The sequence below is a fragment of the Miscanthus floridulus genome, chromosome 8, assembly GCF_019320115.1.
Source record: "Miscanthus floridulus cultivar M001 chromosome 8, ASM1932011v1, whole genome shotgun sequence".
Taxonomy (NCBI): Eukaryota; Viridiplantae; Streptophyta; class Magnoliopsida; order Poales; family Poaceae; genus Miscanthus; species Miscanthus floridulus.
Window position 1 is genome coordinate 168,412,199 of NC_089587.1, and position 144,179 is coordinate 168,556,377.

At 44.6% G+C, this 144,179-nt stretch overlaps 6 protein-coding genes and 3 pseudogenes across 6 annotated transcripts; 4 read left to right on the forward strand and 5 right to left on the reverse strand.

Annotated features, from left to right (window-relative positions):
• The first annotated feature begins 23,755 nt into the window (after nucleotides 1-23,755).
• Nucleotides 23,756-41,071, forward strand: LOC136477507 (uncharacterized). Its single transcript, XM_066475694.1, has 18 exons — nucleotides 23,756-24,124; nucleotides 24,222-27,325; nucleotides 27,412-27,619; nucleotides 29,476-29,615; nucleotides 29,744-29,823; nucleotides 31,207-31,338; nucleotides 31,415-31,531; nucleotides 31,666-31,758; nucleotides 32,054-32,131; nucleotides 32,294-32,350; nucleotides 32,558-33,230; nucleotides 33,308-33,363; nucleotides 33,629-33,705; nucleotides 33,780-33,862; nucleotides 33,949-34,028; nucleotides 34,419-34,498; nucleotides 39,133-39,178; nucleotides 40,102-41,071. Exons 2-18 carry the CDS (start codon nucleotides 24,337-24,339, stop codon nucleotides 40,861-40,863), a joined length of 5,751 nt encoding a protein of 1,916 aa, XP_066331791.1. The 5' UTR covers nucleotides 23,756-24,124; nucleotides 24,222-24,336; the 3' UTR covers nucleotides 40,864-41,071.
• A 14,004-nt stretch (nucleotides 41,072-55,075) lies between these two features.
• On the reverse strand, nucleotides 55,076-56,407 carry LOC136477509 (uncharacterized). Its single transcript, XM_066475696.1, has one exon. It carries the CDS (start codon nucleotides 56,012-56,014, stop codon nucleotides 55,376-55,378), a length of 639 nt encoding a protein of 212 aa, XP_066331793.1. The 5' UTR covers nucleotides 56,015-56,407; the 3' UTR covers nucleotides 55,076-55,375.
• A 389-nt stretch (nucleotides 56,408-56,796) lies between these two features.
• Nucleotides 56,797-65,816, reverse strand: LOC136477508 (phosphoinositide phosphatase SAC7-like). Its single transcript, XM_066475695.1, has 19 exons — nucleotides 65,358-65,816; nucleotides 63,759-64,135; nucleotides 63,547-63,638; nucleotides 63,302-63,359; nucleotides 62,694-62,750; nucleotides 62,395-62,428; nucleotides 61,884-61,964; nucleotides 61,494-61,600; nucleotides 61,270-61,356; nucleotides 61,090-61,167; nucleotides 60,715-60,785; nucleotides 60,528-60,626; nucleotides 59,841-59,940; nucleotides 59,174-59,282; nucleotides 59,003-59,075; nucleotides 58,444-58,537; nucleotides 57,951-58,043; nucleotides 57,796-57,862; nucleotides 56,797-57,137 (listed from the first exon to the last, which is right to left on the reverse strand). The coding sequence occupies exons 2-19, from the start codon at nucleotides 64,122-64,124 to the stop codon at nucleotides 57,007-57,009; spliced, it is 1,797 nt and encodes a 598-aa protein (XP_066331792.1). The 5' UTR covers nucleotides 64,125-64,135; nucleotides 65,358-65,816; the 3' UTR covers nucleotides 56,797-57,006.
• A 42,444-nt stretch (nucleotides 65,817-108,260) lies between these two features.
• Nucleotides 108,261-109,626, forward strand: LOC136473951 (uncharacterized). Its single transcript, XM_066471568.1, has one exon. The coding sequence runs from the start codon at nucleotides 108,377-108,379 to the stop codon at nucleotides 109,328-109,330; it is 954 nt and encodes a 317-aa protein (XP_066327665.1). The 5' UTR covers nucleotides 108,261-108,376; the 3' UTR covers nucleotides 109,331-109,626.
• Nucleotides 109,627-110,855: 1,229 nt separating this feature from the next.
• LOC136470145 (uncharacterized) lies at nucleotides 110,856-111,818 on the reverse strand. The gene has a single exon (XM_066468094.1). The coding sequence runs from the start codon at nucleotides 111,816-111,818 to the stop codon at nucleotides 110,856-110,858; it is 963 nt and encodes a 320-aa protein (XP_066324191.1).
• Nucleotides 111,819-112,249: 431 nt separating this feature from the next.
• LOC136470146 (protein disulfide isomerase-like 1-3) lies at nucleotides 112,250-120,452 on the reverse strand (annotated as a pseudogene).
• A 765-nt stretch (nucleotides 120,453-121,217) lies between these two features.
• LOC136477512 (GPN-loop GTPase QQT1-like) lies at nucleotides 121,218-124,881 on the reverse strand. Its single transcript, XM_066475697.1, has 10 exons — nucleotides 124,605-124,881; nucleotides 124,197-124,241; nucleotides 123,982-124,061; nucleotides 123,816-123,890; nucleotides 123,296-123,399; nucleotides 123,055-123,211; nucleotides 122,833-122,920; nucleotides 122,092-122,164; nucleotides 121,892-122,022; nucleotides 121,218-121,490 (listed from the first exon to the last, which is right to left on the reverse strand). Exons 1-10 carry the CDS (start codon nucleotides 124,694-124,696, stop codon nucleotides 121,421-121,423), a joined length of 915 nt encoding a protein of 304 aa, XP_066331794.1. The 5' UTR covers nucleotides 124,697-124,881; the 3' UTR covers nucleotides 121,218-121,420.
• Nucleotides 124,882-124,964: 83 nt separating this feature from the next.
• On the forward strand, nucleotides 124,965-127,843 carry LOC136477511 (pentatricopeptide repeat-containing protein At2g22070-like; annotated as a pseudogene).
• Nucleotides 127,844-131,413: 3,570 nt separating this feature from the next.
• Nucleotides 131,414-132,690, forward strand: LOC136473952 (NAC domain-containing protein 104-like; annotated as a pseudogene).
• Nucleotides 132,691-144,179: the final 11,489 nt, after the last annotated feature.

Below are 144,179 nucleotides of genomic sequence, written 5' to 3' on the forward strand. Positions count from 1 at the left end.
GTCGAATGATGAATACTTGCCACCCTTCTACAACCAAATGAACCTCAAACCTTCCTTACATATTGGGCAAGGGAACTTCCTGTGAACACACCAGGCGCAGAATAACCCATACGCTAGGAAGTCATGCAGGGAGTAGTGGTACCAAACGTGTATTTTGAAGCTTGTCTTTGTAGCTCGATCGTATGTCCATACCCTTCCCCCAAGCATGGACCAATTCATCAATCACAGGCTCCATGAATACTCCCATATTACTCCCTAGGTGTCCAGGAATAATCAACGACAAGAATACGTTTTGTCGTTGAAAGGAGACGCCAGGGGGAAGATTGAGGGGGATAACGAACATGGGCCAACAAGTGTATGGGGCCGACATTAGTCCATAAGGATTGAACCCATCTGTTGCTAGTGCAACACGTACATTACGAGCCTCATCGGCTTTCTCATGATGTTTGTCGTCAAAGCGGGTCCATGCTTCACCATCGGATGGATGTACCATCTTGCCAACATTGTATCATTTTGCCCTTTTTGTGCCATATCATCTGTTTCACGGATTTCTCAGTCATGTATAGCCATTGGATCCTTGGTAGGAATGAAAGGTGTCGTAGGATTTTCACGGGGATCGTAAGCTGCCTCTTCTGACCATCACCAGAGTCTACCTCCAGATACCTAGAGGATTTACACTTTGGACAGTACTTTGCATCCTTGTGTTCTTTCCTAAAATAGAACATAGTCATTCGGACAAGCATGTATCTGCTCATACGGCATCTTAAGTGCACGAAGGAGTTTCTATGACTCGTACAAGCTCTTTGGCAGAACATGGCCCAATGGAAGCAAGGTGCCAATCATGGCCAACATCTTATCAAAGCCTTCTCAACTCAGGTTTAACTCGGACTTCAACCCCATTACGCGTCTAATGGCATCCAGTTGAGAAACCGTTGTCCGATCATGAAGGGGTTTCTGTGCCGAGTCCATCATGTTGTAGAACGCCTCTGCGGCTGCCTCCATCTCCTCCTCACATCCTTCAGCAAACTATGCTTGGTGAGCATCATCTAACATGTCTGCTACCCGGGCATCAGCATCATAAGCCTCGACGCGTGGTCTCACCACCTCCTCTCTCATACGATGGGCTTCACCATGGTGGACCCACTAGGTATAGTCTAGCGTAAATTCATCCTTCAAAAGATGTTTACCCATGTTGTCCTTGTTTACCCTTTTCCTATTTGCACATTTGCTGCAAGGACATAAAACTAGACTCGGGGATTTAGCTGCCTTGCCAAATACATGGTTCAAGAAAGCATTGGTCTTGTTCATCCATTTATTGGTGTAATCACTCTAACTTCTCTGGCCCATGTACATCCACTGATGGTCATCCATCCTATAACATATATATCATCGAGCAAAGTAACCATCAATTGCATCTACATGGTGTTCCTACTGTCTAATAGGTGAGGATAGGTCCTAATTCCACCCGCGAATGCGTAGATGAGGTTAGTCTCCATGGTCTACTCCTATCTGAGATAGAATTTCGACAGCACCTCCTCACTATTCTCTAGATACACATCTTGCCAGGGATAGTGTGTATCCGGAGAACAATAGGGAGGTGATGCCGAAACTCTATCTCAGATTGGAACAGACCATGAAAACTAACCCACCTACACATCTACGGGCTGTCCAAAAAACATGGACAATCCAAAACAGATATGGTCATAGATATGCAAAGATCTACATACCTCCAACCGTATCTCTTTCGAATGGGAGACGCATAACTGGGTTGCATGATCTACGACCATGATACGGAAAGAGAGGTTATACCTAGGGTGGCGGTGGAGTTAGGCTAGCGGGGCCATGGTGGGTCGGCGCAGTGGCGAGGCGACACGGTGCAGGTAGACCCACAGCGGCGAGGAAGACGATCGGGGTCGCTAAGATACTCTGGCTCGGCTACGATGGCTCTTCTCTACAAAAAAAGAACAAAATACTATCTCAGTTCAAAATTTCGGCAGAACCTCCCCTGCACGGTGAGGTATTCAAAACCTGCAAAAAACATACGGCACAATGGCTGACAACCACATATACATATGCATTCAATTCAACGTATCATTGCCAAGTCACATTCATCCACCACCACCACCGCCGCCGCCACCACTCTACTCTTCTACTACTACAACCACCACCACCACCTATTACTACTACCACCACCACAACCACCTACTGTACTACTACTACCACCACCACAACCACCTACTACTACTACTCTACCAAACTCTACTTCTACTAAACAAACTACCACTGCTACTCTACTACTCACCTATGGTGTCGGAGGCTGGGAGGGCGTCGGGGCGTCGGGGTCGGCCGAGGCATGCCAGGGACGGGGAGAGGGTGGCTGTGGCGGTCGGGGTCATGCTGAGGATGACCGGGGTCGCACCGAGAGGGCCGGGGCGTGGGCCGCGGGGTTGGAGCGGTGGGCGCCGGTGTGGGCGGGCCAGCGGGCGAAGGCGGTGAGGGCACGCCGGTGGGGGCGCGCCGCCATGCGTGGGCGGCGGAGCGGGCAGGGGCACGTCGGTGGGGTGGGGCAGGCGAAGGCGGTGGGGGCACACCAGTTGGGGGCGCGTCGAGAACGGCCAGGGTCACGCCGAGAGGGCCAGGGCGTGGGCCGCAGGGTTGGAGCGACGGGCGTGGGGCGGCGGGCGTCGGTGGGCCACAATGTCTAGGGCGGCCGGCGGAGGCATGCCGGGGTGGGCGGGCTGGCGGGCGAAGGTGGTGGGGGCACGCCGGTAGGGTGCGCCGCCGTATGTGGGAGGCGGAGTGGTGGGGGCACGTCGGTGGGGTGGGGGCGAGCGGGGGCGCATCGGTGGGGTGGGGCGGTCGAAGGCGGTGGGGGCACGCCGGTGGGGGCGCACCGCCGTGCACGAGCGGTGGAGCGGCGGTGGCACGCCAGCGGTTGAGCGGGCGGGGCGTGCGCAGGATGAGGCGAGACGACGGGTCGGTCGACGCGGGGTGGGGCGGGGCAGGATGGCGGCGTGCGTGTGTGCGTGTGTGGGAGGGAGGGAGGTAATGGTTGGGTGGCCGGTTTGTCTAAGTGTGGATGGGCCATTTGTCGAGTGCCCCGATCTGGCACTCGGGCTGCCGGTTTGCCGAGTGCCAGATGAGGGCACTCGTCAAACGTGTTTTCCTTTTTTTGAAATCTAAACCCTAAACCGCACTGCATCGTATTTTAAAAAAAATACCACTTTGTCGAGTGCCAAACAGGGAGGCACTCGGCAAACATTTTAAAAAAATTGGCATGCTCTTTGCCAAGTGTCCCCACGGACACTCGGCAAAGGGAACACTTTGCCGAGTGCCTGGCAGCTAGCACTCGGTGAAGTGCATGTTTGCCGAGTGTCAAAAGATGACACTCGGTAAACCAAATTTTTTTGTATTTTGACCTCTAAACTTTTTTTGTAGTCCTCTTACAGTACTTGTTACTCCATGTCAAAATTTGGTACATTTCCCAAACTGTTTGCTATATTTAGTTAATTTATTTCATTTAATTGAATTTTTTCAGAAAATGCAAATTTGAACTACACATGCATCAAATAATGAAATTTAATGATTCAAAAAATGATATTCATGGTATTGAGTGTAGTGTGAGGGTGTATCTAGGAATAGACCCAAAATTTCAAACATCTTGTTCACGAAACATGACCACGAACTTGTGGACGAATTGTTTTTAAATTCTATAAAATGCAAACGAAGTCCAAAAATCATAAAACTTGTTGAGATGTCATGATATCGTATGTGGAGGATGTGATAAAAATTTGAGAAAGTTTGGTGCACATTATCACGTGCGATGCTTACAAACCAGGACATCTCCACATGTGATATCAGATATCACATGTGGAGATGTCCTGGTTTGTAAGCATCGTACGTGATAACATGCACCAAACCTTCTCAAATTTTTATCACATCCTCCACATATGATATCATGACATCTCGACAAGTTTCATGATTTTTAGACTTCGTTTGCATTTTATAGAATTTAAAAACAATTCGTTCGCAAGTTCGTGGTCATATTTCATGAACAAGATGTTTGAAATTTTGGGTCCATTCCTGGATATGGCCTCACACTACACTCAATACCATGAATATCATTTTTTGAATCATTAAATTTCATTATTCGATACACGTGCAGTTCAAATTTGCATTTTCCACAAAAATTCAATTAAATGAAATAAATTAACTAAATATAGCAAAAAGCCATAAAAATGTACCAAATTTTAACATGGAGTCTCATGTACTGTAGGAGGACTCGAGAAAAATTTTAGAGGTCAAAAGTGGGAAAAAAATAGTTTGCCGTTATTCTTTGCCGAGTGTCAAGGTCTAGCACTCGGCAAAGAAGTGGTTTGTCGAGTGCCTACCCACTGGTACTCGGCAAACTTGGATGGTAGGCGGCGGCTGTTACCTGACGCCGCTTTTTACCAATCGCCAGGGTTTGCCGAGGGCCTATCACACGGCAAAAAGGGCCTTTGCCGAGTATCTAGCTTTGCCGAGTGCCTAACACATATCGTTGCCGAGTGCGGCACTCGACAAAATAGCTCTTTGCCGAGTGCCCGACTTTTAGCCCTCGGTAAAGAAAGTTGCACTTGGCAAAGGCCTTGTTTCCTGTAGTGTAGAGAAGCTTGATCGGGAAGCTAACCCGCCGCCCACGCCTCTCCCTCGACTGCAGGGGTAGCAGCATCCGGATGCCCTCGAGGTAGACCGTCGTGAGCAGGATGAGGCAGGTGGCTAGCAGGTTCGTCATGTTCGGGAGGTGGTAGTGGAGCATGGTGGCGATGAGCGCATGGGGGTTGCCGGCCCCAATGATGGCCTAGTGGATGACGGCGAGGACGATGCCCTCAAACTCGGGGCCACGTCCGATGTTCACGGTCATAAGACTAAATGCCTGCCAGATCACATTCCCGCAGGTGTTAGTAGCGGAGAGCAGGGCGATGGAGGAGCATGTAAAGTAATATGCTGCTCTCACGCCCGGTAGGGGTAGGCGTTGAAATGGCTCCCTATTATTGCACTATAGCTATGGCAGGGGCAGGCGCCAAAAGGCTCTCCTGTTGCACTGTAGCCACAGTAGGGGCAGGCGCCAAAGTCAGCCCTATTGTCACATCTAGTCACTGTAGCATCATGGTGGCCTAGCATGTCTGTGTACTAGAATTAGATGGGTAGAGTTGTATTTATAGCTTCCCACTACAACTCAGTAAAGTGAGCAAGTTCAGTTTTACCATCTCTTCTACAGAGCTCCAGCAAACATTGGTGCTTGTGCTGTGTGTGTGCGCTCTATTCTCCCTCTCTTCTTCTACATCTAGCTATAGTGTATGGTCGGCAACGTCGATGATCAGTCGGCTCACCCATGTGGAAGATCCCAGGTCCAACAAGTGGTATTGAAGTCGTACAAGCGTCGTCGCCGAACTAACCGCTAGCGATGATGAACGATTTGAAGATGGGCGATAGTAGCGATGCTATACATGGCCATCGGGCCGTGCCAGCCTGGCCTGGTGGCACGTTGGGCCGTGCCGGCCTGGAACGGTGTTGTGCCTCAACGGGCCGTCGTGCCTGTCGGGCCGTGCCTGCACTGTGCTCGTGCCTAGCCTTCGGCCCAAGGCACGGCTCATGGGCCATTTGGCTGTGCTGTGCCGCCCGTTGGGCACGGCCATTTTCACCATGCCGGGCCGGCCTATAGCCCGACAGGCAAAAAAACACCTCCAAAAAACCACCAAGTACTGAAACACTTTATTTTCAAATTTCAACAAACAAAAGATCACATTTTCATTCATATTCACACACAGTTATCAACATTCACATTCATACACAATTATGAACTGATCTGATCAACATTCAACATTCACATTCACATTCACATTCACACAACTGTTAACTAATCAACTGATCAAGTTACCATTTTCATTCACAGTGATAGACTGACAGTTCACATCACAGATCACAGCACAAAGACAAAAGGAGACTAGATTATATGAAAATGATGATCAAAAGGAGCTATTTTGTGCAATGCCGCCTCATTAAAAACCTTTCTAGGTAAAACTCACCCTTGTGAGAAACCCTAAAAAGGAAAAAAGAGTACAACCAGCTCAAAGTCTTAGTCTTAATGTGTTATTACAAAAGCCAACAGCTGTGGCAAAGTTCACAGAATGACTGTGGCAAAGTTCACAGAAATAGAATGACAGAATCAGAGTCCACACTCAGTCACTCACTCTTCTTACTGTCATAGACACACAGACTCACAGTCACACACATAGCTTCACAGCGCAGCATAGTAGACCAGCAGTCCAGCACAGCACCAGCCACCAGCAAAAGACCAAAACTCCAAAAGTACCTACAAAAATAGAAGAATCCAATCAGTCCAAAAGTATTGAGTTGATTGAGTCATAGTATTTAGTTGAGATAGACAGTCAGTACCTCTCAGGCTCTCCTCTCTCCAGTTCTTCTTCACTTGTTGTATCCAGCACAGCAAAAGAAGTCCAAAAGTAAATACAAAATTGTACATAATTCATGTTATTGTTTTGCCATTAATGTAAACAGGCTGGTACTTATAGTTATAGATTTGAGTTGAGTACCTGAGAGCGAGAGGAGAGGTTCTTCACTTCTTCTATCCAGCACCAGCAGCACCACCACTGTCGCTGCCGCTGGCTTCGCCTTCACCATCAAGGAAGAGGTTCTTGAATGCCTCCTCTAGGTCCACATCCTCAGGTGCATGCTGTTCTCTTCTTACTACTTGCTCCCAGTCCTTCATGTAGGTGAGCATCTCCACATGTTCCGGCAACAAGCGCCGCCGTCGGTCTTTGAGTATCCTAGCTGTACAGCTGAAACAAGACTTAGAAGAGACACTAGATACAGGAACAGACATGATATCTCGAGCCATAATAGATAGGATTGGATAGGTTAGCTTGTGGTCACGCCACTAGAGCAGTATGTCAAAGGATTCCTCATAACATGTGATAGGGTCACTGTCCAAGTAAGCTGAGAGCTCACTGACACCAGAACCAGATGGAGTAGATGAAGATGAGGGGGAACAGCTAGAGCCAGGGGAAGCACTAGGACCTCCAAAGATCCTTCCCCATGCCTGCTTTCTCTTACCATAATGAGCTGAAGGCTGTGAAACCCTTTGAGTCCTAGCTACCCCATCAAATTTCTGCTCATACTTGTTAAACAATCTGTACAATTCAGCTTTAACATCACCATAGTATAAACTATAACTAGATCTAGTATGTTGAGCAAGCAATTCAAGCACATTAAAGAATCCTTTGATCTTAGCTCTAGGATCAAGAATGAATGCATATGAATAGAGCAGTGAAATTTTCTCCCAATATTTAAGAAATTTAAGCTCCATGGGATAAGCAATCATTCTAAAATTTTGATCTGTTTTAGCTTTATGCAGATGCTCAGCAATGTCAAGGATATGGTGCAAAACAAGTGGAGCTGTGGGATAGTAAACACTAGACAAAACAATAGTAGAATCATAAAAGAGTTCCAGGAACACCATTATATGTTCAGCAACATACCAATGCTGTGCAGTCAACAATTCTGAACCATAATTAGAGTTAAGCCACACAGAAAATACTTCTTTGTATGGTAGCAAATGCTTAAGCATTAAATAGGTGGAATTCCATCTAACATCCATATCCAATCCAAACTTTCTAGGCCTTATACCCTGAGCAATATAGTAATTTTTTAATAATGCAATTCTTTGATTAAAGGAATTCAAAAAGTTTATTGTAGTTCTAAAATCTTCAGTAAAAGGTTTCAACCTCTTTAAGCCAGATTTGACAATGAGATTAATGATATAACAAGCACAACGCTGATGCACAAGCAAATACTTGACCTTGTGAGGATCATCACGTGTAGGTGCAGGATAAGAACCCAAGTAACCAAACAAGATAGGTTGCAAGATATCATAAGCCTTAGAATTAGCTGAAGCATTGTCTAAAGTGACAGCAAAGATCTTGTTAATCAACCCAAACTCCTCAACCACAACAGATATCTTCTCAGCAATGTTTTCACTAGAATGTGACACCTCAATTAGCCTAAAACCTATAACCTTTTTCTACAACTCCCAATCAGCACTAACATAATGAGCAACAACAGAAATATAGTCCTCCTTAGCATTACTAGACCAAATGTTAGATGTCAAAGACACAGATGAGCAAGCAGGAAACAAAGAATTCATAAGCATAGAACGTTGCTCAGCAAACAATTTACCCATATCTCTAGTAGTGGCCTGTCTGGAAACCTTCTCAAATCTAGGGTTATGAGCACGCTTAATGTAATCCTCCTAGGCCTGTGTCTCACCTATGCCTAATGGAAGGTCCAGCCTAGTAATCAATTGGCACAACTCAATACGAGCAATAGCAGGGTCATACACCCAGTTATGCAAACCATCAGCATTCAGAGCAAGCCTAGACTGGACCCTCTTATTGTTATCATGTTTAGCCTTGCAAGATTTCTAGTGCCTTTTCAAATGACCAGTGCCAGCAGCAGATCTAGCAGTATACCTCTTGCCACACATTTTATAGATAGCAGCTACTCATATGTTATTTTCCTTAATCTCAGTGAAATCCTCCCAAACAGCAGATATGAGCTTACCACCACCACCAGTCGATGAGGTACCATGAGTGTTAGTGGAGGCTGCCACCCCATCGTTGTCATCGCCAGCATCGAGATCAATCGGATGGGTGCCATCACCGTCACCGAGATCGATGCCGAATAGTCCGGCTACATCCTCACGAATGTCGTCGTTGTTCTCCACTTCCAGCTCCTCCTAATCCTAGGCCGAGGGAGGGGGAGGAGGGAGGGGGATGGCCGGCCGGCCTAGCCTCAGCCCCTAGCTCTAGCTCCAGCACCGCCCCTCGACGGTGGACAGGGGGTGCTTTGACACTGGTGGGCTTGCCATGGCACCTCCAGAGGAGGACGACACGGTGTCAGGCACCAACCTACGAAGAAGATGAAGCAAAAGATTACAAATTTAGAACTTACAAGAACAGAGATAAGAGAGTGACAGTGAGTGAAAGAGAGAGATAGATCTAGGGTTAGGGTTTTGACTCACCTACGCCACCGGAGCCTAGTGCCGGAGAAGAGGCCAGGGAGCCAAGAGCCCAAGACTGAACCAAAGGAGAGAGACACTAGTTAGAACGATGGTGAGCGGCAACGGAATGACTGACAGGCACAAGCCACTCACATGGTAGTATGGTACACCAGAGGTGGAGAGGAGGGAAAGGAGGGAGGAGAAGGAGAAGAGGGAAAGGAGGGAGAGAGGCGAGGTGCAGGATCGGTGGCGAGGTCACCAGAGCAGGGCCAGCGAGCACCAGGTGAACGGCGGCGACAGATCGAGGTTGAGGCATTGAGGCACCAGACACGAGGCGAGAGCAAAGAGTGGTCAGTGACTCAGCGGCAAGGCGATTGGAAATTTGGAATGTGAAGCTAGGGTTAGGGTTAGGGGCGGCCCGCAGCGGCGCCTGCCTTTTATATCAAGAGGGGGAGTCGGGGAGGGGGCTTGTTGGGCTAGCCAATGGGTTGTGGGGGCACCGAGCCGCCTCTTTGGACCGAGCCATGCCCGTGCCGTGCCACGGGCCAAGGTGGTAGCCCAAGCCCGTCCTGGTCGCTCGGGCCAGGTCGGCCTGGGCTTGGTGGCCACCATGTCGTGCCGTTCTTGGGCTGAGCCAAAATGCCAGGCCATGGGCCAAGCCACGAGCCCACGGGCTGCATGGCCATCTATAAGCGGCGCTGCTGTGGCTGTCCAACCACAACAGGAGGTCATCATGCACATGGTGCAGGAGGTCAGTGGCACTAGTTGGCGGATGCTAACTCGCACCAACTATGGCGAGTGGGCGGTGACTATGAAGGTTAAGCTCAAAGCCCGACGGCTCTAGAATATCATTGACAAGGGCACCGAGAACGAAGAAGACAACATGTCAACATTGCAGGCTATCTTCGTTGTTGTGCCAGTGGAGTACAGGGAGCCATTGGAGGTGAAGAACTCTGCTAAGGAGGCATGGGAGGCCATTGCAGCGATGCGCATCAGCTCCAACCACGCAAAGAAGGCGACGGCCTAGCTACTGAAGTAGGAGTACGCCAACCTCAGGTTCAAGATGGTGAATCGGTGGAGGACTTCTCCCTCCACCTAGAGTCACTCATCAGCAAGCTGAGCAGCCACGGCATCACCATCGACAAAGAAGAGGTAGTCTCCAAGTACCTCTACTTCGTGCCAATGAAGTACATCCAGATCGCTCTCTCCATAGAGATGATGCTGGACTTGTCCACCCTCATCATTAAGGATGTGACATGGAGCTGTGGACGAGCGCATGGAGCAGGCCACAACAACGATGGATAGTGGCAAGCTGCTGCTGACAAAGGAGTGGGCTACCTGGATGAAGAAGTCCGAGGAAGCCTCCTCCAACCACGGTGGCAATGGCAAGCGTCGCAGCAAGGCTTTTTTGGAGAAGCAGAAGAAGGTCGACCCCAATGCCTGTCGATGTTGTGGGAAGGCGGGCCATTGGGTAAAGGAGTGACCAAATTACAAGTAGGAGAAGAAGGTTAAGGCTCATTTAGCATAGGCTGATCAGGCCACTCTCTAGATGGCGATGTTCTGTGCTGTGGCAGAACCACCTAAATTAATGCCTCACAGGAGTGCTCGTCTTCCATTAGACACTAAGCACTCGAGGGAGAACACCAAATAACTCAGTTCTGTCGGGCACACCCCAGGGGAGAACCAGAAAATCCACATTTTTGCCATCAGGATCACAAATGAGAGAATAAAGCTTACAACATTTAACCATTTCTTACATCACTTTTAATACAATAACAGAGTATAATATTTATTATTATAACAGTAAAATGTAAGCATATTATCAGAGTTATGAATCATTCAATTAAACAATGGAATATAAACATGTGAATAGAGTTACAGCGGAAATAAATATCTTTCATCTTCAGTTCTTACTACGATGCTAAACCATAGACAAGCCATACTGGATAGCCCAGCGATTCGTGAATCAATGCTCCCAACTGGGTACCCCAAAAACACATGCCCCGCTTGTACCCTAGGCATGAGCAGGACCAACCCACCACTCTCCTATCTCGGGTGTCCATATCCCCATCCAAACTAGGACTCCAAGCCCCCGCCCCTGAGTCCCGGACTCAGTACGGTGCAAGGACCTCCTCCACCAAAAACAAACCCTAACAGTCGGTCCGGAAAGAGCCGGATCCATGACAAGAGAGTAATAAGTCTTCCAAGCATCCATACACAAGTATGTGCTTGGGATAATAAGTCTGTGACCTGCCTAGAGTCATATGCAACGATCGGTCCTTAACCGACCAGATAGGGAAAAACGGTGTAACCAAGCTATGACCCGCCTCCGCGGCACGGTGTAACCAAGCTATGACCCGCCTCCACGGCGACACAACTTCTTACACCCACCAATACCCAAACCATATCCTTGCCCGGTCACTATTTTCCTTTCCACCATTTTATATATTCCAAGTGATAATCATATAATAACATATTTCCTATATCTCACGAGTGACAGGCAATCACTCGACTTCTACCGGAGTCCTGTAGCATAGCAATCTACACGATCCTGTCATACTAGTAAGACTCATAGGATAAAGATATATATGCAAGTGGGTTTCATTCAACTCCTTGAAACTTAATGCACAAATATAATTTAAACTACAGAAAGGTAGGGGTCATGCACCAGGGCTTGCCTGGGACCAACACTTAGGTTAGTGTTTGTTAGATGACACCCGTTTGGCGAGCATCTTCCATCCTAGCACTTGCTGAGTCCTTCCATCTATGGGATAGGTTCACCAAACACCGTCTTTGGGTTTGGCTCCAACATCTCGTCCTTCATGTGGTGCATCTAGCGTACCTAGATGAGATGCAAGATGCAAGTGCATGAATACGAAGAATCGTACCATGAGACGCATCACAAATAGCAAGCAAGACAAGCATAGTTTACACTAAACACTCTTAAGTACTTTGCGATGCTTAACTTAAACACCACACAATCTATCATGCTAAGATAGCAAAGTAGACGACAACACCAAGCATGACACAAGTTAAGTAGGTCGAAGTTACACAATTACAGAAACTGGTCCTGACAAGACAGAGAGCAACCAATCCTGGACTCTAACTTTAAACAGCTATGACTCAAAAACTACTTAGCCAAATACCACCAAATTTTAACAGAAACTAGATCATATAATTCACCACAATTTTTCTATAGACAAGATGCCCAGAAAACATCATTTGCACCCTTAATTTAATTGTAAATCATTTTACAACTATTTATTAAGCACTAAGCAAGGTGACTCAATAACTCAGTCATATTGCATCCAATGAACATGAAATTTTTATCACAGCACATACATAGCATCGGTAGACTACCATAAAAATTTTGCAGCGATTGGAGCACCATAACTTTAGATACGAAAATAACAAGCAGGGCAAGCTAGAATTGCCTAATTAAGAAGATTAAATCAAAACATTGTAAAAACAATGCACAACCTGTAGATTTTATATTTTTCTTAGCCATATCATGTCATCACAAGATTAACAAAACTAGAATCACTATTTTTTGGACTTCTACAACTCAAGATATGGCTCTGGTCAATTAAAAGCATTTCTAAAAGCACTTTTAGTGAATAATTAACACAGCATACAAACCTTTATGGACTAGCATATTTTATAGATCTATCATGTAGAGCATCTCATAAAGAAGCTAACAAAACTAGTCTCACTAATTTTGGATACTCCTAGCATGAGATATGGAATTTAGAAGATTAGCACCTAATCTGAAAAATCTACACAACAAACAACTACACCCTAAGTAAAACGCTAGATGCACCCGAACATGTACCCAACTTGGCCACTGGTTGCACTGACATGCAGGACCCGCTGCCCAAATGGGCCCACCTGTCATAGTGAAAGAGAGAGAGAGAGAGCAGGGTCATCTTCTTCATCTGGACACCAGGAGCAGAGGAGTAGGAGGGGGCAACGGGCTGGTTTCGCCGGCCAGCTACCAGTGGCCCGGTGGCGATGGAGGAGTGGCATGGGAGCTACGCGGCGGCAAGGTGCATCTGCGAACACCCGTAGCGTGGCCCATGATAGCCCGTGGCCCTCTGGCCACGTGAGCCAGGGCGCACGATGGTGGCTTCGCCTGGGCGATAGCACGGAGGCGCGGCACGGCGACCAAATGGCAGCGGCGTGAATGGCCTAGGCCCACACGTGACCTTGGAAGGTGGCTTGAGCGAGGAGGATGCGCGGAGGAGTAGGGCGTCGGTAGCAAAGAGCCCTGCTCGGCCATTCATGGCGGGGGGCGGCCACGGTGAGCGACCACGTAAGCAGGGGCGAGGAAGAGGCAGAAAGGGAGTGACATGGCGATGGAGCGCGCCGGTTGCCACGGCCCTATGTGGTTGCTCATGCGCGAGGTAGGGAGCAAGGAAAGGAGGGTGGCACCGCGGCTCGGTGCGATGGCAGGAGTGGGGCTTCGGCTTCGACGCTGTGGGCGCACAACAACGGGGCGAGGCAGTGGCTACGGTGGTGCGGCCACCGGGCAAGGACGACAGGCACGGTCGAGGAGCTCCACGGGGCTTGGCGTGGTGCTCCAGAGCTCGAGGCAGCAACGGCAGCGGCCTCGCTGCACCAGAGGTGGCGCACGGTGGCCCGCTCCGCGTGACACAGCACCGATGAAGGAGGCACGACGAATCCGCTGGTGATGCGTGACCCTGGCCGGTTGCTCGGATGGGTGAGCTGGGGAGTGGTGCCATGGTGACGCCCGAGCACTACGGCATGGACGCCGAGGGAACCACGGGTGCTCACGAAGGTGATGCTCCGGCTGCTGGCCTGGTAGAAGAAAAGGGAAAGCAGAGAAGGATGGCAGGAGACAGCAGGGGTAGAGGGAACAGTGGCGCAATGACAAGCAAGATAGAGAGAGACATGGCATTGATTAATAGAAAACAGCAGCGGTAGGGAGACGTGCGCGGTTCCGGCCAACTCCATCAAAACAAGAATAGCGCGGCAAATTGACACGAGTTGACTCAAAAACAGGACCACATGCTTCTGACTCGGGCACTTTTATATATATCATCGTAACAGTACTTTGCTTTGGAGCACGTTCATCCATCGTAACTTTTACCCAGTTTACTAATTTACACAAGCTTCGTTTATCATTTCCCGTATATTTTAAATCCAAATTTCAAGAAACTCGTTTCGAAAGTTTTACTAAGGCCTAAATCATGGTGCTAAAAAGAATCATAACACTAGGGTGTTACATGTGCACTACACGACATTGTGGTGAAGGAGAAGGGAGAGGTGATGGTAGTGGAAGGGCACGACAAGGCTCTGAGAGCTGTCAACCTCGATGAACCGCGTGCCCAAGTCCACCTTGGACATGTGGGCAGTGAGCAGGAGCAGCGGTGGTACCTGGACTCTGGTGCCAGCAGCCACATGATGAGCTCTAAGGAAGCCTTCTCCGGGCTCGATGGCAACGTGAACGGCACGGTGAAGTTCGGTGACGACTCGAGGGTGGCGATCCGAGAACGTGTCACCATCATCTTCAGGTGCCAGAACGGTGACCACCATGCGCTGATGGATGCGTACTACATCCCGTAGCTACGTTCAAGCATCGTTAGCATTGGGCAGCTAAACGAGCATGGATGCGAGGTACTGATCGAAAGCGGGATCCTGAAGATTTGGGATCGGGAGCGGCATCTTCTCACGAAGGTAAAACATCCACGTAATCAATTGTACCTTCTCAACTTGAAGGTGGAGCAGCCAGTGTGCCTGGCAGCACAGCACATCGAGGAGCCATGACTATGGAATGCCTAGTTTGGCCATCTCAGCTTCAACGCGCTCGGTCGGCTAGAGAAGATGGTTCGAGGGCTACCCCCACATCAAGCACGTAGGTGAGCTGTGTGATAGCTGCTTGGTCGGGAAGTAGAGGAGGCTATCGTTCCTAAAGGCAGCCAAGTATCACGCGGCAGATGCTCTTGAGCTTGTCCACGATGATCTCTATGGCCCAATCACGCTAGCCACAAATGGTGGTCGGCGGTACTTCCTCCTGCTCGTGGATGATTGCAGTCGCTATATGTAGCTACAACTCCTAACAAGCAAGGATGAGGTGGCAGAGGCGATCAAGAAGCTCAAGGTGCGCATGGAGGCAAAATGCGGCAAGAAGCTGCGCATGCTGTAGACTGATCGTGACAGTGAATTCACTTCGGTGGAGTTCGCTACGTACTGCGCGGGTCAAGGTATAGTGCGACACCACACCATGTCATACTCGCCATAGAAGAATAGCATGGTGGAGCTGTGGAACCAGACGGTGGTTGGCATGGCTCGATCCATGATGAAGGCCAAGAGCATGCCAACAAGGTTCTGAGGTGAGGCGGTGACCATGGTGGTGTTCATCCTCAACCACGCGCCCACAAAGACCACCTTCCAAACTTTCCTATTGATTGACTTGATATATGTTGTCATCTTAGCCTTCCAATAGGGATAGTTTGAGCCATCAAATTAGGGTGGCTTCTTGGTGTTGTTGATTTGAGCTATTTTTACACTGAAGGTTGTTAAGCCTCAAATCATGGTGACCACGGCTCTGATACCACTTGGAAGGTCCTAATGGCTAGAGGGGGGGTGAATAGCCTATTAAAAATTTCTACAACAACACTAAAATAAATGATTAGTCAATAAGATGGTGAAGCGAATTTTACGTTAGCACTATACTTGGGGTTGCAAGCCACCTACCCAATTCTATTTTCTATGATCTCTAGTATATCGTAACAAAGCTATGTCACTAATATACACCTAGGTGATCAACCTAGTGAAAGTAATACAATTAAATGAAACACTATCTAGTCTTAACTACCACTAGCTCTATCCAAGTGATGGTATAATGAAATACAAGAGAGTGGTAGAAAGGTATACCGCCGTGGCAAGTGACCAATGAGTGAATACCAATGAATACCAAGGAGACAATCAAGACACAATGATTTTTCCACTGAGGTTCACTTGCTTGTTAGCAAGCTAGTCCCCGTTGTGGCGATTTACTCACTTGGAGGTTTATGCGCTAATTGGCATCACACGCCAAACCCTCAATAGGGTGCCACACAACCAACATAAGATGAGGATCACACAAGCTACGAGCAATTTACTAGAGTACTAAAAGCCCTAGTTTGGTTTTGGTGAATTGATGAAACCCTAAGTGCTAACCTAGTTTATCAAGTGATCACGAGATATGTAGCACATTCCAAGTGGTGAAGCAAATGAAGATCATGACATGATGATGGTGATGCCATGGTGATGATCAAGTGCTTAGACTTGAAAAGAAGAAAGAGAAAAACAAAAAACTCAAGGCAAAGGTATAAATGGTAGGAGCTATTTTGTTTTGGTGATTGAGACACTTAGTGAGTGTGATCATATTTAGGATCAATAGTCATACTATTAAGAGGGGTGAAACTCGTATCGAAATGCGGTTATCAAAGTGCCACTAGATACTCTAACTCATTGCATATGCATTTAGGATCTAGTGGAGTGCTAACACCCTTGAAATATTTGTGAAAATATGCTAACACATGTGCACATGGTGATAAACTTGGTGGTTGATACATTTGAGCAAGGGTTAGGAACTTCACCGGTGCCCTATATAGAAAAGACGAAGGTCACTGTGAGTGACCGAATGCTGGTCTCGGTAGGACTAGCGCGTCTGGTCAGTAGAAGCAGCGAAGACGCTGGCATCGGTCTCTGACCAGACGCTAGGTCACTTTGTGACCGAACGCTGGAGGGTTGCGTCCGGTCCTACTGACATGGCAGCGCACAGGGGAGACATCGTGTGACCAGACGCTAGGTGAGTCCGGTCGAGCATTACCGGACGTGTCTAGTCGTGATTTTTCATTTCTAGATGCTTACTAAAAACGACCGGACGTTGAGGTCCAGCGTCCGGTCACTTAGCAGCAGCACGTCCGGTCATCACTTGACTGTTGGGATCAGGCGCTCAGTATTTGAAGAGAGGGGACACGTGGCGTCCATCGCATGACCGGACGCTGGGGTCCTGCGTCCGGTCGATATGACCGGAGCGTTCGATCACCCTGTGTTGTGCCCAGTGAAGGAGTACAACGACTCTATTTCGTGGGAGCTTCTATTTAAGCCCCATGACCGACTCAAGCTCACTCTCTTGGCCATTTGCATTGACAAGCAACCTTGTGAGCTTAGCTAAAGCCTTTCCACTCATCTCTATTATTGATTCATCATCTTTGTAAGATTGGGAGAGAATCCAAGTGCATTGCTTGAGTGTTTGTATCTAGAGGCACTTGGTGTTTGTGTTTTGCTGCAAGATTCACTTGTTACTCTTAGTGGTTGCCGCCACCTAGATGGCTTGGAGCAGTGAGGATCGTCGAGCGAAGGTTGGTGATTATCTCCGGCTCCGATCGTGGTGATTGTGAGGGGTTCTTGACCTTTCCTCAGCGGAGAGCCAAAAAATACTCTAGTGAATTACTCATGGCTTGTGTGATCCCCATCTTGTGTTGGTTGTGTGGCATCCTATTGAGGGTTTGGCGTGTGATGCCAATTAGCGCGTGAACCTCCAAGTAAGTGAATTGCCACAACGAGGAGTAGCTTGCCGGCAAGCAAGTAAACCTTGGTAAAAAATCATTATGTTCATCATTTGATTCTGAGGTGATTGGCTTTCATTGGTATTCATCCTTATGATTGATTGGTTCACTCCTTGACACGGTGGTATAACTATCTTGCTCTCTCTTTTTACAATATCACAAACTAGTTGTCAAGCTCTTTAGTGTAGCTAGTTGTGAGAGCTTGTTAGTTTAGTTAATGTGGCTCTTTAGTTAGCATTTGAGGGTGTACTAACTTAGTATAGTGACATATCTATTGTGTGGATAGAAATCACATAAACTAGAATTGTGGTAGTTGGCTTGCAATTTTAGTAGGCTAGCGCAATACTTGCTTCATCTCATAATTGTCTTACCGGTTTGTTAAGTGTTGTTGAAGAAATTTTTAATAGGCTATTCATCCCCTCTCTAGCCATTAGGACCTTTCAAGTACCTCTTAGCTCTCTACCGGGAAAGGTCAAGAACCCCTCACAATCACCACGATCAGAGCCGGAGACGATTACCAACTTCCGCTCGATGATCCTTGCTGCTTCAAGCTGTCTAGGTGGCGGCAACCACCAAGAGTAACAAGTGAATCCCGCACCGAAACACGAACACCAAGTGCCTCTAGATGCAAACACTCAAACAATGCACTTGGATTCTCTCTCAATCACACAAAGATGATGAATCAATCATGGAGATGAGTGGGAGGACTTTGGCTAAGCTCATAAGGTTGCTATGTCAATACAAATGGCCAAATGAGTGAGTCAGAGCCGGCCAAACGATATTTATAGACACCCCAAATAATAGAGCTATTGGCTCAATTATTGGACTGACTACGGGACAATCGGACGCGCAGGTCGTGTGCACCAGACACGTCCAGTATGGTGACCGGACGCATTCGGTCGTAGCCAGACCGCCACGTGTCCCTTTCAAATTGTTTAGCCATTGGTGCCCAATGGCTATCTCTGTGCATAATAAAACTACATGATCGGACGCGCTGTTAGAAAAAGATCGAACGCGGGAGACACAGCGTCCGGTCAAGTCCAAAGAGCTCCTAGAGCCGCTCTGGACCGACCGGACGCGTTCAATCACACCGGACCGGACACTCCCAGTGTACGATCAATTATAGCTGAAAACCCGAGACTTGTTGGTTCACAGTGGTGACTGGACACGTCTGGTCTCTCTCTGCAATTCTGCTTCGGGCTAAACCACTTTGACCTGACCTAAACAGGAACTCGTCAGCGTCCGGTCCGGTATAGCCCAAAACAAACAAGCAGCAGGCGCATGAGTGCACTAGAGCGTGCAGGAGAGTGCACAGGTCCTCAATTTAGTCCCACCTCGCCTCCGTAGAGAACAGAGAAGCAAACATGTGGTTATATAAACACATCAGGGCCTTGTTTAGATCGGGGTTAGGAATCAGTATTTGACACTGTAGCACTTTCGTTTGTATTTGACAATTATTGTCCAATCATGGCCTAACTAGGCTCAAAAGATTCGTCTCGTAATTTACAATCAAACTATGTAATTAGTTATTTTTTTATCTACATTTAATACTCCATGCATGTGTCTAAAGATTTGATGTGATGGAAAGAGAGTAAAAAAACTTGCAATCTAAACAAGGCCCAGGGTAGAACACAACTGTAAAAATGAGGCCTTGTTGCGGGCAGGGGCAACCCGTTGGGTATTGGTGATCCGAATGGGCATGGGTCTGGCACAAGATTACACCCGTGATGAGTCATGGGTTTTTTAGCGGGTACGTTTTATATTAACGGGCATGTGGGTTTGGGCAGGCTAAACCTAGTGAGTTTGTGCCCGTTGCCATCTTTAGACTGCAGTAGGCACCAGGCAGCGCCGGCCCGCCCCTTCCGCCCGCACCGGTTCGCCGCGCCGACAGACGCACACAGAGTCAAGTCTGGTATGCCATATTGGCATCAGCTACTGTACAAGGGTTGATTTTTTTTTTTGGAGAACAACAAGGCTTCAATGCTTGTCAACTTCACGACGCGATGGAGAGAGGGCATGAAATGAAAGCAGACAGAAACAGGCGTGGACCCCCGGTTGGCTTCTCTTCATCTCTCGTCTCGTCACTCCGGTTGGTTGCTGCCTTGGTGTTTGGTGTGGTGCGTGAGAAGATGCGGACGCGACGGCGACCGCGGGTCAACGGACCGGGCCAGTCTTGCCTGTTTACTCGGTCAGTCATCGCTTTGACCTTCCTTTTCAGTGGACTGGTGGAGCGGCTGGAGGAGGTAACATTTTTTTCTCTCTTTCGGTGCTCTGCATCCACAACCAGGAGCAGGAGGCTTTTTGCACAGTGTTTTTCTTTTTGTTTTATTTATATTAATTTTGGAACGGGCACCCGACGGCACAACGCAGTGGTCAGCAAGATAGCGCACGAGCCCGGCCGTTTCTTTGACTCGCTCACTGGACCACTAGATCTAGAACTTGACAGCTGTCTCAGCGCTTGACAGTGGACCCAATCAGCAAGATACACACCCCGTTCGCTGGTTGGTTTCAGCCAGCCCAAACCAGTCAGCCAACAGTGTTTTTCTCTCACAACAAATCAACACCAGCCAGCTCAAACCAGCTCAGAAATCAACCAGCGAACAGGCCGACAGGCGCTACAAGTCTAATCCCACTCAAACTTTACCGCAAACCATAGTTCTGTACTTGGTTGAACTTTTTTTTTTAACTTTGCTTAAGCACTAAGCATAGAGAACCATACCAACGGTGGCGAAACTAAACTAGATTTGAGGAGGTGTACTTACCTTGTGGATATATATACACATTTGTGGTAGGGGTGCATATATGATAAACTTTTATCCAAATAAAGTATTTTTGCAAATTTTACGGGGTGCATTTGCACCCCTAAGAATAACACAGCTTCGCCTTTACATACCAAAAAGGGTCATATACAAGAAGAAAATACGATATACGTGAAAGAAAGAAAACGAGGGTTGGTGACGTCATAAGTAGCCTGCCAAGCTTAGAACACACTGGCGTGCATTCATCCCGATGTGTTTCTGTTGGACGAGCGTTCGACGACGCCAGACATGCTAATCCCTATCAAATTTGACTAAAACAAGTTGAAACCGTTTAGGACCGGTTTCAAAACTGGCTAACAACATCTCCACCGGTCTGTCTAAAATTTACTCTCTAAATCATTATTTAAAGAGTTATTTAAGTAAAAAAAACATTTTCTATAACTTTATACCCTCGAACAACTTTTCTACAAACTGTGCCCACTCTAGAGAGCCATCATTGCTCACTATCTTTGACTAGCGAGAAATTAAAAATAGAGGATATATATATATTTGACGATCTAATTAAAGAGGTTATTGGAGTGTATTTTTTCCACCAAAATCTCTTATCCTTATAAATTAGGAGGGATAAGCCAAATTTTATAGAGGCGTTGGTAAAGATGGCAACGGGCACAAAATATCCGCGTGCCCGCGGATAGAAAACCCGATGGGCATGGATATGGGTTTAAGTTTGTGCCCACGGGCACGGGCATGGGTGTGATTCTAAACCCGATGGATATTTGCTCGTGGGCATGGAAAAATGATATCCGCACCCGCAAACCCGCTAGACCCGCGCCAATGACCCTATAAGTCTATATACGGTTGTATGTCGTTATTCGTGTTAATTTGTGATGACTTGAGATACACTAATGTAGACATACTTTTGATTACTCTTGTATGGTCAATGTGTCACACTTTATCTAATGTTGAGATATAGACGTTTATTTTTTGATATATTGTTTCTTACTTGCTATTAAGATATGGTTGGGTGCTTTGTTGCTTCATTTTTGCGGGTATACGGGTGTGCCCGCGGGCATGTGATATCCGCGGATAGCGGGCACGAGCATGGTTTTCTACCCATGACGGTTAATGGGCGCGGGCACGGATTTTTGCTCGCGGGTATGGATATCTAGGGCTAGTATCCGCGCGGATTTTACCCGTTGCCATCTTTAGGCGTTGGAATGACCGCCTAGTTTTTTCTAACTTTCTACGAAGAAACATTTTTATACTAATTTCATAAAGTGATTATATGAAAAGATAATGTTTTCTAATTTTTCCAAGCTTTGTATTTTAAAGCATGAGGTTGTGATCTCTGCTAAGTTGTTGTTGCTCGAGAGGCTGTAAAGTAAGCGCCCATTTTGTATAACCCTAGCTCTAAGATCTATAATGAATCTGTAGTTTATAAACTAAATTAAAGCAGTTTAAATATTTATATTTACTCTAAAATATAAACGTGATGAGTAGTGTAAATCCACTTGATATGCTTACACCGTTAGATCTGAGATTTTCTAGGGCTACAAATACTTGGCTCCATGAAATCCATAGATTTGAGCATTGTCGGTAAGACCTAAATAGTCCCGTACTATACGGAGAGAACTTTTGACAACGCATATTTTAGCAGGTACGTACATGACAAAATGGCTGCCCGAAAGGCTCAAACCAGTTTTGTCCACATGGTGCACGGTGGCGCGTCAAAAGGCAACATGAAGTTTTGTTATAGAAAATAGTAATAGTAGAGGAGCACACACGAGTTCGCATCGCGGCGGGGGAAGAGCTCTAGCTCGATTGGCATGCGTTGAAGGTGTGCACGCTACCCACCCGCGTTCGACGTGTGGTGCCACAAGAGGACTACGATGCACCCGTCGCCTACGAGCCTTCATGTCTTTGGTGATCTCTCTGAAAACGTGTCTTCGTATCCGTGTATAGTTATAGATATGATTGTGTATAAATGGTGTGAGTGAGATGCACGTGTGTAGTATAATCTAGATGAGAGGTGTAAAAAAAACGTCACGTCGCACAGCAAAGTCGACGCCGCAGCGCCGCGCACTCCCTGCGGTCGTCTTCTGAGCACAAGATCACAGGGGCCCGCAGGCACGGACCCCACCCCAAGTCCCCAACCCACGCCTGCGGTCTGCGGAACCCGGCCTGCCGTGCAACTGACGTCTGGATCCCGGGAGTCCACTGTCCCCACCCGTCCGATGGATAGGGCTCCGGGGCATCCGACGCGGAGCGGGTGCGCGTGTAGCCGACTAGCCGGACTAGGACAGGAGTAGCCGTGTAGCGGCCGAGATATTTTTTCGGTGCCTGAAGAAGTGAAGAGTGCAGCCTGCTTGCCTGCTGTGCCTTTTGCAGTATGGCCCCTCCGAGTCCACGGTATCACCAACCGTCAGGCGCAACGGCAACGGTTGATTATTCGTACCGTGCACTGTGCAGTGGGGATTTTTATATTCGTGCACGAAATTTGACGTGACGACTAACGAGACGATGACGCAGTTTTGATCAGCGGGAATTTTTTTTCCCCGATACCTTGTCTTCTGCGATGATGGCTCTGTTCCGCTTACTTTATATTTAATTTATTTAATTTTTTTAATAAAATAATATTTTTCTTTTACAATAATTTAGTTAGAATATTGTTTTTTAATCTGTGAACAGGGCCGATAAGTTTTGATGACGTGACGTCTTCTAGTAGCACTGGGTAGGCTACTAGTAGGAGCACTGTACAGACCTCGTTCCAGACCCCGAACTTCCAAAGGGTTTGGCGTGGACATGGCTGAGCCGCTGATCGAGTCAAGAACGAGCCAGGATAACTGCCACCAACCGCCCTTCTCTACACCCTGGTCTACAGCAGTTGCAACTACCGCACGGTGTGGTGCATAGTATTTCTTTCACACATACCTACCGTTTTCAAAATGTAAATTCCTAATCCATATATATAAACTTATTTATTTATGTATTATCGTACGATCCGATTGTGGATGGTGCACATAGTTTTCCTATGATTTTCTTGCTGTATTCTTCATTGCGCAACTTTTGAAGTCCCAACTTTAACCTAGAACATCCGCTGTGTGGCAATGACACCACTATATATATATATAATATTTTTAAAAAAAATTACAAGTAGGTACAAACACCAACCGCATCCTTTTAAATTCGAGACCTATTAACCTGTGTCGGTTCTGTCGCGCTCTGAAATACATATATATACCCACAGATTTGTTTTTCTTTTTCCTCGAACAAACAAATACGCTCGGATTTCAACAGCGTCATCTGCCAGCGCGGCCTCATCTTCCTCCTCCTCCTGCCGTGCCCTTCACGAACTCGTCGAGAACGAAACCAGACGAGACCTTTTCTATTCCGCGTCCTCCTCCAGCCTCCAGCCTCAAGCCTCCTCCCTTCTCCCATTTATTTATTTTTCTTTTTTTCTCTCTCCTGAAATAATATACTTCGCCTCCTCTCTCCCTCTCTCTCTCTCCTCCCCCTTCCTTCCCCTGTCCGCCTCCGCCGCCCTCCTCATTCCTCAACGCGGCGACGACCGCCGCCTCCCGCACGTCTATCCTAGCCCGGCGCCTCCTCCTCCGACTCCCGCGTCCCCCCGCCCGTCGCCGGAGACCGGAGGTCAACGGAGACCGCCGGCGCGGGCGCCGACGGCCGCAACGCAGCAGGCATTCGCGGCCACGCGGGTCCCGGAGGTTCGTGTCTCTTGATTTTTTGTCGATAAGGGTTGGGCAGAGCCGTTTGCTCGCGGAATCCTGATTGAGTTTTCCTGTCCGTGCTCTCGAATTCTAGGGTTTTGGGGACCTGGCTTCGGCGGCATGATCGGATGCGGAGGCGGCGGGGGGGAGGCGTGAGCGGGCATTGGATGTTCTCGATCCGTACGGGTCCCTGCTGACCTCCTGCCGCAATGGAGGAGCCTGGCGCGGGCGTGCGCGGCGGGGAGGAGGGTCATGTTGCTGATGCCCAACGGTTGGGGCCGGCGGAGGTTGTTCTGTCTACTGCCACCGCCCCTGGACCGGTCCATGGATTGGGGGATGGCACAGTAGAGGTATGCGATGCTCCGGAAGCTAGATTGTCCACAGAGACAGATGACAAAGGGAGCGATTTTGCTCTTGGATTGGTGACTCCTGTCGAGTGTGTTTCTGCCTCCCTCCTCCAAGGAAGAAGGTTTCAGATAGGACAGGAGGAGGGTTCGAGTTCAGAGCAGAGGGTCATGGGCATGGAGGAAGGAAAGGAAGGTAGTTTGGCTCCCGCGGCATCCGCTGAAAATGCCAGTTTGCAGATTTGTCATGAGGCCAACGGCAGGCTTTCAAAGAAGACGTTACCTTCTCCTTGCCGTGAAGCGGTCTGTTCCGAGGATGCTAGATGCGCGTATGACATTTTGGAGAAAACGACAGAGGGGAGCCAGTTTGAGCAGGTGGATTTGACGGGTAACGGAGGTGATTGTGTCGTCATGGTGGGGGTAGTAAAGGAAACCGTAGAAGATCTACGGACGGTTTGTAACGGAGCAAAACGTGTGTATGAAGGCTTGTCAGTTTCAGTGAATGATGGCAGCGAGCAAGAGCCACGTGGTGTTGATGGCATAGGATCTATCACATGTGCTAACGATGAGCTGCAGTCAGATGGTTTGATTTCGGATATTGAAGCTGTCTCGAGGCCAGCTCATGAAGATTCAGTTCCTTCCATTTCAGGGGGCTTTGATCTTTCTTTGGATCGAAAGGCAGGTCAGTTTGGTGGAATGTCTGCTGATCCAGGGACGAGCCATGGGGCTGACAGAGGGATGTGGAATGGTGATTTAGCCCATGACAATGGGGACTTGTCGGACCCAGGGAAGCATCACTTGGAGAAATTGCCATCTGGTGCTGAGGGCCTGACATTGATAACCGGTGCTAATTATGAGCTGGAAAAGGTTGGTTTCCTGCCAAATATTGATGCAGTAAACTTCTGCCCAGTTGTTGAAACTTCAGTTCCTTCTATTTATGGGAGCTCCATTGATGTGCCTGTAGATGGTCAGGCTGTTGAGCTCCAGATGGAGGCTTATGGTGATGAGAATCAGCATTTTGGCCCTTGTCCTGATAAAGAGTTGCGACAGGTCTCTCTAAAATATGGGGCCTCTGAGCTACCTCCAGAGAGAAACCAGTGTGTTTATTCGTATAGCCAACTTTGCAATGATGAAGCTTGTTGTAGCAGCAAGGAACCATCTGCTCTATGCCTGGGTCATCAAGATGCTGTTGGCGGATCCGACCATTTGGACCAAGGGCTCAATGCCTGTAATTCTGCTGAAGACAGCTATGTTGATTTTATCAGTAATGCTAATGATGGAGAATTACAGAGCCAAAAGCTGACAGCATTACAGGTATTCATACGTAGGAATCCAAAAAGAGCTGCTTCTTCAAGAAGTCTTAATTCTGAGAAGCAAGATCGAATAGGCAAAGGGAGCAGTGGCTCACGCAAACCTAAAAAGGTTGACATTATGAGCTCATTACACCAAAGCACTGTGGATATGTTCCCAAACAAAATCACTAAGGGAAGAAGTGGTATGAACAGGCCACCAAAATCCTCTACTTGGGGCAATCTAGAACAGCTATTAGATTGCTGTCCAAGATATGGGCCATCTACTTCTAATGCTCATCCAATTTGCCTGGACAAAGGAATATCATATAACAGATCTGATCAGAGAAGTCAGCCAAGTATTCGGAGAAGTCGAAGTTCAAGATCTTCAAAAAGTAAATGCTCTTCCTTCTCTGAAATAGGGCATGCAGCTAATGAACTGGATGGGCAACCAACCTTAACAACTGTGGCTGATATAGGGCATGCTGCTAGTGAATTGAATGAGCAACGAACCTTCTCAATTGTGGCTGATACTGATATTTCCTTGGAATGTCACAGAGGAAACATTCCAAATTTGTCTTCTGATAAATTAATTAATATTCTTGATAGTACTGGCAAAACTACAGAGTCTATTGATAGTCATCGTACAGAATCAAAGTGTATCCAGACTGATGTGCAGCAAAGAGAAAGAGCCTTGGTGAGTTGTACTAAAGAAACATGCGCTGCATACGTCCATGGAGAGTGTGCTAAGCTTTCAACTTCTGAACCTATGGACAATGCCAATGGCAGTGTCATGCTGCATATTGGGTTTTCGCCGGATTCTGTTTTGGAGGTTGCTTCTGTTACATGTGAAGGTAATGCTTCTGCAAGCCATGATGTTATGTTACATGAAAACCCAACCGATGCTGGTGCACTGAATGGTGGTGATCCATCCGTCTTATCTACTTCTGACTGTGGAAAAGAACATGCTTCATCATTGATGAACTTGGAGCAGCACGCTAGAAGTACTTTGCATGAGGACACCAGAAAGGAAGAAGTTGGTCCATCTCATGGCACAGTGGAAAATGATATTGGTGAAGGAAAGGTGCAAGCTTTACAGAAGTCAGATTCTGTGAGAAAAAATGGTATTGTCAGAAAGGCAGGTTGCAAAAAGAAAGATGGATCTAAAGGGGTAAAAAAGAATGTTATAGGATACAACAAAGTTTCTCCATGTGAATCTTCAAAACTTAGGCCGTTCTCTAGTGATCCAATTTCACCTGGGCCTCTAGATGATGGGTCTTGCTTTGAAGCCCTAACTTCAGGCTCACAGGACCTTAGTATGCATGAACATGATGGCATACAGAGTCACTCTGTAGTGCATGGTGACAAAGGGAGTGCATTTGACAGTATGAAATCACCAAGACGCAAGATAAAGGATACTAATGCAAGAAAGAAGGGTAAGGTGCGAGACCCACATAAGAAAGAAAAAGGTAAAAAGAAAAATACATCAGGCGAGACTTCCCTTGATCTTGGACTTTTACATTTGCCTTGTACTGAACAGGCAGCACCTCATATGAATGAACAGAGTATGTCTTTGAATTTATCATTTCTTCCTTTTCCATAACATATAGCAGGCACCTTCAGAAGGAATTTACATTCTCATTTTACGTAGGTAATCTTGATCCTACCTCCGAACTTGCATTCAAGAACTCTGGCGCCATATCTACTGATTTACCTGGAAATGTTGCATGCAAAATGGATGGGGCATCTGTAGCACCACTGCCACCACGTGCTGCATGGGTGTGTTGTGATGATTGCCAAAAGTGGCGGTGCATACCTGCTGAACTTGCAGATGTGATTGGAGAAACAAATTGCAGATGGTATTAATTTTCCTTCCTGTTATTTCAGTTATCAGTTTAAATGATCGCACCAGCCTGCTTGTCTAATTGAGATGTACTGTACTGCTATGCTCTTCAGTAGGTCTGTATGGTCTGTCTTAGAAACCCTCTTTTTCCTCATTTAATATAACTGTTCCTAGCAACGTGGGTCACTACATTGTTTTCTCAGTTTTGTAAAGCGGAGATGCCGATTTAACCTTTATACAGTTCTAGAGAAGGTATTTCAAGTTTTGTCAACCTTCATTGTCTTGGTAACATCTTTGTAGCTTGCTTTTTTGCAAATTGTTGTTCCACAAAGGTTTTACCATTTTTCCTGAATTATTCATACATTGTTCCAAGTGGACTTTCCAATTTGTACTTGTAGTAGGTTCTACCCCAGTTTTGGAACAGAAATTTCCATCTCTACCATAAAACCTGATCCAATGACAGCTATACCATTTTCTGTTCCTGGTTTCTTTAGGGCACTCCCAATGCATAGTTTCTATAGGTAGTTTCTTAAGGAAAGTGAGTTCAAATTAGACCTAACCTTCCCAATGCATAGTTTCTATGGAGAAGAAAATTTAATGAACAGTTACATACACCACAAAAAGAAAAGGATCAGCGGTGGCAAGCAGCCATATATCCTTTCTTGCTGCCACAAACAGAAAAGGATCAGTGCTTCGCGCGCGCAGGCTCAGGGGATCGGAGCAGCAGCACACGGGTCGCGGTCTCGCGGGAGCATTGGAGTAGCAGATCTAGACTGAGAGGATAGGAACTAGCAGCCTCCGCCCAACGCAGCTTTGATGGTTTCTTCATGCATTGACGTGCGTGCGGACTCGGTTTTCTTCTGTAGAAATGGTTTCTCCATTTTTTCCCTCTCTCATCAATAAATCATCACTTGCCACATCAGCAAAATGATTACATAACAAGGTAATTAATATACATAGAAACTATGCAGGTTTCTGCATTGGGAGTGCCCTTAAAGTTTCAGATGGATTAATCCACACAGCAGGATTCTAGCTGGTAGTTAAGGAAAATAATAGGCTGATTGAGGTACTAATTCTCTGCATTAACTAGGAGGCTATCACAGCCATATTTGTGGCTCTCGGCTGTGTATTCAGCAGGCACCATACTACTGTGTTTGTGTGTTTCTTTTAGTCTGAGTGAGTTCTAGGTGACCTGTGTCCTTGTCCTTTCAATTTTAATATAAACTTGGTCGAAGTTAGAGAAATTTGACGTTGGATAAATCTAAAACGACCTACATTTTGGATTGGAGGGAGTTTCAAGTATTGGTTGTTGTTTATTTTGTACACGTCTGGTAAAGCAAAAGAACTAGGATTTGCTGATGGGTAGCCCTTTGTACATGTCTGGTTGTCTGGTAAAGTGAAAGAACTAGAACATGTTGATTGATGGAATAGCCCAACCTCAACTTGCATGCATCATCCATTTCTTGACTAGTGTGTATGATACACTGTGTTTCTTCCTCATCTATGCTCTTCCTTTTGCTGCCACACCCTATATATCATCTCTTTACAAACCACATCTTCAGACTTACACCTGAGATGCTTAATTCCACTGTGAATTTGCACTTATCTCTTAGAGCAAGAGAAACTACTCATATAAGATATAGCAACAAGTGTATTGAAGGGTTGAAACCTCACAATGTAATGTGTTATTACCACTTACGCAAATCTCTATTTTAGATCTTCCATAAGTTCCTCCTATTCTTGTCTCTTGATTCCATTCATGAGTCATCATTTTACTTTAATGTGTACTTTTTTCTTTTACATTTTTTTGGTTCATCTGTCGAATGTTTTATGCTTCTTAATTCTTATTCATCGTTTTTTCTTACTATGAAGGACTTGTAAGGACAATGGAGACAAGGCGTTCGCTGACTGTTCTATTCCACAAGTGAAAACAAACGCTGAGATTAATGCAGAACTCGATCTTTCAGATGCTTCAGCTGATGAAGCAGACAATGGTGAATCTAACTCAAAAGGTTTTGAACCCCTGCATCCTTCTGTTTTCTTCAATACCATTTTTTGTTCAATATAATGTAAAACAATCCGATTATGTGTTATTATTTCTGATTCTTTTACTCCCTTTTTGCATCTTGCTGTTGAGTAGCTTGCAAACCACCATCATGGACTCTTGTTAGGTCAAACTTGTTTCTGCATCGAAACCGCAGAACACAATCCATTGATGAGGTCAGTGCTGCCAACAAATTTTCCCTCTGGTTTGACTTATGTTTCAGCTATTTTTCTCTATGCACATGTAGTTCCGTTAATTATAGACCTTGCAAATTTGTAAGGACATTTAGTTCAAAAGGTCGCTATAGATTCTCGTTCATATATCCGTTTGCGGTAAGGAAAAGTTAGTCAAAAGGTGCATAAAACACAAATATTTATACTGTTGGCACTCTGAATCAGGGATATGTGCGGCACACACTTTTTTTATGGTTATTAAGGTGTCACTTAAGCATTGGAGCAGTCTAGGGTCACCATAGAGGCAAGGAGCCAAGGACGCAAGGTAAAGCTTAGTCGCCTTAGGCATATGTGGTCACCCCATTGATTCCGCGTCTCCCCCTCAGTTTTGCTTCTGGCCCACTCAACTTTGATTCTGGCCCACTTGATTTTGCCATATCCCGCTTGTCAATCCCTTGATTTGGAAGGGGATGTCAGCGGTGGTCGATCTGAGGGGTGCATACTTGTTTGGTAAGGGAAGGGAAGCAGCAGAGAGGAGAGAGGGAAGCGCGAGCGAGAGGGACAGAGGTGCAACGGCGGCACTGGAGAACGGGAGAGAGGAGCGGCTGCGCTGAAGACAAGAGAGGGGAGCAGTGGCGCTGGAGAGAGGGGATTGGGACTTTGTATGCCAGGAGGGTAGGGGCACATGTGCTGCCTGGTGGGGTGGGCTAGCCCACTTCTTACTCCTTTCTTTTTCTTTTTTCCATCTTCCACGGCTCTATCCTGCTATTTTGCATTTTCCTTCGAATGTAAGGTATTGCCTCCCTCACGCCATAGCCACTTAAGCGTAAGGCTAAGGCAGTAGTCAGCGGCGCGCCCTTCGGGGCGCTGCGCTACAACGGCCTGAGCTTCCCATCCGACCCGTCTTGAAACACGGACCAAGGAGTCTGACATGCGTGAGTCGATGGGTTCTGAAACCTGGGATGCGCAAGGAAGCTGACGAGCGGGAGGCCTTCACGAGCCGCACCGCTGGCCGACCCTGATCTTCTGTGAAGGGTTCGAGTTGGAGCACGCCTGTCAGGACCCGAAAGATGGGCGGGGTGAAGCCAGAGGAAACTAATCGAACCATCTAATCGAACCATCTAGTAAGGCAGTAGTCAGTCGCCATGCCTCGCCTTACCACCCTGATAACTATGCTCTTTTTAGCTGCAAGAATATCTTCAATCATCCAACCATGCAACCACTAGAAAATCCTACTATTCTTCCTGTGGTCCATGCTAAATCAAACTATCCTGAACTATTGTACAAAAATATATTGATTCTTTGTTATACTCCTTGCGACTTGAGTACTTGCTGACATTTTGAAGGATAACCTAATTTTTTGCATTTCTTATTAATTATGACCAGAGCATGGTGTGCAACTGCAAGCCGCCCCAAGATGGCCGAATGGGTTGTAGAGATGGCTGTTTGAACAGGATGCTCAACATTGAATGTGCCAAGCGTACATGTCCGTGTGGAGAACAATGTTCTAATCAGAAGGTCACTGCTTCTTGGTTATCCTTAATTTAATTTCTTCTCTGCTACATTGATTTTGACTGTAAAATCTGTGAAACAGTTTCAGCGACGTAGCTATGCAAAACTGAGATGGTTCCATTCTGGCAAGAAAGGCTATGGACTGCAGTTGCAAGAAGACGTTACTGAAGGAAGGTTTCTTATTGAATATGTTGGAGAGGTGCTGTTGTCGTCCGTTATTTCCTGTGTTTGTGTCCTTGTACATAACCTGCTATTATGTTAGTGCGATGATTGTTGATTATATGATATGACTAATGGGCTCTTTTGACTCTCTACTGAATGATTTTCTTTCAGGTCCTTGACATAACATCCTATGAATCCCGCCAAAGATATTATGCTTCAAAAGTCCAGAAACATTTCTATTTCATGGCTCTAAATGGTGGCGAGGTATGCCTTTTGGTTTTTATATTTTGTCCATAAGCTATTTCTTATCTTCTTCAGATTTACTATTTTATTGCATATTACATGCCCTCCATTTTTTACTGCAAGTTCTTTTGTCTGAAAGTTGTATTCAGTGAAGAACTATCTGATCACCTCCTTTTATTCCCTTCCGTCCTCATCTAGTGTATTATGTTGACTTTGTGTCGTACTCACTTTTCTTAATACACCCATCACGATGTTGACACAATTGAATACATTCCATTGAACTTTTAACCATTTTTTTTTGTTTCAATTCTTCCAGGTAATAGATGCTTGCACTAAGGGAAACTTGGGCCGATTCATCAATCATAGCTGCAGCCCTAACTGCCGCACAGAGAAGGTTGACTTTTATCTCTTTCATTTTTGTGTGTATTGTCTACTATGTTTATAGCCATTAAATCCTTATCCATCAAAATATATTCAGTTCTCTTGATATAATGATCTATAGTTGTGCTCTGTCTCACTCAGAGTTTGCTAAATTATGTTCCTTATTTTTTTATAGTGGATGGTCAATGGAGAAGTCTGCATTGGAATATTTGCTTTGAGGAACATCAAGAAGGTAAGGCTAGAAACTATCAGATTCTTACAAACTGGACATTTTGTCCCCATATGAGAGTTCATCTAACAGAAAGAGTGAGGATTGGTTTGCTTCATCTATAATTGAAGTTGAATCAGTGAATAGTCTCAGTGAATTTATTATGCATGTCGTATGATACTGGGCAACTGTCAGCGTGTAACAGGTATGTTTTGTTCTTATAATATATAGGGTGAAGAATTGACATTTGATTACAATTATGTTCGTGTATCTGGTGCTGCTCCTCAAAAATGCTTCTGTGGTACCGCCAAATGTCGGGGTTACCTTGGTGGAGACGTATCAATTGTTGATACCATCATCACCCAAGACGATACAGAAGCAGATCATTTTGAACAAATGGTTGTTGACAAAGATTCTGAGGAGTTGCTGGGTCCAAATGGGTCTGATTCTGATGGTAGCCACCCAAATATTTCAGAAACTGAATTTTCTATTCAAGGGGAAGATCTACATGATTCCTCAGCTGCAAAAGTAGAGTTAGACCTGCTTGAGGAAACTAGAGGAACCCCATTTGAAACTAGTGAGCCCGAACATTCCTTGGAAGTATGGAGCCCGCCAGAAGATGAAGATGTCAATCGCACACCTGTGCATGTGTCACGAACATTTGAAAGTTCTTTGCAGACGTTCCCAGCACATGACACTCAGTCATCAGATCTTTTGCGAAAGACTGCAAACTCAACGGAAGGATCAAAGGCTCCAAATATAATAAATGGATCAATGCTTAGTTCTGATTTCAGGGGCAATCTGGTGCCTACTTTCAGTGCTACCGAGAGAAAAAACTTAAAACAACATAAAAATCAGAAACCACAACCATCATCTCCAATTGACAATGAGCACATTTTGGGAGGTACTATTCTGCCTCATGCTTTCCTCTTCCCACTTTGAAATGTGATAGTCTTAGTGATCTCTCCTTGGTATATGTAGTTGAAGGGAGACTGAACAGCCTACTGGATGTGGACGGTGGTATCAGCAAGCGAAAGGTATGAAACCATCATTATCCCCTTAATTGTACATAATCTAGAGTACCAGGTTTGCACACAAGATCCTTTTGCGAAAGTTTTGTGGATGATTCTAATTATGATGCAATCTCCGTATGCTGGACACAAATCATTCCAATTGGGTCTGATACTATGTTATGAAAGTTTGGAAGGCACATGGCTTTAGAAGATTATAAGCCTTTGATTCATCGTGAGTTATCATTCTACATTTCTATGTCCTAACTAGTCAATGTATCTTCTGGAGCAGGATGCTACAAATGGATACTTGAAGCTTCTCCTTGTGACTGCAGCAGAAGGTGGCAGTGCTGAGGGCACATCCAAAAGGTTTTATCACCAGATGAATTGTGATCCAAGGTTTCCTCTCCTAAAATATGCTAATTTCTTTCTATCTGTTTCAGTATGAGGGATCTTTCATTGATTCTTGAGGCACTTCTAAAAACAAAATCACATTCGGTTCTGTTGGATATCATCAATAAGAATGGTAATATTTCCTAGCATTCCTTCAACTCCCTGTATGAAAGTGCTTCAGTCTCCAACTAAGAACCTTTTTGTTCTATTTTGTGGCAGGACTGCAAATGCTTCATAATATATTGAAGCAGAATAGACACATCTTCCACCGGACACCTATTACACGGAAGCTTCTGAAGGTCTGCACTTCATTTTCTCTAATAAAATGTTATCAGCTACCATAATATTCACATCCTGTATTGTTTCCAGTTGACATCTTATTGTTTTCACATTACTCCCTCTAGTCACAAATAAGTGTCATTTTGGACAGCGACATGGTCTATAAAGTATAAATTAACGCAAAATATAGTGAAGCTTTAAATTTTTGGAATTACTTTTAAAGACAAATCTGACCATACCATTTTCAAAAGTTTATTGAAAATATTTGAAGATAAATCAATGGTCAAAGTTTAATCATGTTGACTGATGGAACCCTAAATGACATTCTTTATTGGAGGTAATACATCATAATCAGGGTTATATCACCTGAACCTGGTGTTACTGTGTATGATATTGGCATCTTCCTTCAGGTACTTGAGTTTCTAGCTCAGAAAGGAATTTTGACATCTGAACATATAAATGGAGGTCCTCGATGTGCTGGAGTTGAAAGGTTAGATTATTTGAACTTGTTTATTCCAGTGTTATTTGGTACCGATTGAAGAGTTTCATATTCAGTTTGTTTTCTAGGGACCGTTACTTTTTTGTGTTTTATTTATTTGTAATGCCTTTTTGACCTGAACTAGCATGGGGTTTTCTCTAAGGCCCGTTTGGATCCTTGGAATTGAATTCATTCTAATGAATTATAATTTAGGCACATATTGATTAAGCTAATGTGATTGTATATGGAATATATTTGTATACTATTGTTAGCCATGCAAGAGAAATGCTTATATATTGTATTTCTACTATAGGGAAACGAGTTGAAGAGCGTGCTATAAGTTGGAGAGTAGAAACATAGCATGGTGATCTATATAATCAATTTCTATTTTCCACCCTATGAATTTGAGATAGGTTTATATGTGAATTTTGAAAAGTTGTGGAATCTCAAATTCCAAACCAAATAGCCTAATCCATTAAGTATATTTCAATTCTTCGAAAACGAAGGAATCCAAACGGCCTCTAAGTGAAATGAAATCCTTATCTCAGAACAAATGACATTCTTGCTTGTTACTTTGTGGTTCCTTACAACAACAATAACAACATAGTCTTTCAGTCCCAAGCAAGTTGGAGTAGGCTAGAGTTGAAACCCACCAAGAGCCCCAAGTCACGGTTCAGGCACTTCAATAGCTGTTTTCCAAGTACTCATATTCAAACATAGATCTCTAGGTATATCCCAAGCTTTCAAATATCTTTTTATTGCCTCCTCCATGTCAATTTCGGCCTTCCTCTACCTCGCCTCATATTATTATCTTGGCTTAGGACTCCACAATGCACTGGTGCCTCTGGAGGTATCATTTGAACATGGCCAAACCACCTCAACCGATATTGGACAAGTTTTTCTTCAATTGGTGCTACCTCTAGGCGATCACGTATATCATCGTTCCGAACTCGGTCCATTCTTGTGTGACCGCAAATCCATCGTAACATACACATTTCTGCAACACTCGGTTGTTGAACATGTCGAATCTTTGTAGGCCAACATTCTGCTCCATGCAACATAGCCGGTCTAATCGCCGTTATATAGAACTTGTCTTTTAGCTTTTGTGGTACCCTCTTGTCACAGAGAATGCTATAAGCTTGTCGCCACTTGATCCACCCTGCTTTGATTCTATGACTAACGTCCGCATCAATATCTTCATCCCTCTGTAGCATCGATCCCAGATACCGAAAGGTATCTTTTTTAGGCACTACTTGACCTTCCAAACTCACATCTCCCTCCTATACAACTCTGCCAAAGTCGCATATCATGTATTCGATTTTAGTTCTGCTCAATCTAAAACTTTTAGACTCAAGGGTCTGTCGCTGTAACTCTAGTTTCCTATTTACTCCTGCCTGGGTTTCGTCCACTAACATTATATTATCAGCGAACCACATACATCAAGGGATATCCCCTTGTATGTTCCTGGTAACCTCATCCATTACCAAGGCAAAGAGATACGGGCTTAAGGCGGACCTTTGATGAAGTCCAATTTTAATCGAAAAGTAATCTGTGTTACCATCGTTTGTTCGAACACTAGTCACAACATTGTTGTACATGTCCTTGATGAGGGTCACGTACTTTGATGGGACTTTATGTTTGTCCAAAGACCACCACACAATATTTCTTGGTATCTTGTCATAAGTCTTCTCTAAGTCAATGAAAACCAAGTGGAGGTACTTCTTCTGTTCTCTAAACCGCTCCATAACCTGTCTTATTAAGAAGATTGCTTTTGTGGTTGACCTTCCGGGTATGAAACCAAATTGGTTTGTTGATATCTGCGTCGTTCCTCGCAGGCGCTGCTCGATGACTCTCTCCCATAACTTCACAGTGTGGCTCATCAACTTAATTCCCCGATAATTAGTATAACTTTGGATAGCTCCCTTGTTCTTATAGATTGGTACTAATATGCTTTTTCTCCACTCCTTAGACATTTTGTTCGATCGAAAGATACTGTTGAACATCTTGGTTAGCCATACTATAGTTATATCCCCCGAGACATCTCCACACCTTGATTGGGATACCATCAGGGCCCATCGCTTTGCCCCCTTTCATCCTTTTCAAGGCTTTTCTGACCTCCGATTCTTGAATCCTCCGCACAAAACGCCTGTTAGTGTCATCAAACGAGTCGTTCAGCTAAACGGTGGTGTTCTCGTTCTCACCATTGAATAATTTATCAAAATACTCTTGCCATTTATGTCTGATATCATCCTCCTTCACCAAGAGCTGCTCCCTCGTATCCTTTATGCACTTGACTTGGTTGAAGTCCCTTGTCTTCCTATCGCGAGCCCTAGCCATCTTATAAATGTCCTTTTCTCCTTCCTTCGTACTCAAACGTCGGTAAAGGTCCTTATAAGCCCGCCCCTTTGCCTCACTCACTGCTCGTTTTGCAGTTTTCTTTGCCACCTTGTATTTCTCTATGTTGTTTGCACACCTATCATGATACAAGCGCTTATAGCACTCCTTTTTCTTAATAGCCTTTTGCACATCTTCATTCCACCACCAAGTGTCTTTCGAGTTGCATCCGCTCCCTTTGGTTACTCCAAGCACCTCTGAAGCAACCTTCCGAACGCATGTTGCCATCTTCTCCCACATGCTGTTTGCATCGCCTTCATCATTCCAAGGGCTCTCTTCAATGACCTTTTCCTTAAAGACATTTGATGCCTCCCCTTCTAATTTCCACAACTTCGTTCTAGCAACCCTAGGTTGTTTGTTCCCACGAGCTTGCACCAGAAAGCGGAAGTCAGCCACCACCAGCTTGTGTTGAGCGACCACACATTCTCCAGGTATCACCTTACAGTCCACGCATGTTCGTTTATTCCTCCTTGTAAGGACAAAGTCGATTTGACTAGAGTACTAGCCACTACTAAAGGTCACTAAATGTGACTCTCTTACGGAAGAAAGTGTTAGCTATCATCAGATCAAAAGCTATGGCGAAGTCTAAGGCTTCCTCTCCAATGTTTTCAAGTCGTCTAGTCGAACCTAGTCGCCATGGGACCGACCAGGCCGATTAGTCTAGCAGAGTGTATTGCTTCTCTTTCCTTTGGAACCAGAGAATAGCAGAGGGACAGCAGTACAACACAGCAAGCAACCTAGCAGTCTAGCAGAGAGCCAGAGAGGCTGCAGAGTAAGGGATGGGGGAGGAGGGAAGAAGATGGAGAGGGGAAAGGCACATACCGTCGTCGGAGCAGCTCATCACGAAGACTGCGGCCACTTGACCTGGCAGAGGGTGCCGTTGGCTTCACAGCTCACCAGAGAGGAGAATAGCGTGCGAGGGAGGGGAATAGCACACGAGGGAGGGGAATAGCTCACGAGAGAGGGAATCGCGCGCGGGAAGGGGAGGAATCGCGCGCGGGAGGCAGGATACACGCGCGGGGAAAAATTGCGGCCGCCTTGCGTTTGCCACCGTGCTTGCGTGCCTCCGGTGTTTTGGGGTGCCTATTCTAACCCTAATAGGCCAAATTGGAAGCCCAATAGGCCACATATAGGCCCAGTTCAACAGGCCCAAAAAAACAGATCAACCACATTGGTCGTCCATGGCCTAGTCGGATGACTAATCGTGATTAGTCGTCGACTAATCGATGACCAGCTTTCTGGTCGAGCTAATCGAGTCGGGACCTCCTAATCGAACACCAGGGACCAATTAGGACGAGTAATCGCGATTAATCGGACGACTTGAAAACATTGTTCCTCTCCCTCCTGGTTCCTACTACCATATCTGAAACTCCCATGAACCGCCTTGAAACCTGCACTTGATGTACCTACATGGCCATTAAGATCACCTCCTATAAATAGCTTCTCGCTACTAGGGACAGCTCTAACCAAGCGATCTAAGTCTTCCCAGAAAAGCCGCTTAGCACTCTCATCATGGCCTACTTTGGGGGCATACGCACTAATTACGTTTAAGACCATATCACTAATGACAAGTTTAAATAAGATGATCATATCCCCTTGCCTTCTCACCTCCACCACACCATCATTGAGGCTCTTATCAATTAAAATTCCTACTCTATTTTTATTTGAAGTTGTCCCTGTGTACCAGAGCTTGAAGCCGATATTGTCTACCTCCTTCGCCTTCTGCCCCTTCCATTTAGTCTCTTGGACGCATAAGATATTTACACGCCTCCTAACCGCTGTGTCCACTAACTCTCTTAACTTACCTGTAAGGGACCCTACATTCCAGCTACCTAAACGAATCCTAGTTGGCTCGACTAGCTTCCTTACCCTTCGCACCCGCCGAGGTAGGTGTGAAGATCCTTGCTCATTTTGCACCACACCCGGGCGCCGATGTGGCGCGCCACTAAGGATGCGACGACTCGATCCTTGCTCACTTGACACCGTGTCCTGATCGCGACACGGCGCGTCACGGGGGTGACGACCCGGCCCTTGCTCATTTAACACCATACCCGGGTTCCAACATGGCGCGTCGCTAAGAGGGTTACGCAATAGGACAGTTTTCAAACTGTCACTGTTTACTAAACTAAGCTCAGTGCAGTAACAGTGCATGACAATTTAACGTGGATCTAGAGATAGCTCCTACCTTTGTTCCTTGAAGTTTTAATCACAATTCACTTTTTCTATAACTTCATCTGGAACTTGTACTGCAGCTTCAGAGACTCGATGCTGAGTTTAACAAGACATCACGACGTTCAGGTAATGGACATACCATGCTAATGCAGTCTTTCAACTTTATGTTTTAGAAATATGTGCATAGTTACTTATTTGGTAGATTTCAAACGCAAAGGTTATGCATGGAGTTAGGCTTCTACGCATTTGACCACCAAAATGGCCACTACACTTGTGGCAAAGCTAGTTAAAGCACGACTGTTTATGGTCTGTACACTGACCATGTGAGAGTCTTGATCGCCAAAACTTGTTGCAATAGACTAAAGTACTAAGTACGAAAGTGTGGCAAAAACACAACCTCGACTACAAACTATTATGTTTGCAAAGTGAGTTGTGGTAAAGTTAGGTTGCACCTGGAAACTTAATATCCACTTATTAATTTGGAAAACACCTGTAGAATGATAGCACAAATCACATGGATGCATTTTGGATTAATGTTGTGGATCTGTGCTGCTATATTTCTTCTTCGTTGAGTTGCAAATGGTGCAGTTTTGTTTTCACTTCTATTCTGGATACATGGATGTTTAGTATTACTTTTTGGTAGTTTATTTTTTTAGACCAATTTATCATGGAAAAACAGGCAAAACTTTTGATAGTTTCGAAAGGAAAGTATATCACTATAAGCGGTGCATGTACAACAGAATTACCATATTTGCATGTGCAGTCAAATTTAAACCTCAACATGCTTTTGTGTTCCTATAAACCACTTCCACAACCAGTAATTACATACCAAGCACTGATTTTCCATGAAGCGGCATGTGTCTATAATTTTGCAGTTTTGACCCTCTCAGAAATTATCTGGGAACTGCTGGTGACTTCTCATGTCTGTTTTTTCTTTGTACTATTAGTTTTCTAATGAAAGTTTCATGTGATTTTTACCTGTATGCATGCAATCCTTAACACGTGAATCAATCTGTCAAGCCTAAAATACTCTTTCCTCCATGTGACAGGTTCATCAGATTGCTCGGAGCTTCCGTGATAGATGGATCCCCCGTAATACATCCACATTTGTGTATGATGTCCAGGGGACTAATACAGTCTGGAGTTCTGCTAGGAGGAAACGCAAGAGCCGTTGGGACTATCAACCTGACGAGCATTATAAGATGGTGGGACTAAAAATCCAAAAAGTTTTTTCTGGCTTTATGAGAAATAAGTTGCAGAGGAATCAGGGGGCAAACAACTATTGTAATGATGTTCTTGGCATGGGGAGTTCAACACAGGGTGCAGATGATGAAGTCCCTCCTGGGTTTGAGTCCCAGCTGGAGTGTCGGCCTGCACAACTTTCCATAGGCAGCGAGGTTGCTCCAGGACTTTGCATGGAGAGGTACCAACCTAGCTTGAGTATTTCATATGGGGTTCCTGTCACTCTTGTTCAGCACTTTGGAACCCCTGAATCTGAAGGAGGCCAATGCCATCAAAAATGGAAAGTTGCACCTGGCGTGCCTTTTAGTCCTTTTCCACCATTGCCTCCCTATCCACGAGGGAGTCCTTGCCCCTCCGCTTCATCATCCCAGATGTTTCAGCATGATGGAACACCCCAAGTTAAACATAACAGTTCTGGACAATGCGGAAGGATCATGGGCCGAGATGGGAGAGTGCATAGGTCATGGCGAAATGGGCCAAGATCAAAATGGCCATACCATCATCAAGGAAGGAAATTTTCGAGCACTCATCATAGATTTGAAAGATTTGAACCTCCAAAACCTCAATAGTGATTAAGGGTTCAGGGCAGTGATTGGGCCCAGCCCTGCAGTTTTTGAACCTCAAGTAGCGGTGGTATACATGGTAATTCCTGCTTGTCAGAAGTGTAACAGAAACTGTGTCAGCCTTTAACTATGTTTAAAGAGTGTAACTTTCAGTTCATTGGGGGTAGAACAGATGCTGCACATAGGTCATTGCCAATGCAGTGTTACTAATTAATTTGGTCATTGTTTTTTTTCTCCCAATGGGTATTCTTAATAGGAACATTTTATGATTTGATTTAATCCTTTTTACAGGTGATAAGGCTAACCAATTTTATCGACAATCCTCTGTAGTCTCGTTTCCTTAATTACGTTTTCCCCCCTTTGCTTTCTCCGTAAAGCTTCTATTTTTGGCGCAGTGTTCATGTGTTTGTTTCCTTTGCTGTTGCATTTTATTTCCACTCCAATAGGTAAGTAGGCTGTTTTGGGGATCTTGTACATGAGTAGCCTTTTGAATCTGTTCAATTTCTTGGAGTGCTCCTAATTTTAGTCCTCTTGCTGCTTCTACATTACGATGGCTCCTGGACTTAAAATCTTATGATATAGCTGAAGGTGATTCCTAATCGTTCCCCTCTTCTACTGAACGGGCACACGCATGAACTGACACATTGCTACAGGACTTGACAGGTAAGTTGTCCTGAATCCAAATCTGAGCACATTTTCCTTGAATGACTCTAATAAGTTGTGTCATGCAATTCTGGAGCACGATTTGCTAGCGTTATGTGGTGATATCTGACAAAATTTGCTAATGTCTCGTGTTTTCTTGTTGAATTTGAAAAAGCTACGTCCTTAGTGTCATTTTGTTATCCTGAATTTGCTAATGTCTCGTATTCTGTTTTGTTGAAATTTGAAACAGCTACTTCGAAGAACTCAGACAGTTGGACCTGGCGTATATGGTTGGTTTTGGAAATGTTGAGAGCCTGACACCTTCCTCGTTTTGGAACTTGGAAATGGTGAGATTTAGTTTATTTGGTATCTGGGTGCCCCATGTCTGTATACCGTGACCACTCACAAATTTATTTTTTTTTCGGCGCGGGGTCGGCTTGTTAGGTTATGTGTTGTCGAGACTGTGGCCATGTTTTTTCTTGCTATATATATATATATATTTCTGATTTAATTTTGGCTATGAAATGGCTGATGCGAAGCTTGGCTACTCAGCAACATGCGACAACGCAGACGTCGTAGCAGAGTCCTGCCCTAGAAGGCTAGAAGCATGTTTGTTACTCGACATTGATTTGGCACTGTCTTCTATGCTTATCATTTATTACTAATTTCTTGTAAAATACTTACGCGGTCGTCTATGCTTATCTTTCATCACTAATTTCTTGTAAAATACTTACGTGGTCTTCTATGCTTATCTTTCATTACTCATTTCCTTTAAAATACTTCGTCCTGCCGTCTCTCTAAGAGTGCAATTCTAGATCTCTTCAAAGTCAAACCTTTTCAAGTTAAGTTTATAGAAAATAATATTAATGATTATGGTTCTAAAACGCTATACCATAAAAACATATTGCATTATATATCTAATAATATTTATTGATATCATAAATAATATTTTAGAAAATGATAAAATGAAAGTGGATTAACTAGGCTTGCACTTTTCCTGGGATGGATAGACTATGTTCTTAAAATCCTTGAAAATTAAGTGATTTTGCAAGTATTTTGAATACACTTGCATATCAGCATATAGCTTGTAATTGTTACTTATGTTTGTCACTTTTGAGATCGTAACAAAATCTTATCCCAACGGCATATTTTTGGAACAGAGGCAGTATCGAGAATTGTTTCCTCTAGTAAGAGCATCTTCAAGGGCTCCCTAAATAACTTCATTTTTTTAGCAAAAAAGAAAAGCAGCCCTAGATGAATTTGTATATGAATTCATTAAAGATAAGTAAGCACTATCCCTCAACCGGTAAATGTAAATATGTATAAATATGAGAATTTCCTATTTAACACCAGAAAAAGTACTATTTTCTTATTTGATACCCAAACTCAAATTCTTTCCTATATGTATCCTGTCTCAAGTTTTTCTTTCTATTTAACACTTCTGTTAGTTCTATGAGGAAACACCGTACATGGTGGCCTGGCGTGGAGAGGTGGCCTGGCATGGAGAGGAAAAGAGAAAAGAGATTGAGTTTCTCTCCCCTTTTTTTCAAGGAGTTGAGGGAGGATTTTTTTTCTCAAGTGAGAAACAAAAAATAGGAGAGGGGGGGGGCCTGTTCGGCAGGACTGAAAAATAAGCCAAAATACTATTCCGGCTGATTGTTGTGAGAGAAAAATACTGTTCTATCTGGACATGAACAGTATTTCTGTGAATGAGCTGGCCAGCCAGGCTCAGCCCAGCCAGCTAGCCGAACGAAGCCCCCGGATTTGTTGTAACTATGTTTTGTACCTCAGTTCTTTTTATGCCAGAATATAGGAAAATGAGTCCTTTTTTTTAATCCGGTGGAGTTGCTCTTACACCCATCCAACTTACTAGCATGATCATACGCTGCACACACAGACTCATGGAAAAGAGAGTGCCTAACAACCAACAAAGTTTTTTTTAATACCTTTCTTGACATGTTGATTTAAAAAAAAAGGAACAGTACCATACACAACATGTGCCTCCTTTGGATCAAAGGAACTTCAAAGGAAAAGTAGAGGATTCTCATTCCTATGGATTTGAGCACTGTAGCATCATTTGGAATACAGGATTGAGGCATAGGAGAAGTAAAGGATTTTTTCCTATGCCGTTGGCACAGGGAAAACAAAGGATTCGTAACATCAGCTCTAAGCTCTTTTTTTCATTCCTTCGCGTAGGATCGAGGCAAAGCCTGGCTTCACGAGGATAGACTGAGGCTAATGTACAGTCATTTGTGTAGAACGTTGATGATTACCATTCATGATCATCTTTTAATACCAAATTTCTCAGCGGTTTCCTGTGTTTTTCCTAGGGCTCATCCAAATGACTTTTCCTATTCAATTCCTGTGTTTTGAATCATTTGTCATTTTCCTATTCAATTCCTGTGTTTTGAATCATTTGTTTTATGCATGCATTCCTATACTATTCCTCTGTTTTCCTATTCCTATATTTTTTCAATCCTGCGTTCCAAAGGAGCCCGTAAAGGGCTCTTTGGATTGCAGGATAGGTATAGGATAGGAAAAGGAAAAATTCAGGAATTGAGATGGCATACTCGTAACACTATGGGATTTGAAAACAAAGTAAAGTGCCTTTGGCAAGAGCTTAGGTGAAACACAGGAATTTTAAACACTTGGGAATTTGAACAGCTAGCCATTGCATTCAAAGCATCAAACTAGCAGTCAATGTTCAAAATCTCCAGAGATGACCTAAAGCGGCACCATCCTCGAGAGACGCTAATTGCTGCTAATCACCCGAACACTCCAGCCTGTGGGACCACCTCTTCGGTCATTCTACGCCCAGGCCAGCAGCCTTCATCCTCTCTGTTTCTTGTCAAAGTCTACCTCTCTGTTTTTCGTCGCCTTCATCCTCTCTGTTTCTTGTCAAAGTCTACCTCTCTGTTTTTCGTCTGCTTTCCTACTGCGTCGCCGCCGGCGCCGGGGCAGAGAATGCTCTCCCTGCATCGCGAGCGCTCGCGTCGTGCCGTCCTGGCGCCGTAGACGACATGGCCGCGGATCTCCTTTCTGTTGTGTTTTGCGGTGGGAGCTCGAGCGTGAGCCAAGCTGGTCACCGCCGGCCCCGGCGCATCTCAAGAGCGCGAGGATAGAGAGGTGGTGGGCCGGCGAGCAACCACCACGCTAGATCTGCTTCCTGGGTCGCGCTGCGGGCTGCTGCCCTCTTCTTCCGCAGCGGAGCAGAGTAGGGCGGAACAGGGCAGCCGGCGGCGGCGACGCAGCACGGGGAAGGAGTGGAGCGGAGGTGGCGGACTTGCAGCGAGACTTGGGCTCAGCGGCGGAGCGCGCGAGTCGTTTCCTTTCGCGCCAGGAAAGTTTGCACAAAGTCTGAGCTCTCTTGTTTACTTTCCTGTGAAACTGAGCCATAGGAATCCAATCCTATGGAAAATTTCCTCTGGCTTTCCTGTGAACCAAAGGCAGGTGCATGAAAAATTCCAAAGTAACCCAAATCCTATAAAATTCCTTTGCCTATCCTACAATCCAAAGGGGCCCTAAAGGAGTGCATCGCAGTATATTGCATTTTTATCATCACAAATACTTAGGGCGTGTTTGGTTCTCCACATATCGGCCTACATTTGGACGTATGTGTAGATTCCCAAAGAGAAGGATGTTAGATTCCATGCACGTGTTTTGTGAGTGCTCTGCAGGTGTAACTTGTAAGATACAGCTCCTGCATCAGCTCATGCAGCCAAATTAGCCTTCACCGTCGAGCTAGACCTAGTGGGTGCAGGATGTGTTTGTGTGGGCCCGCGAACTGAGCGTAGCTCAGTTGATTGGGTTCCTTGTGGTAGAACCTGCCCACCTGGGTTTAAGTCTCTGACTTAACACGAGCGCTCGTATTTTTCTGGATTTATTCCAGAGTTTAATGGTGCTATTCTTTCAGTGGTATGCGACGTGCCCGTCGACGGCGAGGCGCTTGTGGTGACTTCGTCAATCTCGAGATTTGTCGGTCCAACTCAATTCTCCGAAGATGCTCATAGGGGTAGGGTGTGCGCGCATGCGTTCATAGGGGTGAGTGCGCTCATGTTTACGAGCGTCTACGTATGTAACTGGGCCTCGCACAAAAAAAAGTGTGTGGGCCCACATGTCATAGTAGACTGCATTCGCTCATGCATGTAACCAGATAATCTCAGTTTTTTCTACATCCGTTCATGCAATCTGACCTAAAATATGGTTTCACTTAGCCCGCATCCCCTGGATATATGTGGGGTGTACGACCCCGGATACCCACGGCAGACCACATGGGCTGCGCCTCCAGGGGTGGCCCAGCTGAAAGGTCCTAATGGCTAGAGGGGGGTGAATAGCCTAATAAAAATTTCTACAACAACACTTAGCAAACCGATTAGACAATTATGAGACGAAGCAAGTGTTGCGCTAGCCTACTAAAATTACAAGCCACCTACCACAATTCTAGCTTATTTAGTATGTATCCACACAATAGCTATGTCACTATACTAAGTTAGTGTGCTCTCAAATGCTAACTAAAGAGCCACACTAACCAAACTAACAAGCTCTCACAACTAGCTACACTAAAGAGCTTGACAACTAGTTTGCGGTAATGTAAAGAGAGTAAGCAAGATAGTTATACCACCGTGTCGAGGAGTGAACTAATCAATCACAAGAATCAATATCAATGAAGACCAATCGCCTCGGAATCAAAGGATGAACACAATGATTTTTTACCATGGTTCACTTGCTTGCTGGCAAGCTACTCCTCGTTGTGGCGATTCACTCACTTGGAGGTTCACGCGCTAATTGGCATCACACGCCAAACCCTCAATAGGGTGCCGCACAACCAACACAAGATGAGGATCACACAAGCCACGAGCAATCCACTAGAGTACCTTTTGGCTCTTCGCCGGGGAAAGGTCAAGAACCCCTCACAATCACCACGATCGGAGCCGGAGACAATCACCAATCTCCGCTCGACGATCCTCGCTGCTCCAAGCCGTCTAGGTGGCGGCAACCACCAAGAGTAACAAGCGAATCCCGCAGCGAAACACGAACACCAAGTGCCTCTAGATGCAAACACTCAAGTAATGCACTTGGATTCTCTCTCAATCTCACAAAGATGATGAATCAATGATGGAGATGAGTGGGAGGGCTTTGGCTAAGCTCACAAGGTTGCTATGTCAATGCAAAATGGCCAAGAGAGTGAGCTTGAGCCGGCTATGGGGCTTAAATAGAAACCCCCAAAAAATAGAGCCGTTGTACCCCTTCACTGGGCACAACACGGGTTGACCGGATGCTGGACCTCAGCGTCCGGTCACGTGATTCACGCCACGTGTCCCCTGCTTCAAATACTGTTCGTCAGATTTCAACGGTCATCAGTTGACCGGACGCGTCAGTTAGAAAGTGACCGGACGCTGGACCTCAGCGTCTAGTCGTTTCCAGTAAGGTTCCAAACGCGAATTTTGCCGACCAGACTCGTCCGGTCATGCTTAACCGGACCCTGCCAGCGTCCGGTCAGACGACGTCTCCTCTGTGCGCCTCACGTCAGCGTACGTCAGCATTGACCGGACGCACCCTGCCAGCATCCGGTCGCAGAGCGACCCAGCGTCCGGTCGTTTGACCGATGCCAGTATCTTCGCTGATACATCTGACCGGACGCACCGGTCCAACCGTGGCCAGCATCCAGTCACTCCTAGTGATCTCCGTCTTTTCTGTCTAGGGCGTCGGTGGCACCGTCGGACTGTCCGCACTCTACGGGCGGACACTCCGCCGGTGGAGTTTCTTACCCTTGCTCCCAAACTTCACCACCCTTGATCAAATGTGCCAACCACCAAGTGTATCACCTTGTGCACATGTGTTAGTATATTTTCACAAACATTTTCAAGGGTGTTAGCACTCCACTAGATCCTAAATGCATATGCAATGAGTTAGAGCATCTAGTGGTACTTTGATAACCGCATTTCGATACGAGTTTCACTCCTCTTAATAGTACGGCTATCAATCCTAAATGCGATCACACTCTCTAAGTGTCTTGATCACCAAAACAAAATAGCTCCTATGATTTATACATCTGCCTTGAGCTTTTTGTTTTTCTCTTTCTTCTTTCCAAGTCCAAGCACTTGATCATCATCATGGTATCATCATCATCATGCTATGATCTTCATTTGCTTCATTACTTGGAGTGTGCTACCTATCTCATGATCACTTGATAAACTAGGTTAGCACTTAGGGTTTCATCAATTCACCAAAACCAAACTAGAGCTTTCACCAGCCCACAAGACGAAGCCTTGCGGGGCACGACTCTGCTCGGCGCCTCCCACAAGACACCGGAAAGATATCCTGAATATACTACGAGATCTGTTAGGATATGTATGATCCTAAGATTCATGTAATCAGTTATTACTTTCCGGTTATCTCTCAGATCTAACCGACTTGTAACCCTACTCCCCGGACTATATAAGGCGGGTAGGGACCCCCTCCAAACTCACGCAATATCATACGATAGCTAATACAAACCAACAGACCACAGGAGTAGGGTATTACGTTATACTGACGGCCTGAACCTGTCTAACTCGTGTGTCTCTGTTGTCTTCTTGTTCTTGATCTCACGCTCCTTTGCCGATCAATCTACCTTTGTGGGATACCCCTCGGAGGACTGCCGACGATATTCTGTCGACAGTTGTCGCGCCAGGTAGGGGTGTGCGTGCTATTTCCTTGTCGAACAAGATGGCTTTTTCCGCAGGCTCTTCGTCCCTTCCGCAGCCCGGCCAGATCTTCACGGTCGGATCCATCTCGTGGGTCATCAACGCTGACGGAGTCGGAGAGCTCCTCGAGCCGGGGCAGATCGGTTCTGCGCCGACCACCCCCGCACCTGCAACTGCAGATCCGATCTCGGAGCCGATTCCGAGGTCTCCTTCAGCAATGACTCGCCGTCCGCTTCCTCGCTACCAGAGGAGGCAGATCAACAACGACGATCTGATCGAATCCATCGATCGGGTCGGACTGAAGCTCATCGATTATCTCTCCAGAATATATGATGCGACCTCTAGCCACAAACCAAACACACCCCTTGTTTCTTTGGGATACGTTTTTTTTTCATGTTTCCTCTGGTTTTATGTGAAAATGAATCTATTCTTGTAAAATTTCTGTACAGTTCCAGTGAAATTTCTATATTCCAAAAGGGCCCTTAGTGATACTTTCAAAAAAGACAGGACCAAAACTTGTTTGACGATCTTATTGGCTTTCCACTTTCACATAGCGTTGGAAGCTATAACCGTTCATGAATCTACTCGACGTCACAAATACCTGAGTCATTCAAGATAACATGTGAACCACATCGGTGCTCATGCTGGTGGGCAGCATAGGGGTCCAGATATGTACACTTGGAAGTTGGAGCTGGCCGGCAGCTGTAACGTCTTCCCATTCTACATTACTACGACTTACTTCCAAGATATCTCATGCACATAACTACACACCCATCTTGAAACAGCCAATATCGGCAGAGTAGTACAATAATGGTTCTAGTTTACCCATGCCTACATATACTTTGTTTGTTAAAAAATAATGAACATGTACTTTTTTGCTGCGTAATATTGTTGGACTTTTCTGAACTCTGTGAGAAGAGGATAAATATTTCCAAAGGCAAATGTATGTCTCATCTCTTGCTCTCACAAAAAATGAGGATAGACAAATGCATGGGAAACAATTACTCCCCTTAGGTATATTCAGAACAATCTTTGGTTCTCATTATGAGAGGGAAAGGTAACACTAGTAGAGAACAGATCTTTGATCCTCGGCTAAAATGGGCTCTAGTCCCGGAATTTTTTGCCCCCGGGACTAGAAATACCTTTAGTCCCGGTTGGTGGCTCCAACCGGGACCAACCGGGACTAAAGGTCCCTGCCCAACGGCTACTGCGCCAGACAGAGGTGGCAGGGACCTTTAGTCCCGGTTGGAGCCACCAACCGGGACTAAAGGTATACTTTTACTCCCGGTTGGTGGATCCAACCGGGAGTAAAAGTCTACTCCCGGGCCGTGGCTGCGCCTGGGGTTAGAAAGTTACCTTTAGTCCCGGTTGGATCCACCAACCGGGACTAAATGTTCTCCCTTTATAAATCGGCCGTCTCCTTCTTCCTCCCCGAGCCCGAGCTCAGCACATTTTGAAGCTCACTGCACTAGTGTTCTTGCTTCCTCCCTCCCTCCATTGTTCCTCCATCCATTCTTCGATTCCTCTGTCGATTTCTTCGATTCCTCCGTCGATTCTTCAGTTGTAAAGGTTACCAATCTCATACTCTCATTTTTCACCATTTTCTTATGCCATTTTGTTCACTATATATATTTATGGTTCTTTATTATGGTTTTTTTTTCATTTGTAAGCAATTTGAGCTCAAAATCACTTCAAGCTTGCATATTTACATGAAAGAAGGTTAAAGTATATATAAATATAAACTTAGAAAATGGTTAGAAAATTATAGCAAATTCGTACTAGTTGAACTTGCGGACCGTGTTCAGCTCGGCGAGCATGTTCTCTGCCGAGCGGTAACGGACGTCAAGGAGGAGCTTTGATTCTATGAGGGAGAGCGACAACGGTCGTGGAAGACCGTGTTCCCTTCCTCGTAGAATCGGAGCTCTTCCTTGACCAAGTACGGTGCCGTCCGGTGGAGAAATGCTCGCCGAGATGATCACGTAAGCAAGGTCAACTAGTACGGATGGTTATTTATTCACATGTCCCGATATCGTCGCAGTAGTCTGTCAATCACCGTACCTAAACATAGTATATATAAATAAAAACTTAGAAAATAGTTAGAAAATTATAGAAAATCCGTACTAGTTGAACTTGCGGACCGTGTTCAGCTCGGCAAGCATGTTCTCTGTCGAGCGGTAACGGACATCAAGGAGGAGCTTTGATTCTACGAGGGAGAGCGACAACGGTCGTGGGAGACCGTGTTCCCTTCCTCGTAGAATCGGAGCTCTTCCTTGACCAAGTACGGTGCCGTCCGGTGGAGAAATGCTCGCCGAGATGACCACGTAAGCAAGTTCAACTAGTACGGATGGTTATTTATTCACATGTCCCGATATCGTCGCAGTAGTCTGTCAATCACCGTACTTTTTATTTTAACTTTTTATGAAATGAAAAACTTAGAAAATAGTTAGAAAATTATAGAAAATACGTACTAGTTGAACTAGCGGACCGTGTTCATGTCGACGAGCATGTTCTCTGCCGAATAGTAACAAACGTCAAGGAGGAGCTTTGATTCTACGAGGGAGAGCGACAACGGTCGTGGAAGACCGTGTTCCCTTCCTCGTAGAATCGGAGCTCTTCCTTGACCAAGTACGGTGCCGTCCGGTGGAGAAATGCTCGCCGAGATGATCACGTAAGCAAGTTCAACTAGTACGGATGGTTATTTATTCACACGTCCCGATATCGTCGCAGTAGTCTGTTATGTGTGTACACTCCCATTCTTCTGTTAATTTGCGGAAATATCATGTGAATTACTTACCTGCCGCAGTAAAAGACGAGAACACAATGACCATTAAAAATATCATTGTTTAGAGATCTAGATAATTTTATAGTTTCTTAATTTTATTTGTTTATAAAAGGAGAAATTTATAGTGTATTAAAAAATGAGTATAGAGAGTAGATGGCAACTGCTTCCGGGTCCTCGGCCTCTCATGGGTTTCCAAAGCGACTTAGGCCGGGCCTTCCTCTCATTCCATGCGGCAAGTGTCGTGATGAGACGAAGATTGTGATGGAGTACCGAGTGAAGAAGGAGGGTCCCAACAAGGATCGTATCTTCTACAAGTGTCCGGATCGCAGTGTGAGTTATTTTATCGTATTTAATGATTATGGTTAGTTTATACCTATTTTCATGATGGTTGTGATTAAAGTTCTAATTTTTTATTTTAATTTCAGTGGGATGGCAGTGGACGATGTTCAGGCTTCTACTGGGAGGAAGAGTATGTTGAACTCGTGCAAAAATATCTTGCACAACAGGCAGATACGGCGGCTAATGAGGCAGTGATCCAGCCGAAGAAGCCCAAAGATGTTGCATAATCGGGGGATCTGTCTGTTTTAGTTGAGATTGGTCGCGAAATCCTTGTGCTCCTGAAATGTATTTTAGCTTTAGTTTTTTTAGTGGTAGTTGGGATTGTCTACATTGTAGCGATGCTTTCATAAATTTGTATCTTTTGTGGTGGCACGCATGTTGTATAAATAATTAATTATGATCTAGGTTTTAATATGATATTTATGTCATGTAATGCAGATGAGCCGTCATTGGAGGTGATGGCGAGAAGACTCTAGGAGAAGCGGAGAAGACATTCATTCTATGGCGCAAGCGCTACATCATCATTCCAGGGATGTCGGCTCCACCTCCTCCTGAACTACCTCACCATAGGTACGTGCGGATGAAAACACTACATCATTAATTTGTATTGGCTTAAATAATTAACAATCTGCTCATAATAATATGTCATTCCTTTTTTTTGTAGCAGATCCTTCCCCAACCTAAATCCAATTGTTCAATCGCCAGATCATCATAGTGCTCTGTACGATGACATTGTGTTGGAAGACGAGGCTGCATCCACACCATCTCCAAGGAGGTCTCCAACGCCGCAGCCGCCACCTCCAAGGAGGTCTCCAACGCCTCCTCCGCCCCCGCCTACCAAGAAGCCTAGCAAGAGGCCAGCCCCTCAAACGAAGAACCAGTCCCCGCCTGCAAAGAAAGCCACCGTGAAACCAAGGGCTATTCCCAAAATAATATCTGAAGAGAAGGAAGAAGGAACTGATGTATATAAAAAAGACATGTCTAGATTCTATGACAAACTTAAAATGAATCAAGAAGCAAGGAGAAACTCGGAGAAACCGTACTTCTTCGTAGCTCCAGATATTCTAAGAAAAAATATGACTTCTTACCAGCAACAACAGCGGGAATCTCGTAAACCGTCCAAATCAACGTTATCGGACTATGACCGCACTCTCACCAAGTCAATTGAGGCGGCACAGAAAAAGAAGCGGGTAGGGAAAGGAGTTGCCCAACTCGGACAACAAGCGCACCAATCAATCCCCCCGCTAGTTGTTGGTAATGAATATGATTCGAATTTAGGATTAATGCATCAGGCAAACATACCTCCGGATGTCGATTTGGATCACCTTGGTGAATTTCTTGATAAGACTGGTCTCGACCTTTACCAGATGTTTGGTGATGGAAACATTGAGAGTGCGGCGGAGGTTGATATTTGGAAGAAAAAATTTGTACTAGGCCAGAGTCTATACAACCCTCAAGCCTTATCTGATCTGGGGACGCAAATGTACCTGCTAAACAAGTGGTACATGCAGGCGTCTACCAGTGGAGACTTCTGCGTTGGTGTCAGAATTAGAGACGAACATTGGTTCCGTGGCGATGATGTTATGTATGTTGACTTTGCAGAATTTCATCAACTATGCCACCTGACCTCTCTGGACAAAGTTATCATTAGCTGCTATTGCCTGTAAGTAATAATTCTTTCGATCTATTATTAAACTCATCATATGTGTGTATATGCATATAAATTATCCTAACAAGTACTATATATATGCAGATTTACAATGACAGAGCTCAGAAAGGAAGGCTGCAATGAAATTGGTTTTGTTGATCCCCATATAGTATTCAAAGACCCAATTACTCCAAAGACTAATTGGAAGTCTGAGTCAGAGAGTAACCTCATGAACTTCTTAGTGAACCAACGCCACAAGAAGGATATACTCTTTCCCTATAACTTCAAGTGAGTGTTAATCATGTCGATCATATCCTTAATGGCTCATATGTTGATTCTAGTTAATTAATGAGTGTTATGCGTTATATCCTATAAACACATGCAGCAATCACTGGATATTGATGGACATCGATCTGGTGAAAAGTCACTTAATAATCTATGACTCGATGAGAAAACCACAACAAGACTACCAAGATATGATAGATATTATCCAGAGGTAATTTCGGGATCTTTAGTAACTATATATACACACAAACATGATGATTAACTATATCTGATGACGTGGCAAATTTTTTATTGGGCAGTGTTTGGAAAACCTTTATTGAGAAGCAACACATGGAAAAATGCAAAGCGCCACTGAATGTAATCCCTTTGAAAGTAAGTCTCCTGAATCGCATCATCTTTATTAATTAAACATATAGCTTTCACCGGATCACCAGATTGGATGACAAATCTTTTTCTCGTAAAGTGGTGTCTGAGGCAGGAACAGGGGAACAACTACTGTGGTTACTATGTTTGCAAGTTTATCAAGGTGCTCTCCCAAAGAACTCCTACAGAGAGACTCAAAGTACGTTAAAAATACACTATATATTCATTTAATTATTATTATTGATTGTGTTACTATGTCTTTATATATATATATATGTACATATATTAATTTATTTTCCTTTAATTCAAATCTGTAGACTCGATGGTTGGAGGAAAAGGTCATACGGCAAGACCAAATCAAAGCAATTCAAGAGTCTATAGCCGGATTTTTTAATGAGCAGGTCATCGATTCCAAGGGCGAGTTCTACTTCGACCCAACACTGCCATTGAAGCCAAGCTATAGAGGATGAGAGGAAACTTGTTATGTCACAACAACTGTAATGCAATCTTTTGTAATATATGCACATGAAATAATATAATGTAAAATACACATATGCATGCATGCATGTAAATATATATATGATGCATGCATGCATATATATATATATATATATATATATATATATATATATATATATATATATATATATATATATATATATATATATATATTTCTATGCTTGAATTGTGTGATTTAATACGTTCATTGTGCTTGAACCGAAACATACTATACACGCGTATAAATGTATAATTAGCAGCGTACAATACGACTTCGAAAACCTATTTTGAAAAGAAAACAAAAAAATGAAAAGAAAAGAAAAAAGAAAAAAGTCCCGGTTCGTATTACCAACCGGGACTAAAGGTGCCGGCCATCGTGGCATGTCAGGAGGCACCTTTAGTCCCGGTTGGTGTTACCCACCGGGACTAAAGGTCCTCCTTTAGTCCCGGTTCCTGACCCGGGACTAAAGGACCCCCCTTTAGTCCCGGATGCTTGCTCCCGGGTGGGGAACCGGGACTAGAGGGGGTTCCCCACCCGGAGTAAAGCTCGGTTCTCTACCAGTGTAAGGAAAACATTGGTGTCAGAATATAGCCAAGGAAAATCAAGAGACAAGGATGGAAGGTAAACATTGGTTTCAAAACATAGCCAGGGAAAATCAACAAGAAAAGATAGAGAGATGGAGATTTGATCTGGACCCTGAATTTTAGATCTAAGTGCCAAGAAAATTAAGTGATGGCTGCCCTTAAAATAGTTAGTTGTTCCCTCAAGTGCTCGGCTTGTACTTGTATAACCAAGGCTGCAGCTGTAGCTGCTTGATTTCAACAGTGCTTGGTGTGCTGCTAAAGCAAGCACTACCGATCACAACCAAAATCGTTTTACAAACAAACCTGATTATCTCTGTGATCATACTTGACCAAGTGCAAAATTTACCTGTTAACGCTTGTTACATATATAGCTTGATATATAGTAATATGTACGGAAACAAGGTAATACATGTATTTCATTTTATAGGGGAAAAAACATACAGAGCAGCATCAACGTCAAAAAGGCCCCCATCTGGAACAAATAGGGATTTCGCAGGATTTACACGGCGATCAAATCAAACTGTTCCATGCAATCCCATGAAATCCTTGCGGAATTCCTATGTTCCAGACTGGCTGCCGCACAATGCAGCTTATATATGAGGCAGATTCTTCAACAGAAAACAAGGTAGGAACATTGTCTTGTTCTTGCCAACATAAATATAAACACATCTCGCGGGCTAAAGATCACCATCACCTGGACTTGGCTTTCTTGGAGCAGAACATGCCCCCAACCAATTGCAATGAGATCCTGCCGCTCTTGTGCTTCTTGGTCCTGCTGACACTGGCAGTCTTGTTCTTGCTGTTCTTCTTCACCTTCCTCTCCTTCCTCCTGTCGCCCAGGTCATCCTCGACCATCTTGATTGCCAGCGCCTCCGACAGGCTCGGCAGGTACTCGAGGCCCGCCACCCACTCCTCGCCCCGGCTCTCGTCCCACCGGTCGCTGCGGACACGGCCATGGCCACCACTGTCCTCCTCTTCTCCGACGACGACGGCCACCTCCTTGCCCTTGCTGAGGCTGGAGTAGACGGCCAGGCCCTTGCTGAACTGCACGCTGAGGCTGGACACGGCCACCTCCATCTGGGCCTGCCTCTGCTTCAGCTCCACCACCTCGCCCTTGGCCTCCGCCAGGTCTTCCTCCAGCTTCTTCAGGCACTCCAGCAACACGGACGATGGCGAGGCTGCCGCCGGGGGCGCGCTGCTCCCGTTGGAGCTGCCGTTGCCGCCGCCGTGCCGCCGCTCGCCAAACACCTCCACTGCCTCCCGGACCGACTGGAACGGCCGGGAGGTGTCCACCTCGGCTCGGCTCGCGGCGGTTACCTCCATCACCATGGGTGTAGTGTAGTAGCACTGCAGAAGAGTGCGAGGAACGCGATGCAAATGCAATGCAGCATGGTGATGGCGAAGGGCGGTGAAGTAGACATCGTTCCTGGCCTGTCTTGGCTTCTACTTCAAACACCCACCGGAGGAGTTGCAGCAGCAGAATACAGCAGCAGCAGGCCTTGTGTCGAGGTCAGGTAAAAACCGACCGGTAGAGGGGAAGAAAAGGACTTGCCACCAAAGGCACAAGGAGCTTTTATAAGTGCAGGCTGGACAAGTTGATGGAGCAGACAGAGAGCTGACAAGGAACAGTAAAACTGCACAGAAAATATGCCAAGGAAAATCTGTTTCTTTTCAGACTAGACAGCAACCACTCTTGCGATGCTTCAGCAGGACTTCAAGAAAACATAAAAGGTCAAGGACAGGCTAAAGAAGTTAGTTTAATGATCGTTTGCAGGACCATCTGACAGTGCATCAGGATGAATGCACAAAAGGGTAATGCATTAGCATTATGCATATGCATCCGGGTCAGCTTTAGTGCTGCAGCTTATATAATTCAAGATCAAATCATGTTTGCACGACTGACTGTTATATGACAAAACTTCAGGTGATGAATTGACAGCATTACTGATTTGCCCTATATAGATAGGCAGTTTGAGTCTGAATATTTTAAGTGAGATGTAGGAAGAGCTATCTCAGTTTAAACCCAAAGGAACAAGGATATAGAACAAACTTCTTGTTGGAAGAGGAATAGCCATTGCTGGTGCAAATGTCAAGGACTCAATATGAACAAATCATAATACACTGATATGTGCTGAAGGCGTGTTCATTTGGTTTTTACAAATGAATTCTACCAAAGACCATGATGGCCAAAACAGTAAACCAAAAGTAGGAGAGGAGGAAACAAAAACTTGTTACAAAAAATGCAACACTTCATGTAAACCAATGTGTGTTGACAAGTGAAACCTAGGTCGCTTGACGAGCAAATGGTCATCTTGCATCCATCAATGGCGTGACTTGTGAAACCTAGGTCGGTTAGTGAACGTGCGACCATTGGCTCGAACAAAATGTGTGATGCCAATACAAAGACCAGCCCACAGAAGTGACAGCAACAAATGGCGAACATCATTCCGGGCTGCAAAAATGATGTAGCAGTCAGCTGTGAACATCAACTAACAAATTCCATCAGCCTGCAAAAATCAAGGATGCATATAACAAAGCCAAAAAAATCTCATATTTGTCCTTAGAATGGTGATGCAATCTAAATGCACCCTCAACTTCCAAATTGATTTCTTAACATCCTCCAAATCACTGTCGCAAGGCAGACTTCATGGCCATTGTGGTCTGGTCTCTAGCAAACATATCATTAATTTTGTCATGCTGCCCGGCACATCAACTTGACCACACAGGCGTGCGCGCACAAACACACACACACACACACACACTAAGTTGAGTCATGACACAACTCTTCACTAACCCAAGAAAAAGATAAGGGAAGGAATAAACATTTGTGCAAGTGGAATCCGTTGTTTTTTTATTTACTCAATTCACAATATTCTTTATTTGCCCAAACAAATATCAAGGCAGCATATTTAGTGGTAAAGTTGTTTTCCAAAGGATGAGACTAAATGCAAGATTTTTAAGAAATTGTTCCTTTATTTAATCCGTGTATGTTGGATAGAAAAACAGAGAGCAAATGTTGCTGCCTGCCAAATTGCAGGGGAGAATTAATCAGCATAAATTTATAGCAGAACACCCCCAAATGTCTGTTTCAGAAGATTCAGAATTCTTACCTTGTCTTAGTGACATCATCATGAACATTAGAGCTCCCATAACCAATGCAAAAGCAAGGCGGAAGGACTGCGAAAGAAAAACTGCACAGGTTAGTCTACAATGTGATAGCTCCATACATAAAATGCAACTTCAAGCTATAGCTAATTGTACCCACCGCATAACTCTCCAGAAGTCCTGCTTTGCTTGGCACTGCCATGTCTCGACTAACAGATGTCATGTAATGTCCTTGAAGAAGATCCATGGCATCCTGTGTAAGGTAATAAATAAATACTGAGGCACTGCCTATACAGCACACAAGTCAGATATTTCAACGAAAGGTAAACTGGAACTTAGAAGAAAGAGAGTTGAGCCTCGTATGAAGTCACTTAGACTGGATGGAGACATTAGCGACAGGTTTTATAGAGGATGCATTAATCATAATTGGCATATAGTCCTCTTACACTAGTGAAAATCCTTACCACTCAATTAAATCATACAACATCATGTAAGCTGCCATTTTCATCATAAATTTTTCACCACTTTCTTGCTTAGGCTTACCCCCAATTCAAGAATCGCACTGGTACTAATATATGATTAACATAATATAGTACTAGGCTAAGTTATGGAAATGCGACATTTGGGGCACCATAAAAAAAAGAACTGTTTACCTGCTTAGTCCCATCAACGAAGTTATTAAAGTAGTATCTACCAAGTGCATTCCTCAAATCGTTCAGAATTCCTTGAGTAGTTCGCTTCCCATACCTAATAGACAAAAACAAATTCAAACTATGGACAAAGTATCCTAGAAATCGAATAAAAAATATTCCACATTTGTCTTCATTTTAAAGCACCCAACTACAAACAAAATGAATATAAATTAACTAGCAGTAATAGAGACTGACAAACAAAAGTACACTACTTAATATGCACTTGGTCAGCCAAATTATTAATGTGGACATGTGGAACCATCTTGTGCCCTGTTGCACTGAAATTTACTGGTTAGACAGAGACTTTTCGCCAGATGATTAATAAAATTTTACAGTAGCCCATTATCTGGGTGATACAGGTATAGAGATCATTGTAAAAGTGGCTACAAGCTACAACTGTTCTTAGTTAATGTACAATTAGAAGTAGTTTATGTTCTTGCTAACTAGAAAAGGAAAGAAATAGAAATATAATAAAAGAACTCAAAATAAGAAACATGATTTTTTTTTCTAAATAAATTACCGAACAAAATCTCCCTTCAGAGCAGGAGTTCCAGAGTACTGAATGCTTATTGCATCTCCATGATTGGCCCACACTGAAAAAAGGCTCATTTTAGAACAGCAACATGTTTATATGGCTTGGAAAAGTAGAACCAAGAACCTGGATTAATTAAATGGCAAACATAATACTCACAAATTTTGTAGTTTGTATCAAAGGCTGGATGTTTGCTTATTGTATCACCAGCACCAAAAACTCCTATACGTTGAAGTTGGCTTTCCAGAAATTTTCGCCCAATCATGCTCTGTTCAGGAATGTCAGAGTTTAGATATACAAGTGAAAGTTGAACAGGAAGAGAACTTATAACATAAAATAAATAGCAATAGTATGTCATAAAAGTATCAACAAGAGTGCAATGATTGTCTACTTTGCAAGTCCAGCCATGGGATTCTTATTGCATCAGTATTGCTAGTATGTGTAGGTTCCAGTAAAAAAGAAATGTATTACTAGTGTGTACTGTTTTAGAACAAACAATCTGAAAAACCAAACAAGTGTGCAACTTAAACCATATGATCAATATCGAGCATGCAGTCCTAAAAGTACATCAATCCATATTCCATACACAGTGAAACAGTTTGGATATGATTCACAAATCAAAAGATGGTTTTGCAATTTCTACACCTGTCTGATAATATACACTAATGCTATAATAAACCATGAAGGGCCCTTAGACAAACAATAAATGTCATACGCTGGTTTGAAAAACTAGGTAACTGGATGACAAACGGTATTGCATAGACAGATTATTTGATAAACAACAAATGTTGAAGTACGAGTGAATGTGATAAAGTCTAGTAAGTACCTGAGTCACATTGGTGCGATCCAAACAATCTATACAATTTGTTCTTACAGTGCCAGTCTGCTCCTCAATTTTCTCTCCTTTATCATTTACAAGGAAGTACCTATCACATAACCATATTAGCAAGACCATGCGAAGGAAATGATAACAATATAACATCCAGAGATGTAAGAGACTTTGGAAACAAGGTATAAAGGAACATATCGCTAGATATACAAAAGAACTCACTAGACAAGAAGATAACAAACCAATAACAGTACGACTAGTGATTGAATGCACTGCACTTTTCCTACTTAGCCAGAAACTCCGAAATATGAAAAAGAAAATCTGCATGGTAGGTCCTTAATGCATCTGTACTATAGCCCCTAAAGGCTCCAACCAGTATTTCAGGTGGCAATGTGCAAGATTAGATAGGTTTAACTTCAAGCAGAAAAGTTCGTTCTGCATCAGGCTGAATCAGAGTAAAATCTATACACCAACAGATTAAAGAACTAAATGATTCACTCAAGCATGACTCGTGCAGTTGGTTTTTGCATGCAGATTTGATGCAATTGGTGGTTTTGTGTTGACCAAAGCATGATGGTGATTGATTTGGCCCCAATATAACAAGGTTCCTTTGACAGACAACAAGAATGTACACAAATGATAAAGGGCATGTCATTGAATATACTGTATCAGCTAACAGCATACTTATGTTTCTGAAGATAGTCCTTGATCTGATCATACAGCTGAGAAAGGCGCTCAAAGTGAATATGACCACAAACTCGGTGGAAGTCGAAGTGCACATATCTGCAAGACATGGCATTCATACATGCTTAGCTCTAATACAACATGATAGGAGCAGTGAGCATTCAATCGTAGAGAAAGAAATTGTTACCTTATATCTTCACTAAGAATAGGTTCAATAGATTTTGCATATCTTTCACGGAGGCGACCCTCACCGCCACCCTGAAAGATAGAATGAAGCCAATAAGCAAGTAAAATACTCTATGCAACATAAGCCGAAGGAATCACGGTATTACATTTCTACGAAACAAACATGCTCACTTGGGGGAAAAAGCATGCAAGTATGCAGAATGCATATCAGAGGTCAATCCTAATATGAAGAAAATAAATTCGATTTTGGAAAATAGACATCTTAAAGAGGAGCAAATCCCATACACAATGGTCATGGAGCATATACTTCTGACTTTCTTAATTTTGAAAATCATAGCACTAAAGTTAGTTCGAAGTCCAAGAGCAGTGCACTTACTGTATTGACAAGATCAACAGCTAAGACAGCTCCATATTTCTTTTGCAAATCATGGAAGTGCCTCTCAAGTACACGAGGCTGAACAACAGAAACAGATAGCATATAATTTCACGGAAAGGCATAGTGCCGTTAAAGCAACAAGGTAAAGAACAAAACAAGGAACAAGACTAGTGGGCTCACCGCCTCCTCTTGTCTAACAATGTCAAAACTAGGTTTGTATGTCAAATCAACAATCTGCTCCCACAAGAATGGCATAGAGCCTCGAACCTACAAAACATATAATTTGTTAAATATTCGGAAGATTTGTATAACAACAAACTAATTCAGAATGAAGCACAACTTAAAAGTGTGGGAACCAAAAAGCAATGTTATTGGTTGATTTTAGATTGTGTGAAGAAACTTACTTGTACATAGGATGCTGTAAACCCTTTTGACTGCATTATCTGCTCTGATTCAACGAAGTTTGCAGCATAACCCTCTGCATCAGCTCCTCGTCTCCACATTCGAGTACCTTAAAAAACCAGAGAGCTATTATTCAATCCTAAGAAATTGAGTTTACTGGAAATGCGACAGATGGAGTTTTTTAACATTAAATACAGCCCGCGGGGTGTGTGTGTGTGGTGGGGGGGGGGGGGGGGGGGGGGGGCATTGTAAAGATTTTAATTGAAAAAAAAGGAACAAAAAAACAGTACAAGAGGAGGCTGGTAAAGGACCAGTCAACCACATATTGAACTAAAATGTTAATGAAATTTGAAAAATCTAAAAAACTTATTTTGATGACAACAAACCCTCACCTATCCTTCGTGTGCACCTACGTGCAATCAGGGTCACATTTGCCTTCTCTGACCCAACTTCTGCTTGGATATTTTGAAAACCTGATGTTTAGTTAAGTTGCAGAAACTCACAGAAAACTGGAGCCAATATTTTAATAGAAAACATCTTATTTATCCACAGATTTGCTATGGTACTCCGAAATTACTGTGGACCCATCCACTTAGATAGATCTTGATGGCTATGATTAACTATTACCTCCTACGAAGTGAAATTTTTAGTTCTTGAATGTGACATAAAAAAAGGAGACATGTTTAGAGGTGTGTATGCTAACATGACTTATTATGTCACAGATGTGTGACATGTTATGAAAAATGTATATGACAGTTGCACATTAGATGCATTATATATAGGTAACATTTTTCAACAGAAGTAGTTGTAACGTGATTTCCTAAGGGGTTCTCGGAGTACCATAGCAAGGCCCATTTCTCTAGTAGTGAAATTGTTGAAAATGTCACGATATACCAAGGATACTGCCTTGAATTACTGGCAATAAGTACTGGTTCAGCTGTCAAGGGAGAAAGAAGAAATCAGAATACTTTGCAGATATCAGCACTTAAATCAAAACTGAAATGAGCTAAGGGCCTGTCCAGAAAGGGAATTTTTTATCAAACATGCAGGAGAGCTGCGTGTCATTATATTAAGAATAAAGAATGGGAAAATTACTATACAAAATTTTAGGATTTCGTTCAAATGTGAGCTGAATGCTAAGGCGATCCGGTTACCAACCCCTCCTATCCAAACAGAATACCTAGAGATAGTCTTAATCTTACCTTGTTCTCAATTAGAGGTTCCAACAAGTAAGCGTTCCATAGAAATCTTGGTTCCGCCTGAAAATAATTATGTTAATTGATCAGTAATAGTAGTTAGAAAAGCACAAGGCATCGTGGATTTAGTACAAGAAATTGTTAAGCACTGATGCTTAACTTGGCAGAGCTAGATTGCATATTTCTGCACTGTTCTTTGAGGTGATTACGAGAAGCTACTGTGAAAAATTCATAATCAACTTAACGAGGTTGAAATCAAATACATTTGATTTTTCTCACACCATAAAAGTTCTACCAAAAATTAAAACAGTCCTACAAATTATCCATGTTGAAGGAGAATGGCATTACTAAAGTCATTAGCATTACCAACAGCAGAATGGCACACTTTGAGATTAGGTGTTAAAGAAGAATGCAAGCTTTGTCGCCAAAAGGAATAGTCAGATTATGTAACACTCTTTTTGTGTACCAATAAAAGTAGCAACTAGCAAAAGTAACCTGGTACTACATGTTCCAATAAAGCATAAGCAGCATTGCAGCAGAAGCTTGCAATGGAGAAAGATAAGGCCGACATCTGTAAGCAAACTCTGGAATTAGAAATGGAGAACGAAAGAAACCTGTCTCCAAAGAGGAAGAGCTCTATACTCATCGCCTAGATCATGTAGCCTCTGTGCACTGGATTAGAACAGACAAAGACAAGCATGCGGTAAGCGATCAATACAGGGAAATATTCCAAATACTCAATTAATTGGGACGTGCATATTCTATTATAGCTTCTCTCTGCCTAGAAAAGCTAAAGCTGCTAAACGTTTCAAGTATAGATCTCAAGAATGTAACTGAAAATGTTAAATAAGATACTCACGAAAGTGTTAGGTTGATATCGTAGGAAAAGTGAAGGCCAACAGTCCTCTCTGCAGCATCCAGGAGTTCCGAGAATTCTGATTCCATTTTTTTCTGCCCACAGCATATTTGAATGTTCAAATGGAATATTGATGGACTTTGAAAGTCAATTCATAAAAGCAAGCAAAGCGCCGCAAACAACTTAGCTGAGAACAAAAGAAGCATATGTTAGACCTGTTCAGCAGAGGTGGTGTTATGTGCATTATTGCAGGGAAGAACTTTTAGCCCTGTCACTTTAAAAATTGCGTGTCCAAAGTAGGATCCCACACAATCACGATCCGTGACCACCACAAAATATGATCCAAGTGCAAGTTTGAGCACTCCTATCACACCATATACTGTTTGAACTTTATGTTTTGTAGTGGGTCCACGTGACGGCAAGTCTTGAACTAGATTCATTGTTCCACTGGTCCGGCTAACTGACAAGTACAAGTCAGCAAGGCCATCAATTGGTTCAAATATATAAGAGTCAGGAAACTCCCAGAGTCTCAGTCTTGTATGGAGTTTTGACGAAGGGCTTGCATCAGTTGTCTCATCCATGGTGGGATAACCTGAAATAATTGGTGAAACTGATGATAATTAGCATCACAATGACATGGCTAGATTTTCATTTAGAGTACTGGTCAAGTTGATATCAGAAAATATCATTCATGTCAAGATACTTGGAACTAAGAGGTAAATATATTAAAAGAATTACAGTGAATACTTTTGACACATGACACCTCCATCTTTCATTACATCTAATCTAAAATAAGAAAACAGATAAGATGTTGAAAAGGAAGTTATCAACATCTTGAGAAGACATGAACAGTTAGCGAATGATGGTTGCCCAATAGCCTGCCTTTTGTTTTCTTCCTTCTCCTTTGCACCAAATATTTCTCTCACTTCCATAATTATTGCTATATCTCTATATAGTCCCTTCCCAGTATCTATTTTTTTTATATCATCTTCATCTTCCTCCACATATGTTATCACATTGTATAGCATGTTTAGATTATGTTTGATGGAAGTGGATAACAAGTAGTGCGTTAGGAGCCACTATATACTTGTGGCGTGGTGTTTAGCATATAAGAAGTTGCCTGGTATTTTTTGAAACTAAAATTTCTCTAGATTGTACAATAGCAGAAGAAATGACAGGGCTGCAGTGGCAACCATCAGAGCAAGCCTTCTAGAACCTTGCAACACACATGAGCAGTAGGCCTCGAATAATCATCTTTCATGGAAAAAAAGAAAAGAAATAGACAGCTCGAACCTTGAGCGTGGGCAACTGTGAGATGGCCACCAACAGGAGCACAGCCGAACAATTGGCTTATATGTGAGCCCGGAAAATGAGGTCTAACATGGTTGTGCTGAGATCGAAGGGACCTACGGCCCTGGATCCTTCTATTAACATGATTCACGCAAGGCGGGCGGGATGCAAGAATGCATCCTGTAACTAGAGCAGCACAGGTGGCCATTGGCCCACAGTGTGATAGCTAGCACCAGGGATCTTGGGTGATGAGGATTGAGGAATCAGAATGTCTTTGCGATCCTATATGTTGTTGACAGATCAGGGCTGGCTGAGGAGAGAATCAAGCAATTGACTCGACAGCATGCGCTATTCGCCTTATTCAGAAATCAGAGATCCCGAGATTGCATCGCAGGCACGAAATCTCCTACAGCGGGCGTGGAGTCCGCACCGCCCAATCGAATCTCCTACGGGCGGCCGATCCACGGCGCCCTCAACCCCTCAGCGCCCCAATGTTAAGCGATAAGTAAAGAAACGAGGCGTACCACGGCGATAAGAAGGCCCCTCCTGCCTCAGCGGCTAGCTGGTTGTCAGGGATCGCTGATTCGCTGGGCTGTTTTGCCGGTGTTGTCGCCGGAGAGGGGCGGCGACTCTTCTCTCGAGGCCGGCGATGCAGAGGGTGAGGATGGCAGGGCCCACAGACAAGGTCATAAAAGGTGTGCCACGATCTGTTTTGGTCTTTCTGCATGCGGGCCCCGCATGGAGTCCGATTGTTTTGCGGGAAGGTTGACTAGGCCCCACTCCGCCGCTCCTGCTCCTTCCCTCCCTTCCACCCCACCACGAGCGGGAGGAGCGAGAGGCAGTCCAGCGAGGTGCGGGGTCGAGGCACACGGCTGCGGCACGTCACGCGGAGTCCTTGCGCTCGCCGCTCGCGGCGGCACAACACGCGGTGGTCTGGGTGTGGCGGTAGTGGCAGCGCGGGCTTTACGAGGAGCTCAATAGCTACATTTTTTTTTCTTTTTCCATTGGTTCAGTGAATCTCTGTGCGCGCCGAGGAGAGTTCGGTTATAGCCGGAACTGAACTGGGCTGGTGCATGTAACCGTGGATTTTGGACGGTTACGGATGATTTAATAGTGTTATGTGAGAGAGAATAAGCTAAAACAAGCTAAAACAATCCGAGACCTGAACAGCCGAACGCAGCTAACTAAAACCAAATTTCATCCATTCATGTTTTTCTAAAGGACCATTTTCGATTCTTATAGAACCAAATTTGCTAAGAAACCGAGCAACCAAACTGACTGGTTTCAGTTAACCGAAACCCAACGGTGTTATGGGCTATGCAGCCCTGGCCGCTATGTGTTGGCCGCCTTGCCCCATCCGGCCTTGCTCACTTACAGGTGGGGTGGGCTGAAGGGCAGCCCGTTTTAGTCTTGTTGGGCCTATTTGTTTGACCTATTGTACTATCCTTTGAAGTTTTGGCATAAAAACTAGATTTTTTAGCTGTTGATTTTTTGCTATTGAATTTTGTAATAAAACTTTTAGTTTCTCTGCACATCAAAAGCCAAAAAAAGTTCTTTTCAATGCTTTTGACTTTTCTGGCTGTTGAATTTTTAGCTTTTAGTTTATTTTATTAGAAGTCAACTTTCTTGCTTTTTAAAAGGGGTTATTTTGATTGGTGCCATTATAATTTTTTAACTTCTTAGATACACCATTATAATTCATCTATTTAAAATCACGCCAATATAATTCTTTCATTGCCACAAATTTGCCACTTTGTACACATTAGATGCTGTTGGACCCACCTGCTGACCAACTCATTTTCGTATTACCTAAATTGCCCCTGTCTACTCTCTTTCTCGCACACCACTGACGCGTGGGCTCCACTGTCATCGTCTTCCTCCTCTCCTCCCCTCGTTGGCTATGAACCTACAATCGGCATCGGGATGCAGCCATACTCGCTTGGGCTACCTCTATGCCAGCACCAGAGCCCAACGGTGCTCTTGCTCGTGCGCGCGTCGGTCACGTAGCCACGCACTCGTGCTAGGACCGCACGACCCCACGACAGCTCGTGTAACACCCTCGGTGTTACACCCTAAATCATTTACTAAGACATGTCATGAGCATCATATTTATGTGTTAGTGCATGTGATGGATTGAATAGATGAAGCATTGCAATTAAAACGATCAATAAAAGTGTTAAACAAAAGTTACTCCATAACTCGTACAGTTAACAAGTAGGGTTGTAAACCAATTTTTATTGAGCAAAAACACTATAGAACACACATGTGAGACTTAATGAAGTTTAAAATATGAACTTTGTAGATGACAGTGAAATACTTGCTGTAGAAAAATAATATTGCTAGCCAACATTTCTAATAGCCTAAAAATTGCAACTTAGAATCAAATTCAGCTCATAGACTTAGAAGATTTTTAAGTGTATAGGCAGCTAGATAATGCCATGTTTGGTAATTTATTTTGCCAAATCGGGTTAAGAAAAGGTGTTATGTTTCAGCTCGGGTTGGTAGCCTCATATTCCATATTGAGCATGGTGAAGATAGTTTAGGTCTAGAAGCAACCGTTTAGTTGTTATAGGCACTTTAAAATTCGTGCAAGTCATAGTCTCGGGATGGTTGGCACCGTGCGCGCAGTCACCGCGCGGCCACCCCGTGCCGCCACGCTGGGTCGGTCGAGCCGCCTGGGCTTGGCCGAGGCCAGCCGCAGCGAGCCACTGGCCCCGCGCCCTGCTGCCCTACCTCGCGCTACCACCATTGGTGCCTCCATGGACGCGCTGCGCTGCCGCTGCATCGTCATCGCGTCCGCACCAGTCCACTGTACCCATGCGCCGTTGCCCGCCCAGTTCAAGGCCGCCACTGCCGCACGCACGTGGCCGAGCCGCCATCACCTTGTCATTTAAGACACTACGGTCGCGCGGGCCACGCCGGTGAAAGGTCCTAATGGCTAGAGGGGGGTGAATAGTCGATTAAAATTTTCTACAACAACACTTAGCAAACCGGTTAGACAAATATGAGGCGAAGCGAGTGTTGCGCTAGCCTACTAAAATGCAAACCACCTACCACAATTCTAGTTTATATAATCTCTATCCACACAATGGCTATGTCACTACACTAAGTTAGTGTGCTCTCAAAGGCTAACTAAAGAGCCACACTAACCAAACTAACAAGCTCTCACGACTAGCTACACTAAAGAGCTTGACAACTAATTTGTGGTAATATAAAGAGAGAGAGAGAGAGCAAGATGGTTATACCGCCGAGTCAAAGAATGAACCAATCAATCACAAGAATGAATACCAATCACCTCGAAATCAAATGATGACACAATGATTTTTACCGAGGTTCACTTGTTTGCCGTCAAGCTAGTCCTCGTTGTGGTGATTCACTCACTTAGAGGTTCACGCGCTAATTGGCATCACACACCAAACCCTTAATAGGGTGCCGCACAACCAACATAAGATAAGGATCACACAAGCCACGAGCAATCCACTAGAGTACCTTTTGGCTCTCCACCGGGGAAAGGTCAAGAACCCCTCACAATCACCATGATCGGAGCTGGAGACAATCACCAACCTCCGCTCGACGACCCTCGTTGCTCCAAGCCGTCTAGGTGACGGCAACCACCAAGAGTAACAAGCGAATCCCATAGCGAAACACGAACACCAAGTGCCTCTAGATGCAATTACACAAGTAATGCACTTGGATTCTCTCCCAATCCCACAAAGATGATGAATCAATGATGGAGATGAGTGAGAGGGCTTTGGCTAAACTCACAAGGTTGCTATGTCAATGCAAATAGCCATGAGGATGAGCTAGAGCCGACCAAACGATATTTATAGACACCTCCAAACAATAGAGCTGTTGACTCAAATATTGGGCTGACAGCGGGACGACTGGACGCACAGGTCGTGTGCACCGGACGCGTCCGGTGTGGTGACTAGATGCGTCCGATCACAGCCTAATCGCCACGTGTCCCTTTCAAATTGTTTACCCATTGGCGCCCAATGGCTATCTCTACGCACACTAATACTACGTGATCGGATGCGCTGTTAGAAAACGACCAGACCTAGGAGACACAGCGTCAGGTCGAGTCCAGAGAGCTCCCAGGGCCGCTATGGGCCGACCGGACGCGTTCGATCACACCGAACCAGATGCTCCTAGCGTTCGATGAATTATTGCGCTAAAAACTCGAGACTTGCTGGTTCACACCAGACGCGTCCGGTGTGGCGACCGGATGCGTCCAGTTGCTCTCTACAATCCTACATCAGGCTATATCACTTTGCCTGACGTTGAACAATAACTCATCAGCGTCCGGTCGCTCCACTATGCCAAAGTCCGGTCACTTTCACTTAGTCGCTCACCTCGGGTCCAAATATCGGACGCGTCCAATCTAGATTCCGGATGTGTCCGGTATTTTCTGTCTGACTACCCTAAGACTGGATAAAATACCGGACACGTCTGGTCTCAATTTCGGACATGTCCGGTCACTCTGTGACCAACGCGACTAACTTCTTTTCAACTCTATCTTCTTTACCCTTGCTCAAATGTGCCAACCACCAAGTGTATCACCTTGTGCACATGTGTTAGCATATTTTCACAAATGTTTTCAAGGGTCTTAGCACTCCACTAGATCCTAAATACACATACAATAAGTTAGAGCATCTAGTGGCACTTTGATAACCGTATTTCGATACGAGTTTCACCCCTCTTAATAGTACGACTATCGATCCTAAATGTGATCACACTCACTAAGTGTCTCGATCACCAAAATGAAAAAGCTCCTATCAAGTTTCACCTTTGCCTTGACCTTTTTGTTTCTCTCTTTCTTCTTTTCCAAGTCCAAGCATTTGATCACCACCATGTCATCATCATCATGATTTTCACCATTGCTTCATCACTTGGAGTAGTGCTACATATCTCATAATTCACCAAAACCAAACTAGAGCTTTCAATCTCCCCCTTTTTGGTAATTGATGACAACCCTTTCACAAATATATGAATTAAAATTCATTTGAATCCATGTTGCTTGCCCAAACATATTTACCATGTGTAAAAGGATATGGACAAGTTTCATGAATCACAAATGGTAGCAATTACTCCCCCTACATATGTGCTAAGAGTTTGGATTATAGCTTGCACATATGCTTAGATAGGAAATATAGGAGACAATGTCTACCAAATGATGCTAAGGTATAAGAGATGGACCTTTAAAGCGTGATACCAATCGGAGTGCACCAATATACCATCCTTAGCACCATTAGTAACTAGACATACACAAAAACTAAAATACCCCATGCGATCAACATTAGAAGCAAGGGTCTAGTTTCAATAAAATGAACATAAGTCTAGTTTCTTAACCTATGCATGCTAGTTTTTTATTTCATCATTCAAACCTACAACTAGTATACACCACACAAGCATGGATATTTGAAATTTAAAACTTGTGCCATACAAGCAAACATATAAAATGCACATTCAAATGCACCATACAAGTTCATGAGCTTGCTCCCCCTACTTGTGTGCTCAAAATTTTAATTGATCCCTTTCTTTGTCATATCTATCCTCCTATGTCAATTTTCACTATTTCTCCCCCTATCACTTATATATTTGTTTTTCTCCCTCTTTGTCATCATTGACCACAAAGGCTTAAATTATAGATAGGTTAGAATTATCAATGTCAATCAATGGGGTGAGGATCATTTTTCCCAATTTGTTCAATCTAGATCATTTGCCAAAGATATTTAACTCAGTTTGATCCAAGACCAAGCTTCTTCACACCTTCAAATAAGGGTTATCTTGTACCATGTTGAGTTAAACACTTAGAGCTCATTTTCTAGATCAAACACTAGGTTTATAAGCCCACAAACGTGCCATATGCTACCACTAGATCAAGTCAAGCATAGAAGCAATAGTGGTACCATACAATCATCAAATTCATTTGATTTTCATGAATGAGCCTATTAAATGTGAAGGATGACTAGATGCACTAATCATGTCCTTAGTAAGGATGTATGCCATGCCAATCAACTTTTACCTTTGATTGCTCGAAGGAGAGGCATGTCATATAAGTGGGGGATGCATCAACACATATTTGAGAAATCTGATATGTTCAACTCATTTCTTAGCTTGCAAAACCTTTTCTCATCTAATGGCTTGGTGAATATATCGGTAAGTTGATCTTCGGTGACTACACTCTCAATACAAATGTTCCTTTTTTATTGGTGATCTCCTATGAAATGGTAGCGGACATCAATGTGCTTTGTTTTTGCATGTTGAACCGGATTATTGGTTAATTTGATTGCACTCTCATTATCACATAACAATGGCACTTTTTTGAACTTGATTCCAAACTCATTCAAGGTGGCCTTCATTCAAAGTATTTGTGCACAACAACTACCGGCGGATATATATTTGGCTTCAGCGGTTGATAATGCAACACTATTTTGCTTCTTTAATGACCATGAAACAAGTGATCTTCCCAACAATTGACATGTGCCCAAGGTGCTTTTCCTTTCAACCTTGCATCCCGCATAATCCGAGTTGGAGTAACCAACTAGCTCAAACTTTGCTCCTTTGGGATACCACAAACCAACATTTTGTGTATGCTTTAAGTACCTCAATATTCTCTTTGTAGCCTTCAAATGACTTTTTCTTGGCAAAGCTTGAAATCTTGCACACATGCATACACTAAACATGACATCCGGCCTTGATGCGGTTACATAGAGTAGGCTTCCAATCATAAACTGATACAATTTTTGATCCACCATATTGCCACTTGCATCACTACCCAAGTTACCATTTGTTCCCATTAGTCTACTAATGGCTTTGCTATCACTCATGCTAAACTTCTTGAGCATGTCTTTGATGTACTTGCCTTGACTCATAAATGTACCATTCTTCAATTGCTTGATTTGAAAACCAAGGAAGTAACTTAACTCTCCAATCATGGACATTTCAAACTCATTAGCCATCATCTTTCCAAATTCTTCACAAAAGTCTTGATTGGTTGATCCAAATATGATGTCATCAATATAGATTTGCAACACAAATAAGTCTTTGCCAATCTTCTTGGTGAAAAGAGTAGTGTTAACCTTGCCCATCATGAACCCTTTAGAGAGTAGAAAGTCCCTCAATCTCTCATACTATGCTCTAGGTGCTTGCTTCAAGCCATATAATGCCTTCTTCAACTTGTACACATGGTTGGACTTCTTGTCATCTTCAAAACTGGGAGGTTGCTCAACATATACTTCTTCATTGATGTATCCAATGAGAAATGCACTCTTGACATCCATTTGATAGAGCTTGATGTTGTGGGCACAAGCATAGGCTAATAAGATTTTAATTGCTTCTAATCTAGCAATCGGGGCATATGTTTCTCCAAAGTCAATACCTTCAACTTGTGTATATCCTTGTGCTACCAATCTTGCTTTGTTCTTTACTACTATCCCATCTTGATCTTGCTTGTTTCTAAAGACCCATTTTGTTCTAATTACATTGTGTCCCTTTGGTCTCTCTACTAATTCCCATACTTAATTTCTTGTGAAGTTATTTAATTCTTCATGCATAGCATTCACCCAATCAACATCCTTCAATGCTTCATCTATCTTCTTTGGTTCAATGGATGACACAAATGAGAAATGCTCACAAAATGAGGCCAATCTTGATCTAGTTTGCACACCTCTTGAAATATCACCAATGATAATGTCCAATGGATGATCCCTTGCAATATTGGTTGGTTGAAGGATTGGAACTTGATTGCTTGCACTTGCTTGATCATTGGGTTGAGATGATGTACTAGACACTTGATCTTGTTCATTATCATGAGAGCCACTTGTACTAGCTTGATTTGTATCATCTTACACATTTGAGTTAGAGAGCACTTGCACTTGATCATCTTCATCATCATTCACTTGCCTAGGCCTTAATTCACCAACATCCATGTTCTTCATGGAATTTGAAAGTTGAATGCCTCTAACATCTTCCAAGTTCTCACTCTCATCTTGAAAACCCTTAGTTTCATCAAATTTAACATCATGAACTTCCTCAAGAGTACCACTAACCAAATTCCAAACTCTATATGCTTTGCTAGTAGTTGAGTATCCAATTAGGAATCCTTCATCACATTTCTTGTCAAATTTGCCCAATCTAGTGCCTTTCTTCAAGATATAGCATTTGCAACCAAAGACCCAAAAAAATGCAATGTTGGGCTTTCTACCATTCAAGAGCTCATATGGTGTCTTCTCTTTCAATGGGTGATAATAGAGACGGTTGCTACAATAGCAAGCCGTGTTGATAGCTTTGGCCCAAAAAGATTGACTCACATTGTACTCACTTAGCATAGACCTTGCCATATCAATGAGTGTTCTATTCTTTCTCTCAACAAGGCCATTTGATTGTGGAGTGTACTTGGCCGAGAATTGATGTCTAATTCCAAATTCATCACAACTCGTCAATTCTAGTGTTCTTGAACTCACTACCATTGTCACTTCTAACTCTTTTGATGGTTGTTTCAAACTCATTGTGAATGCCCTTGACAAATGATTTGAATGTTACAAACACATCATTTTTGTCCACTAGAAAGAATACCCAAGTGTATCTAGTATAATCATCCACTATCAAAAAGTCATATTTGTTACCACCAATGCTAGTGTATTATGTTTACCCAGACAAATCCATGTGCAATAATTTAAATGCTTTAGTAGTGCTCATCATGCTTTTCTTACGATGGGTGTTTCCAACTTGTTTGCTGGCTTGACAAGAGCTACAAAGCTTATCCTTCTCAAACACAACATCTTTTAAGCCTCTAACCAAGTCATGCTTAACTAATCTATTCAATTGTTTCATTCCAACATGACCAAGCCTTCTATGTCATAACCAACCCATGCTAGACTTAGTGAACAAACATGTAGATAGTTGAGCTTCACTAGCATTGAAATCAACCAAGTATAGATTCTCATATCTAAAGCCTTTGAAGATCAAGTTAGAGCCATCTACACTTATGATTTCTACATCATCTACCCCAAATATGCATTTGAATCCAAGATCACACAATTGAGCCACGTATAGCAAATTGAAGTTTAAGCTCTCAACAAGCAACAAATTGGAAATGCTCATGTCATTGGATATTGTAATCTTACCAAGCCCTTGACCTTGCCTTTGCCATTATCACCAAATATAATACTATCATAACCATCATTGCCATTGATGTTGATTGAGTTGAACATTCTTGCATCACCGGTCATGTGTTGAGTGCACCCACTATCAAGAACCCAATGCTTTTCTCCGGCTTTGTAATTAACCTACAAAGGAAGATCAATTCTTTTTAGGTACCCAAACTTACTTGGGTCCTTGAAGGTTAGTGACCAAGCTCTTTGGCACCCAAATGGCTTTCTTCTTTGAGCCCATCCATGGTGTACCAATGAACTTAGCTTTCACACCATTTGTACCATTGGTAAGTACATAGAAAGAATTAATCTTAATTGAGGATATATTAGCATTCTTGCTCTTGTTCTTGCACTCATGCTCTTTATGACCAACTTGCTTGCAACTAGTGCAAAACCAACCATTGTTCTTCACAAAACTAGTCTTGTGAGAAGCAAAGTGTTTACACCGAAATTTGGAAGAAAAAAGTCGTAGGGACTCAAAAGCTCCTAGGATCATGTCACCAAGGAATAAATTGCGTGCAGATCGGAAACAGCTGATTCGGATGCAAAAATTGGAATCGGCTCTCCTCGGATAGCGCCCGCGGATAGCAACAAAAGCTACGTTCGGCGCCAAGTCGAAACATGCCAGACTCTATAGAAAGGGAAAGATTAGAGTCCAAGTTATCTTAAATTAGAAATATTTTCTTTAGGGTCAAAAATTGTGATGAGTCATGCTTAGATAGGAGTCGTGCGTAGGTCCCGGGTATAAATATTAAGCCCTGGCTATTGTAAAAGAATCAATCAATCAAATATAAGTCAATTACTTTTTTCAGTTCTGGCCACCCCTTAGGAGTAGGAGTAGAGTAGATCTCGGTGAGTTCTTCAGCGAGTATGGCTGCATCTATCCGGTCGACCTCCACTCCTTGTCTGTAAGTACCGTCATGGTTTATACCTCTGTTCGTATGGCTGCATCGATCCGGTCGACCCCCACTACGACTCTAGTATAGGCTAGTTATCGACTCTTGTCTAATTCAAGTATGGCCTGTGTGATTCTACCTCACACCCCACTGCTTGAATTAGATCAAGGTCAAGTTATCGGCTCTACCTTAGTATGGCAGCCTTTGGTAGATTCATTAAGTTACTGATATTGCTTATTGCTTTCATCGTTTATCTAATTACAGCAATATCACTCTGCCCGATTGAGATTGATCTGGATCGGCCTTATATCTTATCTAACCCATCGTTTGCTAATCTAAAGTTGATCTAATCTACACCTTAAACGATGAGTTATATTTTATCGGCTGTTTTATATCAATCTTAATCGTGCATAGCGTGCGGTTAAGGCATGTTTGATCTTGAGTAGATCTATTGGTTAGCGAGAACCATTTCATGGCCCGTTATCATGGCCTGTGGGATTCTGCCTCTCACCCCACTATTAGCACCGTGGAGTGGGGATCGTTAGTTGGTAGATCTGTTCCTAAGAAGGCATGACCTTAACTGTGCGCTATGCCTGAATCGGCTATTTAATCGATATTGAGCGCTTTCACGAACAGTTCACATTATGAGATCATTGAAGTAGAGATAAGTTGAAAGATATATTAGCCCCATGATCTTATTATTGTATTATGACCTGCATAATTCTGCCTCATGCCCCACTGATATTAGTAATGAATTAGGGTCATCAAGTCTATTGTTGTTTCTACGGACTACATGATTCTGCCTCATGCCCCACTGGTCATGGCGATGGATGAGATCTAACATGTTCATTAGATTTATCTTTATTAAATGGTTAAGTGGTGTTGAATTGTCTCTTTATACAAAAAGGAGTTCGGTTACTTGTAATCATTGGCTCAGCATAAACCGATCATCATTGATATCTTATTGTCATTGATTAATATTTGCTTAAATAATATTTATCCTGAATGATAACCGATTCTTCTTATACAACCCCATGAGCTTTAATTGATTTATTCTTATGAATATGCTGGAATCGACTATTTAGTCGATCTCCTCTCATATCGGCTCTTAGAGCCGCATATTCGGGACTGTCTGGCAACACCGGCATGTTCCACCCTTAATTACTGATGAGCTTTCTCTCCTTGTCAATTACAGGGTCAAATTGACTAGCACGTCTCAGGAGGATTGCGCAGGATCGACCACCCTTGCGCTAAAGCTAGGTGGATCTGCTCCATCGAGCAGACCCTTCCGGCTTGCTACGTGTGTCCTCGACATGGAGACAAAAATTCTATGTCGACACAAAGGCTGCCTTGCCTTTCTTGGGGATATAGCCCAATCCCTCTTTGTAGAGAGAAGCTCTTTGGCTACCCAAGTACATAAGCAAGCGATCCTCACCACCATAGGCCTTAGCCAAGGTGTGAGTGAGCTCATTGACCTCTTTCTTGAGGGTTTCATTCTCAACCATTAGTGAGGCATCATATGTGAAACCATCACTACTAGATGAGGTGGAAGTGGAAGTGCTACAAGAAGGGTTAGTGAGAGCAACAATGATAGGCTTATAGAATGATTCATCAATTATATCACAAGTAAGCCTACATCACATGTCTCAACATGCTTCTTCTCATTTTGCTCATTAAGCAAAGAGGAATGAACTTTTTCAAGCTTCTTGTGAACCTTGACAAGCTTCTCATGGGCTTCCTCTAGCCTCTCATGAGATACATTAAGCTCATCAAATGCTTGCTTAAGGGCTTTTAGTTTCTTACGTAAGCTTTTGTATTCCCTTCTCTTAATGTTAAAGTGTTCTTTAGCATCATCTAGCATGTCAAGTAATTCATCCTTAGTTGGTTCATCATCATCACTATCACTTTCATTTTCATTTTCATGTTCCTCATCACTTTCATCATTACAAGTTTGTACCTTAGTGGTCTTAGCCATGAGTCTTAGCCATGAAGCATGATGGAATGTCAAAGAGAGAAGGCTTCTCATTGATAGCAATGCTTGCAAGCACCTTCTTCTTGGTGGTCTTGTCATCATCACTATCATCGTCATCACTTGAGGAAGCATCACTATCCCAAGTGACTACATATGAACCACCCTTCTTCTTGAAGGTCATCTTGTCCTTCTTCTCTTTCTTTTCCTTCTTGTCCTTCTTCTGATTCTTCTTGTTGTCATCACTATTGTCGCTATTGTATGAGCATTGAGCAACAAGATTATCTTTGCTTCCACAATTAAAGCACCTTCTTGACTCTTTCTTGTTTTTGGATGAAGACTTCTTTCTTCTAGCACGATAGCCCTTCTTCACCATAAATTTGCCAAATCTCTTGACAAAGAGAGCCATCTTCTCATCATCATCATCATCACATGAACCATCATCTTCACTTGATGTGTCTTGCTTGGCCTTGCCCTTGGATGATGTGGCTTTGAATGCCACACTCTTCTTCTTCTTCTCATCCTTCTTCTCATCTTTCTTTTCCTTCTTTTCTTCCTTCTCATCATCATCTCTATATGTATCATCGGTCATTATATCTTCTAACACTTGGTTTGATGTCATGGTGTCCAAACCACTCCTCACTAGAATAGTGACCAATGTGCCAAATCTTGAGGGTAGGCATCTCAAGAAATTATGGGAGAAGTCCTTGTTCTTCACCTCTTCTCCAAGTGCTTTGAGATCATTGACAAGCACTTGAAGCCTATGGAACTTTTCCGACACACTCTCATCCTCCTTCATCTTGAAGCTTGCAAACTTCTCCTTGAGAATGTATGCCTTCGCACCTTTCATGGCTTGAGTGCCCTCAAATGATTCCTCCAACTTCTTCCATGCCTCATGAGCTCTCTCAATGTTCTTGATTTGCTCAAATGTTCTCTCATCCAAAGCATCATGGATGGCACTAAGAGCAATGCCATTATTTTGGAGTAGCACCTCTTCGGTAGCGGTGGGAGCCTCTTCATCATCAATCTCAATCTTGGTCTCCACCACATTCCAAACCTTCCTATTGATTGACTTTATATATATTGTCATCTTTGCCGTCCAATAGGGATAGTTACAGCCATTAAATTGGGGTGGCTTTTTGGTATTATTGATTTGAGCCATTTTGACACCAAAGGTTGTTAAGCCTCAAATCACGGTGACCAGGCTCTGATACCACTTGAAAGGTCCTAATGGCTAGAGGGGGTGAATAGCCTATTAAAAATTTCTACAACAACACTTACTAAACCGGTTAGACAAATATGAGGCGAAGCGAGTGTTGTGCTAGCCTACTAAAATGCAAGCCACCTACCATAATTCTAGTTTATATAATCTCTATCCACACAATGGCTATGTCACTACACTAAGTTAGTGTGCTCTCAAAGACTAACTAAAGAGCCACACTAACCAAACTAACAAGCTCTCACGACTAGCTACACTAAAGAGCTTGACAACTAATTTGCGGTATTGTAAAGAGAGAGAGAGCAAGATGGTTATATCGCTGAGTCGAAGAATGAACCAATCAATCACAAGAATGAATACCAATCACCTCGAAATCAAATGATGACACAATGATTTTTACCGAGGTTCACTTGCTTACCATCAAGCTAGTCCTCGTTGTGGCGATTCACTCACTTGGAGGTTCATGCGCTAATTGGCATCACACGCCAAATCCTCAATAGGGTGCCGCACAACCAACACAAGATGAGGATCACACAAGTCATGAGCAATCCACTAGAGTATCTTTTGGCTCTCTGCCGGGGAAAGGTCAAGAACCCCTCACAATCACCACGATCGGAGCCGGAGACAATCACCAACCTCCGCTCAATGGCCCTTGCTGCTCCAAGGGCCCTTGCTGCTCCAAGCTGTCTAGGTGGCGGCAACCAACAAGGGTAACAAGTGAATCCTACAGCGAAACACGAACACCAAGTGCCTCTAGATGCAATTACTCAAGCAATGCACTTGGATTCTCTCCCAATCTCACAAAGATGATGAATCAATGATGGAGATGAGTGGGAGGGCTTTGGCTAAGCTCACAAGGTTGATATATCAATGCAAATGGCCAAGAGGATGAGCTAGAGCCGACTGAACGATATTTATAAACACCCCTAAACAATAGAGCCATTGGCTCAATTATTGGGCTAACAACGGGATGACCGGACACGCAGGTCGTGTGCACTGGACGCGTCCAATGTGGTGACAAGACATGTCCGGTTGCTGCATCCGATCGTAGCCTAATTGCCACGTGTCCCTTTCAAATTGATTACTCATTGGCGCCCAACGGCTATCTCTACACACAATAATACTACGTGATCGGACGTGTTGTTAGAAAATGACCAGACCCGGGAGATGCAGCGTTAGGTTGAGTCTAGAGAGCTCCCAGAGCCGCTCTGCGCCAACTGGATGCATTCGATCACATCGGACCGAATGCTCCCAGCGTCCGATGAATTATTGCGCTGAAAACCTGAGACTTGCTGGTTCACACCGGACGCGTTTGGTGTGGCGACCGAACGCGTCCGGTCGCTCTCTGTAATCCTACATCGGGCTATATCACTTTGACTAGACACTAAATAGTATCTCGTCAGCGTCCGGTCGCTCCACTGAGCCAGAGTCCAGTCACTTTCACTTAGTCCCTCACCTCGGGTCCCAATATCGGACGCGTCCGGTCCAGATTCTGGACATGTATAGTATTTTCTGTCTGACTACCCCAATGCTGGATAAAATACCAGACATGTCCGGTCCTAATTTTAGACGTGTCTGGTCACTCTATGACCAGCGCGACTAACTCCTTTTTAACTCTATCTTCTTTACCCTTGCTCAAATGTGCCAACCACTAAGTGTATCACCTTGTGCACATGTGTTAGCATATTTTCACAAAATGTTTTCAAGGTTGTTAGCACTCCACTAGATCCTAAATACATATGCAATGAGTTAGAGCATCTAGTGACACTTTGATAACCGTATTTCGATATGAGTTTCACCCCTCTTAATAGTATGGCTATCGATCCTAAATGTAATCACACTCACTAAGTGTCTCGGTCACCAAAACGAAAAAGCTCCTATCAAGTTTCACCTTTGCCTTGACCTTTTTGTTTTTCTTTTTCTTCTTTTCTAAGTCCACGCATTTGATCACCACCATGCCATCATCATTATCATGATTTTCACCATTGCTTCATCACTTGGAGTAGTGCTACCTATCTCATAATCACTTTGATAAACTAGGTTAGCACTTAGGGTTTCATCAATTCACCAAAACCAAACTAGAACTTTTAGCCAGTCAGACGCGCACACGCCTTATCTGTAGCGCCTGAAAGCATCTAGGCCCCTAGTTGGATTTCGGTGATTAATGACAATACATGATTACTATGACTAACGAGTGTTTTGCAGAGGCAATTAAGTTAGGTCATGGTAATGGAGATCGATTGGGCTATCATGGTGGTCATGCCCCTACGATGGAAATCGTTTTGGTTTTCAAAGGATGGATGACAAGGTTAAGGATGGACTAGTTCTAAGTGTTGTTTGGTGTTGAAGAGACACTTAGAGTAGTTTAGGACTTTGTTTTTCCTTTGGTCGTACTATTAAGGGGGGTATGGATGGGTAGCTTGACCTAGGTGAGTCTAGTGGGTTAGGTGTGGTGCACACTTGCTAAACCTAGCACTAGATAGCTCCTAAAAGCCCTTAGATCCATTGGAGCAAACTTCATTCATGTACGTTCGAAAGTTGGAAGTGAATGGAGGGTCAAATATTGATCGGACGCTGGCTTCGGTGTGACCGGACGCTGGTGCAGAGTCCGATCAGCTCATTTGATCATGGTGAAGTCGTCTGGAAGTGACCGGACGCTGAGAGGTGAAGTGACCGGACACTGAGGGCCAGCGTCTGATTGACTCCAGTAAGGTTCCAGAGAGGGAAAATCATGATCGGACGCGTTCGGTCACTATTTGATCACTAGAATTCGGGGTGAACTGACCGGTGCATCCGGTCAACTTGACCGTAGCGTTCGGTCACCCCGCAGAGGCACATAACGGTTTGCTTTTCAGCCCATGTTATAAATACTTCCTCCATTTGTGTGTGGGGGTACTTTTGCTCATTTCAACAACTGAGAAACACCTTTGAGAGTGCCAAGAAGAGCAAGGTCCTAGTGAGGTGATTGAGATTTGAGAATCCCAAAGAGAGCCCTCATTAGTGAGATCAAGAGTAGCAAAGTGTGTATCCACCCTTCTCATTAGGCTTGTTGTGGTCAAGTGAGAGTTTGTGCCTATTACTCTTGGTGATCGCCATCACCTAGATGGCTTGGTGGTGATTGGGAGCTTGGTGATCATCCAGCGGAGCTTGTGGATGACCCAACTCAAGTTGTGAGCGGTTGTGGGTGATTCACCATGACGGAGTGTCAAAGAATCAACCCATAGAGAGCACTTGATCCTTGCACAGATCAAGGGGGAGCTACACCCTTGCGCGGGTGCTCCAATGAGGACTAGTGGGGAGTGGCGACTCTCCGATACCTCGGCAAAACATCGCCGCATTCCTCCTTCTCTCTTTACTTTGAGCATTTACTTTGAGCAATTCAATACTTGTCTTTACATTCATAGAATTGCCATGCTAGAGTAGGATTGAAACTTAGGTTGCAAGACTCTTTGTGTGGTAGAACATTAGAAACACTTTCTAGGCACAAGGGGTTAATTGGGCTAACCGTTGGATTTAATTATTGCAAAAAAATTAGAATTAGCCCAATTCACCCCCCTCTTGGGCATCTTGATCCTTTCAATTGGTATCGGAGCCTCATGCTCACGTATTTAGGCTTAACCGCCTAGAGAAAGATGTCTCACGGGGATGGACCTCCTCCTATCTTTGAGGGGGATGATTTTCCATATTGAAAAATTTGCATAGAGGCGTACTTAGAAGCTCTAGATGTTGGAATACTTAGAGCTGCCTCACAAGGCTTCCCAAAACCTCGGGATGCTACTAACCTACAAGGCGATGAGGTGAATTACGAGAAATGGAATGCAAAGGCTCGAAACACCATCTTTAGAGGCCTTTGCAAAGATGTGTTTAACCGGGTGAGGAACCACAGTGACGTCCATTCACTATGGTCGGACATTTGTGCGCTCCATGAGGGAACAAAGAGTGAGCGTGAGGAACGTTATCATCTTGTCATGAAAAAGCTTAACTCCTTTGAGATGCTTTCTAAAGAATGTGCTAATGAAATATATTCACGCTTGAATGTTCTTGTAGAGGAAGTCAATAGGCTTGGACTCACTCAAATGCAACCATCCGATGTTGTAAGAAAGATCTTGAGTGTCCTCCCCATTGACAAATATGGGCATATTGTGACCGTGCTTCATCAAGGTGATCTTTCCACCGCTACACCGACACAAATCTTGGGAAAGATCAATGCTCATGAGATGTACATGCACATTACACCTCAAGATGGCTCATCCTCTACAAAGAACAAAGAAAAGGACTTAGCATTCAAAGCTAGCCAAGAGAAGGGCAAAGCAAGACTTGAGTGTGAGAGCTCAAGTGATGATGAAGTTGATGATGCAAGTCTTGCTCTCATGGTGAGAAAAACTGCCAAGATGCTAAAGAAGCTCAACAAGAGTGGCATCAAGTTCGATGGCAAAAAGAAGAAGTTCTTCACTAGCTCTAGAAGGAAGCCAATCTCTGAGATACATTGCTATAATTATGGAGAACTTGGTCATCTAGCACACCAATGCACCAAGCCCAAGAAAGATAAGTTCAAGAACAAGTACAAGGGCAAGAAAGATGACTCAAGTAATGAAGAAGAAGATGAGAAGAAGAAAAACAAGCCATATAAGAAGAGAGATGGCAAGAAGAAAGACTTCCACAACAAGAAGAAGAGTGGAAAGGCATACATCGTCGGTGATTGGCTCACGGACATTGATTCATCTAGTGGCTCATTCGATGATGATAGTGACAACAAGAAGGTGGCCGCAATTGTTATTGACTCTTCATCATCTTCACCGCCACCACCGCCATCATCCTCTACACACCTATGCCTTATGGCCAAGGGTGAACGCAAGGTATCAAATGATGATGATAGTAGTGGTGATGAACATGCTAGTAATGATGATAGCGATAGTGATGATGATGAATATGAATCACCTTCTTATGATGATCTTGCTAGATTGCTAAAACAATACACTAAGATCATTATAAAGACTAGAGCTAAGAATGAAAAGCTAGAAGCTAAGAATGATTCACTTTTAGCAAAATGTGATATGGCAGAAAAGGCTAGTATTGAGCTTAGAGAAGCAAATGATGCTATATCATCCAAACTCAAGGAGCTCAAATCTTCTAAGAAAGAGCTTAGAGATAAACATGATAAACTTGAGAGGATACACAATGAGCTCATCACTAGCCATAACAAGCTAAAAGAAGAATATACAACTCTAAAGATCAATCATGATAATCTTGTTATTGCTCAAGAATTCTTATCCAATGAGCCACATGATGCTACTAACGATGTTGTTAAGATTGATATAGCTACATCATGTGATGATTTGATCATTGAGAGCATTAAGCAAAGTTCTAGTAGCAAGGGCAAGCAAGTGGTTGAGGCCAATGATTATGATGAGTTTGTCAAGCTCAAGAATGACAATGAAAAGCTCAAGAAAGATCTTGAAGAGATCAAAAGCCACAACACTATTGTGCAAGAAACTCTTGATCATGATGTTGACTTGATCCTTGAGAATGAGAAGCTCAAAGAAGAGAACAAGAAGCTCAAGGAAGAGAAAAACAATGATGCTCTCAAGGAAGAAAATAAGAAGCTCAAATTGGAGAAAGATCATCTCAAGATTGGATTAAGCAAGTTTACAAGAGGCAAGTATCTACAAAGTGAGCTACTTATGAACACCATCATGAAGATGGATAGAAGTGGCATTGGGTATTTAGCAAACCAAGAGAAGAAGGCTCAAGCTCAACAACAACACAAGTGAAAGCCAAAGCCAAAGAGATGTTTTGAGTGTGGACAAGAAGGTCACTTTGCCCATGAGTGCCAAACTCCACCACCACAACCCTTGCCCAAGCATGCTAGACCTTTTGCCTTCAATGCTCACTACATTCTTAGAAAGGATTCTAGTGGGAAAATGAAAGTCATGTTCTTAGGACCTCCCAACAAGAATATGCCTAAGAAAATTTGGGTTGCAAAGTCACTTGTCGAGAAAGTGAAGGGCCCTCAACAAGTTTGGGTTCCTAAAGCTTGATCTCTTGTGTATAGGTGAACTATAAGACCGGTGGAAGTCATTGGGTTATTGATAGTGGTTGCACACAACATATGACCGGTGATCCTCGTATGTTCACCTCACTAGATGAAGAAGTAGATGGACAAGAAAGAATCACATTTGGAGATAATTCAAAGGGCAAGGTTAAAGGATTAGGCAAAGTGGCAATATCAAATGATCATTCTATCTCAAATGTGCTATATGTTGCTTCATTGAGCTTTAACTTGCTATCCGTTGGATAATTGTGTGATCTTAGCTTCCAATGCTTGTCCACCGAGAAGGAAGTTGTTGTATCTAAGGAGGGTGATGATCAAGTGATATTCAAAGGATTTAGATACAACAACCTATATCTAGTGGATTTCACCTCCAAATATGCAAATTTGAAGACTTGCCTATTCACCAAAACAACTCTTGGGTGGCTATGGCATAGAAGACTTGCTCATATTGGGATGAGCTTACTCAAGAAGCCAATGAAGAATGATTTGGTGAGAGGGTTGAAGGATGTGAAGTTTGAGAAGGACATGCTTTGTAGTGCATGTCAAGCCAGCAAACAAGTTGCAAACACTCATCCTACAAAAGCTTTCATGTTAACAACAAGAGTGCTAGAGCTCTTTCACATGGACTTATTTGGACCAACAACATACAAGAGTTTAGGAGGAAATCTTTATTGTCTTGTGATTGTTGATGACTATTCAAGGTACACATGGGTGTTCTTCCTTGAAGACAAATCCAAAGTTGCGTCATGCTTCAAGAAGTTTGCCAAAAGAGCACAAAATGAGTTTGAGGTGAAGCTCAAGAAGATTAGAAGTGATAATGGGAAAGAATTTGACAACACAAACATTGTCAAGACACCTTATGAGTTGCTCAATGGGAAGAAGCCGTACGTCTCTTTCTTTAAGGTGTTTGGTTGCAAATGCTACATCTACAAGAAGCGGCAACACCTAGGGAAGTTTCAAAGACGTTGTGATATTGGTTTTCTTGTTGGTTACTCATCAAAATCTAAAGCATATAGAGTATTTAATCATACCACCGGCTTGGTTGAAGAAACATATGATGTGGAATTTGATGAATCTAATGGCTCCCAAGGAGCACATGAGAATCTTGATGATGTAGGTGATGAACCATTGAGGGAGGCTATGAAGAACATTCCGGTTAGAGACATCAAGCCTAAAGATGATGAAGATGATGTACAAGTGATTGATCCACCTTCTTCATCAAGTGTGCCACAAGATTGTGATAAAGATGGGAGAGTAGAAAATAAAGATACTCATGTCTCCCATGATCAAATGGTGGTACAAGCATAAGATGTTGATGCTCCACAACCTCCTCCTCAAGTGGTCAATAGAAGAAATACACCTCTACTACAAGATCATCCATAAGATCTCATCATAGGGAGTCTATCAAAGGGCGTAATGACTTGCTCACAAAAACTTGCTTCATTTATTGCTCATCACTCTTTTGTCTCTTGCTATGAGCCTACCAAGGTAGAAGAAGCTCTTTAAGATCCGGATTGGATAAATGCCATGCATGAAGAGTTGAACAACTTCACCCGCAATGAAGTTTGGACTCTTGAGGAGCGGCCAAAAGGTGCAAGAGTCATTGGAACAAAGTGGGTGTTCCGCAACAAGCAAGATGATCAAGGCGTAGTTGTGAGGAACAAGGCAAGACTAGTTGCAAAGGGGTTCTCTCAAGTTGAAGGATTGGATTTTGGAGAGACCTTTGCACCAGTTGCAAGACTAGAAGCCATTCGTATCCTCCTTGCATATGCATCACATCATGAAATGAAATTATATCAAATAGATGTGAAAAGTGCATTTTTAAATGGCTTTATTAATGAACTAGTCTATGTTGATCAACCTCCCGGGTTTGAAGACCCTAGATATCCTAATCATGTTTATAGGTTGTCCAAGGCATTATATGGGCTTAAGCAAGCCCCAAGAGCTTGGTATGAGCGCCTTCGGGACTTCCTCATTGAGAAGGGCTTCACCATCGGGAAGGTCGACACCACACTATTCACCAAGAAGCTTGATGGGCACATCTTCATTTGTCAAGTGTATGTTGATGATATCATCTTTGGATCATCAAATGAAGATTCTTGCAAATAGTTTGGTGAATTGATGTCAAAGGAGTCTGAGATGTCAATGATTGGAGAGCTTACATTCTTTCTTAGTTTTTAAGTCAAACAAATAAGAGAAGGGATTTTCATCTCTCAAGAGAAATATACAAATGATCTTCTCAAGAGATTCAAGATGGATGAATGTAAGCCAATTAAGACACCAATGCCAACCAATGGACATCTCGACCTAGATGAGGGAGGTAACATGGTTGATCAAACTATCTACCGCTCTATGATTGGTAGCTTGTTATATTTAACCGCATCTAGGCCCGACATCATGTTTAGTGTGTATATGTGTGCAAGATTTCACGCTAATCCTAAGGAAACTCACTTAATTGCCATAAAAAGAATCCTTAGGTATCTTAAGCACACACCAAGCATTAGCCTTTGGTATCCCAAAGGAGCTATATTTGAATTAGTTGGCTATTCCGATTCGGACTATGCCAGTTGCAAAGTTGATAGAAAAAGCACATCCGGAGGATGCCATTTGCTTGGTAGATCACTTGTGTCTTGGTCCTCCAAGAAACAAAATAGTGTGGCCTTGTCCACCGCCGAAGCGGAATATATTGTCGTGGGTGTTTGTTGTGCACAAATACTTTACATGAAGCAAACTTTGCTAGACTATGGTGTAGTTCTAGAAAAAGTACCTCTTTTGTGCGACAATGAAAGTGCGGTAAAACTTGCAAATAATCCGGTTCAACACTCTCGCACCAAGCACATAGATATCCGTCATCACTTTCTTAGAGATCATGTTGCTAAAAATGATATATCATTAGAAGGTGTAAGGACCGAGGATCAATTGGCGGATATCTTCACTAAACCGCTAGATGAGGCGACTTTTTGTCGATTGCGGAATGAGCTCAATGTTCTTGATTTTAGTAAATTCACTAAAAAATGAGCTTGTGTTGTCCCTTGCATTGCATTGTAATATACAACATGTTTAATTTGTGGTAATGCATATAGGGCTTGTCTAACATGGTTAAGATAACCGCCATAAAGCGTGTGAAGAAGCTTAACCTTGGATCAAACTTGACAAGCAACTAGATTTATTTTCAAATATTGCATTGCATATGCATAAATGTTGCTTTGTCGTTTATCTTCAATTGCCCTCTTATTGCCTATTTTCTTAAAAAGAATTATAGCCTAAGGCAAAATATTTTTGAAAAAACTTGAGGGTTTGAGAGAGGTCACTCACATCAGTCCCAATTGGTGTTTATTTGGATCTTATTGGAGTTGGGACTTGATTGGGAATAGGCAGCACGAAGGACTTTGAAGATTTGCTAGAAAAAGGATGATCGAACACTGCACCGGACTCTGATGTTCAGCGTCCGGTCAGTTCATAGGAGGTGAACTGCTGCTGAGAAGGAGTGATCGGACACTGAAACAGTGTTCTCCCAGTGTCCGGTCAGATGGTGATTCAGCATTCGGTCGATCGAAGACGATGAAGGCAGCCTGCATCGGACTCTGGCTGCGTCTGGTCGGTGTTCACCAGACGCGTTCGGTCGCAATTCTAGGGGATTTGGACCTCTCTGGAATCGACCGGACGCTGGGTGGCAGCATCTGGTCGCTGACACCGGAGCGTCCGATCAGTAGAAATCGTGCGGGGTTCAATTTCTTTTCCCCGTTTCCTTTTTTGACACATCGGGGGACCCCCATATAACCCAAATTGTCGTGCGCGCTTTTGACCTAACCTGCCGACTTCACCACGCCACCGTGCTTCCTTGCCTACGCTGCATTGGCCGAGCCGCTGCCTCCAGCGCCACCATCTTGCTCTGCCGTGCCTGCACTCACCTTCCAGCGCCAGTGCCTCCTCCACAGAGCAGCCGAGCCCACGCCATAGCACTCCCACGCCCTAGTCGCCGAGCTCGCCAGCACCACCGCCGTGCTTGCCCTAGCTGCGCCACCGTCTTGCTCCACGCCACCGCATAGCGTCTCCCTGCTCTCCTGAGCCATGGTGCCCCCACAGCAGCTGCGCTATCCACGCCTATCACCACCAAGGCCCTGCCCTAATGCTGCCTATGCCCACACCACCTCTCCATGGCCGTTTCCTCACCGCATTGCAACCCTAACCCTAACTGATTCAGTGGTTCCTCGCGTGTCGTTCCTCATCTCTTCAGATCGCCGGTTCGTTAGGTAGCAAGCCCTCGATTCTAATTTCACATCTAATTACTTGCTTTCTTAGGGTTTCGTATCTCTAGATGAATAATTAAAATTATTTGTATATCCTCTATTCTATCATGTAGCAAGTCGGTGCCGTTGTGGTCCTATTTGCAGTTGTCAATCAACTTGGGGCCAAGCTCGCAAGTACGGATCGAGGCCAAGCCACAGAAGTGACAGTTCGCAGTTGATCTTCGTTAGTGGCAGTTGTTCTTTTCAGATCCATCAGATGGTTCATGTCAAGAATGTTGGAGGTGGTCCTAGTGATGAGGATCCGAGACACCCGCCTCGCTTGCCTGCAGATCCAAAAGGCAAGGCGACGAAGAAGCTTGCAATAAAGAAGCGGAAGTATACAGATGCAGATACAGCTAGAGCAGCCGCAATTGCAGCAGCAGCAGAGCATGCAGAGGCAGGAGGTGCTAGGAGTGGAGTCTAGATCACAGATCAGCTCTCTCCATCTACGAGGGCCGCACTTGAGTAGGTTGAGCGCCATCATGGTGGTCCAGCTGGGACTGTCATGGTTGCGGGACGGTGAGTTGTCTTAGATGAGAGTCAGCCTCAGGGGGGGGGTCACAGCAGGAGTCACAACCAGTAGCGTAGACTCAGGAGGGAGAGCAGGCCATGGAGACAGAGTAGGCACCTCAGCCACAGCTTCGCCGCTCTGGTCGAACCCGTGTGCCAGTCACTCAGAGGTCAGAGACCCAGCGGAGGGGTTCACGTCCACTACCCAAACCACAGGGTCTGCCCCCAGTGACCCACTTGGATTTGAGGGCCGCCATGACCAAGCAGGTTCAGCAGATCAGATTTGTGGATTTTGAGCAGTGGTTTCCACTGAGGCGGGATGAGCGTGCTTCAGAGGGTTTCTACACACCTCTGTAGGAAGATTTCTATAATGCATATCTTAACAGTGGGGCTGTATTTAGATCTCAGAGGGTGTGTAACATTGAGACCATTGTTGCAGTAGCTAGAGAGCACATTTGCCCCTACCTATCTTACCTACCAGGGCTGATAGATTTACTTGGACGGACAGGCTTATATGTTAAATCTTGGGTCCATTAGTTCTATGCTTCTCTCTGGATTGACCCGCAGCACAGATTTATACACTTTGCATTCAGTGGCAGAGATTACAGGCTGACAAGCACTAGGGTCAGAGAGATACTCAGGCTTCAGGAGCAGCCCGTCTGGCTACATGAGGTTTGCTATGGATAGATAGCGCCCCCCAGACGCCCTTATGGCGGTATGGTGCCCCTTACAGATCTAGTCTGCCACTGCTTCATAGAGCCATTTGGAGAGGGGTCTAGCAGGACACCTATTGATCTCACTCCCACTGGTAGAGTGCTTGATGCCATTATGAGGAGGACACTACTTCCGAGGATGGGGTATCACGAGGGCTTGACACGCATATAGTTGTGGTTACTGAACTCTCTGATGCAGCAGGTAGTGTTTGACATTTGGGATCTTCTATCAGAGATGGAGCATACTATTGCAAAGGGGTTCAGGGGGCACAGGCAGCTATCGTATGCTCACTGGATTACTTTCTTGATCCATAGGGCAGTTACTGTGAGGCCACCAGAGATGCTGACAGAGTACAGTGGTGCTACTATAGAGTTTCCTGCATACAACATGACTCAGATGATCCGCCATAGTGTAGTGAGGACACCCAGCCAGCTGAGCCGATGTCCAGAGGTGCCAGAGACTATAGCTCAGCAGGATGAGACTATCAGGGGCATAGCAGCTATAGTGGAGGAGCAGCTTGATGCTCAGCAGGAGGGGATGGTCGAGAGCCACCCCAATGATAGCTTAGATGAGGACTACTGGGACATTCCTCAGATGCCTCCACGTCGACATGACCATGAGGCCGGTAGTTCTAGTTCAGCTCCATCTGCACCGCAGATAGACCCCGCTCTACTTGTCATACTTGAGCGGATGAGGCAGGATCAGGCTCGCCAGGCTCAGGAGACCACCACCACTTTTGCACAGTTTCAGACTCGGCAGGATGAGTTTCAGCGGCAACAATAGGCCATACAGCAGCAGCAGCAGGCCATGCATTAGCAGCCTACTCCGCCATATTTGCATGTCTCAGGTCCTTCTATAGTTGCACCTATTACCGGGACTATAGAGACGCTCCCTTCCTCAGTGGCATCATCAGAGCCAACTGCTCCAGTCATACCTGCACAGTCTATAGCAGCTCTAGTTGTTGATCTGACCTAGACCGCTTCAGCATCGCTTCTAGCTATATAGGGTCAGACTGCTCAGAGCTATGGTTCAGATGATGATGGCACTCAGTTCCAGCTTGCTCCACGTACCTCAGCGCCTGACTCGTCCGCTGCAGCCCCACTGACCGACCCTTAGGTTTTGGTGTTTGACACCAAAGGGGGAGAGGGATCGAGTATGTTAGTCTTAGGGGGAGCAACATATCTAGGGGGAGCTTAGTTTATCTATTAGATTATCTATTACATTTGGAGTTTTATGTGTGATACACTATTATGCATTCGTGCGTTTACTTTTATGCATCAAACTATATTTATGTGATAGTGATATCTACATGACCGTAATATATGACATGTGTGCTCTCTACTTTGAATTATTTATATGTCATATCACTTGTGCTATGCTCATTTACTTTGCTTCCGCGTTTTACTCCGATACAAATGAGCTTTATTACTTGTACTCATGCTTATTTCATATCTTTTGAGTATATCATGTTGGCTTGGGTCATATAAGCTTGCCTAACTCTTTTGTTCTTATTGTCAAAAGCTTATATGAACCAATCATGTTAAAAACCTCAACTCTTTCACATACTCGAGGTGGTATTGTCATCAATCACCAAAAAGGGGGAGATTGAAAGCATCTAGGCCCCTAGTTGGGTTTTGGTAATTAATGACAATATATGATTACTATAACTAACGTGTGTTTTGCAGAGATAATTAAGTTAGGTCATGCTAATGGAGATCAATTGGGCTATCATGGTGGTCATGCCCCTACGATGGAAATCGTTTCGGTTTTTAAAGGATGGACAATAAGGTTAAGGATGGACTAGTTCTAAGTGTCATTTGGTGTTGAAGAGACAATTAGAGTAGTTTAGGACTTTGTTTTTCCTTTGGCCGTACTATTAAGGGGGGTATGGACGGGTAGCTTGACCTAGGTGAGTCTAGTGAGTTAGGTGTGGTGCACACTTGCTAAACCTAGAACTAGGTAGCTCCTAAAAAGCCCTTAGATCCATTAGAGCAAACTTCATTCACATATGTTTGAAAGTTGGAAGTGAATGGAGGGTCAAATACTGACCGGATGCTGGATTTGGTGTGACCGGACACTGGCGTAGAGTCCGGTCAGCTCATTTGATCAAGGTGAAGTCATCTAGAAGTGATCGGACGCTGAGAGGTGAAGTGACCGGACGCTGAGGGCCAGTGTCCGGTCGACTCCAGTAAGGTTCTAGAGAGGGAAAATCATGATCGGACGCGTCCGGTCAGTGCTGATCGGACGCTATCCAGCGTCCAATCACTATTTGATCACTGGAATTCAGGGTGAACTAACCGGCGCGTCCGGTCAACTTGACTGGAGCGTCCGGTCACCCCGCAGAGGCACATAACGGTTCATTTTTCAGCCCATGTTATAAATTCTTCCTCCATTCGTGTATGGGGGTACTTTTGCTCATTTCAATAGCTGAGAAACACCTTTGAGAGTGCTAAGAAGAGCAAGGTCCTAGTGAGGTGATTGAGATTTGAGAATCCCAAAGAGAGTCCTCATTAGTGAGATCAAGAGTAACAAAGTGTGCATCCACCCTTCTCATTTGGCTTGTCATGGTCAAGTGAGAGTTTATGCTTGTTACTCTTGGTGATCGCCATCACCTAGATGGCTTGGTGGTGATTGGGAGCTTGGTGATCATTCGGCGGAGCTTGTGGATGACCCAACTCAAGTTGTGAGCGGTTGTGGGTGATTCACCACGACGGAGTGTCAAAGAATCAACCCGTAGAGAGCACTTGATCCTTGCATAGAACAAAGGGGAGCTACACCCTTGCGTGGGTGCTCCAACAAGGACTAGTGGAGAGTGGCGACTCTCTGATACCTCGGCAAAACATCGCTGCGTTCCTCCTCTCTTTACTTTGAGCATTTACTTTGAGCAATTCAACACTTGTCTTTACATTCATAGAATTGCCATGCTAGAGTAGGATTGGAACTTAGGTTGCAAGACACTTTATGCGGTAGAACATTAGAAACACTTTCTAGGCACAAGGGGTTAATTAGGCTAACCGTTGGATTTAATTATTGCAAAGAAATTTAGAATTAGCCCAATTCACCCCCCCCCCTCTTGGGCATCTTGATCCTTTCAGCGCCTACGCGTTGGTGTCATGATCGCATCACTCGCGTCCCCCCAAGGCGAGGATGAGCTGAGCCCCTGAAAGGTCCTAGTATGGCTAGAGGGGGGGTGAATATCCTATTTAAAAATATACAAATCAACTAGAGCAATTTGATTAGTATGACAAGAGGCGAAATGCAAACTTGCTCTAGCTCCACAAGGGTTGCAAGCCACCTATCCAACAATTCTAGTTGCAATGATTACTAGGCACACAACTTGCAATGTTACTACTCACTAAGAGCTCTCAAACTTGCTACTCTAAAGAGCTCCACTAGATGAACTTAAAACAACAAAGCAAGCTCTCAATTCTAATTACACTAAAGAGCTTGTCACAACTAGTTTGCAAAAATATAAATGAGTGAGTAGGATTATTATACCGCCATGTAGAGGAATGAACCAATCACAAGATGAAGATTAAGCCAATCACCGGGAGAATGCAAATGACAAGAGACAATCGATTTTCTCCCGAGGTTCACGTGCTTGCCAACACGCTACGTCCCCGTTGTGTCGACCAACACTTGGTGGTTCGGCGGCTAAGAGGTGTTTCACAAACCTCATCCACATGATTGGACACCAGAAGAACCTCCCCACAAGTGAGGTAACTCAATAACACGAGCAATTTACTAGAGTTACCTTTCGGCACTCCGTCGGGGAAGGTACAACTCCCCTCACAATCACCGAAGGCGGCCACGAACAATCACCAACTCGTGCCGATCCTCCACCGCTACACCAAGCCATCTAGGTGGTGGCAACCACCAAGAGTAACAAGCGAAATCCATAGCGCAACACGAATACCAAGTGCCTCTAGATGCAATCACTCAAGCAATGCACTTGGATTCTCTCCCAATCTCACAAAGATGATGGATCAATGATGGAGATGAGTGGGAGTGCTTTGGCTAAGCTCACAAGATTGCTATGTCAATGAAAATGTGCAAGAGTGTGAGCTTCAACTAGCCATGGGGCTCAAATAGACGCCCCCACGAAATAGAGCCGTTGTACCCCTTCACTGGGCACAACGCGGGCTGACCGGATGCTCCGGTCAGTTGACCGGACGCTGAGCTCCCAGTGTCTGGTCGCTCGCAGTCAGCCACGTGTCCTAACTTCAATGGTCATCAGTCTTGACCAGACACTGTGCTTGAGTTGACCGGACGCTGAACACCAGCGTCCGGTCGTTTACAGTAAGGTTCCAAAACCGACTTTTGTCGACCGGACGCATCCGGTCATGTTCGACCGGACCCTGCCAGCGTCCGGTCACACTTGTGACTTCTTACTGTGCTGACCGACAATACGTCCGGATGCAGCCCTTCAGTGTCCAGTCGCTGAGCGACCCAGCATCCGGTCAGTTGACCGACACTAGCATCTTTGCGACCAACTCCATTTCACCTCTAACTTTTTTATTTACCCTTGCTCAAATGTGCCAACCACCAAGTGTATCACCTTGTGCACATGTGTTAGCATATTTTCACAAACATTTTTAAGGGTGTTAGTACTCCACTAGATCCTAAATGCATATGCAATGAATTATAGCATCTAGTGGCACTTTGATAACCGCATTTCGATACGAGTTTCACTCCTCTTAATAGTACGGCTATCTATCCTAAATGTGATCACACTCACTAAGTGTCTTGATCACTAAAACAAAATGGCTCCTACATTTTATACATTTGCCTTGAGCCTTTTGTTTTTCTCTTTCTTCTTTTCCAAGTTCAAGCCTTTGATCATAACCATGCCATCACCATTGTCATGATCTTCGTTATTGCTTCAACACTTGGAATAGTGCTACCTATCTCATGACCACTTTGATAAACTAGGTTAGCACTTATGGTTTTATCAATTAACCAAAACCAAACTAGAGCTTTCAATCTCCCCCTTTTTGGTAATTGATGACAACCCTTACACAAAGATATGAAATAAGATTCAATTGAATTCATGTTGCTTGCCCAAGCATATTTACCATGTGTAAAGGATATGGACAAGTTTTATGAACTCCATATGGTAGCAATTGCTCCCCCTACATATGTGCTAAGAGTTTGGATTGTAGCTTTGCACATATGCTTAGATAGGATATGTAGGAGACAATTTCTACCAAATGATGCTAAGGTATAAGAGATGGACCTTTGAAGCGTGATACCAATCAGAGTGCACCATTATACCATCCTTAGCATCATTCATAACTAGACATATATAAAAACTAGAATACCCCATGAGATCAATATTACAAGTAAGGGTCTAGTTTCCATATGATGAACATAAGTCTAGTTACTTTAGCTAGATACCATTTGATAGCTAGATACCACTTGTAAATACATGGGAATGAAATCATTAGATGTCCTATGCATACTAGATTTTCATTTCATCATGCAAATTTACAATTAGCATACACCACACAAGCATGGATGTTGAAATTTAGAACTTGTGCCATGCAAGCAAACACATGAAATGCACATTCAAATGCACCATACAAGTTCATGAGCTTGCTCCCCCTACTTGTGTGCTCAAAATTTGAATTGATCCCCTTCCTTTGTCATATCTTTCCTTTGTCATATATTATCTCTCTACACTATTTCTCCCCCTATCACTTATCTTTGTTTCTCTCCCCCTTTGTCATTAATGACCACAAAGGCTTAAAGTATAGATAGATTCAAATTATAGATAGGTTGGGGTGAAACCATGTGAAATGAGGATCATTTTTCAATTTGGTTTAATCTAGATTACTTGCAAAAGATATTTAACTCGGTTTGATCCAAGGACAAGCTTCTTCACACCTCCAAATAAGGGTTATCTTGTACCATATTGAGTTAAATACTTATAGCTCATTTTATAGATCAAACACTAGGTTTATAAGCCCACAAACATGTTATATGCTACCACTAGATCATTTCAAACATATAAGCAATAGTGGTAATATACAAGCATCAAATTCATTTGATTTTCATGAATGATCCTATTCAAATGTGAAATATGTCTAGATACACTAATCATGTCCTTAGCAAGGATGTATGTCATGCCAATCAATTTATACCTTGTATTGCTTGAGGGAGAGGCATGTCATATAATGGGGTTGCATCAACACATATTGGTGAAGTCAAGTATGTTCAATTTATTCCTTAGCTTGCAAAACCTCTTCTCATCAAGTGGCTTGGTGAATATGTCAGCAAGTTGATCATCGGTGCCCACACTCTCTATGCAAATGTCCCCTTTTTGTTGGTGATCTCTTATGAAATGATGGCGGACATCAATATGCTTTGTTCTTGAGTGTTGAACCGGGTTGTTTGTGAGTTTGATGGCACTCTCATTATCACATAGCAATGGCACTTGTTTGATCCTAATTCCAAAATCACTCAAAGTAGCCTTCATCCAAAGTAATTGAGCACAACAACTACCAGCCGAAATGTACTCCGCTTTGGCGGTTGAAAGTGCTATACTATTTTGCTTCTTTGATGACCAAGATACAAGTGATCTTCCCAATAGTTGACATGTGCCTGATGTGCTCTTTCTCTCAACTTTGCATCCCGCATAATCAAAGTCTGAATATCCAATCAACTCAAACCTTGCTCCTTTGGGATAACACAACCCAACATTTTATGTATGTTTCAAGTACCTCAATATCCTTTTAGTTGCCTTCAAATGACTTTCTCTTGGTGAGACTTGAAATCTAGCACACATGCATACACTAAACATCACATCGGTCTTGATGCGGTCACATAGAGTAGGCTTCCAATCATAGACCAATACATCTTTTGATCCACCATGTTGCCACTTGCATCACTATCCAAGCTTCCACTTGTCTCCATTGGTGTACTAATAGCTTTACTATCATCCATTCCAAATTTCTTGAGCATGTCCTTGATATACTTGCCTTGACTCACAAATGTGCCATTCTTCATTTGCTTGATTTGAAGACCAAGGAAGTAACTAAGTTCTCCAATCATAGACATCTCAAACTCACTTGCCATCATCTTGCCAAACTCCTTACAAAAATCTTGATTTGTTGACCCAAATATGATATCATCAACATAGATTTGCATTACAAACAAGTCATTTCCAAGCTTCTTGGTGAAGAGAGTGGTGTCAACCTTTCCCATCTTGAATCCCTTAGAGAGTAGGAAATCCCTCAATCTCTCATACCATGCTCTAGGTGCTTGTTTCAATCCATACAAAGCCTTTCTCAACTTGTAAACATGGTTGGGTTTCTTTTCATCTTCAAAACTGGGAGGTTGCTCAACATACACAAGCTCATTGATGTACCCATTGAGAAATGCACTCTTTACATCCATTTGGTACAACTTGATGTTGTGGGCACAAGCATAGGCTAGCAAGATCCTAATTGCTTCCAATCTTGCAACCGAGGCATATGTTTCTCCAAAGTCAAGACCTTCAACTTGAGTGTAACCTTGAGCCACTAATCTTGCTTTGTTCCTTATTACTATCTCATCTTGATCTTGCTTGTTTTGAAAGACCCACTTGGTTCCAATCACATTATGATCCTTAGGCCTCTCAATTAACTCACATACTTAGTTTCTTGTGAAGTTGTTTAGCTCTTCATGCATAGCATTGACCCAATCAACATCCTTTAAAGCTTCATCTATCTTCTTAGGCTCAATGGATGACACAAATGAGAAATGCTCACAAAATGAAGCCAATTTTGATCTAGTTTGCACACCTCTCGAAATGTCACCAATGATAGTGTCCAATGGATGATCTCTTGCAACATTGATAGGTTGAAGCACTTGCACTTGATTGCTAGCATTTGATTGACCACTTTGTTGAGATGATGAACTAGCCACTTATTGATCTTGCCCATTGCCATCACTAGTGCTTGCTTAGATTTGATCATGAGAACCACTAGCTTGCATATTTGAGTTAGAGAGCACTTGATTCTTGTCATCTTCAATATCAATCACCTCTCTAGGCCTTAACTCACCAATGTCCATGTTTCTCATTGCCTTGATCAATTGAGTGCCTTTCACATCATCTAGATTCTCATCTTCCTCTTGAGAACCATTTGTTTCATCAAACTCCACATCATGAACCTCCTCAAGAGTACCACTAGCCAAATTCCAAACTCTATAAGCCTTGCTAGTAGTGGAGTAATCAAGCAAGAAACCTTCATCACATTTCTTTTCAAACTTGCTCAATCTAGTGCCTTTCTTCAATATGTAGCATTTACAACCAAATACCCGAAAGTATGCTATGTTTGGCTTTCTTCCATTTAATAGCTCATAAGGTGTCTTCTCCATCATGGGGTGACAATAGAGTCGGTTGCTATAGTAGCAAGCCGTGTTGATTGCTTCAGCCCAAAATGAATGACTCGCATTGTACTCACTCAACATTGATCTTGCCATATCAATTAAGGTTCTATTCTTTCTTTCAACTAACCCATTTGATTGAGGAGTATACTTGGTCGAGAATAGATGTCTAATTCCAAATTCATCATACAATTCATCAATTCTTGTGTTCTTGAACTCACTACCATTGTCACTTCTTACTTTCTTGATGGTTGTTTCAAACTCATTGTGAATGCCTTTGACAAATGATTTGAATGTTGCAAACACATCACTCTTGTCACCAAGAAATAAGACCCATGTGTATCTAGTGAAATCATCCACATTCACAAATCCATATTTGTTTCCACCAATGCTAGTGTATGTGGTTGGTCCAAACAAGTCCATGTGCATCAACTCAAATGCCTTAGATGTGCTCATCATGCTCTTCTTAGGATGTGTGTTACCAACTTGTTTTCTGGCTTGACATGCACTACATAGCTTATCTTTCTCAAAAGTGACATCTTTCAAGCCTCTAACTAAGTCATGCTTAATCAACTTGTTCAATTGTTTCATTCCAACATGACCAAGCCTCCTATGCCATAACCAACCCATGCTAGATTTAGTGATCAAACATGTTGACAATTGTGCTTCTCTAGCATTGAAATCAACCAAGTATAGATTCTCATATCTAAATCCTTTGAATATCAAGTTAGAGCCATCTACACTTATGATCTCTACATCATCCACACCAAATATGCACTTGAAACCAAGATCACATAATTGAGCTACCGACAAAAGGTTGAAGTTCAAGCTCTCTACTAGTAGCACATTGGAAATGCTCAAGTCATTGGATATTGCAATCTTACCAAGCCCTTTGACCTTGCCTTTTCCATTATCACTAAATGTGATACTATCAAACCCATTGCTCTTGTTTTCATTGATTGAATTGAACATTCTTGAATCACTGGTCATGTGTTGTGTGCACCCACTATCAAGCACCCAATGCCTTCCTCCGGCTTTATAATTCACCTACAAAAGAAGATCAATTCCTTTTAGGTACCCAAACTTGCTTGGGTCCTTGTAGGTTAGTCACCAAGGTCTTTGGTACCCAAATGGCCTTCTTCTTTGGGCCCACAATTGGTGTACCAATGAACTTAGCCTTCACACCGTTGGCACCCTTATAAAGCATGTAACAAGAATCAAATTTGATTGAGGATACATTAGGTAGCTTATTCTTGTTAGTCTTGCAATTTTGCTCTATATGCCCAACTTGCTTGCATCTATTGCAAAACCGACCATTGCCCTTCACAAAGCTAACTTTGGGAGTGACAAAGGCCGCCTTGCCTTTCTTGGGGGTGTAGCCCAATCCCTCTTAGTTGAGAGAAAACCTTTGGCTACCCAAGCACTTTAGCAAGCGGGCTTCTCCACCATAGGCATTACCTAAGGCATGAGTGAGCTCATTCACCTCCTTCTTGAGGGTCTCATTTTTCCACTTTTAGTGAGGCATCACAAGTGGTGGTGCTACAAGGAGTGTTAGTGGGAGCAACAAAAATAGATTCATCAATAAGATCACATGTTAGTCCCACATCACATGATATGATCACTTGCTCCTTCTTGGCTTCCTCTACTTTGCATTGCTCTATGAGAGAGGAGTGAGCCTTTTCAAGGTTAGAGTGAGCTTTGCCAAGCTTCTCATGGGCCTCCATTAGCTTCTTATGAGTAGCATTTATCTCATCAAAGGATTGCTCAAGAAGTTTTACTTTCTTGCGCAATTCTTTGCACTCCTTTCTCTTTATCTCATTGCAAGCGTGCACTTGCTCACACATGTCCAAGAGCTCCTCCTTGGTGTACTCTTCATCTTCATCATCATCATTATTCCTACAAGAGTCACTTTCACATTCATCATCATCACTCTCATCATATTTTACCTTGATAGGCTTTGCCATGAAGCATGTCGATGGAGTGTCGAAGATGGAGAGCTTCTTGTTGATGGCGATGCTTGCTAGAGCTCTTTTGATAGATTTCTTGTCATCATCACTAGAGCTATCACCATCCGAGGAACCATCACTATCCCAAGTGACTACATAGCCTCCACCTTTCTTCTTCTTTTGGAATGTCATTCTCTTCTCCTTCTTCTCCTTCTTTTCATTTTTATCTTTCTTGTGCTTCTTCTTCTCATCTTCATCATTATCACTATTGTAGGGACAATTTGCTACAACATGATCGGGGCTCTTGCAATTGTAGCATCTTCTCACATACTCTTTGCTTTTTGTGTGATCTCTTCTCTTTCTTGCACCATAGCCCTTCTTCTTCATGAATTTGCCCATCTTGCGCACAAATAGAGCCATGGCTTCATCGTCAATGTCACTAAGATCATCATCATCACTTGATTCTTTCTTGGACTTGCCCTTGTTCTTGGATGATGATGAGCTAGCCTTGAATGCTATACTCTTCTTCTTCTTGTCCTCTTCTTCCTTCTTGTCACCCTTGTCATCCCCCTCCCTTTCCACACGGTATGTCTCTTGTGTCATGACATCACCTAGTACTTGGTTGGGGGTAATGTCCTTCAATCCTCCTCTTATGATGAGCAATCTCAACATCTCAAATCTTGGAGGTAAGCACATCAAGAATCGATGAGAGACATCATCATCCTTGATCTTCTCTCCTAATACCTTCAAGTCGTTGACAATGACTTGCAATCGATGGAACATCTCCGAAATGCTCTCATCATCCTTCATCTTGAAACTTGTCAACTTATCCTTGAGAATGTACAACTTGGCACTCTTCACCGCCGGTGTGCCCTCATATGTTTCCTCTAATCTCCTCCACACTTCATTTGCTCTTTCACAATCTTTGATTTGCTCAAACACCTTGGAATCAATAGCATTGTATATGGTGTTGAGAGCCATTGTGTTACATTGCTTGTTGATCTTGTCTTGGTTGGTGGGATCATCGGGATCGATGATAGCATAGTCATTTTCGGTCACTTCCCATACTTGATCATTTATTGAACCAAGATACATTCTCATCTTTCTCTTCCAATAACCATAGGATGTGCCATCAAAGAATGGTGGTTTGCCCCCCACATGGTTGAACACAACTTGAGCCATAATTCGACATCGAGGTTGTTAAGCCTTCAATCAAACGATGACCACGGCTCTAATACCACTTGAAAGGTCCTAGTATGGCTAGAGGGGGGGTGAATAGCCTATTTAAAAATATACAAATCAACTAGAGCAATTTGATTAGTATGACAAGAGGCAAAATACAAACTTGCTCTAGCTCTACAAGGGTTGCAAGCCACCTATCCAACAATTCTAGTTGCAATGATTATTAGGCACACAACTTGCAATGTTACTACTCACTAAGAGCTCTCAAACTTGCTACTCTAAAGAGCTCCACTAGATGAACTTAAAACAATAAAGCAAGCTCTCAATTCTAATTACACTAAAGAGCTTGTCACAACTAGTTTGCAAAAATATAAATGAGTGAGTAGGATGATTATACCGCCGTGTAGAGGAATGAACCAATCACAAGATGAAGATTAAGCCAATCACCGGGAGAATGCAAATGACAAGAGACAATCGATTTTCTCCCGAGGTTCACGTGCTTGCCAACACACTATGTCCCCATTGTGTCGACCAACACTTGGTGGTTCGGCGGCTAAGAGGTGTTTCACAAACCTCGTCCACATGATTGGACACCGTAAGAACCTCCCCACAAGTGATGTAACTCAATGACACGAGCAATTTACTAGAGTTATCTTTCGGCACTCCGCCGGGGAAGGTACAACTCCCCTCATAATCACCGAAGGCGGCCACAAACAATCACCAACTCATGCCGATCCTCCACTGCTGCACCAAGCCATCTAGGTGGTGGCAACCACCAAGAGTAACAAGCAAAATCCACAACGCAACACGAATACCAAGTGCCTCTAGATGCAATCACTCAAGCAATGCACTTGGATTCTCTCCCAATCTCACAAAGATGATGGATCAATGATGGAGATGAGTGGGAGTGCTTTGGCTAAGCTCACAAGATTGCTATGTCAATTAAAATGTGCAAGAGTGTGAGCTTCAACCGACCATGGGGCTTAAATAGACGTCCCCATGAAATAGAGCCGTTGTACCCCTTCACTGGGCACAACGCGGGCTGATCGGACGCTCTGGTCAGTTGACCGGACGCTGAGCTCCCAGCGTCTGGTCGCTCATAGTCAGCCACGTGTCCTAACTTCAATGGTCATCAGTCTTGACCGAACACTGTGCTTGAGTTGACCGGACGCTGAACACCAGCGTCCGGTCGTTTACAGTAAGGTTCCAAAACCGACTTTTGCCGACCGGACGTGTCCGGTCATGCTCAACCGGACCCTACCAGCGTCCGGTCACACTTGTGACTTCTTACTGTGCTGACCGACAATACGACCGGACGCAGACCTTCAGCGTCTGGTCGCTGAGCGACCCAGTGTCCGGTCAGTTGACCGACGCCAGCATCTTTGCGACCAACTCCATTTCACCTCTAACTTTTTTATTTACCCTTGCTCAAATGTGCCAACCACCAAGTGTATCACCTTGTGCACATGTGTTAGCATATTTTCACAAACATTTTCAAGGGTGTTAGTACTCCACTAGATCCTAAATGCATATGCAATGAATTATAGCATCTAGTGGTACTTTGATAACCACATTTCGATATGAGTTTCACTCCTCTTAATAGTACGGCTATCTATCGTAAAATGTGATCACACTCACTAAGTGTCTTGATCACTAAAACAAAATGGCTCCTACATTTTATACCTTTGCCTTAAGCCTTTTGTTTTTCTCTTTCTTCTTTTCCAAGTTCAATTCTTTGATCATAACCATGTCATCACCATCGTCATGATCTTCGTTATTGCTTCAACACTTGGAATAGTGCTACCTATCTCATGACCACTTTGATAAACTAGGTTAGCACTTAGGGTTTCATCAATTAACCAAAACCAAACTAGAGCTTTCAGCCCCGTCTCTCTCTTTCTCTCTTTCTCTCTTTCTCCCTCTGCTGCCGTCGTCGAGCCACGCCATTAAATTCGTTAGGGAGATATCACCTCAAGTTAATTCGTCGCATTGCTGGCTCCATCACATAGCTGCTTAGCTACCCACCCCCACCTTGACTTGAATGGTGCTAGTCGAGCTTCAATTTTGTAGCTTTTCCCCGCCGCCGTGCCGATAAGGCTGAGTCCGCCCTTCACCGAGGGCAGCCCTCATCTGACCACCTCGGGCCAAATTGGCTGCACCGCTAGACTCGCCTCGAACCCCTCCTCGCCATGCGCACTTGAGCCGTACCCCTACCATTGTTCCAACACTTCTAACATGGTCGTGTCCCCCGTGGCTCATCGCCGAGCTCACCGCGCGTACGTGGCCAGCCTTGCTCGGGGTGTCTCCAGTCGAACTATCGCCTCGGCTAGGTCGTTGGTGCGTCGCTGATGCTCAACCGCTACCTCTACTACTCCCTTAGTGTCGTGGCTCACCGAAACATCGTTGTCGCCACCGTAGGTTGTCCGCCGACGTGGGGAGGTCGCTTTGCTTTGTCTTCGGTCTCCGAGTCGTTGCCCATTATTGAGCGTTGTCCCGTAGGTGAGCATATGTCCTCTAGATGGGTCGAGGGGATCCCCAGTTAGCCAGTGTGGCGGCCTAGTGCCGGCCAATGCCGTGCCGGCGAGCGTGGAGGCGTTGGGGACCTCTCTGATGCGTAGACAGGTTAATACAACGGTCTCTTTGCATAAACGTTGTCTGTAGAAATAGTACGCATAGTCATCGTGTTAATAGAGGATAACACGAGGGCGTTTCTATAAAAACACCGGCGCGCGTGGGCTTCCTCGCCGTGGGCCGCCTCGCGTGCATGGACCGGTGTTGCGTGGGCCACACCGCGGGCCACAGCGCGCTCGCGCGCCCGTGCGCTGCGTCACGTGGGCCGCGCGGGAGAATTCAATTTTCTTTTTCATAAGGAATTAGAAATAGTTTTCTAATATAATTTTTGAGCTGATCTTTGGTAAATCATGTAGGTGTCCAAAAATTGTGAAACAAATTTTGTTAAGTTCTAAAAATTATGCCCTATCTGCTAGTATATTTAGTTCATATATGTACATGTTGATACTAGGAGCTATTAAATCATTTAAAAATGATTAATATTGTTAGGAGAATTATTGTAGGAATTTTTGTGGTAAATTGGTGATAGCTTTAGTTCTGAAATTTTTATGATAACTTCATTGTATTATTATGTGCTGACTATAATTTTTGTAGCCTTAGAATAGACTAAGCATTAGGGTAGTTTCTAGTTCGACCCCAGCGTCTGGTCGCCCGATGCTTGCCACGTGTCATCGGCTTCAAACGCCGATCGCCCGATCTCAACGGTCAAGTGATGACCGAACGCGTCAGTTAGAAAGTGACCGGACGTAGGACCCCAGCTTCCGATCGTTTCTAGTAAGGTTCCAAACACGAAATTTCATGATCGGACGCGTCCGGTCTTGCTCGACCGGACTCACCTGGCGTCTGGTCACTCAACGTTTTCTCTGTGCGCCTCACGTCAGCGTACGTCAGCATTGATCGAACTCAGACCACGAGCGTCCGGTTAGTTTACACGCCAGCGTCCGGTCACAAGACCGAGACCGTGTGCTTACTACTGTCACTGACCGGACTCTGAACCCAGCGTCCAGTCACTACACCACCAGCGTCCGATCACTCTGTGAACCCCTGTCTTTTCTATATAGGGTGCCGATGGCACCGTCGGACTGTCCGCACTCTACGGGCGGACACTCCGCTGGTAAAGTTTCTAACCCTTGCTCAAATGTGCCAACCACCAAGTGTATCACCTAGTGCACATGTGTTAGCATATTTTTACAAGCATTTTCAAGGATGTTAGCACTCCACTAGATCCTAAATGCATATGCAATGAGTTAGAGCATCTAGTGGCACTTTGATAACCACATTTCGATATGAGTTTCACCCCTCTTAATAGTACGGCTATCGATCCTAAATGTGATCATACTCACTAAGTGTCTTGATCACCAAAACAAAATGGCTTCTACCATTTATACATTTGCCTTGAGCCTTTTGTTTTTCTCTTTCTTCTTTTCAAGTCCAAGCACTTGATCATTACCATGGCATCACCATCATCATGTCATGATCTTCATTTGCTCCACCACTTGGACTAGTGCTACCTATCTCATAATCACTTTTGATAAACTAGGTTAGCACTTAGGGTTTCATCAATTCACCAAAACCAAACTAGAGCTTTCAACACTGATAGTCCGACGCCATGGCCATAGCTCGTAGCTCGCCTACCCCATGTTGTCGACCGCTTCTACGACTCCCAGGCCCAGCGCAAGCCTCCCACCTCACTGCACGCCGGCCGTGGGCGCCGTGTCGAGGAGAGGTCGACGACCGGCACGGAGAGCTAGCGTGGCGGCGGCTGTGCCTGAGCTCGATGTGGAGCGACGTGCGGCAGCGCTGGAAGCAGCACAAGCGAGAACATGCAGCTGCCGCGTGATGCTATGCTCTGCAGTGGCATGTCGCGTGGAAGAACTTGTCGCGATCGGTCATGGCGCCGTGGAGGCATGACGTTGACGCGAGGCCGACAACCGTAGAACCCACGCTGCCACGTGCCAGACCCGTGAGCGTAGCTAGGTAGGCGGGTAGTCGAGGCCGAGCTCCTCCGACATCGGTAGGGATGAAGACGCGGTCGCTCTATCTTGTGGACGTCACTCTTGCCGTCATGGATGAAGATGGAGACGAAGGGGATGACGCGTGGGGCCGGTATGTCAGTGAATACAGAAAGAGAAGTGGTGGGGGTATCTGGGGCAATACAAGAATACAGTTAACTCCAGGTGGACCTAACGTCTTGGAAAGCGTACAAAGTGGTATATTTCAGGTAACCAAAGAATTATAATGGCACGGTTCTAAATAGATGAATTGTAATGACATATCTCAAAAGTTGAAAAATTGTAATGGCAGCAGTCCAAATAACCCTTTTAAAAGTCAGCTCAACAACTATAGGTTGTTTGTTTTAACTTATGACAGAAGCAAGTGAAAAAGCTAAAACAAATATATCCTTAGCAACGTTGTCCTAAATGTTAAACGGTAAACAGTCGGGCACCCTTTGGGTAGTGTTTAAGCCTTTTAGACGGTGTTTAAATGGAGGTAAACGCTTTTGTATAGTAACACTAAAATATACATATTCATTTATGTAAAAGTCAAATGTGCTAGAAAGTATACATATACATATTTACACATGTAAAAAATAAGTATTCTACCCAATTTTTTTTTTGTAAAAAAAACTAAATCCCACTCTACCCCATATACTTACGATGTTAATTAATTGGGTGGCAAATGAGGTAGTCATAATCTTTCTATAGACTAAATGGTGAGTTAAATGGTTTTAGCTCATCTAATCACGTTTCAGTTTAAACAGGTTTAAATGGTCCAATTGTTTAATTCTCCATTTAGAGCTTAAAAGACACGGGTGGTCTTTGTTTACCATTTAAATGTTGTTTAAACGGATTAAATGGCCTTTTAGGCAAACAATGGTCCTTAGACACCTGACGACCAAGCCTAGAAATGAGCGGCAGCTCATGGGCAATTTGCCCTTGCATGGTTGCGCGCTAGTAAGGATGAAAATGAAAACGCTTTGGATCGAAGCAAATATTCTCTCACATATCCTAATCTATTTTCTTTTATGGTAATTGAATTGGAGTAGATAACATAAGGATGCAGATCTAACTTTTTCTTAATGTCCAAAATGGTACGGAGATGAAGCGAGATCGGATCCAAGACGGATTTAAATAGTCAAGTAATATGTACATACGTATAGAGTATTATATGTTTATCAAGAACTATTAATAATTTAGTAAAGTGGCCATGGCAACTAGTACACAAAATCTTGCATTACGGTCCATTTTGTGTTTATCATACCGACACAATTAGCACATACCAGGGTATACACACTCACAACTGATAAGTTATTAGCCAACAAGTTTTCAATTCATATTTTAGCTCATAAAACAACCACATTAGAAAATGAGATATCTCAACTAGCAAGAAGCTTTCATGAATTCTTTTGGTTTTTAGTCTAGGCAATCGGATATCCTACTTCAAACATTGGATTATCCACATAAAATTTGAGGACAATACATATCCACCGGATTTTACCAATTTCATATCATATCCTGCATTTGCATACAACATATATAGATGAAGAGAATTGTAAGCCTCATTATATACACTAGAGATATGTATATACCTACTACGGAGTATATACACTATTTTTGCTACAAATTATTGGGTATTTCCATTTTCCAGGAATGCATCAACCGTAGATCAGCCAGCTCCTGTTTTTGGCAGGCGGCGATCGTGGCGGCCGCCGAACTGTCGTCTCTCGTCAGTCAGTGCGAACACGCGACGTGACTAACGCCGAGCTGGCGCACCGTCGGGATTGGAGACACCTGTACGCCAGCTGGACGGCCGACGGATGTGGGAGTAGTACGTGCGGCCGACGGCCAGGCGTCGAGTCTGCTACCTGTACTGTACTCGTACGCATGCGATGCACCGCATCCTGCTCCAGGCGGTACTCGTATGCGTCGTACACCAACGTACCCCTGGGCCCTGGCAGAGCAGAGACAAGCAACTGCAGATTCCAGACTCCAGGTGGGTCTGCAGCCATCCAGCTCCAGCCTCTCATCACTCATCAGGATATATATATCCTGCCTGTGTTGACCCACGGCATCAGCGACAGCATGAGATGCTGCGGCGAAGAAGGTTCCATGAGCTGGTTCTGCAGACTGCAGTCGGCACTCTGTCTAGCTCTGGCTCTGACTCCGAGTGCCCAGTGTCCACACGAGGCCTTGTTTAGTTCGTGGTTAGAAATCAGTATTTGTCACTGTAGCATTTTCGTTTGTATTTGATAATTATTGTCCAATCATGGCCTAACTAGACTCAAAAGATTCATCTCGTAATTTACAATCAAACTATATAATTAGTTATTTTTTTATCTACATTTAATACTCCATACATATGTTTAAAGATTCGATGTGACGAAAAGAGAGGAAAAAAACTTGCTCCTCCACGTCGAGTGACACACGCGGGCCGCCCACCTGCCGCCGTGCACTTCTGCTGGGCCCCGCCCCGCATGCCAGATCTGCCGTACACTGTTCCAGCGACCAAGCCTGTACCACCAGCCCCCGGCCAGTCCAGTCCTCAACAGCAGCCACTCTCACTCATTCTGCCTCTGCCTGATCGTCAGAGCCCAGCAGGAGCAGAAGGCCCTCAGCGCGCGAGGGCGGGCGGGAGCCATCCATACCCATACGCCATATTCCCATCGCGCGATGGACGACGACGACGACTTCACCTTCCCCACCGTTGCCGCCGCCGCCGCGCGGGGGACAACGGCGCCAGAAAGGCAGCTCGGCCGCGACGACGACACGGCGGTGCCGCACCTGCTCCAGCTCCAGCTCCCTGCGCTTCCCAACCTCGCCGCGGCCTCCCCTCTGTGGTCGTTCGCGGGCTCCGTTCCCAAGACGACGACGACCACGGCGCCGCCGTCGTCCCCGACCGTGACGGCGGACGACGAACAAGAGCGCAGCGCCGTGGCAGAGGAGGAGGACCATCGTGTCGCTGCTGACGAGGACAGGATGGATCGGCTATGGGAAGCTACAATCACCACCACCAGCAGCACAAGGTCCATCGCGACAGCGCCGGCGCCGGAGTCAAGGAGCGTCGCCGGCCACGCGGGGCCGCCGCCGCCACCCAAGCAGCGCGCCGCGGCGGCCGCTGACGTGGACGACGACAAGCAGCGCGCCGCGGCGCTGGCCGACGCGGAGCGGATGGACAAGCTGTGGGAGAGCTTCAACGAGGACCTCGTCCTGCGGCACCGGGACCGAGGCCGCCGCTCCAAGTCCGCCGCCGGCATCAACATCAAGGTGTCGCGGGCAGCAGCGGGAGGTCCGGCCGACGACCCGGCCGACGACGACCGCTGGTACCTCTGCAACTACTCGCCGCCGTCGTCGGTCGCCGCCGCCGACGAGTCGTCCGACCAGGAGACGTCGGCGTCGTCCCCCGCGGAGCAGCGGCGCGGGTACGGGTGCGCGCCCACGATGCTGCGCGCGTCGTCGCGCGCAGGCGGGGCGGGCCAGTTCTGCGGCGCCGCCCACCGCCGGCGGGGCGGCCGCGGGGCGGCGGCCGGGTGGGCCCTCCTGCTCAGGCTGTTCCGGAGGCTCTTCGCCGTCGACAAGACGGCGCCGTCGTCGTCCCGCAGCCACAGCAGCCTCTACGTGCCATGATCAGGACCGCTCACTTGATTTCCTGCTCACTGATTTGCAGATTTTTTTACGTACGTACGGCAATTACAGTTCCTTGTTTTTGTTTCGTCAACAACAAAACCTAGCGTTGTTATGTGGCAATGATAAACAGAGTAGGGTTTAGTAAATATCTACAGTGAATCTGATGCATGTATTTTTATGTTTTGATGAGGTGCTGGCATGGCATATTGGCATGTCACATGTGTGAGAGCGCGTGAGCAGATCCGTGCAAACTGTAGATAAGATGTGTGTGTGGTGATTAAAGGGAAAGACAGCATTGCTAATTATTTGTCAAGATAATATAGTACAAAACAAAGCGGCAGCTACCACCAGCGTTGTTATGTGGCAATGATAAACAAAGTGCCTCCTTTAATTTTGTCTGAATATAATGCACAACACAAGTAGTGGCGAGAAAGAAGCTGTGTCAGTGTGTGTGATGAATGAATGATTCTCATGCACTAGCACTAGGCCTAACTAGCACTAGAGTGGGAAAGAGGAGGCCAATGGCCAGGGGACAGCGACAGCGACAGCCAACGACCGGCGTGATTGCGACGGCGGAGCTGTAGGTACGTTTAATTCTACTGCGCCAGCGGCCAGCCAAGCCAGGCCTTGTTTAGATACCCTCAAAATTCCAAGTTTTTTCACTCTCTCTCCATCACATCAATTTTTAGACGTATGCATGTAGCATTAAATGTAGGTAAAAATAATAATTAATTACATAGTTTGGTTGTAAATCACGAGATGAATCTTTTGAGCCTAGTTAGTTCATGATGGACAAAGTTTATCAAATACAAACGAAACGTGCTACAGTGTTCAAATTGCAAAAAATTGCAATCTAAACAAGGCCCCAGCCGCCAGCGCAACGCAAGCCTGCCTGTGAATGATTTCGCCATCACCAAGCGCAAGCGGTGGCCCGCCGGCGACGGCAGCAGTACAGCACGCAGCAGGGCCATGCCCATCAGTGCGTGTTCATTAGTGGGATTATTTTCTGACGGAGCACTTTGCCGCCGCCAGTCAAAGTGCTGCTACATGGAAGCACGGAAGATTGGAAGAAGCTAGGCGATGCTGCATTTGTTGCAACAGTCCGGCTCCAGTAGAAGTAGTAGAATATATATATATATAGGGTAAGACTATTCTACAGCTGGCCATAAAATAACTTATTCTATAGCCACCTTGATTTATCATAATGTTTGTACCAATTTACGATAATATGAATATACATTTACGATACTCGTGTTACTATAACTCATGGTGATATTTACCATAATGTTATAGTAAATCACTTATTAAGGAGTTACTGTAATCTGGTAAATTAGCATAGTAATTATCATAACTCAAAGTGACCACAGAATAACTTATTCTGCGGCCAGCTACAGAACAGTACGTCTATATATATATATATATAAACAGAAGTAGTAGAATAGATAGCATATAGATAGTAGGCATTCGAGGAAATTCTAGCAGGCCTTAGACTGTCTCCAATGAGGAGATGCAAACACAAAATGGGTTACGCACAGTTGCTTTGCCTACCGAAAGCAGGCTCCAACGGCTGACCCAGACGGATGACCGATTTTGCGAACCGACGGAAGCGATATGCAAAAATGCATGCCCTCTCTCCTCGGTACGCAATCCGCGCACGCCTCCGCAACGCCGAGGTGGCCTGCTCCCACACCGGCCGCACCGCCGGCCCCGCTCGTCTCTGACGCCCGAAGTGGTGGGCCCATGGCGAGGCGCGGCCGGCTCGGCGAGGCGAGACCACGGAGGAGCGCGGCCGGCGCGGCCGCGCCGAGGAGCCGCCGACGCTCCGAGCAGGCGGACGCGCGGGCCAGATCCAGCTCCCAGTGCTCCGGTCGCCGTCGGGGCCGCGCGTGCCGTCATCCTCAGGCCGCCGTCGGGACCGCGCGGGGTAGTCCTCGGGGACGCCGCCGTGCGCCTGTGCCAGGGAAGGCCACCGTGGGGAGGTCGTGCTGGGGCGGAGGAGGTCCGGTGGGGTGGGGGAGGAGGAGGCGCGAGGCCGGCTTGGGAGGAGGCACGCAGAGCAGAGGTCGCCGCGGGGAGGAAAGGCCGCCGCGCCGGTGCTTGCCGCTGGCGAGGGGCTCCACCGGCGAGGGAGCCCGGCAGGGGAGGGGCGTGGGCGGGGAGGAGTGCCGAGGAGAGAGGCTGCACGTCGGGAGAACCGCTGGGCGCTGCCGTGAGGCTCGCCGCGCCGGGGGAAGCCAGATCCGGGGTCGGGCGCCGCCGGGGAGGGCCGCCGGGGAAGGCCGTCGGGGAAGGAGAGGGAGGGCTCGCCGCGCCGGTGAGGATTTTTTGCGTGGGCCGTTGGAGAAGGCACGGTGTGGGTGCGGGATTCTTTCCCTGTACGCGACCTAAATTCTGGAATAGGTGTTCGGTTTGGGTGAGCTCGGTTGGAGATAGTCTTACAGTTTGCTACTACTAGTATAGTACGCATATACCTTGCAATCCCTGCCATTAGTCGTTTTGATTTTTCCCAAATGTCAACAGTGTTACTGTCCAGAATTTTCGCATAAGGCATAAGACATGTCTATCAAGAATCTTGTTTCAGAAACCCTCATCTAGATCAAATGGTGCGTCTGGGCCAAAACGCATGGGCCACACCATGTGATTCTTGTCCAGAAATGATGCTAGGAGAGTGCACCTGAGCATGCCATTTACTCACGAGAAGACCCGAGAGCTAAGCATTTCCCGGGTGTAGATTCAGAGTGCATCACTGTCACGGACGCCGTACTGATAACAGGGGACCAGAGGAGTCAGAAAGGTACAGCACTACGGCGGTAGCTGAGATCTCAACAATCTGGTCGAGTCAAGCGGATTGGATTGCTCACCGATTCAGACAATTCAGTATCCTCTCAAGTCTCAACAAACGAGCTCACCTTTGGAATTTTTCACTTTTTCAGGACCTTTTAATTTGAGTCTGGCAGAGGCTGACTGAAAAAGGTCCACCTGACTTCATAAATCGGACCGAAGTAATGTACTGACGCTACGACATCAAAATTTTAGCAAAAGATACAAAGAACCAGTGGGTACATCTCGTGTTCCTGCAATTCTGAAACTTGTGAACTGTGTGTCCTGAAACTGCCGTGTGCTGCGGCTCATTACTTAAGACGCCTAGCTCCAGCTTTAAACAGGGACATTGCTGGTGAAAAGCTCCTCAGTCTCCCCTATTAAACGCATGCATTTTACATTTTAGGCTTCGATTAGTTGGGTATCAAGGGAAGCACTGCAAAATACAGGGGCTTCCAGATGTAGGATCTTGAGCGATACGCACCTTGGTAATACTTCATCTTTAACAGACTCTGATGATGCTGTTCCTTCATCCTCCACGGCAACACTTTCAACTACACCATCCACTACAGCGGCTTCACCTGGTCTGGAGCCTTTGTTCTTTTTTATGAAATCAATGATGTCCGCAGCTGTCCTCCCGCCTTCATATGAAAGGAGGTTTCCAGCAGACGAGTAGAAATACATGGTTGGATAGCCCTCAACTGTGAAATCCGATGGTATGTCGTTGGTGGTGCCATCCTGCGGAGGCAAAGAAATTTAGGTCGATGAATATACCCAAGCAAAACAAATATCAACCTGAGCTTCAGGCATGGAATTAGTTTTGAAAATGGCAAAAGGATCCTGTGATCTTCGGCAGTATTGTCTTAAGGTTCTAGATCCTAAAATGAAATCTAAGATTTACGGTTTCTTAAGTTCATTCTTAATAATATATCTTCTTATTGTTCTACAGGCTACAGCTGAATTGCAAAATAGCTGCACAAGAAGCACTATAAAGCATGCTCATTGTAAATATATATGAAATGGAAGCAAAGCAATGAAGAAAACACGATCAAATCAGCATCTAGCAATGATCACATCTTCATCTTCTCCAAAGAAACTGCAACTTCATCCAAGACTGGGGCCAGCTTCTGACAATGGCCACACCATGGCGCATAACTCAAGCAGCACTACAGAAAAATATACCAATTACGGATAGCATCCCTTATTAGTAAAAGACTTGACTATGCAAACAACAACTTCCTTATGAAACCAGTTGTAAAGAACAAACCATTTTTTTCCAGAGTTGAAACAGCATCATTAAGACTATTGGCAACAACAACCTTAACCGGTGGATCTTTAACCGCTGGAATCAGATCTGACTTAATGTGTGGCAATAAGGTACCATCCTACATGAACAAAAATCCAAAGACAGGTTAAGAGTAACTGAAAATAAGGTACCATCCTACATGAACAAAAAGCCAAAGACAGGTTAAGAGAAACTAAAAAATAAGGTACCATCCTACATGAACAAACCTCCGTAGAATCATGGGGAAAAAATGACTTCAAGCCAATACAAGATCACTTAATAAGAATATGGATGCATGGTAAACAGAAGATAAGGGATGTCGCATCAAAATAGGCCTTACTGTGTACTCTTTCAACCAGGGTAAGATTTGATCAGGCTCCACAGTTGGTTTGATATATCTTGCAGAAGATGCTTGTATGAAGAGGAAGGGCACTTCACTTTCTTTCAGCCCAAAATACTGCAGGGTTTCCACTAGAAAGTGATTAGATGAAAACCGTAGGAACTAAAAAGCCACAAGGCAAAATAGTGCAAGTTTCTAAAGGAAACCAGGAAAGCACCCTGTGTGTCCGTAACATCACCAATCAGAAAACTTATGTTCTTCTCACCATAATGCTTTGCAGCTTCATAAAAGTGACTCTTAAAGGCCACCTTCTTGCTCATGTGACACTCTTAAAACACATGAATGGCCTAACATTTAGTTTCAACCTCTCCAATAGCAAAATGTTTCTGAAATCACCCCGTGCTGATTTCTTTCATCTGTGTTTTTTTTTCAGAAATCACCCCGTGTTGGATTATTTCATCTGCGTTTTTTCAATAATGTTCGGCTGATGGTTTTTTCGGCTGATAAGCCGACTGATGTTGTTTTACTGTGAAAGAAAAACACTGTACCACGGCTGATAAGCCGAGAGATTCTAATTGTGAAGAATCTTGTTTTGAACTTATCAGCCTAGCCAGCCATGGTACAGTGTTTTTCTCACAACAAAACATAATCAGCCGGCTTATCAGCCGCAAAAACCATCAGCCGAACAACTCTTCCAATTTACTTTGATACCATCATTCTCGAAGTATTTCAGGAGATACTGTTAAAAGCAACTACAGTTGAGAAACCTGAAACTTCAACGAATTTTGGCAGTGTATCTTTGTCAAAATGGTAATGCTAGGAATCAGACGGCTGTCCGCGACTCAGCGCCGGACGCTCCTGTTGGTGGACCTGACGCCCAGAAGGCTATCTATCCTATCTGTTCCTATCCGCTCCCTCTGCTCCCCTCCAATCGCCGCAGTTTAAAAAAAACTCACGCATCATCGTTACTGCGCTCCGTGACCGCGCTCCATCATGCCTCCTGCACGCCTTCCTCTCAACCGCGCCTCTTGCTGGCCTTCCTTTCCACCACCACTGCCCCCGCACCACCGCGGCGTGCTCCCCCACGCCCGCACAGCCGCGCCACCTTGTTGCGCGAGGTCACACCTACCCGACTATTGTTGTCGGCTCCACCGTGGGCACCGCATGCGCCCCTATCGCCCGGGGCAGCACCGCCGCTCACCGGGGGCCGCGCAACCACGCGCTCACTATCATCCTCCTCCTCCACCGTTGCACAGCCGTATCCCGCTATGCAGTGCTCCGCCCGCTCGGCTGCCAGGTTTTGCTAAAAGTAGGATGTTGCAAGTGTATATTTCAAGTGTTTCAGATGTTTTCAGTGGTATGTTGCAAGTGTCTCAGATGCATGTTGCAAAAATCGGTCAGGATGTTGCATATGTTGCAATGGTTGTACACGTATGTTGCAAAAGTCTGTTACCATGTTTCATATGTTTTTTCGGACGTTTGTTGCAAGTGTATTTATCTGGATGTTGCATGTGTTTTATCTGAATGTTGCGTACGTTTGCAGAGGTTTTCAAGTGTTTTCAGGTATTTTTTTCAAGTGTTTCAGAAGCATGTTGCAAGTGTGTTGTAACACCCCTGGTGTTAGTCTTGCCTAATTGCACTTGCATTTCATGATCATGAGCATCATTCATCCATTCATGAGCATATATCACTTGAAACATGTGAAACATGACTATGAAACAAAAGTATCATTTCAATTGTTTTTCATCGTTTCAGTACCTTTAGTGCTTGATTATTGTATGACCAATGTGTGATATGGCTAAATATATTGTTAAACATCTTAGCTATGCTTAGAAAATCATTAGGAACAATGTTCATGTTGATCATTTTGCCTAATTAAGTTTCCAAGTCATGGGTTGACTTGTTTTGACCCTAGGACCCTTTGGTTTGACTGTTCAAAAAAGTACCACTTAGAATGTTTGCATGTCTGAGCAACCTAAAACAAAGTTGTAGCAAATTATATAAGGAACAAAAGTTATTTTGTGACCAAGTCATGAAAATGTGCACAACATGCTCAAAATGGTCCCACAAGTCAGAAATTAGGTTGGGTTCAACACTTAGAAATTTCTAAGTATAAACTCCATTTTTCAGTTTCTTGAACACGACTTTGGCATGATTTTACTCTCTGTCCTTTGCGAATTAGACATTGATCTCTAAATGAGTTTTGTAGCTGGCATGTAGGTGTACAACTTTTGTTTTGAATTCTTTCGCTAAAGATCAACGGATTAGGAGATAGAGCACCATCATTTGGCGCTGTCAGTCAGTTCCTTGTTCTCTGAATCGAGCTACAGTGTTCCGGCTTCAGTCAGTTCATGGCCGACCGAGGTCAGATGGTGGCCGCCGCGTGTCCGCCACGCGCTCGGCTCGCCCTGACCACGCAGCGCACTGGCTGGCTTGAAGAGGAGCGCGCCCTGCTGCCCTCCGCACACGCTCTGCCCTCATTCACCCCTCCGTGCCTTCCCCATTCGCAGCCGCAGCGTACCGCCGACGCCATCAGCTCTGCCGAGCTCGCTCGAGCTCGCCGCGGCGCCACAGCCACCACCATCCAACCCGTAGCTCCGCCATCGCCTCACGGACCTCGTCAGCGCCCTCACGGTGCCAGCCAAGCTGTAGGTGAGCGACATTGCCGAACCGTGCACCACCGTGGCATGGCCGCCATGGTCGCCGCCGGTGATCTCACGCGGTCCCGCCTGACCGCTTCACCGTAGCCGCTAGCCGTAACATAGGAAGGTCCGCCTTGTTTACCAAGAGCTTACGCGCGCCTTGTATGGCCACCAACCGTCGGGGTTCGCCGGAGCACCACCGTGCGCCATGGCCGAGCCGCCGTGGGCCATGGCCGGCATCCCTGGAGTCCACTAGAGTCTAGTTTTAGGGGTGCTATGGATGCGGGAGGCCGAGGTGAGCACGCCGATGCCGTCGGGTTCACCGGAGAACTCGACGTCGGCGAATTCCGCAGCTGCCGCGCCGTCGTCCCCCTCCGTCCCCTGTTTTCTCTCGCTGACGCGCGGGCCCCTTTTGTCAGCCGCCGCTGCTGCGAGGGAACCGGAGCTGGGCTGCGCCGTTCTGGGCCGTGTGTGCGCACAGTCGTGGGCCGCCTAAGCCGTTCGGGCTGGCCCAGTAGCGTTTGAATAAATGGTTTCAATTTATTCTTTATTATTTGAAATTTGAAATGGTTTGAAAAATATTTGGGTACTCAAAGTTGTTCCAAATCTGTTGAGATAAATTTGTCTAGGTTCCTTATCATCAGATCTACTTGGGAAAAATTGTGCATGTCGTTTTTGAGATACTTTGATGTAGAATTTTATTTAATCATGAATATTGCTGATAACTTGAAAAATATGTAGAAAAATCTATAGGCTTCAGAAAAATATGATTCTAAGTTTGTTAATCTTCTTATGTCATGTATTTCCTAGGAAAAATATGTTTCATGCATGTGCTGTGGGAAAATTTTGAGGTGTAGTTCAAGTACCTTTAATAGCTGATTTTTGTTATTTTTGCTAGAGAGCAAACTTTGTATAAAACATGCATGTGATAATTTTTGTACAGTCATTGTATGCTATGAAGAACATAGAAAAAATACTAACTCTGTTGTTTGACACTTTTCACAGTACAAAGTATTTTCATGTACAAAATCATGCCATAGCTTGTTATTTTTGTGTAGGCTAATCCAGTCATTCAAACACCATGAAAATCTGATGGTAGACTTCTTAGGGTAATACTATCCTGTAGTAATTTTCTAAGATTTTTCTAAGCAAGAAAAATAGAGGTTGCTATTCAAACCTATTATTAATTAGGGTTTAATTAAGCATTGCTTTATGTGTTTAAGAAATTAGCAAAGCTTTGGTGTATCTTTGAAGCATTTCATAAGATATGTTGACTTAACATATTAGTAGTAGAAGAGAATGCAGTAGATAACATGTGCTTGTAGTATATTTTCTTGGATGATGTTGACTACCTTGCATTCAAACATATCCATTGTATTCATCTCATCCGATGCACCGATTGCATAAGCACTTACGCACATTACATCATATAGGATCGCAAACCGAGAACCCCGTCGTCATACCCGAGGAGCCCGAGGAGCAGTTCGAGGTGCAGCCGCAGGAAGTGCCCGAAGCCGACGAGGAGGACATTGAGGAACTTCCGGAGTGCCCCGATCACCGCCCGAGCTCCTTCGAGAGAGGCAAGCCCCAGAGCATTTTCTCCCGGTTTGCAATTATTAATTAAATGCTTTACTTTAATTGATGCATTACGTTCAGGAGTTGTTTGCAACCGTTGATGCATTATACCTTGTTTACCTTTGTTATACTATATCCTTGTTACTCTGGTATCCGTAGTCGAGTCAATGCTTAGCTGGCTTAGACCGGTAGAAGTCAGGTGATTTCCTGTCACCTACGAGCTATAGGTGGTTACCTGGATCTGCTTGGATGACTATGAAGTCATGGTATAACTAAGTGTTAAATGAAGTTGAGACCGGATGGAGACTTGCAGAGTTTTGGACTGTAGTGCTTTCCGTCTGTGTCGATTAAGGACCGACCGTTGTTGGGCCTCGAGTCATGTTGAACGTATGCCTTATATTTAGCTGGCCGGATAAAGTACCTTCCGACCGCGAAGCTGGGAGATTTTTTGGGCCGAGTAGATTGCCCGCAACGCACTGTGCCGGAGCAGGTGTGGTAGGACACGGGGGCGGGATGATAAGACCAAAGTGCAGTCGGTCGGCCCCCGGGTACATGTGGTTCCTGGCAAACTCGAGATTCCTGGAAAGTTGACTCGGTGATCAATATCTCACTTTAGCGGGTGAGTGAGGTTTGTGTAAGGAATAAATCACCAGCTGGTTAGGAATCGATTCGAATCGCCATCGCTCCTGGATAGTGAGCACTTGACTTGAGTTACTTCATCGTAGTAAATGTTTATGGAACACTTGGACAGTTATAATGAATATGACAGTATGGAAGTTATTTAATGATCATTGGTTATTATTATCTACTTAATCACATGTTTACTCTAGTATAGGTGCAAATCTAGTCGACAGGTTAATAATAATTAACTTGACAATAATGCTTTTGGAAAGGTTCTTGAAAGGCTAAAAATGCTTCTTTTGCAAATGAGTCAGCTATCCTACTATAAAGCCCTTCATAATCCTTGGTGTCTCTTATTTTCGGTTATGTCGGGTAAGTCTAGCTGAGTACCTTCTAGTACTCAGGGTTTTATTCCCACTTGTTGCAGATGGACAGATATATTACGGCTACTGTATCAACTGTCTGTATCCTGCGATGGGTGATGCTTAGGACCATGGGCATGGTCATTCCTTACGTCTCGTCTGATGCTTTTGTTGGAGATGATCATTCGCTGGCACTATATTTAAACTCCGCGTGAGTGTGTGTGTGGTTTGAACAAATGACTTCCGCTACTTTTATTCGAACTGGTTTTGTAATAACTATGTTGAAACTCTGATGTACCTGAGATTGTGAACTTTTATGTAATATGTGATGGTGACCGCTAAACTTATTACGATCTTGGCTAGAATGGAAGTTGGTTTGAAATCCTTCGTGATTTCACGGACTACCGGGTTATACGGGCTTAAGTTTGCTAAATCGTTTGCTTTGGCGGATGATTTTCTTACTTAATTTCGTATAATTGGTCGATTCTGTTACATGTGTGTTTCAAATGTTTCAGTTATTTTCAGACATATATTGCAAGTGTTTTTATCTGAATGTTGCATATGTTGCTGTGGCTGCACACATATGTTGCAAGCATATGTTACAAATATTTTATCTGTTTTAGACTTACGCAGCAAGTCCTCCATGCTGCAAGTGTTTCATGAGGCGCAGGTGGTCCCCATGAGGCGACGAGCGTCGGGGGGCCGCAACAGGGTAAGTAGCTGCAAGCGCGCAGCATGGCGCATACGAGCAGGAGCAGGGCGCGAGCAAGCAACAACAGGGTGAGCAGGGCGCGACGAGTAGCAGGGCAGGCATGCATGCTCCGATGCGCGTCCGTGAGTGGGAGCAACCAGAGGGAGTGCGTGGGAGGCAGCCACCTGATGTGGGACCTGTCGCAGAGGTAGGGGCGCTGGAGCTTCGCCGTTTTATGTCGATCCGTTTTGGCCGCTAGCGGGCCTAGGTGATAGCCGAGGGAGGTGCTCTCCGTTGGCTGTTCGGCCGCATGTCCGCGAGTGTGCAGGGGTGAGTGCACCGCGTGGGCTGCACGTGCAAGCACATGCTGGGTTGAGCGGCGGACGTGTTGCGGGAGTCCGGACGTCCGGGTGTTAATAAGCCCCTTATCAAAGTCTTGCAAATAAAAAGGGATCATACGTTACCAGAAGTCAAAACACCTCTGCTTTTACAAATAAAGGAGAATATGTAGACAAACCTTGATCCTTGCATGGAATTGTATACACGATAAATCTAACAGTAAACAAAACAACAGGAATCAACAAAGAGCTCATCAAATGGTTTAAATAGCCTAACCACAAGCCCTTTGACAGTCTCATCACCTTGTGGAAGAATACTGGCATCCAATGTGTGGAGGAAGTCATAGTCATTTCTCATTTTCTCTGCCACGGCTATGAAATTCTCGTACTGACTACCAGCAAATGCAGGGAAAACTCCAACTTGCAACAAAATTTTTAGTGCACTCATAGATTACAACCTGCAACCTGTTTTGCTCGGATCTGGGTTTTCTGAAAAAAAAAGTTTTAGGAGATGAATTAGAACCACTTTATGAAACCATTAAAAAAGAAAAAAAATTATGAAAATGTTTGGCTAGCAAACTGGATTCTAATTCATAAGAAAAACATTTTTTCTTTTAAAAAATTATATAAATAAAAATACGTTCAAAAAATCTAATTTTTTAGGTGAAGAACAACTTAAATACAATACATTTTAATTTATTATATTATAAAAAATAGTAGCACATGCGGAAGGGAAAAAGAAACATAGTAGAATCACTGTGAAACTACACTTTGGCCGATCGATTTCTGGGTATTGGTTGGGTTTACGGTGGTGAAACCTATCCACCCGGGTTAAGTCATCGACTTGGCATGAGTGTTCATATTTTTCTAAATTTATTTCAGGATTTAACGACGTTATGTTTTCAGTGATAGACGACGTCCCCGTCGATATCCATGGTGAGTTTGTGAATCTCGAGATCTGCCGAGGTGCTCATAGGGGTAAAATTTATGTACGTATATTCATAAGAGTGAGTGTGCATCCATGTCGTAGGCGTCTACGTTGTACTATGTAAATCTTAAAAAAAATACATTTCACTCCCAGAGCGTTTGGTGCCATTTCTAGTGATTCCCCGGGGAATCCGAATCGTTTCGCACAACCAAACTGTCGCTTGGTTATTCAATTGCTAGTACTTGCTCAAGAATCTGAGATTGGATTAGGACAAACTAAACAACGAACATGCATCAGTTAGGCCACAAGATAAAACAAAACAGATGGCCATATTATTGGTTGATTACAGGTGACAGGTGCATTCTTATACTGCCCAAAAGTATACTCCCAGACGGGTTTCACGTCGTTCTAGCAACCGAAGTTCTCGACGTGCCACACTGACGTGGTTCACCCGTAGTGCTACAAAAGTTGGGATGCCACCGACAGCCTCATTGCATCCTGCTTGTCTGTTGCACGAACTCATCATCTTTCATGTACTTCTCCTGCACTTCTGCTGTTGTATCCACACGTCAAGGAAAGAAAGGCAATTTGCAAGATATTGGTGCACAAGACCAAGTGCAACAGCATATATTCTAAGGCATATGTAACAGAGAAATACTACTGCAGATTTCACAACCCAACACAGAAACAGTAAGCTGACAATAATTCAGCATACTTGGCTGCAATTCCGCATAGTTTGACTTGCGATCCAGTCACCACATGCTTGCTGCAAAATTTAATGGCATGCAAATACATGATATGCAAAGGAAATCTAATGCTTAGTCCATATTGTCAGTATATTATACCTATGCAAGCAAGTGGTTTGATAGTGTGCATCTGGGCCATTGAAGATAACACAGAAATTACAGGCGGTAAAAGACTTGTTTGCGAAAATTATTAAAAGAACAAGTAAAGGATATCTGTAATAGTCCCAATCAAGAGGCGCCGCTGCAATTTTGCTGAACTCAACAGCGCTACTGTCAATAGAAGAAAATATATATCCGTTGCCCTTGTCAATCAGCTTCACAAGATTGCCAACACTTTCCTTGTCCTAGAGGCCACAAAAGCTTGTAAGAACTAAAACAATGAGAAATTTTTTAATAGTCTTTCAAATACAGACCTGGATGTCCAAAGTTGAAAAATTGACTAAACCAAAATCATCAATCACATCACAGAGCTCCTTAGTCAGTTTCCTGTTAGCAGGTTCACTCAAAAAGGTTATAATCAGACAATGTAAAAGCTCCGCATTGAAAACAGATAATAGAAATCTTAGCATATGACCAATGACATTGGCATATACTGTGAGCTGTTTAGAGGTTACAGAATCTGAAGGTCCTATTGGTGGACAAGAACTGTAGTCATTGATTTGCAATGAATGAATAATTATCCACTAGCAACCTAGATTTCAGCATTTGCTCACATATCTTGAACCCAGTTCTAGATTTCCGCCTTTGCTGAAATAAAACTTACTTCCTCCGTTTCAATTTATAAGACATCTTGGCTTTTCTAGATACATAGCTTTTGCTACACACTTAGATATACACTATGTCTAGATACATAATAAAATTAATGTATCTACAAATGCCAAAACGTTTTATAATTTGGAACGGAGAGAGTAGTAAATCTCTTGTGGAACAGGGTGACTGCAAGATTTTTATCTAGGTACATTAGATGGTAGCTAAACCTGAACTCACAAGGGAGCAAGAACTAGAAAGTGGGCACTGCATTTGTTTCAATATTTGGTCAAGTGAATTGGAGACATATTAATAATTCATGTAAAATTTATCAAGTTCAATTTTTGAGCAAATTGAAGTACACGTACTACTAGCTGTTGCTGTAACATTTGTGTTCAGAAATTCACCTGTACTTGGCTGAGCGAGGATCCTGCTCAAGATGATATTGCAAATAAGAAAGATCTTGGACATCAGTGTAGAAATCAAGGTTGAATCCTGCCAATCAAGAAGATGAATAAATACTATAGTAAATACATAGGAGTATTGATCAATAAAAGATGGTGTGGACATCCAATTCCATGAGCAACAATAAATGTTCAAATGACAGGAAGATCGAAAGCACCAAATACCTAAATTTCCATAGTTCTCAATGAGGTCAATCTTTGACAAGACATTGATATGTGGCAATTCCAAGTGTAGCATCGTTGATAGTGAAAGAAGCAAAGCACTGACATACTTTCCAGGATCACAGCATAAATGGGCATCGATAAGGTGAATAGCAGTCAGCTGCAGAATACAGAAAAAAAAACACTAACAATCTAGTTCATTAGCATTAGAATGATCTAAATAGGACGAAGAGCACACTCATACCCTCAAGTCCATCTTTTTGATGAGTTTATTAATAACACTTCTTGCATTTGAGTGAAGGAAGAAAAGTTCCACTTGGCCAGGAAAATCAAATAACAGATAGTGATCTGCAAAAATGTTAAGTTTTCCAGTCAATAATGGGTAAAAGAAGTACAATTTCAGCAGTATGACTGTTTACAATGTTCAGTGCTCACCTACTATGAGTCTATGACTTTGAACACTAAGAAATAGCACAATAAACAGCAGAAATACTTTTAAACAAATTGAGGTGCAATCCTCAGGATAACAGAACAGGGTTCATAAAAAGCTAATTCTAATTTCAGTTGGATGATTAGTCTATTAGTATTAGTATATAATTGGTTCGATCCAAGCACAAAGAAAGCCCTGTGTAAAATAACAAGTTTATTGATATTAGCAATTTAAATTTTTTCCATCAGATGCTCTGCAGTTTGTGATATGACCATTGTTACAGATATTGCCACTGAAGATATCTGCATACTTCAGAGAGGTATTCGTTACTCACCTTCAATAAGAGGCTTCAGTTTTTCTTCAAGCCAATCAATATTCTTCTCCAAGTAATCCATGCAATACACAAGCCCTGACATAGATTTTAACACCACAGAGAAAGAAACCACATTCTTAGAACAAAAGCAGGAAGGTTACTGAATAGCAAGAGGACCAGGAGCAACCTCCATTTGGCCCAAGCGAATGCTCAGCCATGACATCACTGAGTTTTATGAGGGCCTCAATGTTGATGGCACACTCATATCTATTTATCACTGTCAAGAAAAAAAATCAATTGCAACCAGAAAACATCAAGGAGAGAGACTATGTTATAAGACATTAAGACATATAAGGGAGTGAATACAGATGAAAAAGGTGGTGCTCAAAGAGTCAAGGATACGGCAATGCGTCATTTGCAGGATCCAAATTGACAACCGCAACTTTCCTGCAACAACAACAAGAAAACACATAAACGAAGCAATCCGTGTGAGCAAACTATCAATTTCAACTTCACTCCAAAACCAAAACAAAACCAAGGGTGAAGTTTAAACTCTCAGCACAATTTCTGGTACCAGCAATATGGTACCAGTTAACATTCACGATCAACCTTAGCAGAGGAAGGCACTATTACTGACTTCCGTAGTTACTACTTACTAATCCAATCAGGCAATCACGCAGCGGGTCTCCAGGTAAGTAATATATGCAGTAAACAGCAAAGTCAAGGCCAAGCGCATTCCACTTCCACTTAGCTAGAGAAGTTTGTGAGGGACAACCGAAGCAATAGTGAGGAACTAGGCGGCGTACGTACCTGCCGAGGAGGGAGAGGAACTGCGACATGCCGTTGCAGTAGGTGGTCTTGCCGGAGCCCGGCGGGCCGATCACCACCTGACCGAACACCATCCCCTACCCCTCCTCTGCTCCTACAACGAGTTCCCCGCTCGTCACCGATCTATCTATCCACGGCCGCGGGCGCCGGGCAGGTTAGGGTTTTCGCCGGGCAGGGGTACGCGCGGGCGGCCGCGGGTGGCGAGGTGAGGCGAGCCAAGGACAGTTCTAGAATCGCAACTCGCAACTCGCAAGGCGACAGACAGAAGAACGCTACGGCCTTCGGGAGCTTGCTCGCCTTCACGTACTGACTTGGCCTGCTTCATTCGCCCAAAGGCCCGCTATCATACACGGCCCAGTAAAATAGCTTCAGCGTCTGTGAGAGCATATGCTGGCCGTTCGTCGCGTCAGGAACGCATGCGCCGCCTTCTCCCGCCGCTCGCCGTCCACCCGCCGCCATGCCTCCCAGCACCTCCTCCAGCCGCCGCCGGCGGAAGCGCCCTCGCCTTCCCGGAGTTGATTCCGCTCCTGGAGCGGGCCATCTCCACGGGGGACGTGCTCCGTCTCGGCCGCGCAGTGCACGCGCACCTCGTCAAGACGGCGCTCACCAGCCATACGCTGCCTGTCCAATCGCCTCGTCGCGCTCTACTCCCCGCTCCCGTCGCCGGCCGCTGCGGTCGCGGCCTTCGACGACCTTCCACACAAGAACGCGCACTCCTACAACACGCTTCTCGCCGCGCTCTTACGCAGGCCGGGCACCCTCCCCGGCGCCCTCCACCTGTTCGACACAATGCCGGCCTACTCACGCAACCTCGTCTCCTATAACACCCTCATGTCGTCCCTCGTGCACCACGGGCGGCAGGTGGAGGCGCTCCGCGTGGTTGCCCGGCTGGCCAGGGACAGGTTCTTGGGGCCAGGGTTGGCCATGGATCGGTTCACGGTGGTCAGCGTGGCGACTGCATGTGCGGGAATCAGAGCTGCGAGGCCGCTGCGGGAAATGCATGGCGCGGTGGTGGTATCAGGGATGGAGTTGACCGTCATCTTGGCCAATGCCATGGTGAACGCCTACAGCAAGGCTGGGAGGGTGGAGGATGCGAGACATTTGTTCAATCAGGTCAGCATCCGAGACAATGTCACTTGGACGTCGATGATTTCTGGGTACTGCCAAGTGAAGAAGCTCGATGAGGCAGTGCAGGTGTTCGATATGATGCCAGATAAAGATAGGGTTGCATGGACAGCACTGATTTCTGGGCATGAGCAGAATGGAGAGGAGGACACCGCTCTTGAGCTGTTTGAACGGATGCTGGCCGACGGAGCATCTCCAACGCCTTTTGCGTTGGTGTCAGCTTTGGGCGCATGTGCCAAACTTGGGCTTGTCACACGGGGGAAGGAATTGCACTGCTTCATCTTGCGACGGAGCATTGGTTCTGACCCTTTCAACATTTTCATCCACAATGCACTCGTTGACATGTACTTTAAGTGTGGGGACGTGACGGCTGCCATGGCAGTGTTCCACCGGATGCCTGAGAGGGACTTTATCTCTTGGAACTCCATGGTCACCGGGTTCTCGCATAATGGCCTGGGAAAGCAGTCACTTGCCATTTTTGAGGAGATGCTGGTAGCTGGAGTCCGTCCAACCCATGTCACTTTCCTGGCTGTCCTCACGGCCTGCAGCCATTCCGGGTCTAGTATCTAATGGACGCCTCATTCTCGAATCAATGGAGGACCATGGTATTGAACCAAGGGCTGAACACTATGCTGCCTTCATTGATGCTCTTGGTCGGAATCGGCAGCTGGAAGAAGCAACTGAGTTCATCAAAGATTTGCCATCCAGGATCGGTCCTGGTACAGCTGGGTCCTGGGGAGCTCTCCTAGGTGCATGTCGCCTTCATGGAAATATCGAGCTTGCAGAGGAAGTGGCAGAGTTTCTCTTCAAGTTAGAGCCCGGGAACAGTGGTCGGTATGTCATGTTGTCAAACATCTATGCAGCTGCAGGACAGTGGGATGATGCACGTCGAGTCAGGGGGCTCATGAAGGAGAAGGACCTTAAGAAGGATCAGGCTTATAGTTGGATTGAGGTGCGGAGTGCAAAGCATGTATTTATTGCTGATGACATGTCTCATTGCGATGCAAACGAGATATATGAGATGTTGGGCAAGCTTCTCGACCATATGAGCATAGCAGAGGATCCTACCGAACACCAGCTCAATTTTTGCTGACATTTGAGAGAAAACCGCCCATGTATAAGCATTGCTCTGGTGTTGCCAGAACACTCACTCTGGTATGACGATGGTAGACGAGGTCCACTGCGTTGCCATCAGCATCCTCATTCATTGTCATACACTCTGTTAAACCTTGTGAGACTGCAAAAATAGCTCCAGAGTCCAGGGCTTCTGTTCGTGCAGAGTTTTTGAACCTTCAGTTCGAGAGCTCAAGTGCTCAACGAGGTTTACCTAGAGAATGACCTGCAGTTGATTCAATGTTCCAACTCTTGAGTCATGGCATAATCCGTCAGGCTTCAACCACAGCAGAAGCTGCAAGAGTTTGATCGATTTCAGTTTGAGTTCCTTGACTCTAATATATATTCCGTCTGCACTGTGCTGTCGGCTGATCTTTCTCTTTAAAAAAAGGGCGTATCCAGTGCAGAGAGCTCCCTCCCTCTGTGTGGGGTCTGGGGAAGGGTGTCAGTGGCAAGCCTTACCCTCGCCTGTGCAATGCGAAGGAGACCGCGACTCGAACCCGGGACCTTCCGGTCACAGGCGGTAAGACTCTACCGCTTGCACCAGGCCCGCCCTTGGGCTGATCTTTCCCTTTCCTTAAGAAAAAAAACACTGATTCTTGAGAATGATGATTCTATGTTAGAAGGTTCAGAGAGATTCTGATTTAGTTAAGTTTGTGGCCGTGGCACCCTGTGAGCTGATTTATCTATTGTACAAATCGAGGGAAATAGTTCTGAGCATCCAGATCTTGTGTGAATGGTTCACTGAATGGATAACTTGTCTTGCATATTTGCTGCGCAGAAAATATATGGGCTGTGGTTGAAGAGTTCTATTGCTCAAAGATTTTGACGGCCTCTTTCTTTCAAGCTAGAGGCCGTTTGTGTTTGTGTTGGAGCGCTGGAAGAGGGGGTCTGTAAAGCATCTGTCGTGTTCTATGCAACAGTTGCCACTTGCTGCTGGCGGGCACTCAGTTTGAGCGTGCGCCGAATGTGACTCCTGCAAGCCTGCAAGTTGCCATCCAACCGGGTTGAAGGTTGATGGACACTTGCACTGGTTGCAGCAGCAGCAGCAGAGAATATGGAAGTGGGGCACATGGAGAGAATGTTGTTAGGTTGATCTCTCCACCAAGATTGGCCCAACGGCCTAACTTGGGTCCTTCATCCCACGCCTGATCGGGGGCGTCCAACCCTACTATGATTGGTAGGCCCTTGTCGCACTGCGCTATATAAAGAGGTGGGGGCCGACGGCTCGCAGTACGAGGTTGACCACAACCACAGTACCCCACCAACACAACCCTAATCCGATCTAAGGGAGCGCAGCGGCGGCAGGAAGCGCCGCCACCGTCCTCCTCGACTCGCCGCCGCCTGGCTGCCGTCGTCACTGGACTGCGTCGTCCCCTCTCCATCGACCCCAACTCGACAGCGCCTTTCTTCACCGACGCCATGGCCAGCTCCTCCGCCAAGCCCACTGATGGTCGGTAACACCTCCCCTCTCTCATCCTCTCTCTAGTTTATGTTCTAGGACGGATCTATATGTTCTATATCAAATAGAAGGGTTTCACACGCTAGATCTACTCTTAGATGATCCTACAGTTACAACAAATGTAAGCACTGATGCTACACACATAAACGCCGCAGCAATTGGATAAGAAGGGGCCTGGATGGATGAAGGAACACATTGAGCGATGATGGCTGTTATATATTGGGCGGCACTGTGCTGTGTTGACAGGGCAACAGAATCATGCAGTCCACATTCCACGGCCAGTTAGAGGTAATCTTCTCACCAAGTCACCATCAAGATTAACCAGATCATCATCCATTCATCATTATACAAATCACATAGATACTTTTGTAACAACATGAGAGAGAAAAAGAGAAGTGCATATAAAAGCACAACTTGGTAACATGGAAAAGGAAACAAACAAAGAGTTGATGTGTCTTTTGTTTTTTTTTAATAAAAAAAACTGTGAAGGAAATGGAAGAGTACAGGGAGGAGCAATCGTCACAGGTGATGTAGACACGCAGTAACTAGCCATGAAGACAGACACGAGGAGGAAAAGGGGGTTGGCGCGGCCATTCTCCGTCCCATTCACTCCCCACCGTTGGTTTCACTTCACCCAGGCCCCGCCGCCCCGCCCCAGGCGAGTGAGTCTGCGGCGCTGCCAGCCACCAACCGGGCTGCTGCATTGGCATTGCCCTCGCTCACGGCTCACCTTCTTCGCCTGACGCCGGTAGAGGCCAGCAGCGCGCGCACGAGTGGGCGACCCACCCAGCGGCCATGGCGTTCCTCTCCCCTGGCGTCTCTGGTGCATCCACAGCGCCTGCGGCCAGCAACCACGGCACCATGGCTTGGCAGCCATCACTTGGCCTTATACCGCGCGGCGCTGAGACAGAACGTGCCGGTATCCGCGAGACCATACATATGCCAAGAGAGAGAGGGGGGAATGTGGACGCCTGCCACTCCGTGTCCTATTCCTCTTATATTCATCCCCATGTGTCAGTGTGCACGCACGCTCACCGGACACCAGGCGTCCAGGCGCAGAGATGAAATGAGCATGAGCCCAATCCCTGCAAAAGTGCGCCCGGGATGAAGATGAACCCAGCCAGGAGCCATCCCCTGCAAAGGAAAGGCAGAGCCAGCAAGTTTACGAGTGCTTCATCATTGGGCTCCTGCACTGTAGATGCACAGACTCTTCTCCGGTCCTCCCCCATAACGGCTGCCCTGCCACTGCCTTGTTTCTTAAATAAATCCGCCCCGAAACCTCCTGCTGCATTCAGTAAAACACAATAACGTCACCAATCATCAAATGCGACGAGATCGACATCTTCAGGCTTGCAATGCAAACACACACACCAAAAAAAAAAGCATGAGTCCGTGCTGGCACATCATCTTGATCAGGATCATGTTGTAAATAATATGCCGCACCGCATGCACCCGACATCTCCAGATCGAGCTGCAAAAGCAAACGGTGTGCAGCCGCGCGTGGGCATCTGCCATCCACGTTCTCTTCGTTCCAAGGATCCATCCAACCTTGCGACAGATTGAACGACCAACTGCGTCATGGGCACGTCACCATGGGGATGGCGCCAAAGAAGCCCCCCTCCACTCCCCCCACATGACAGGTGGGTCCCGGGATTAGGTGGCCTTCCCTCACGTGTACTACCGGCACGGCTTCTGGTGGTGGACTTGAGCCTAATCTTTCTCCCTTTGATGGCCTGCCCTGCCATAAAGAAGCAGAGAGCGAGCATGCATGAGAGTTGGGACACCCAAAAGGCAAGGCAAGGCAAAAGCGAGAGCGCGAGGGAAAAGGAGCAGGGTGGTGCCTGGAGACACTGTGGGTGTGGGGGCAGCAGACTGGTGATTGTGCACCAAGGAAAATGGAATGGAGTGGTGGAGCCAGATCTTTTTCTGCTGGGAGCTAGCATGCATAGTTTGCTGGAAGATTCGGTGTCCATGATTACGCTCGGCATCCTCATGCGGATAAGCATCTCGATAACAGGCCATTAGAGCAGTTCTGGTAGCTGATTATGTATTGTATTTGGCCTATACTACTACTGAAGAAGAAGAATGGCATGGCCTTCCATTCTGATATCTATCTCTCTGCTCTTTTGTTTCTCCCTTCCACTCATGATCCCTTCATCTCTGTAGAATGGGGATGGCTTGTTTTTGTTGCCAAGAGAGGAAGGAGGAGGAGGGGTCGTCTTGTGGCGCAACTTGTTCACATGATCCAAGAGACAGATCTTGTTTTGTGCTTGTAGTTTGCAATGATGATGATATATAGTGCCTGCAAAGACAGGAATATAATTTAGCCCAGTTGATACACATGGAATTATTTGAAATGATTGATGTACTAATCGCTGGGTTTTGCTTCTTCACCAAGTGATGCTCTTGTAGTACTAATAACTCACAAGTCCACACAAACTGTGCTGTGCAGCCTTTGTGGGTGCTATCTATCTATCTACCTATGTCATAATAATAATAATGCTGTGGTCAAGAACCGTGGAGGAGCATGGCTTGATCGATCGACAAGGGTGACGAATGCATGACATGGGGAAGAGGGCACTCGTCACTCTTCACCAGCAGAGCCGCAGCATGTACAGGCCTACAGGGTACCTATATATTGGGGTGCCGGCACTTTATGTGACCATTGCTGCATTGCGCAGTAGCTAGTCTAACAGCATGCTGATGAGGTTCACCAGAAGATTAGAAAGTTGGATGACTAATACGAACTTATCCAAGCTAGGCTACCAAACCGGAAAGAGAAAGCCAAAGCATGCATTATTAACTGAACTGCAATATCTAGATTTACTCTTCTCAGGAGAACAAATTGAAGGGTGGTGTTGCCACTAGACTTACTGCAAACATGATGCCTAGCTACTCCTGCTACTAGCTAGTTCTCTATGACCGGCCTTGCAAAAATCATAATCATTAGAACCTAACCATATTTTGAATGTATAAACCTCTTGACCTAATAATCTTTTTTTTTGTTTAGAGATGTAATGATTGGTTCAGTTCAAAATTAATACAATTTACATTCTACTGCACACTGCACATCAGGGCAGATACATAGGACTCCATCATGATCCGACGAATATAATGTCTCCTCCTAGTATCATTAGCTCCATCCACGAAAGAAAGAAATAAAGGGGGGAGGAAGGCGAACCACGAATTTCTTTCCTTGTGTTAGCTGCAGCCGCCTCCAAAACCTCTCAACACTCCTTGACTTGCACGTCTCTCCCTCCCTCTCACTGAGCTAAGCCTAAGCTAGCCCACACCCATATGCTCCCTATAAAAGCACCACTCTATGACCGCCATGAACTACCTCCCTCATATTCACCTCGTCTCATTTCACCCTCTTCGTCATCGTCGCTGCCAGCGAATGGAAGTTGCACTGCACGCAGCTAGCATGGGAGGAGCTACCAACCTACCTCCTGGTTTCCATTTCTTCCCTTCAGATGAAGATCTCGTCGTCCATTTCCTCCGTCGCAAAGTGGCCAACCTCCCATGCCGCCCTGACATCGTCCCGACGATACTTCTGCACCGCTACGATCCGTGGGAATTGAATGGTTTGCACTCTCAGCCATCTCTCTATTGTTATGCATGGTGAAAATCGTGTGCTTACAACAGTTAATGATCTTCTTCCAAGGAACGGCGCTGCAAGCTGGAAACCAGTGGTATTTCTTTAGCCATGCCGCACAAAGCAGAACCTCTCCGAATGGGTACTGGAACCCCGTTGGTGCCGATGAAACAGTAACAAGCAGTGGCTGTATTGTCGGCATGAAGAAGACGCTCATCTTCTGCACTGGAGAGCCTTTCAAAGGTTTCAAAACAAACTGGATCATGCATGAGTACCACCTTCAAGATGGAGGATACAATGTCAGCGGTAGCAGCACCCCAAGTAGCTCAAGCTCCACTAGGAAATCCCAGAGGAAGAGACTTCACTCAAGCACGGTGAGTGATCTCGCTGTAGCGTATTATATTGCTTCTTGGCAGCCAGCAGCTTATATATGTGTGACGACTGACGGGGGTGCACAAACCAATCAATGATCCTTTTGCAGGAGTCCAACAGCTGGGTGATATGTAGAGTGTTCGAATCAAGTTGCAGGTTCACAAGTGAGCTTCCATGATGAGGGCACAGAGCTTTCATGCTTAGATGAGGTGTTTTTGTCGTTAGATGACTACGACGAAGTGAGTTTGCCAAATAATTAGAACCCTAGCTAGAAAGTAGAGCTCACGATAGGTTCTATGCCTATCAGGCCATTTAATTAATAACTGTGATGGTGATATCTACGTAAGTGGTTGCAAGTTGCATTTTGTATGATTCAGATGGCCTGATAGGCATCGAACTTAATCCAGTCTATCCTAAATCATTACCATGTAATTAACTATCATGCAATGGCCGGGTTAAAAGCTTGAGCTTGTGTCTGGTAACCATGACATGTGTCATATGTGTGTGAACGAACACAAGCCACTTATTAGCTAAAGATCAACTAACTTCCTCAAGCATTTGGTGGTTTAATTTGACTAATTTGCTGTGGATCATTGCTTGCTACTTGTGGATGAACAGACTGATGTAGAATATGACCAGCAGATTGTTGATTTATCCGAAACCTACCTTTGCATCTATGTGAAAAATGGTGTTTCACTCACGAAAAGAAGGGGACATTGAGAATTTGAGATACTTCTATTTAACAGAGATTAAGAACGAAAAGGTGGTTGGAGCATACGCAACCATCTTGCCATCTATGTCAGCAATAAGATAATTTTCAAGGTCATATGGTTGTACATCTATGCTGGTATTGCGGTCACAAGGCAAGTTTGCATGCGGGAAGTAGTAGTGCACCCATGAACAGACCAAACTTGCCAAACTGAAGTGCAAAGCCATGATTGGTTGCTCATTGCCTAATGATGGCTTTAGATCACTAATTGCAGGCGAGTCACTACACAGTAATTCAGGACCAATTTCACAAAAAAAAAGTAATTCAGGACTAAAAGATTTTTACAGCTCTAGAGCCGCCTAAACAGCTCCAAAAACCAGTAACGATAACCTTGCTAACTGTTTTACACAAACGCCTTGCCGGCTCAAGCTTAACACCTAGATCATACTGGTGCAATGCAGATTTCCTCTATAACTAACCCTTGTATCGTTTGAATTTATATTACTTCTTCATGATTCATGCATGTCCTATTGTCCTAATTTTCCTGACATCACGAACATGATAAAGGTCCAACATATATAAGTGAATGGGGACACTTCAATTCTTCAAAGGATAAATAACAAAAAGATTAATTATAGCTATGTTAGTGGTATATACATGCTATCATTTTGATTGTTCCGTCATGATCTTTTTTCTTTTAGAATGTAACAGACTTTTTGAAGGGCGGGCCTGGTGCAAGCGGTAGAGTCTTACCGCCTGTGACCGGAAGGTCCCGGGTTCGAGTCGCGGTCTCCTCGCATTGCACAGGCGAGGGTAGGGCTTGCCACTGACACCCTTCCCCAGACCCCGCATAAGAGCAGGGAGCTCTCTGTCACTGGGTACGCCCTTTAATGTAACAGACTTTCTAGTTGAAAGGAGAGCCTAGGTCTGTTAACATATTCAGCCAGATAGAGCATTTACAATACAATAACTCCTAATTTTGAGATATGCATCGGCAACGTATACAAACCACATGTCCACATCTCAGTGTTGAGAACTGATGCATCTTGCTTGGGTCATATATGATATCAGCTTGCAATAACAAAAGAACATAAGAGTGATCATATCTTAAATGCAACATGCATGCTATCAATCATGCAGAACTAAAGAGTACCAAACCCAAAAATAAAGCATCAATGCAGTGATAAAAGTATAAAACCAACCATGCCAAGCACAAATTGCAGAGGCAAACACCTGAATTTCATAGACATCCAGGATACAAAGGACTGTGATAGGATCTTTTTTCACTTAAATTTGAGAGTGGAGTTGATGCAATACATTTAGTGCTTCAGAAATTCCTACAGCAGAGCAGCATATGTTAGCTTAGTATTTTTCAGTTAAAGGATTTTTTTCGAAGAACCTTTTCAGTTAAGGGATTTGTCCAATACCTTATCTTTGAATGAACCATATCAGGATAATAATTCAATAGCAGTGTTCGTGAATCCTGATTCCTGACCCCACGTAAAACAAGAGACCTTTTTATTTTTTTACAGAAGAACAAATGTCATTTTCTTCCCACATGTTCAGTAGCAATGATTTTTTGGTTTTCTGCAACTATGCTAAATTCATAACTTTAAACATAAAAAATCCAATTCATACCCTTAGATAGCAACAGCACCTTTTAGCAACAGTCTGAAAACTGAAAAGTAGTTGAACCTGCAACCTAGATTGGCATGGTTAAAATCTGATAGTTCACATTGCACTTCACTTGTATACACGACCAGAGATCACTTTACCTCCTCAAACCAGCTAATGATGCTAATGTTATAACCAATAGTCGAGATGCTCCATATTAACATCATTTACCCAACACTTTGAAGAGGACACATGCCTAACTCGCAAGTAGGGCCCCTGAAGTCATTTCAAAAGCTAACAACTTTTGAAATTATAAATTTGTATTAGCTCACCTACTAGCTTCAGTTGTTATGTTCATAACCCATTTACACGGTCATAGTTTTGGGGAGTTGGGACAATCCCATATTGGTTTCTGGTAAGAGGAATGCAACTTATAAGCAGGAGGTTGTGCACTGAGATAGCTTTTGAGGCATAGCTCAAATGTTTTTTTTATGGTTGGTTTAACTAGTTTAGTAGCCCAAAGAGGCAAAGAACCAAACGCTCATTCATGGGACCACAAACAGATCCTTGCTTAGCAGTTTGAAGTCATACAGTGCTGTTTGTTGTGCAACAGGTATCAAAACTTAGGTACCCTCCTAACATCTCCCGTGAATTCCACGTTGTTGGAGTTAGCAGTCAACATTTGAGAGGGAAATCATTGCGATGGACGAACTTTATGATTGAACTTCCCTAACAACGGATGAGTTTTTAAATCCGTTGCATTTATCGCCAGTATATCCAAGAAAGGGACAATTAACAAAGGATTATTAAATGAACTGTGTATTGGAGAAAAAATACCAAACTCATACCTCATATCTCTAGAAAGTTTCTGAAAGCCATATGGCTACTTTCTTTAAACATGTTAAAAATAGACAACTTGGAAATCCAGAAATGGATTAAATGCCTGTAATTGTCAAAAAGTACAGATGATCTGCCTACAATGGTGACATAACATTATCTAATCATGTGTGGATGCAGTGTCCAACGGGGACACATCCATGCATTTACTACTTTTTCCTAGGCACTAATTGTGCCTATGATATGCATAGTGTAAGTTCACTCCAATCCTGTCAGACACTCAGACTTATCAATGTAGGATGAAAACAGAAAATATCAGTCAGAGCTTGGAAGCATCCAATCAGTTGTATACATATTTGGTATGTTACAGATAAATAGAGCTTCTCTTGTGCAGTTGTGCCCCAAAGTCCATCCTAAGCAGTGTGCTAGCTAATTCTATGTGCACATGAACTGAGAGAACATGTAAAAGTTGTAATGTAATATGGTACATGGTTCTCCATTAATTATTTCTGAATCATGAAAAGTGGCCCGAAGCTAGCAGCTTTTTTTAGGGGTGGGGGAAAGAAAAGAACTTTAGTTGATCCTGCTTCACCAATTGGTCCCCCATTATCAATCATTCAGATTTTTTGCACCACAAGTGTAGAAGCTTTAACAGTTAGAAAACAAAAGGGTCACATTAAACACTACACTGTTACATGCACATGACATTCAGAATGTTTGATATGATTGTAACCATGCTACTTGCTTTCAACTGCCATCTTTAGCCACTAGGCTAGCTTGGTGGGAAGCGTATCAAAACTCAAGTCTAATTTGGCATTGCAGGTTTGCAACCTTTTGATATGCTGACCTGGGCTATTTTCAGCATAGGGCTCAATTAAGCTCATTACACAATTTGTTTTTCCCCCATTCCCTTGGTCAGAGTCAGACATTCTTACACTGGAGTTTATAGCACAATCTTCAATGCCCATAGTGTATGTGTGGGATGAATTGTACCAATTATTTAGAAAAACATGATCTTCAATGATCACTAATCCTCCTTTTGTGCAGTTCATAGTTTTACATCCTCTGAGCTTCAGCCTAGCCAACTAAATAGCCTGGTCAAATCCTCAGTATCACATACAAAATTCGACCGACTCAGCGAGGAATTTTGCCCCGAAAACAAAACCTGCGCTGTGTAAGCTCCCCATGAGAAATCAGAATATTCGTGCACACACCAATGCAATTTGAGGTTTGAACATTTCAGTCCCTTCTTGCATTTGCTATCTAGCCTAGCTAAATCATATAAAGCCCTCAAAATCAAAATGAAGCATATAATTTCGGCCAGCGTCACAAATCGAATAAACCCACTGGAGTAAGGAATTGCGGACTCTAGGAGCACAAATCGGCATATAGAATCACGCGGCATGGAAAAAAAATCGAGCGGCCTATATGCAGTTATGCCGGAGATGGAGAAGCGTTAGAGGTAGGAAAGATCACCTGATAGAGAAGGCGCGGGGAGAAGCTAATCGGGGATAGGATAGGGACATGAATCTCTTCGTAGAATTCCTAGGATCGCTGGCCGCCGGCGAGGCGACCAAGGCGTAGGGTTTTTGGAGGGGGATGCCGGACGGGAGGGCCGGAGAGGACGGGAGGTTCCGATTAGTTTGAAGGGAAATCTTGCCGTGGGAAAAAAAACGTAATACGCTGATGAAACCGCAACCAGCGGAATTTTCATAGTACCATTACAAATTGGGTTTTTTTCTCGTCCTGACACATCGTAGCTAATATTTTATTCATTTATTAGATTCATGGAGAGAGAAGGCATAAGAAATGATTTTTTTTCTCTCTTGTCTTCAACCTTTGGCTGTTCGCTTTTTTTTTTGCTGTAACACATCGCCGCCGTCTTTTCTTCTCCAGTGACACCCGCAACCGCAACGCCGGGCATCTCCACCACAACTGCTCGTCTCCAGTAACGTGGTGGCGGCGTCGCTGTACAACGGCTGACGGTGCTGCAACGCACCGCGACCCGCTCTCACACGCATCGAGTCCAACATTGACGGCGTGCTCGAGCCCTCCGCGACCGCCCTCTCCTCTCTCTCCCTCTATAAAGGGCACCCGTGCTCCGCAAAAGTATGCCGCCACCACTCCGCCATCCCCGTGCCTCCTCCATCTCTCCAGCGCCCAAAGCCGCCACCGCTACTGCCATTGTCGACCCAAGGTCGAGCTCCGATCTACCAAATCCTGTCACCCCCTGCCTGTTTTTCTCCTGTGTTGGCATCGCAGTGGCACAAAGAGGCCACAACCCCACCCCTCGTCATCGATCCGTGTCCGCATAGTCGAGTTCCACAGAGCTCCGCCACTACCGTCCGCCTCAACCCGACACCAGCGCTTTCCCAAGTCGTTTCCACCTAAGAGGACCCCAATAGTGCTTTGTATGTGCTCTCCTCTACCTCGTCCGCCCCTCGCAGAAGGCCGCCGTCCACCGGAGACGTGGTGGAGATGCCCGGCGTCGTGGTCGTGGGCGTCGCCGGAGAAGAAAAGGCGACGGCGATGTGTTACGGCAAAAATAAGCAAATGGTCGAAGGTTGAAGAAGAGGGCAAAAATATAATTTCTTCCTCCTTCTCTCGCCGCGAATCTGAGAAATAAATAAAATATTAGTTGCGGTGTGTCACGGCAAAGAACCTTAAATTTGTAATGGTACTGGGCAAATTCCACTCGTTGCGGTGTCCATCGGCATATTACGTTTTTACGGTGTCCTGCAGCAAAATTTTCCTAGTTTGAAAGGTCTAGGGTGCCATTTGCAAATTAGTACGGCCAACGATTGCGACTCTGGGAGTTCTACAACTGCTGGTGCGCCCTGTTGTCCCATGGGCCCAATTTTGGCCCAGGAAAATTATGGAATATGAGAACATTTCTAAAAAAATACTAAAAAGAACAGATATATGCACGTTGAAATGTTTTTTTAGAAAAAAACTTATTCTGATATATGCATAATTACGATTTTAATAACCATTCATTTATGTGGTTACTCCCTCCGTTCAAAATTATAACTCGCTTTAATTTTTTTTGGTACATCCATTTTAATATGCATTTAGATATCTAAATATAATAATATGTCTAGATACATAGTAAAAAGAATGAATCAAAAAAGTCAAAGCGATTTATAATTTGGAACGGAGGAAATATGTACTAACCATTCATTACGTTACAAATGCAGCACCCGGCTGATAAAGCATGATATCAAAAAGCAAAATAGGAGAAAAAAGAGACCTCAACTCATGCAAAATATATGCACTAAGGTTGTATTTGGTTTGGGGCAAGATAGGATGGGACGGTTGAAAGGTCCTTGTTTGGTTTTGGTAATTGAGTGACAACCTAGGTGGACTAATTATGTTTATGTGAGATACACAGGTGATTAGTCCACAGGTACATGTGTGTGAGCAACATATGCCATGAAGGTGAAAATGGCTTGGAGATGTTGCAAAGCTCACACATGTGATGATGAAGGAGCTTATTGCACATGAGACATGACATTGAGTCATGTGATCAAGGTGGAGAAGATCAAGACAAGACTTGGCTTGATGGACCGGTTGCAAGCGTGAAGGGCAAGTCGAAGGCTTTGGAGTGATGGACCGCGTGGCGGTGAAGCTTGAGCAAGACTTGGCGCCGATGGACGATGGCAACGGTGAAGAGCAAGTAGAGTCAAGATCGATGAACCAATATGATCACGTGATGATATGAAGTGGATCATATCATTGTTGATCGTGTTGGTGCATGTGTTGCATCGACATTGGAGGAGATGGAATGGAATGCGCAAGGCAAAGGTATAACCTAGAGCATTTTATTTCACCGGTCATAGGTGTGTAGAGAAGTTTATGACCGGGTTTAGGATAGATGGCCGTACTATCAAGAGGGGGTAAACTTGTTTGCATATTGGTCATCTAGTGCCACTCGAGTGAACTAACTTTGCATTGTCGCTAGGATCGAGTGGCGTGGCAAGTTGAGTGGCTAACATCCTTTGGGAAATGATTGTGAAAATGCTAACACACATACACATGGTGGTGTACACTTGGTGGTGTTGGCACATTTACAAAGGAGGTGGTGTTTGCAGGGTTGAGATGGGTTTAGGTCCCTCTCTCCCTCTCGTTGAGCTTGCGAGGCGGGATTCGGCGCTTTCGAGAAAATGGAATGCCTATTTTCTATTGCGCCGGATGCAAATTCTTGGTGGTTAGAACATTGGAGCAAGGCCGAAGAAGTTGGAAGTGAAAACGAGTTGATCGCGAAGATGCTGGCGTCGGTCAACTGACCGGACGCTGGATCTGAATGCACCGGACGCTGGAAGGCTGCGTCCGATCAGGCTGACGTACGATGACGCAGAAGCTGGAGTGTGACCGGACGCTGGCTGCGTCCGATCAAGTGTGACCGGATGCGTCCGGTCGAGGTCGGTACCTTACTGGAAACGACCGGGCGCTGGGGGTTCAGCGTCCGGTCAGTTGAAAGCTGCTGCGTCCGGTCAAGTCAAGTGACCATTGGAATCGGGACACGTGGCCGTCTGCGGGCGACCGGACGCTGAGGTCCAGCGTCTGGTCAACACGACCGGAGCATCCGATCGGCCCGACCGTTGCCCAGTGAAGGGGTAACGGCTAGTTTAGCCCTTGGGGCTATAAATAGAAGTGGCCTTCGGCCATGGCTGATGTAGAGCACCTCAAGGGACTTAGTATCCATGCTTGTGAGTGCTTGGGAGCCCTCCATCACACATATACTTGATAGTGATTATTCGATTGTGTGAGTGAGCGATTCTAGTGCGATTGCATCGGGAGGTTGCATTGAGTGGCACTAGGTGATCGAGTTGCAAGCCGGTGGTGCTTGTTACTCTTGGAGGTTGCCACCTCCTAGACGGCTTGGTGGTGGTCTCCGTCGAAGCGCGCAAGAAGCTTGTGCGGCGCTCCGGAGAAGTGCTTGTGAGGGGCATTGTGCTCGCCCCGCGGAAGCCGCGAAGAGCAACTCTAGTAAAGCGTGTCATTGAGCTACCCTCACTCAAGGGGTAGGTTCTTACGGCGCCCAACGTGCGGGCTTAGCGGGTGATGCTAATTAGCCGCCGAACCACCAAGTGAGCGGTCGACACAACGGGGACTAGCGTGTTGGCAAACACGTGAACCTCGGAAGAAAAATCATCATGTCAACCTTGTTCTTCCCGTTGGTTTGCATCCCCATTACACAAGCTTGCAATTACTTATATACATATTAAGCTTGTGTAGTTGCTCTTGTAATTAGATAGCTTGTGTAGCTTGCTTATTACCTTCTTGCTTGTGTAGCATAGAAGTAGCTCCCTTGCGTGGCTAATTTGGTTTTAGTAACCTTGTTAGTCACATTGCTTAGTTTATGTAGCTAAGTATTTGCGCTCTCTAATTAGGCATTGGTTGCCTTGTTATTGAGCATTGCTAGTGAGCATCGTTAGCTTTGTGCTTTTGCTTACTAGCATGTGTAGAAGCTCTCTTGTTGCTTAAAATACTAGTGGCATAGGTTTGTGTAACCTTGCTCTTAGAATTGTTTAGGAGAGCTCTAACTAGCCTGGCACCTTTGTTGCATAATTGTTATCTTTGCAAGGTGCTAGTGAACATATATAGTGGGGTATAGTCTTGGCTAGACCATTAGTTTTAATTCCGCATTTGTATCGGTTAGCCGACGCGATTAAGTTTTAGAAAAGACTATTCACCCCCCTCTAGTCCGCCATCTCGACCCTTCAACGGTGTTGTCTTAGTTTTTTATAGGATGGTCCAATCTTTGTATTTGATTGTGGGGCCGTGCATCCTGCTCCATTTGCACGCGTTCGCGCGAACGTAGGAGCCCCCCCACATGCGCCTCGCTATTCGGACACCTGAGCCCCATCCTGCTTTCCACCTACGCCCCCTCCGTTTTCGGCACGCATGTGCCACATGGGGACCGTATGTGCCCTTCCCATCCGCTTCTAGCGTAGGTTTCCCACGCCGCCCCGAACGTCACCAGCATCGGGAAGAGTAGGGGGCGGCGGATGCCCAGCCGATGCTCGGAGGAGAAGACATCGAGGCACACCTGGTTTACTTTTGAAACATCGAGATGCAACACTTGCAGCATACGTCTGAGGCAGATGAACTACTTGAAACATGTTTCTGAAACACTTGCAGAAAACACCTAGAAAAACACTTGAAAACCATTGCAAAATATATGCAATATCCAGATAAAACGCTTGCAACATATGTGTGAAACATATGGAATATCCAGATAAACACACTTGCAACATACATCCGAAAACACATATGAAACATTGGAAGCAAACCTTTGCAACATATGTGTACAACCATTACAACATATGCAACATCTCAATCTACTTTTGCAACATCCGCATGATGCAACATACCTATGAAACACTTGAAACACATGAAACATACGCTTGCAACATACGTTTTCAGCACATCACAACATCTCCTGCTTGGGAGAATGGAACGTCGTCGATGTGTGGAGTTCGCCGGAGACATCACCCGGCGACGCTTATAGGCGGTGGCCCGGCGGCAATGGCTGCGCGAGCGCGGCAGCAAGGCATCAGCTAGGCGACGTGGGCAGGGAGACAGAGGGCAGACGTGGCTCAGAGGCAGCCACGTGTCGTGCCTGGCAGGTAGGGCCGGCGGTCCGGTGGCTGAGCATCGCGCCTGGCAGGCAGGGCCGGCCAACAGTCCGGTGGCCGATCGCTGCTCCTCGAAGACGGTAGGTGAGCGGATAGGAGCAACGAGCGGATAATTTTTTTATTAGAAACGTACGGGGGAATTTGAGGGAGCCATTGGGCTGGTCCACTGGGCATCTGGGAGACACGTCCGGACGACACGGGGACGGATGGACATCCTGACCCAGCGTTACCGTTTGTTGTGAGATAAGGTCACCCTTGTTTTATATTCGTCGAGAATGAAAAAGAAGAGGGCATAAAGTTTAATCGCAGTACTTCCTGCCATAAAGTAACAATTGGCATCACCCAAAATAGCCGGCCCTTAGCAAAGAAAAGTAACAATTGAACTATTCCATCCTAATTAGTGTGGAGCAAGGTGGTTTTTTTGCTAGACTCCTTATTTTGTTTGAAAATACTTGAATGCCTTATATTTTAGGATAGTGGGAGTAATTCATATATTTTCTGGCAAAATGTAATCAAGAATTTATACTATTTATAGCATAACAAAAAATAGATTGTTTTTAAATAATTGTTCTTATACATTGGGCCTCATTTTGAATTCTGCACTAACATCAAAATGCCAGGGATGAACATGTCCTCAGGAGATGACTCCGTCCTCGATGTCTTCTAACCAAACATCAGGACTGTCTCATCCCCTAAACCAAACGCCACCTTAGGCCTAGATTACAAGTTCAGCATCCATGGTTAACAAAATTTCCATACACGTTGAAATATGACAACATGGGTAATGTTATAAATCTAAAATGTGGCCTAACAATCTAACACAGCTGTAGGTTTCAGCAAAAATTGGGACCATCGATATCCTGCTCCACAAGGGAGTGATACTCCCTCCGTTTTTCCATACTCTGTGTTACACAAACGGAGTATTCCCTTCTGCTGCACAAACTACGGCCATGAGTTAGGGAGTGTTTGGTTTCCTGGACTAAATTTTAGTCCATGTCACATCGGACGTTCGGATACTATTTAGAAGAACTAAATATGAGTTAATTATAAAACTAATTACACAGATGGAGACTAATTTATGAGACGAATTTATTAAGCCTAATTAATCCGCTATTAGCACATATTTACTGTAGCACAACATTGTCAAATCATGCACTAATTAGGTTTAAAAAATTTGTCTCGCAAATTAGCCACAATCTGTGCAATTAGTTATTTTTTTCGTCTATATTTAATACTTCATGCATGTGTCTAAATATCCGATGGGACATAGACTAAAATTTTCCTGTAGTAACCAAACACCCCCTTAATCCTTCTCATTTTCAGTTGTAGCCTAATTAATGCTGTATCGATTCTTCCTAGTATGTGTTACTCTACATCCCTCGTGGAGTCATGGCACGCAAATCCATTGGTCGACGAACGCTTCAGCCACCTACCCACACTTCGTACTTCGTGTACACGCGCGGTGTTAGGGCTCCAACAACCCAACCTTTTATAGAGTTTTATGAGCATTAAATATGTTGATATGGTACTATATTAATGATAAGAGATATGGTAAAAGTTTTATGGGAGTAGAAAAAGTTTCATTAAGATAAAATTTTTCATGGAGATAAAATTTTTAATGGAGATGGTAAAAGTTTTATAGGAGTAGAAAAAGTTTCATGGAGATGAAATTTTTCTATACTGTTTCTAAAATATGAGTGGGTTGAAAACCCCACTGAAACTGGCCTAAGCATTTTTTTTATATTTTAATAGAAGAGAGAGAAAAACTAGTTCTTAATCAAGAGCTAGGCTCTTACACACATCCTAAGATCATGTGAGGGTGTCATGTGGACCTAATCATACTAATGGAGAAGTTGGCTTAGAGCTATTAACTAGTTTAGAGTAATTAAGATACTAGTCAAACTACTAGCTGGTGATTCAAACAAAACTACAGTTATGGATGAAAACGGGACGGGAAATTCCCGTACCGACCGACACCGTATACCGCATTAATCGACCGCATACCATTTCTGCAGGAAAAATAGGAAACGGAAAACCGACACCGTATTTTAGGCAGGAACGGGAACGAATCAGTTAATGAATTTTTCCT

Bases quoted from the DNA above. Each gene is read 5' to 3' on its own strand.
- LOC136473951 (XM_066471568.1), top strand. From the start codon at position 108,377: ATGGACGACGACGACGACTTCACCTTCCCCACCGTTGCCGCCGCCGCC.
- LOC136470145 (XM_066468094.1), bottom strand. From the start codon at position 111,818: ATGGCAGGGATTGCAAGGTATATGCGTACTATACTAGTAGTAGCAAAC.
- LOC136477509 (XM_066475696.1), bottom strand. From the start codon at position 56,014: ATGGTGATGGAGGTAACCGCCGCGAGCCGAGCCGAGGTGGACACCTCC.
- LOC136477507 (XM_066475694.1), top strand. From the start codon at position 24,337: ATGGAGGAGCCTGGCGCGGGCGTGCGCGGCGGGGAGGAGGGTCATGTT. The intron at 27,326-27,411 runs GTATGTCTTTGA...CATTTTACGTAG, and splicing joins ACCTCATATGAATGAACAGA to GTAATCTTGATCCTACCTCC. The intron at 34,029-34,418 runs GTCTGCACTTCA...ATCTTCCTTCAG, and splicing joins TTACACGGAAGCTTCTGAAG to GTACTTGAGTTTCTAGCTCA.
- LOC136477512 (XM_066475697.1), bottom strand. From the start codon at position 124,696: ATGGTGTTCGGTCAGGTGGTGATCGGCCCGCCGGGCTCCGGCAAGACC. The intron at 124,242-124,604 runs GTACGTACGCCG...TTGTTGTTGCAG, and splicing joins TTCCTCTCCCTCCTCGGCAG to GAAAGTTGCGGTTGTCAATT. The intron at 122,165-122,832 runs GTGAATTTCTGA...ACCTGCTAACAG, and splicing joins CCTCGCTCAGCCAAGTACAG to GAAACTGACTAAGGAGCTCT.
- LOC136477508 (XM_066475695.1), bottom strand. From the start codon at position 64,124: ATGGATGAGACAACTGATGCAAGCCCTTCGTCAAAACTCCATACAAGA. The intron at 58,538-59,002 runs GTAATTTATTTA...TTTGTCTATTAG, and splicing joins CTGAAGGGAGATTTTGTTCG to GTATGGGAAGCGAACTACTC. The intron at 57,138-57,795 runs GTAAGAATTCTG...TCATTTTTGCAG, and splicing joins GATGATGTCACTAAGACAAG to CCCGGAATGATGTTCGCCAT.